Source organism: Lonchura striata, chromosome 16, assembly GCF_046129695.1.
Source record: "Lonchura striata isolate bLonStr1 chromosome 16, bLonStr1.mat, whole genome shotgun sequence".
In the NCBI taxonomy this organism is placed as follows: Eukaryota; Metazoa; Chordata; class Aves; order Passeriformes; family Estrildidae; genus Lonchura; species Lonchura striata.
In genome coordinates, this window is record NC_134618.1 from 11343023 (window position 1) to 11487201 (window position 144179).

Genomic DNA, 144179 nt, shown 5'->3' on the forward strand with positions numbered 1-144179 from the left:
GCAGGCGGAGGATGAGCATTGAGACAGCTCGCTGCAAGCTCTGCTAATGATGTAGAGAAATGACTAATGCCAGAATACAAACTCCAGAGGTATCAGGAGGGCTAAAAAAAATTACTTTCTGACAAAGAGGTTAGGAGGATATTGGTTCTGAGCGTGGCTTTGTCACCCTGATTCTTAAGATTTTCTAAAGTCTTCCGAGTTTAAATTCTGTTAGAAAACTTTCCCACACATTTTCTATAAACAACATATTGTTTTGCATTCCTTCGTGGGGGTGGAGGAAGTTGATGTACTGGTGGTTTGTCCAATGTCTTTGGAGAGTTGGCCCATTCACTCTCCAATCCACTGTCACCTTTGGAAAAGTATAAAGCCTGGAGTCAGAAGAATAAAGGGTCTTCCTTTTTTGCCTTGCCATCGTGGTGGCTTGTGTTGTGCTTTCTCGTGTCCTGTAGCGACATGGCTTAAATTCAGCAGTGCTCTTCTTTAAGCATGTTTGAGCTCTTGCAAGGTCAGGGCTTTGCTGAATATTTCTGTTTATTATTTGTGTCTTGCTAGTTGCTATGTACTGCAGTTGTAGTACAGGATCTGTTGTGCTGGTGGTGTTTGAAGATGAGAGAAAAATAAGAATATGTTCGAGGAATGTATTATGAGTGTACTTAATCCTACATTATCTCTGCCCTGGAACTTGCATGAAGTAAACTTTCATGGGAAACTAGCTTTTCTGAGCATTACCAAGCCAATGATTGAATGTGTATTTATGGTAGTTTTTAAAATGAAGAGGCAGAACTATCTTTGTAATTTTTTGTTCCAGGAGACATTTACAGAAACTGAGCTACAGGGGTTTGAGAAACCCAGAGTGAGGTGCTGGGACTTCAGGGATGCTTCCTGGTGTGCTGGAGAGACTGATGGGGAAACTGTGGCCATTCTTGCAGACATACAAAATTAAAGAAATCACGACTTTTGAATTGGGAAGGAATTTTACCTGTGTATTCCCCAAATGCTGTTAGGTGCTGCAGATCCTAATGCTGCCCACCCCACTGTTTCTCTAACCCTGAAATCCCAGTGAATTTAGGAAAAAACCCGGTGGGTAGATGATTAAGCTTTCTGTATCTGCAGGTGAAACAGCATAACTCAATGTCAGTCCTTCTGCCACCAGGACTATGATTCTATTTGCAATTACATCTGCACCTCCACAGTGCTGGAAAACAAGGTCAACAGCAGATCTCCTCTGCCCTGAGATCTTTGCAATATGCCCCAAACCCACCCAGAAACTTCCAGCAACGAAAAGTGCTATTATAGCACTGCTTGGTTTCACTGATACTGCTCCAGGGGTGATACCACCAGACAATAAAAGAATTGGCTTTGGTACATAAAGCTCTTCCTAGGTAGGATCCTGATGTCTGGGCACCGACTCAGCTCAAGTTGACAGCTGGCGTCAATGACTATTTGAGAAACTTAGGCCTTGGGTACACAGAGATGCAGCACTTTTGTTTTTCATGTCTACTTCTCCTCACATCTATCCATCTCAACAATGATGTTATTTCTGGCCTTCATAGTTTTGTTTCTGCTTTCAGCAAATAACAGAAGAGAAAGGTCTGTGACAATTTTAGGAAGCTTTATAGAAGGAGGTTATTGATGGTTGCTACTTCTTCCACGGGCACTTGGAGAAATCCTTGAAATTATGTTTGCTGGCGTTGTGAAACGAATTATTACTATGGTAACAGCTGCTGAAATGTTACAGGAAAGTTTAGCTCTATTTTTCCTTTTTTTTTTGTTTGTATGCTGACATGAAATCTTATAGCCTTATTGCCAAGATGGTGGCCTATTTGTTATGCAGCTCAAAAAAAGGTAAAGAAACAGGCGTGTCAGAATCTTCATATTCAGGATCTGAACAGCAGCAGAAATAAACACCCTTCTACCTAAATAAACTAAGAATTGGGGAAGAAGCATTTATGCACATCAGCTGGAGGAATCTTATTTTAAATGCTAGTGATTTTTTAAATTAAAGTATTATTTCATACTGGATTGATATCTCAGTTCTACAGTTATAACTGTGCTTGAGGTAAAAAATAAACTGCCTTTACAGTATAATTTTCATCTTTTTCCCATCAGGGCCAAATCTACTGTTTGGTCTGTGAGTAAGCTGTAGAGAAAGAAGAGCTAAATTCTCTGCCTGCACATTCTGGGGCTGATTTGGCACAAAATATCACATCCTCCTTGCAGGAATAAATGGTCCTAAATTATAAAAATGTCTGCATGACCACACAAGAAACAAGAAAGTAAGCTCTGGGCCTTTGAGTGTAGAAGTCTCAGTTTAGTATCACAGTAGACACTAAAGGACATGAAATGTGGAAGTTCAAAACAAAAGTTAGTAAAAGTTTATTGCAGCCTTTCTTAAGCAGGAAGAAAGGGCTTCCTCATTCAATTCTGGCATGTAAATGATGAGGACATTGAAAAGTCACCAGTGGCTGACAGTGGAGGTGGACATGAAGTAAATGGATTGTCCATCATGGACAGACCCCAGCCCTGGCAACTCATCCTGCTGTAGGGGTGAAAGGAACCTTGCCAAGTCAGTTCATTTATCTGCTGTGAAATAGAGTCTACACTTGTGTGCATCCTCTGCACTCAGGAAAGTTCAGCACTGACTCAGTTATGAATGTAGCTTGAGAAATATGGAGCTGTTTTTCCTTATGAGGTTGGAGAAGCTTTGTAATGAAAAAATGTACCCACTGTGCTGGGTACATTGCAAGCTCTGCACAGTGGCTTTCACTGCTCATCCTGGAAGAGAAGTGGAATCCAAGTCAAGGGCAGCAGCTCTTTTTAGCACAGAGATTGCTGATGCTAGTGCTCATGACCAAAAGAAGATGCCAGTCTCTTAGGTTTTCTTCCAGACACTTGACTTATTATACATTGTGTTGAAGAAAACAAGCTCATGCACCTCAAGAAGGTGGAATGCCACAATCTCTGGGTTTCAAAACTCAAAGGTGGGGCTAGTCCCAGTGTTGCAGGTGCTACCAACCCAGGAGCCTTTGTCCAGGTGTTACCCGCCTTGGACCCCCAGAGTTTGGGACCACATGATACCCTTTCATCTCCAGGCTGTGTTATCACTTGCAGAGCTGCTGTGGGAGTGTAAAACCTGCCATGTGTAGTGTAGTGACAGGCAGCTCAGCTTATTCACGTTCCTTATTTTTCACTAGTATTTTTGGATTAGGACAATGTCAGGAAGATGTTATTGAACACACAACAATCTTATGAGACCTGAGGGCAGCTCTGACTGTAGTCAGTGTGAGCACAGTCCTGCTGCTTAACCACAGATGTGGGGAAAACTCTGCAAAGGGACATGGTTTAAGGATCTAACCCCAGGTTTGAGACAGAAATTTATCATGGCAATGGGGAGAGAGGCAAACTGGAGTCTGCTCCTTGGAGTGTTTCTGGGAATGTTTGGGCAAGCTGATGCACAACTTCACATCTTGGGAGGCTCAGCCTTGGTTCACTGGCCTGACTCTGATATGTTAAAAAGTTATTGAGGAGTTTTATCATTTAACTTCTCTCTGAAATTCCAGCCAGACTTACTGTATATGCAAGTACCAGATAGGTAGAAGCCTTCATCTCAAGGAATGACTTCTGCTCTGTCCTTTCCAAAATCCCATCTTTAATGTGCTTTTTGAAGTTAAACCTTTTGTGATGGCTAAGGTGATGGGCTTTGTCCTAAGCCACAATCACTTAGAAATACTTGATTGTATATGACCCTAGCAAACTTTGGGAAATTACTGGCAGCTTCACTCCATTATTTGGGATTTTAGTCCTTCTGCAACAGCACAGCACTTCAAGTAATTTTGCTTCATGTAGCAAAGGCTGCCTGGGGCTTTCTGGCTACTGCTAATTTAAGCAATGGATTGAGGAACTTTGTGCCTAGAAAATGAAAAACTACAAGTGGATCAGACAGTGGGAGGCAAAGTGGGTTTGTGTTTGCAAACACCCCAAAGCACTGGCACCAGAGAAGTTTTTTGGCAAATCCTGAATCTTATCCTCCATAAATCTGTGGCAATTAGGAGCAACTCCAGTGAACTGAATGGGATTACTCATGTAAATAGAGATGAGATAATATTTATGCTTCTGTGCAACTAGTCTTAGCAGGGAGGGGTTCCTGAACAAAATGAAAATATTCTGTTTTGAATGCATTTTAACTATGCTTCCCATTACTCCTGCCCCTTTAAATCCAAAATAAAATATTGCATGGAGTGGATTCATAAATAATTTACTTTCTGTCTGACACCAGTCAGGGAGGCATAAAGCTTTCTGTGTGTGCATGCTGCTTTCAGAGCTCAGCAGTAACTAGATCTGAATTTAAAACAAAAAATCAGAAGACTTTTGTTTTTCTATGAGGATGGAAGAAGTTCAGGGACTTTGAAAGAGTCAATTCAGGCCCCACCACATCAAACACTCTCCGTGGTGCTTGAAAAAGTACTGTTCATTCATCCTGAACCCCCAGATGGGAGAGGGATGACGTGAGGAGAACTGCCCTTGTGGTTAAGGAACTGGGTGGAACTCCTGGGATTTTGGCTCAAGCCTCTGCTCTGCTCTAGGTGATGTTGGCCAGACACAATGCACTCCTGTGCTAGGATTTCCAGCCTACTTCCAAACAAGCTGGGAAGCAGAATAGCTGCATTGATATGCTGTGTTCTGGAAAGATACCTGCTGCCCACTGGGGCTTAGTTAACACAATGGGTGTGTCTTGTTTTCCCAAATGACCTCGCAAAATTACTAAATTTCCACTTTTCAGAGGGAGAGTAATTACTGGGCAAGTTGTGGAGTTGGGAGGTGTTTTTCCAGAAGTCTTTTATGACCTTGGGCAAAGCACTTAGGCAGAAATATAGTGAAGTTCATTTCAGTGGGATTTAGGATTCCACTTTCCACTTAAGAACCTAAATCTTTTTGTGATCCACAAAAATCTTTAAGTTTCTCTTTGGAATAAAATAGAATAATAAAATATCTTGTCTCATAGGGGTGTTTTGAGAAGAAATTAAAGATTGTGAAAAATCCAAAACAATTGACTCTGAGGCTATGTAGATGTGATAGAGAGAATGATCATTTATTCCTTAAAACAAATCCTGGAATACATGCTTGGCATGAGTGTTGTACAAGTGATTCCATGCTGGCAAGAGCACCCAGCCCACAGTGCACAAAGTTAATTCTATAATTTACAGAAAACCTATGGAAAAACATTTCTTTCACTTAAAAAACCCAAAAAACTCTGCCTGTGGCGTGGCATCTGGAATATGCTTAGCAAGCAGCGGGAGCTCTTTATAATTAATCAAAAAGGCCATACAGATAATGAGACAAGTTTCCTCGCTGTAGTGAAATATTTCTTCCCAATGCTGCTTCAAAACAAAAAGTACCAGGGTGGTGGGCGTGGGGAAGCCTCGCTCCAGCCCCAGGGTCTGCTGTGTCCCAGGCAGGAGCAGTGCCCAGAGCTGGACTCGTGTCTGGGGGCACAATTTCTTCCCCCACTCCAGGGATGCTCCAGCACAAATCATCAAACCATAAAACTCTTCTGCCTGGCTCTGGCACAGAATTTGGGCTCCAGTGCCCAAGCTGAGGCTAAATGAGCTTCAAAAAGCTGCCAGAGCTATCTTGGGACCTCTGCTGCTGCCCTCTGCCACCACTATGCTTTCAGCAGGGCTGTGGTGGGAGAGTTGTCTGGCTCCAGACAGACCCAGAAAATGTTGTTGGAAGAGAGGGCAAGCTGGGTTTGGGCTTGTTTTGTTTCTAGGTGACACTGTGCACAGGGCTGAGCTAAGCCTGCCTGTGGCCCTGGGGATAGAAAATGTCTGTGGGAAATGATGCTTTCACTTGGCACCATTTCCAGTGGGAATCAGTAAGGATTTCAAAGATGTTCCCCCTGATGTGCTAAAGCTTAGCTTAAAAAAACAGAGAGATGAAAGGGCAGCCTCCTCTGGCGTGCACTGAGATGTGACAGGGAGAGTGGCTGCTGCTGCACTGAGCTGTAATGAGCTCCTGTAAGGGGAGTCACAAGCTCTAAAAAGTCAAATGAGCAGGAATGCCTGTGTGCAGGGTGATTCCAGCGGGCTGCCCCTGCACATGGTGCCTTCAGCCCCTGCTCCTTTGTATGGCTCTGTAATTCCGTGGGCTTGGGGGTGGTCCTCTGAGGTGTCTGGGGAGAGAGAGGGAGAATTGCTGTACCACATAGGCTCGCTCTGCATTTTTGCCACCTCCCCTCACTGTGTTTGTCTGGTTTTTTTTGTCTTTAAATGCAAGCTGCAGAGACTTTGATATTCTAACAGAAGAGGAAAGTGAGGCTCCTGGACTCCACTGAAAAGCTGTTAGGTTATTTCCTGGTCTTACAGCTGTCTTTTCCAGTCTGCTGAAACTGTGGCTGAAGCTGTAATGCAGAGATAGGGAATTTTCCATCATGTTGTGTGAATCTGGGAGGATTGTGAGGCTCTGTAATTCTGCAAGCTTTTAGGAGCACCATCTCTGTGTGGGGTTCTGTGTCTCTGTTCTCCCACCTGTATTGTGACAAACCTGTAGGTGTAGTGTGTGTTTATAGCAATAATCCTTTTTCCTTTTCTCCTGTTTATTTTTGTGGATCCATTAGAAATTAGTAAGAAAGACTAGGGAGCTGCCTCATCCCTCTGTCTGTGGGATACAATGTCAAATGGAAGAGGACACCAAAGGAGGAAACAGAACAGTGGAGAGCATGAGGGGATGGAAATGCTTCCACCTGCTCTGCCTTCCCTGTGTAAGCTCTGCATCTAGTTGTAAACTAAGAATGGGAGTAGCAGCATTAGAGAGATGTGTATGAATGATTTGCTTATAGTTGAAAGCAGAGGTTTCCCTCTCTCCTCCTTCAGTTTAGAGCATGCCTTATGGCCTCAATAACACTGACTGAGAGATGCACGCTCCTGCCTTGGGGATGACAAATGGCTCTCAGTGATTAGGAATGGGACTACCTTCATCTCTGGGGTAAGCAACCAAGCTAACTCTGAACACAGTGGGGATGGAGGAGTTATTGTGGCAATAACCTGTTGAGTCACTGCTTTTTATTGTACAATTATTTGTTTCAGGTCTGATGCCTAAATAATGTGCAATACTGAAACCTTGCAAAAAAAGGAAATGAATGCAGAGAGCATTGCTCTACATGGCAGAATTTCCCTGCTGAATAAAATCTATAGCTATTTCCCTTAAGCTGTAGTTAAAAAGGTTAAAAAAATGATGGCTGGACTCCTCAGGGGCTGACATCTGAGAGCAGTTCAGAGGCATAGCCTGAAGTTCTGACACTTCTCTGAAGCCTCTCATCTATTTGAATCTCATAGGGTCTTCAAACTTGGGCTGCAAACCCTGTGAGGACACACTTCTCAGGTACCCCCTGGAGCACAGAAGTGCAAAGGCATGCAGAACTCATGCCATTTCAAGCCTGAAAAGCAAAGTTTGTGGTGTATTGGTAATAGGCAGAGATTTAGGGCGGAGGAGCATCTTAATGACTGGTTTCAAACAATGGAAAAATCTCACCTTTGTTTAAAATATGGAGTATGCAGGGCTTCTTAATAACACATAAGGGAGGGCTTTGCAGCCTGTCCATATTTACTCAATGTTCATCTGCCTTATTACCTATCCTGTCTGGTGTAAGGTTGGTTATCATACCCCAGCCCAGTGTCAGCACCCTAACACAAAGATAAAACACACTCCCTTGTTTGAACTGCTGTGGTTTCTCTAGGAGCTCAAATAGCACAGGCACATCCCTCAGCATACAGAGCCCCAGGGCTTTTACATGGACTGAGAAACAGGCAGGGCCCTCCTCCAGAGCAGCAACATCCACACCCCTTGGTGGTGCACACATGCCTGCAGGACACGACCTGGCCACATACAGATCTAGGCTGTGGCTTTCCACAAGGCAGCACCCTTAGGAGGCATGGCAGGTTTCCATAACAGCCAGTTTCAGTAGGAACCTTCTATTCTGAAGACAATTCTATTCTTTTTTGTGTGTGTGAGAGTGAGTGAGCAAGCAAGTCACACAAAGCCTTGCTGGATTTAAGGATTGCATTCCTCAGCACAAGAACTGGCAGGCTGTCAAGGATAGTCTTTAAGTATGCACATATCTTTTTGCAAATTGGATACTAAATGTCTTAGTAGAAACCTGGTACAAATGGGAGATGTTTCCAATCAAAAGTCAACATGCTGCTGATCCAGCTCATCAGTGTATCTTGTCCCTGGGGAGTAAACATGTTGACGTACCTGGCTTACATGAGAGGACAGATAAAGGAATTGGGTGTTTGGGACCATTACTTGTTGACTCACATGCCTCTCAAGCTGCCATGGTTGCACCAGCCCTGCAGCACACTGTTCAAAATACCAGCTTTATCCCCTTTCCCATCCCTGGTTTACCTCCAGTCCTCCTGTCCTTGGAGTCCTTTGACATCAGGGTGAGTTCTGAAAAATCTTTCTCTGAAACATCAATTAGACTATTTAGGAATTGTGTGACTACAATTGTGTGACTGTGTGTCAGATCTGTGAATGTTGTCTGGGGCTTTGAAAAAAGTACACATGAAGGAGCGAGGAGGAAGTGTATGAAAATCCTTGACTTGGGTTTAAACAATGATGACTAAGGATTGTCTATGCAGGAGTTTCCTGTGCAGTGAGGTAGACTTAGAAGTGAAATGCTTTACTTAGCTGCCACTTCCATCTGCAGTGTCTGGATCTATCCCTCCCACAGGTTTCTGAGGTAGGAGCACAGCTGAGTTTTCCAGGGACAAGAGAGTGGCACCTGAGGTGCTGTTAATGGAGACCTTGCACAGAGTGTACACAAAACTGGAGATTCATATTCTTGCTTAGAGGTCTGTATTATTTGTGGTATTGCTGAAAAATCTTTGTTCTTCAGAATATTGGAACAGAGACTGGGAGAATTCATCTGCAGTGCTAGTCAGAGGCAGGTGGAACATGCTCCTTATCATATGATCCACATATATGTATGCTGTGTATTCTAAGAGCATCTTTGCTGCTTGCTGTGAGTCACTGGCAGATTTGCAATGCCTCCAAATACCTGAGATTGTACAGCTAGCATGGTACTCTGACAAACATTTTTAATAGCTTGTTATAAAAGTCCAAAAAGGACAAAGAACTGCAAATGCGCATTCAAAATAAGTGAAATTCTGCACTTCTGGGTTGTTTATTTCAGAAAATCCATCTTGATAAGCAAGAAAGGAGGAGGACAATTTCCAAAGCAGAGGTAGGGTTGCTCCTGGCAGGACCCCTCCTGCTTTGCTGGCTTTCAGGATTGCCCATGGCCTAACCTGCTCTCCGGGCTTCTGAAAAAGTCCATGCACTATTGACACAATTTTGTGATAAAAGATAAAAATGCCTTATTGTGTGCACTTTCCTCTCGATCCACTAAAACAAAGCCACTTTTTTGTTGTTTTTTTTTGTGAGATTGTCTATGTGACATTCATCTTTCAGCCTGTGACATTAAATGCTGTATTCAGGTATTGGAGAGAGGAGAATAATGTCAACAGCAACTTTAGTATTTCAGCTTTCAGAATGTTTTGAGGGTTCTCAGCAGAACTGAACAAGGTGTTGGAATGTGAGGACCCTTGTTTTCCTCCCTCCCCTCATGGTGCCTCTGACTCTTTTCCAGAGCACCAGAGCTCATCCTCCTTGAATCCATGGAGGGAAGGTGGAGTTGTTTCAGTGCACCTTCCTGGATCCTTGATGCACTCTTGAAGGCTCTCTGATTGCAGTGTTATTTCCTCTCAGAGCTGATGTGATTCTCTCTGTGCCACAATAAAACTTAACAATCTTTCTTCCCTTTCAAGAGAAAGGAAGCAATTTAAAAAAATATATAGCCACATATATCCCCAGCATTTCTAGGCTAAAAAATATATCACATTTAAACTGTTGTGGCTTTGGCTCTGCAGGCTTTCCCACATCTGAACAACGCAGTCATGCTCCAAAACTTCATGACTTGTAAGATTCAATGCTGGGTTGGTAACTTTTATGTTGTATTTTTTGAAATGTTGCAGTATTGTATATCATTGGAAAGAGAAAATACTCATTTGTCCTCAGATACTGAGCATTGATTAGTAGCCATGTCATATTTGAATTAGAAATATTTTAAATTGTGGCACTCACCAGCACATAAAAAGTATGTTAGATTATCTTAGAGTGCTTTTATGGCTCCATGTGAGTAAGTCGACAGATGGTACAAAGGCACTTGGTTATAATGTTAAAGAAATGTAAAAAATGGTCTTGTTTAAAATAAGGAAGTAAATTCTCAGGAAATTCTACAACAGTTTCACAAGTGTGCTATGTGCTGCATAGATAAAGGAGTGAATGTGAATTCTTAATGCCATGCCTGCCTTAGAAACTCAAGTAAAATCTCATGAAAGTAGTAATGTTGTCCCCCATGTACACTGAGAAAACATTTGCATTCCATGGTTCTGTATCTGTCTTGAAGATCAATGTGCATATGCAGGTACAGGTCGTGTTCAGAGAGTACATGAGTTAGGGAAACATATCCAGCTGCTTTGAAATCAGGCAAAATTTGCAGCACAAATTAGGTGGAAATTTTCCAGATTTGTATTTAAAACCAGCATACTCAAGAGCTTTGGAACGAAACAAGCCCCATCTGTTTTAAAAATTATACAGCACTATGAAACAGCCGCAGTATACATCAAAATTTGGGATGTTGTATAAGAAACAGCAATTTCTAGGGTAGAAAAAAGTTTTCCAAAAAATGATTTTGTATGTCTCCTCTTGAAGTAGTTGATTAAAGGCACTCATTGCCTGAAACAGTATACTAAGTTTTTCATGTTAGTTGTGAGCTATTTCCAAGTCTACTTCTCTGATGGAAGGGCTCCACCACACCTTATGGCTGAGCTGTATTAGCTGGGAGGTCCTGCTCAGCTTGGAGAGGGCTCTCTCTGGCACCAGCCAAGCCACAGTTGGTGTTGAATGGGAATTTCCAGTGATATGTGTATTTTCCACCGTCTGCATCACATAACTGTTTTATTGGGACACATTTGTGGACACAAGGAGGAGGAGGTGGTCAGGAGCAGTCAGCACAGATTGAAGAAGCAGGCCTGCCTGACCTGATTGCCTTCAGTGATAAACCAGCAGCATTTGTGGGTGGCTGAGGAGCCTGCCTGTCATTTACCTTGACTTCAGCAAGGCTTTCCTCAGTCTTCTAGACAGTCTGTGTAGCGTGGGACATTACATTCTGGATGGAGAGAACTCAACAGATGGACAGAGAACTCAAAGAACTGGATAACTTAGCTCGTTGATGCCGGGCACACTCATAGGCATATGCCAAGTGTGGTATTCTGGCATCTGTCCTGGGATCTGTTCTGTTTGTGACCATTACCAGTGACCTGGATGAGGGGATGGAGCATGCTTTTGTCAAGTTTTCTGGTGACACCAATTTCCAGGTACTATCTGTGTACAGTTTGAGGGCAGACCAGCCATTCAGAAGGACTCTGACAGGCTGAAAGGTCAGCAGGAGCCATATGAAGTTCAATAAGGAGCGATACAAACACTTCATGGGGAAGACAATGCCCTGTAACAGTAAAGGCTCCAAAAGGCAGAGCCAGATTCTTCACTGAAATTGGTGGAAGGATCAAAGACAGCAGGCATAAACTGTACAAGAGAGATTCACACTGAGTGTAAGGAAAACTGTTTTCCCAGGATGACGCTGCAGCAGGAGCAGCCTGCTAGAAGGGCTGTGAAGTTTCCATTCTTGGAAGCTTTCAGGACCCAACTGGACAAAGCTCTGAGCCACCTGGACTGACCTCAGGCTGGCAGTGCTTTGAGCAGCAGGTTGCACATGGAGATTTCCTGGGCTGCCCTCCAGCCTGAATTACCCTCTGTGAATCTCTAAGAGCTGAACATTTGGGATTGAATATTTTTTAGGCCTTTTAGGTGATGTAAACCAGAGCTAACCACAGGGGAGTCAGACCTTCATATATTAACCTGGGATTTGATATTTCAAGTCTCCCAAAGAGTCTGGGATATAACAGGAGATGCAACTCTGTAAAATGACAAACCTGCTATACATTTATTGACTGGGTCTTACAGGCCTGCTCAGCTTTATTTTCTTTCAAATGTCTTTGCTGGCTCAAACACTGGAATGTGTTACTGTAATAAACAGGTGGCCAGTCATCTGTGGTTTGCAGGGGAGCATCTGTATGTTCATTTTATCCAGGAGACACTATTGCCTGAATTACTTACTGATAGTAGATTTGCTGTTTTAGCAAGAGAGGGAAGAAACCAGAAGAGTTGACTCAAAGCTCCTGTAAACAATTAGTAGCGAGTAGAGCAGGGTGTGAACTGAGGGCACATCAGCTAACGCCCTGAATTCCTCTGTGTGAAGCAGTTGACCTCGCTCAGAAGGTACAGTGAGGTCCTGGGCAGATGGGCCTCTGCAGGTTCAGCTGAGCAGACAGAAGATGCTACAGATACAGGTGTTCCTCAGTGCTGCTGTGCCAGAGGCTGCTGCCCCTTCCTCTTTGCTGGCAGAAGGGGTTTGCCCGAGCACGGACACCTTTGGTCAGGGGACATCAGCAGAGGCAGCACAAAGTGGCAGTGTGGTGGGTGTGAGCTTCTCCCAGGGCACTGCTGATGTGCCTTAGGGAATTCTCCTGCAGGCTGCTCAGCGTGGCAGATCCAGTGCAGGGGCAGGTGCCAGCAGCACCTCACATGGAGGAGCATCTACCTGAAAACCAAGAGGAACAGACGAGCTGTGAGTTCACACCCGTCTCGCTGTGCATTGGCTTTGTCACTTCCAGAGAGTGATTAGGTTGCTGTGTCACTGCCAGTGGACGATGGCACCCACCCACATTTGCTGAAAAGTCCCTGTTATGTTGTACAGAGGCCTTGATTATCATTGTCTTCTTCACTGACTCTCAAGAGTATGAATGTTTTACAGAAGCACAGATGTTACACAGAAAATTCCAAAGTTGTAGAATTGCCTCATACTTATAATGCTTTTAGCTTCACTTTGATATTTCCCTGAAGGATGCAATGCCTTCTTCATCTCTTTCTGGACAGAAAGTCCCCTTTTAATGTCCTTATACTGTAGCATTTTCTGTCTTCTTCTTCTTATTTTTTTTTTTTTTTAATTTAAAAGCTTGCTTTGGGAGTTGTTTCACCTTACACAACAGTCAGTCCCCAGGAATTATTTCACTTTTACATAATGTGCACATCTATGTTCTGTGGTATGAAAACCAGCAGAATGCTGGCTGTTTATAACAATATCCTATAACATATATGTTAAGAACTTATATCCACTGCTTTCCTATTGCCCCTGTGACCCGCCCCAAAGTCACTGGCAATTCATCATCTTGTAGTAACTCCTAAAAAGCAACATGTAAGGGGTGAATTCCTGATGGCTTAGTGTGGTTGTTGAGTGTCCTCATTGCCCTTTCTGTCCTGAAGGGTTCTGTACTCTAGAGGACACTTTCAGTTCACCTGTTACCCAACTGTGACCATCTCTGCAATGGGTATGACAAGTATTGAACAGGCTCCATTTGATCAAAAATAGGCTTTAAAGGTAGAATATCTTGACATTTGCCTGTCCTGCAGTGACATGGGAGAACAGGTCTTTAAATCACAGGACTGTCAGCAGCTGCAAACATCTGCAGATGTGGGATCTTTAATCTCTCCTCTCTGACATTGCTGCTTAATCTCTTCTATTTGTGACTACAGTTTTGTTTTTATTATATTTTTTTATAGGAGTCACATAAAATCCACTGCAGGAAGAAATCACTGCACATTTCTCATTTGAATGGCAGTAGATACTGCAGGAATACATGTATATGCCTGGATATGTGTATCTATACACACATACACACATATATATGTAAATAAAACCACAGGGAGCTCTAATGCAAACCTTACCACATAGTGTGAAGCTAAATGGAGGCAACAGATGCAGAGGCATGGGAAGGAGGTGTTGAGTTTTCAAGTGGTACAATAATAAAAAGTTGATGTGCCTTGGTGTCCTGGTGGTGACACCCAAGAGAGCCCAACACACGCCTCAAGGACAACACACCCAGAGAGGTGCAGTCGTTCCTATTAAAGTGCTCATTGTTTTGGAACCAAGGACTTCCTTTACTGATCAAAGAGCTGCTTTTGATTAATCAGTTTTGAAATGAATGAATTTCTAAGTTCTTATTTTTCACTTTTCTTAGGGGAAATATTTCAAAAGCCTTTTGATCTTTGGTGATAGGCATTTAGTAAAAGGCAGGTAGGCTTTTACAAAAAGAACCTGGGAAGCCTTGTTGTAAAGGGGAACGTGTATCAGAAAATATTCAGAACACGTTCAGCAGGTCTATTGGCTTCAGCAGACCCCTGCACACTCACAGAGTTGCTCTTGTGTTCATTCTTTAACAGGATCAACAGTTGTAAAAGGCAAAATCAGGCTTCTGGTCTGTCAAAGAAAGGGGGCAATATCTACTGCAAAGGTCAGGAAATATTAACGTGGCATCTAACACTAACAGAGTACAGGCAGCACAAATCTCTACAAATAGGCATCCTGCTGGTAACCAATTGAAATGTAGGAGGTAGTTAATGTCTTTCAATTGTAAGTGTCATTTGATCCCCAGGGAGACATTTAATGGATGGTATTTTCCCACTGAGTCCTGTCTTTTCTTTCTGTACTTCATTAGTAATAGTTCAGGGTCCTCATGCTAATAAAAAATGTATGCACTGCTTACCTGATTTTTCACATTTCACACACTGTATTAGGAAAATGGATGTTTTTCCTACAGAATTAAATAGAATGCTTTACCTTTAATTATATGGTGTCTTCCTGTCTGCAAGCAGGTTTTCCCCACTACTTATTAACAAGCCAAAGAGAAAGAATGATCAGAACAGAAAAGATAACAGTACCTGAATAAAATAATTGCTATTTGCAAATCAGCTTTCTATGGAAGTTTCCCCCCTCCCCATCCAAGCTGTGTGGTCTGGATTGGTCTTGGGGATTGTTCAGAATGCAGGTCCTATCTGAGGTATCTCTGGGAAATGGATGTCTCACTTCAGCTGTGGAGGTGGACCTGTGATATGAAACACTCATTTACTAAGTATGAATCATTTTACCCGTAAGTGGAATCTTACAGTTTTTTTGACAGGGTAGAGCATTGATATCCTATTGTCATTAAAGGGGAAAAAAATCACTCAACTCAAAATTCCACAGGTGGAGCTGCCTGGAGTAATTTCAGATTCAAAACTCAAAGTGTTTCCCTGTGGCTCAGGGAGACTATACTGACCCATCTCTCTTCCTCAGGATCAGGGGCTGCATTCATTTTCTGATTCTGTCCTGTGTGACTGCTGTCATGTTTTCACAATGTTTTAACTCAAACTTACTTTCTGGTAATCTTTACTAACTCAATAAATAGATAATTTAGTAATAGAAATATCTTACTTTAATGGTCTGACTAAATACAATAAAAACAGTCTAACATGCAAATAGAGAGCCTCCCAGGAGCTGTTCTGTGTTGATGGGGTTCAGTTCAGAAGTGCAGCTCAATCCACGTTTGTGGCTGCAGTGTTCCTGCATGGAGCACTTGCCTGGGATGGCAGAGAACAGGCCACGCTGCCTGTCATAAACCAGTCCCCTGTGACCCATGAAAATACTCTGGATTCATTGCAAATGAATTCAGTGTGGGTGGAAAGAACCTGCTAGTGGCTAAAAAGTGTGGTTTTGCATTAGACATGAGGTCTGCAGGTACAGGAGCTCACTGCACATGTTCAGTGTGGTCCTGAGCACTGGCTTTTCTGCTGCTCACCTGTCCATCGGGCACTTTGCAGCACCACAGGGAGCTGTTCCTCCTGTGTTTGCACTTACACACGTGTTTGAGTGCTCTGCTGGAGCAGAATCAAGTGACCAGTTTCAATATTGACTTGTTTTTGTAAAGTTGAGCATGTTGTGTTTTGTTACATAGCTCGTGGTGGTGAGAGAAATCCATTAAACTTGAAGTTAATTAGTATGGGAAGACTGTGATTTATCGAGATTGCCTGAATGGAAGTAAGGGCACTGCTATTTAATTAGCAAGTGCATTTAGATTTTTAGATTATTTTTTCCTTTTTAATTTTATTCAAAATATTGTAAGTACTTTGCATATAATGAAAGAAGAATAGATTAAGGACAGGCGACTGAAAGACATTAAAAACCTATGGGATAATATTAGGGTTTTTTTTATTAAGTGCATGCTTTTGATCAGATAAGAGAACTTTTATTGCTGTGGTCTATTCTCATTTTGTATCTTAATTCTGCCTGAAAAGATTCCTTAAATGACAAAGTCCTAAATTATATTACCACAAAGGGCCAATCTTACAGAGTTATTAAATCAGAACGTTCCTATTTGTTGCTCCTTCTGCTTCCCTGTTTCTGGGACCTTCCACTGAAGTCATGGGCACCTTCAGGTGATTTCCATAAATGTTTACACTCAGCTGTGTTTTATTCTGTGGGTTGCTTTCATTGTTTTCCTTAATTTATGTCATTGTAGATTGAAACTCCACTAACATCACTACTTCTCCAAGTGAAAAATGATGGGACAAGAGGAAATGGCCTCAAATTGCACTAAAAAAGGTTTTAATTGGATGTTAGGAAAAACTTCTTCACCAAAAGGTTGTCAAGCACTGGAACAGGCTGCCCGGGAAGGCAGTGGAGTCCCCATGCCTGGAGGGCTTTAAAAGATGTCTGAATGTGGCACTTGGGGATGTGGTTCAGTTATGGCCTTGGAGGTGCTGGGGAACTGCTGGACTTGATCTTGTTCCCAGCATCAGTGGTTCTGGAATTCACAGCCACCCTCCTCCACGGAGAGTGAAGCTGCTCACAGGATGGACCTTGTCCCTCCAGCTCCTGATCACGCAGCGTGTCCCTCCGAGGTTTGGTGGGATGGGGCATCCAAGCGCGCTGAACAGGAAATTCTCTCTGGGGAGCATCCATATCCATCCGTCCGTCACAAGCCTTGCGCTGGGCAGGACAGCATTTCGGCACAGTGATGACCCCGCGTGTGGTCTCAGGGCGGCACGGGGAGCCGCTCTGCCCTCGCCGCTGCTTTCGGGCCGGCGGACGCCCCTCAGCCCGGCCCGGCCGTGCGGCGGCCATGGCGCCCGGCGGCTGAGGCGATCCCCGCGCGGCGCGCGCCCCCTGCCGGCCGAGGAGCGAACTCCGTAAACAGCGCGGCCTAAACCTCGGGGCAGACACGCTCCGACGGCGCCTGTAGAGCCAGCGAGGAGGGTGCTGCTCTTCCCGAGCTCAGGAGGAGTGTGTGTGTGTGTGTCTGTGTCTGTGTGTGTGTGCCCCTGTGTGTGTGTCTGTGTGAGTCTGTGTGCCTGTGTGTGTGTGTGTGTGCCTGTGTGTGTGTGTCTGTGTGTGAATCTGTGTGTGTGTGTGTGAGTCTGTGTGCCTGTGTGTGTGCCTGTGTGTGTCTGTGTGTGTGAGTCTGTGTGTGTGTGCCTGTGTGTGAGTGTGTGTGTGTGCCTATGTGTGTGAGTCTGTGTGTGAGTCTGTGTGTGTGTCTGTGTGTGTCTTTGTGTGTCTGCATGTGTGCCTGTGTGTGTGTCTGTGTGAGTCTGTGTTTGTGTCTGTGTGTCTGTGTGTGTTAGTCTGTGTGTGGAGTCTGTGTGTCTGTGTGTGCCTGTGTATGTCTGTATGTCTGTGTGTGTGTCTGTGTGAGTCTGTGTGCCTGTGTGTGTGTGTTTGTGTGTGTGTGCCTGTGTGTGTGTGCCTGTGTGAGTGTGTGTGTGTGTGTGTGTCTTTGTGTGTCTGTGTCTGTGTGTCTGTGTGTGTGAGTCTGTGTGTGTCTTTGTCTGTGTGAGTGTGAGTCTGTGTGCCTGTGTGTGTGTGCCTGTGTGTGTGCCTGTGTGTGTGCGCCTGTGTATGTGTCTGTGTGTGTACCCGTGTGTGTGTCTGTGTGTGTGTCTGTGTGTGTGTCTGTGTGGCCGACAAAATTTTCCAGCCTCCACACAAGATGCTGATACAAAACTTCTTCACCTGTTTGTATATTTTTAGCAAACTAAGAGATTAATGTTCACTGATTTCAAATCACACAATTAGTTCTTTAATTAGTATTCTGTCCTCTCTTGGTTATGGATATCTCACTGTTCCTGCTAATTCATATTTTTAGTCTTTTTAAGTATCTGTTTTCCTCCAGCAGCGATTTTCCAACACAAATATACTGAGTCTTTGTTATCTTCTTCTTTACTTTCTGGTTCCTGAAAAACATCTTTGTAGTCCATAAGTTCTTCACTTCTTGTATCCAGTTTCAGCAATACATCACTCTCTCCCAGGCCTTGCTCATTGAAGCATATCAAAGTTAGCTTAGCAAAAAAAGTTTCTGTAATTTTCCCAAGTCTATTCCCCCAATACCTGCTCATGCTAAATTTTGGCTAAAAGTGATTTTTAACACATTGAATATAATTAATACACTAGTTATGATTAAATAAAACCAATTAATTTAAATGAATTAAACCCATCAATTAAAAAATAGAAAAGTTATATCATTTACAAGAGAAGGACAAGATTTGGTAGATGGTCATAATCTTTTTAATCTTGAATTTTATGCAGGTATTTGCAGCTGCCTGTGCTTGAGCAAGCTCCATATCTCTGCATGGCTCCCTTCTGCCTCCTGCGAACAGTGATAATATCACTTCTCTGCCTCCCAAGACTGCTGTGAGTAAATGCATTAGAAAATTATTTGGCTGGGCTATTCTTTCCCTCATGCTCTAGTATTTGCTCCTGTAGTTGTGACAGTTGTACAGCTGCAGTATTTGATAAAACACCAGACAGAGTCAGGGGATTCTGCACCCCTCAGGTGAGACCCCACCTGCAGAGGAAGGACTTGGAGCTGTTGGATGACTCCAGAGGAGATCACCGTGGTGATCACAGGAATGGAGCAACTCAGCTGTGGGGAAAGGCTGAGAGAAGTGGGATTGTTCAGCCTGGAAAAGGGAAGGCTTTGGAGTAACCTGAATTCCCCTGCCTGAAGGGAGATGACAAGAAAGAAGAACATGTAGTGACAGGACAAGGCAGAATGGCTTCAAACTGACAGAGAGGAGGTTTAGTTTAGACATCAGAAAAGGATTGTTTACTCTGAGGGTCTTGAGGCCCTGACACAGGCCCAGAGTTGTGGATGCCCCATCCCTGTAAATGCCCTGTAAAAGTTGGATGGGACTTGCAGCAACCTGGTCTAGTGCAACAATGGCAGGGGTGTGGAACAAAATGATCTTTAAGGTCCCTTCCAACTCAGGCCATTCTATGATTTCATGATTCCAAGATCAGCTGTGACTGCTGTCTTGGTGCACACTGCTGTAGGAATGACACATGCTGGTGATGAGTATACCCAGCTCTGAAAGAAGTTTCTGAAACGTCTGTGTTCCCCACTTTCATGGCTGCAATTTAAAAATCCGCATTTGTAGTGCACGGTGTGCTGTCAAAGCCGAGATCTGCAGGATCTGAGCAATTTTGTGACAGCTGCAGGATGGCATTTCAGTTTCCACGGAAACTGGCACAAAAATCAAGGTGAAGTGTTGGCTGATTATCTAATAATAAAGCTGAGCATTTAAATATAAAGTTATTCACTTTCCTTTTGCTGAGAAAACTTCTGTTCTACAGCACCTAGCAAATGCTATAGAGGCCTCATGTGTGGCCTCATGTATAGAGGCCTTCAAACTGTGCTCACAGCTTGGCCTGTGTAATCTTTCCAGAGAGGAAAGACAAAATTCAGCCTTGACCCATTCAGCCACAGAACCTTGTTCTCTGCTTTTAAGATAAAAGGCTGATTTGTCCTCACAATTACTGCACAAACCAACACCATTGTTTATATGACAAATTACAGAGTAACTAACAGAAGTTCTTTTTCTTTGCTGTTTTTTTTCTACTGTGCATTTCCAGAACCTTTCTGTGCTCAAATGCATTTCCTTATAAAAAGTTCTCATTACATACATTTTTTAATCTGCCCACACTCTTGCTTATCACCTGAATTTAATGGCTCTTTGGCTTTGCACTCACTGGACTCTTGTTTTGAATCAGTGAGTCTGATCCTTGTGCTGAACATTCCTTTTTCAGGTCATTGAATTCTAAGGTTAACAAAATGAATCCTCTTACTGATCCTTGCTACGTCCCACTAATCTTATTGCTATATCCTGAACTGCTCAATTACCTTTTGTCTTCAGTTTCAGATGCATTTATCAAACCTACAGATCAGTCTTTTGTACAGGAAGCAGTTTTATATTGTATTCAAGAACATATTCGTGTGACTATTTCTCGTACTTATATTTCAATTTGCTAAGGCTGTTTAAATTTTCTTGGTTAATTTGCTTCTTGACATACCCTTTTAAGTGCACTTTCTCCACTGCTTATTTTTTTGCCAGAGATATCTTTCTTTCTAACCTCTATTCTTTTCTGCTCTTGAAGAAGTGTCTTCCAGTATTTGATAGTGTTGAATTCTTTGCAGCACTTTATCTTTTCTACCCTCCTGAATAATTTGATTCATTTGCCATCCTTTCTTCACTCTAGGCAGAGAATAAAAGACAATATTCTTCTGAAGGACATTGGCTCTGGTTTTCTTAATAGGAAATCTGGGATTTTCTTAGTCCTGTCTTTTGTATCTCTAACTCCATGTCCCACTTTTTTGATGGGGGTTGATGCCTACTTTGCCAGGTTTGTTATGATGAGTTGTATCTTGGCTGGAACATATGGAGGAGAACACAAATGCAAAAACCCAAAGCAGCAAAGTTTATGTCCTAAGTACCTATGACACTCTGGATCACCTGGGTATTAATTCAAAAAGGGGCAAGTCTTGTTCCTTTCAAATGACCCCCAAAGGATGCCAGTTTCATGTATCTATAACTGAGTCTGCTCTCACAGATATTGTCTTTGCTAGCAGTACAATATGGAGAAGAAAGGGCTTTTTACACATCCATTAACATGTCAATGGGTGGTCTTTAAGTGTATTACAACAGCAAGGGCCACATGTCTTTCACAAATGTAATAAAAGAAGCCCAAACGAAATTCTGGCTGCAGAAACCCCTGTGCAGTCTGTCTCGGGACTCTGTCACTGACCTGCATTTTGCATATCAGAAATCTCTTCTTTCCACTGCCCAAGGACTATGTAGCCATTTACAAACTACACTGACATCCCAGAACAAGTCACTGCCTTTGGCAGTGGCTCAGAGGGCTGGGATCTCAGGAATAAACAATTAATCTGAAGCTCACAGGCACAGTAGCTTCTTTGCTAAAGAGAGACACATTCTTAGCAGTAACTGAATATGGCTGAAGATAAGAGTTTGATACCAGAGCACGGAGAAAAAATACAAAGAACACCACTTTCAATCAACAAGCTTGCTTAGAAATACCATTTCTCAGGAAAAAAAGCTGAAAGAAGTTCTGCTTTGGAAGGGACCTTTTGACAAAAACTTGGGTTTATAGGATTTGTTATCTTACATGATCCTATTCTATTTTAAATGTATCAAGTTAATTCAGGGTCATGTAATTTCACAGAAAAACTGAAGCTCTGGGCTCCTCTGAGGGAGCATGGAAGTTGAACATGTGAAAAGAGTACCTCAAAAACGTCATGGTAAATCCCCTCACATTCAGACTATTATCTTCCAATCATTTTAAGTATGTTTTGCTGAACAGCTTTGAGGTACTTATTGTTGCATTTTTTATGAAGAGGACCTTTGGTGGCTAAATGGGGAGCAATATGAGGTCTGAAAGAAGCACAAATAGCCTAAGAAAAAAAATCTTCTTAACAGATTAAAGTGGTATTCTATTTTAGAAAGTGGTGGACATGTGGAGGTTTCTGCAGGACCAAAATACTGTCTAACAGATGAGTATGTCACTACCACTGCAGTCTGATACAACTCTATTAGCTTAAAAAGGGGTCTTTTAAGACAGGAAAAAGAACAACATAATTAGGTTGTCTCCATTGGAAACCCCTCCTCTGTTTTCAACCCAGACACATCAGTTCCTTGACAAAAGAAATACACATTCAACAGTATTTTGGGTGACTTCCATTTCCAGTAATGTTGTTATACATAGGAAAGGAGGTATGTTTGTCTTAAGCATTTTCTTCTTTGAAACAGAGAACAGAAGGAACAGAGAAATTACAAGAGGTAGTGAATTTAGCAAACCTGCACATAAAATAATCTTTCATAAGAATAAAATGTTGCATTTACAGCTGTAAATGTACACACCCGTATAAGTTAAAAATACAAAGCTACTTTTACAGTGTTTCTTGTTCTTTTTAGGTTCAGAAAATGCAGTACTCAAGTGCTAGACTTAAAGTGGTGAACCTCATTGCATTGGCAAAACCAAACCATTCATGCAGCACCAGGCTTTTGACTTAGCCTAAGTGAAAAAGTTAGACAGTTAGTGCAACCAAAGTGCAATTGTGTTCTTCACAGTGTGTACATTTTGACTGGCTTGTAAAGTGAATGTAGAAGTTCATGACTCTCCCAGGCAGCTTCTTTTGATGATTGAAGAAAACATGATCTGCAACATACTGGGCCACAGCCTGACTTGGAACGATTAGACCGGCGTTCATCGGACAGTGGAGAAAAGTCAAAGTCAGCTACCTGGGAAAGGAACATCAAAAAAATAATTCTTAGTTCAGTTCCCACTGGCTCAAGTCCAGCAAGAACACATTGGGTTACAAATGGCACTTGGTTCTCAACAATTTTCACTCGTCACTAACTTCAAATAGACCTCAGATTAATACCTGCTGTGCACATGGCTTATAGACAGTGTCTCTAGAGGTATATAATTTGTATTGTGGCACAGTGTAAAGGGTATTAGTTACTTTCTACAGCACCATGAAAGTTACTTTTGATTTAAGAACTTATGCTTATTGCAAACACCTTTTGTAGCAAGTGAATGTATATTAGAAATGACAGGGAGCTGGGGAGATGAAGGCCACATACAAGGTAGGTAGGTAACAATTTAGGGCTGCTTTAGGTAACATACTCCTCATTTTTTATTATCCTGTATCCTCTTGCACTGTCTCTTTGCTTTCTTTCATGTAACTACTCTGAGGCAGATCCTCTGGAATGCATACTTCAATGCAAGCATCTACTTGGGAATATTAAAACACTGTCCATTATTATTCTGGCCACTTAGAATTCTCTGCACCAAGCAAGAAGCATGGCTGTTTCTTAATTTGCCTGCACTGCTTGGATTGTTTTGGGGGTTTTTTGGGGTTTTTTTTGTGGAGCAGATCACAATTACCAGGGAAATTCTCCCCCCAACTCTGTTTGTCTGGGGATTGAAGAGCCTTTCATATCAGATACTTTTCATGGCTGAAAGTTACCTAATTACTACCCCAGCTCAAAGTAAGAGTAACTGAATACCTCCACAAGGTCTTTTTGTTGTGTGTGACTTCGAAAATTCGTGTACAGCACCAGTACCAGCATCACTGAAACCAGAGCAGTGCAGAGAAGGACAAAGAAAGCTGGGTGGATTCCTAGGAAAAAGCACAAGGACACATTTCTGGAGTGATACAATACCCCAGAAAAAGCAACAGTAAGAAGGAAATAATAGAGAAATTTTAGGAGCATTTTTAGAAAAAAGAAGGAATGTGTGTAAGGAGGAATAAACTTTTCAGCCCTGATCACTCCAGGTTTTTCTGAAATCTCAAGAGTGGGAGAGGGGTTTGTAAGGATCTTTCCCTTTATGCCCTCTTTTGCATTGAAGAACCTAAAAACCTCCACCCAGTTACATATGTTAGCTCCTGACTCCCCAGGGTGTTTGTGGCACCCCAAGAGGATGGGAAGGACTCTCACCTCCACAACAGCCAAGAGCCTCCAGCACAGAGGACTCAGCCCTGGATGCACTCCAGTGCCTTCTGGAGTGACTCCCCTGTCTGTACACAGGTGGCTCACAGTGACATGGTGTGACTGCTCTGTGTCACAGCCTGGCTGTGCCCTGTCCTCTTCACTTGGCACCTAACCACTCTCCCAGGTGGTTTAGGGACCCAGGATGAGCATGTGTGACCACTCATGGGGGAGCCAGCTGAGGTCACTGGTAGGAGGGGCTGACTTGTAATGAAATGGAAGCCTAGAAAATCTACCCTCAGAATCCCATAACTAAACTAAGCACAAAGAATTGAGACTTTAATTAAGGTAGTGTTACAGACACATACATTTTGCTAGTTATCCCCTCGAACTACGAAAGGTGGACTATTTAAATGGGAAAATATTTAATTTAAGTAATACAGCCTTCCCAGTGTACTTAGTAGCTTCAAGACACTCTTGGGACTGAGGGTTCAGCAGAACACAAGAAGCTCAGAGCAATTACAGCAGGCACATTATACATTCTCATTTCCCTTTTTATTACTCTCATTTTAGGGATCTACACCACATTCCTGAAGCCTCATCTGCAGGCTGGTTAATCCACGCTTGTCCCTAACCTGTCTGGGACAATCTGTGCTGCTCAGACTCCCTGCCCCTCACCTGCTGGCTGCACTTTGATCCCGTGGTATGTCTGCAGCATTGTCACGCCGTTCTCCACCCTGACACTGAGGCAATACTGTCCCGCGTCCCTGAAGGTGTGGCTGAGGTTGTAGCAGGAGCCACGGACCTCCACCAGATGGCATTTGTCACCTTCAAGAGGAATGCACTCGGATTTTATAAGCCAGCATAATGCCAGTGGTGGGCTGAAACGACAAGAGCAAAAAGGCAAAATAAAAAGGTGAAAACTCTGCAAAAAATTTCAGTAAACAGCTTAGTTAAAATAGCAGAATAATTTTGAAACTAATTAAGTTAATTTAAATACAAATAAAGAAATAATCAAGTGCACTGTTGTTTGGTTTATAGCATATGACAAATGAAAAAGTTCTTTGTGATGCTTCTATAAAGGCAGGTCTTTCAGCTGAGAGATGAATACCTGCAAGGGTCATCAGTGGGCCACTGTTTGTAGAAAACTCCATAGTCCGTCTTCAATAAAGATAAAAGGAATCTTTTTCCCTGTACTTCCAAGGGAAGGTAGTTTTTACTTTGTCCTTCTCACACAGAGATCACTGTCTGTACCACTGAAGCATACCCAAGACTGTTTTAATTAAAACACCCTGCACACGAAACTGGAAAGAATATAAGATGAGCTCTGGAAAAGGACTAATGGCTGGAAAATGTAAGTAAATTTCAAGGAACACAGCATTCCCTTACTTTAACAAAAGGGTTTTTATTCTGTATCAAGCAATTTAGTGCACTTCATGGCCATGTGGCTTCTCACCACATCTAATTGAAGCACTTTATTTACCTGTTCAGCTCCCTGTTTCAACTGATTCTTCTTGAACTCACCTTATGCACTTTAGACTTTGATTCTGAAAACAGACCGAGCCTTTCTTTACCCTATTTTATTAGTATTTTGTTTCTTATCTCTTTACAACATCCTTTGCTAAAGAAAGCATCATGTTGATGCGTTTAACTCATTTTCTGGCTTTGCTTTTGATAACCCATCTCTTTGTCACTGCATCTCTATCTTAAACTCCTCTTGCATCAGCCCCAGTCCTGTGACTAGGAGGTCACCCAGCCTGTTCTTAGTGATCCCAGGTTTGCCTGTCACGGTTTTTGGCTGTTCACCTTTACTGGGATGCCATCTCCAGTTCCCATTCCTGCCAATATGCTTTTCACTTTCTGAATGCTGACTGTGATGCTTTGTCTGTTGGGACTGCTTATGCCTTTGGTAAATGATTCTGTTTGGGTGCTGCTCACTCCAAAACTTCAATGTGCTCTAATGTTGCAACTTGAGAGAGTTTGTGCTAGGACTGAGGTGCTCACAACCTTCCTATTTTTCTATGATCCTTGCTGCATGGGGCATCTATGTCTTATTCATCTTGTGGCAATCTGAACTTTGCCAGAATCACTCCCCAAACCTATCAATCCCCCATGCCAGTCAAGCTTTGCTGCTATACAACAGGATTTGGAATGTATTTCAATTTAATAACAAGGAAATTGGTGAAGGAGAAAAGTTCAGAAAGAATTTTTCAGATGTATTTCCCCCCACCATTTCTCTGGCTGCTTGTCTTTTAACATTCCCTTTACAAAGATTTAAAAAAAAATAGCATTGCTTTACATAGGAGGAATCTACTTTTCTGTAAAGATGCAGGGTCTTTCAGGCTCTTATAGCTCATGGCTTTTCAAGTCAGGAAAATACAATATTCAACAGTATTTTGGGGGAGAAGGAGGTGGTCTTGTTTTTTTTTTTTTTTAAATAATTGTTCTCTGGAGTTCAACAGACTATATTTAAGAAACACTGGGGGAAAACAGTCAAATAAACAATTTTGGGGGAAAAGAAGTTGTGTTTGCTACTTACGTGCCATTGATATGAAGAGATAAATTCAAGTTTTCCATTACATGAGTCTCTCTGGAGCCCACTATGTCAATACTTTTAACAGCATCTGAGAAGAAATGAAAAGCCAGCATGTCACAGTCCACATGTAAACTTGAGTCTCAATGGTTTCCCAGTGAAGTTTTGCTTCCACAGACTTGGAGCTTCATCAGTCACACAAAGAAAACTATTTGTCTCACACCCTAAAAGGAAACCTACCACTAGAGATGTTGTAAGTTTCCTGACTTTTTGTCTGATTCCTTTGTATATGAATCATCAACTTTATTAATTGTTTATATTTTAAATTCTGTGTTTATTTACTCCCAAATCTGATCAAATCAATGAGACTTCCCTAATGCTTGATTTAACTGATTTATTGTTTAGGGATAGCTGGTGTAAATTGAACAAACAATAGCATAAATTACGATAAATACTTTGTTGTTTGAATTGTATGTAAGACTTTTACAAAAGACAGTAAAATAATCTGTAGATTAAAAAGAAACTGAAGATTTTATGTGTTTCCACCATTTTTTCTGCCCTAGAAGAGCCTGCAGTCAATTCTGCAGCAGAAACACTCCGCTGAAGGATGCTGCACGTGAAACAATGTTGAAGTTGTGTTACCGTGTCAAACCTAGATTGTATCTGTGCATACTACATTGTATCTGTACATGCTTCATAATTACCCAAGAGCTCCAGAGCTGTGGTAAAATCACCAGTTTTCTGCAGGATTTCTCTTTCGTGTATGATGTTTCCAATCTGCTCCCATTCAGCTACGACCTTCAGATGCACCGTGCGGTTCCCCATGGAGGAGCAGTTGCAGTAGACAAAGGGCTCCTTGGTAATCTGGTAAACTCTGTGTGCAACAGCAAGAGATTTAGAATCAAAATTGCCTTTTACCAAGTGCTTGCATATTTCTGGTCTAAAAAGGGACAAGCTCTAATATATTTTCTTTACAGACAACATTCCAGTGGCTGTGATTCTAATTCTACTTTATGTCCATGTAAACGAGGATTTATGTCTATGGTATTACCTGCAGAATGACAATTTGTACAAGATCCAGAGTGAATCTCTGTATTTTTAATTAAGGAAACTAAAGAGAATGCTAAAAGAATTCACAAAATTGATGAAAATAACATTCATATCAGGCAGACTATTAGCTAACAGATTTTATTAGGATTTTTCTCTAGATGAACACCTGAATCAGAGTTATCTGGAATACTCATTAAAGCAAACAAAGTAACCACACCTACCCATCTCCAAAATCCCAGTTGTAGACAAATGATGCAGACTTGAAATAATGGCTTGGGTCATGAAGAGAGAAAGAAATTCGGGTCACAGTGTCCATGGAGGAACTAGAACCATGTGTGGTAACTCTGCTGTCTTCTAGCTGGGCTATGGTGAGGTTCCCTGTGATAAATTCTGCAGAACAAAAAAGGGGAAAGAAAAATGACAACATATGTGATGGAAGAATGATAGCATATATGACAGAAGAATGACAGCATGCTTCCACAGCATGCTCTGTGTGTGTATCAAAACATTCTTTCAGGTGTACTGGGTAAGTCTTGCTGTGTCCCAGTCCAAGTGGTTAAGTGTATTTTACATCTATTACTCAGTGTTGTCATGCATGTGAATGAGGCAGTGAAATGAAAATATTTATTGAGGGTTATACAATGGGTCATGATAAAACATCCAGGAGAACTAAGAGAAATAATCCTTGACTGATTGAGCTCAATATAAAGTTTTACTATTTATTTAACAATAACTGGTATTAATATCAAGCATCTAGATTCAGAGTCAGGCCAGTACACATACTCATCATGTGTGGGATGGTGGTTTTTGTTTGTTTTATGGGTTTTTTAAATGTGGCTTTTTTCCCCCCTTAGTTTGAGGTATTTATACAGAAATTAAGATTTGACTACTCTTAATAACAGTGCTATATACTGTGAATGCAGAAAGGGAGAAATGTTTTTGCCTATGACAGATTCTTTGTTGGACAATGAGTGGAAAGGACTGATCTAAAAAAATCTTCTCTAACCTACAAATAAAAAGGTATGATTGTTATAAAATTAATGGGCTATTGATTACCAGTAACAGATTCTTATCCTGTTAATAATTCATTAAACCTGGTTAACAGGTTTTTTGGTGATGCACAAATAGTGATTGCAATTAGTGTTGGAATGGCGCTGTCAGTCCCTGAGATTTAGTTAACCACAGCACACCAGTGGTTAATTTGTAAATAAAAAAACATATGCATGGTTACGAATACTCCCAGAAAACTGAAGTTGCACTTAACAACATTTAGAAATGCAGCCATGATTTCAGATACAATTTCAGTACACTTGGACAGAGCTTTAAAAGAAAATGTAAAGCTCTGCTGTGCTGATGGCCTAAGATTTGCTGTGTCACGCAAGAGGGAAAAGCCGTAAATTGGCACTGCTGATGGTCATCCTAACTTTAGGTCTAGAAATGCTGGAAGGTAGAAGAAGCATTGTTCTAGGAGTTTGGACATCACTGACCCATGCTGATGTGTGAACTGCAGCTGCTGAAGCATTGGATTCTAGTTCAGTTTCTCTAAGTGACAGAGGGAGGAAAACACAGGCAGCATCACACTTTCTTCCTGGGTATAGAGAGACTAGAGCGTGGCTGTAATGGTACTAAGTGCACCATGCCACCCAAACCCACCTTCAGCCACAGGCCTACGAATCAAACTCTGTTATCAGAAGCCATATTTACACTGGCTTTCTTCCTGATGCTGCAAGGGCATATATACTGAGTTCCTGGAGAGGTACAGGCTGTGAAGCCATTTTCCCCATTTTACCTGTAATCTGAAGCACCGTGATGTTTCTTGCAATCGGCCGACACAACCAACAGTTTTTGTGAGTCACCCAGACAGACACGGGGAAAGTGCCAGGGAATTGACCAGTCACATTAATTATGGAATTAAACTGCTGCTCTGATTTCTCTATCAGAATCAGAGGAGCATAAACCCAGTTAAAGTGATACCAGTTTGATGTGACATTTTCATTCTTCATTCTTAGCCTGGCCTGAACAGTAGCTTGAGCTCCCGTTGTGATGGGACCATTGTTGGTTATTTCCAGACTATACAACTCTGTGGAAAGCAGAAGAAAATGAGTAAACCAAACCTTCTTGCATGGCATTTTAAATTTCATTTATTTAGCGTTATCATACATTTTAGCTAGTCAGCTCTAGTTATATAACTCACAATGACACTCATCCCAGAAAAGACTCTACCACCATAATTTTTTACTGTTTAAATATTTGGAACAGAAACAATTGCATGTGTATATGAGTTCAAATAAATAGCAGTTAACAACATGTCAGACTGGGTCCTAGAAATGTTCATAGTAGAAGACAGCTTCAGTCTAGAACATCACAAAAGCATTGATGAGGTTTTATACCCAGAGCTGGGTGCTGGCTGTAGGTTCATTGTCACTAATGATCTAACATGATCACTAGATTTCCAGCTACTGGAAGAGGCTCAGTGTCCTAATCTCTGTCCTAAAAATGTAAGCTTTCAAACTCAGGTGAGATTTCATTCACTAGATTCCTTTGCCAGCTCTATTGAAAAGTTTATATAACTTTCCTCACAAGTAAGCATAAAAAAACTCAGTAAAAGCATTTTATGTGCTATGGTCCACCTTAAATTTCCTTTTCCAGGGAAGGACCAAAAGTCCCAAGGCAAATAAAAGATGTACCATGCCGTAGTGGCAGATCAGTTGCTGTCCAGAGGGACCTGGACAAGCTGAAAAAGCGGGCCCATGGGAACCTTATGGGGTTGAACAAGTGCTGCATCTGGATTGGAGTAACACCTGATATTCAGTACAGACTGGGGGATGAAGGGATGGAGAAGGACTTGGGAGTACTGATGGAGGAAAATGTGGACTTCAGCCAACAATGTGCACCCAAGAAAGATATGAGGCTGCATAAAAATCAGCCAGCAGGTTGAGGGAGGTGATATTCACAATGAGGGTGGTGAAACTCTGGCATGGGTTGCCCAGTATAAACATTCAAGGTCAGATTGGACTGGGCTCTGAGCTACCTGATCTAGTTGCAGATGTCCCTGCTTGTAGCAGGGGCTTGACCTTGATGACCTTTAAAGGTCTCTTCCAACCCAAACCATGCTCTGATTCTATGACACATCAAGTCATGAGAATGCAGGACCTGTGATACTGAACCAGCTCTGCTGCTCTGAATGACTCACCATTATCTTCTCTGCCATATTTACTCAAATTACTTACTTCAGATCTTGAACTACTGCAATAGACAGTGTTGAGTTTTGTGGAAAGAATACATTAATTTTTTTTTTAATAGCAGCGCAGAAGCATTAAAGAATATGCATGTGTTAAAAAAAAAAAAATCAACCCCCAAGCCCCGAAACAAAAATAAATGCAAAATAGCTGTAAATTGGGACAGAGTTGGGAGCAGAGCAGAGTTGGGATCTGGTTGCTTGCCTCCAACGTGGAGCATGTCACTTCCCTGTATCAGAGTTCTGCCTGGCTCTCCTCTCATCAGCAGTGCTGGGCAGAGCAGCAGAGCTGGAGGGTTCTAAGGCAGATGCCTTTCATTATCCTCTCTTTCAGCAGCCACCAGACTGCTACCAGGGACCTGAATCTCTGACCTTTAGAGACTGTATTTCTCACTCATCCATTACCTCTAATATGAAGGGAGAACTGGGGCTAGCTAACTCCTACACTGGCTTTTCTGCACCCATCAGCTTGGGATGGGATGAAAGAGATGGCATTTGTGCCTGCATTTTATTCTACAGATCACAGGTGTTGAACAATTCTGGAGGCAGAAGAACTGTGAGAAATGAACTTTAACACTACTGTCTGAGAAAAAACTCCACTGTTCCCATTTTACAGCACAAGAAATGGCCCTGAGTTCCATTTTCTCAGTTAAAAGAGAAATGCTTGTGATTTGATGTAACCTGGCAGAGGGAGGTTTCCTGTCTCTAGAAGATTCAGGCTATGTTCCACTTGGTTTCAGCAGAATTTGGGAAAAAAATAGCCGACTACCTCATGCTTATCTAGCACTTCTCCTTGGAGGTTATCACGGTGCTTTACAAATCAGGGCCACACTGGCCCGACAGCTGAAGCAGCTGGAGGTTCAGTGGCTAAACCAAGGTCACCCAAGGAGTGACTGGCACATCAAAACACTCCATCCAATTCAGGGATTTCTCCTGCCTTTCGGACCTCTCTGCAGAATGGAGCTCTCCGAGTCCCACAGGCGAGGGACAGCAGCTGCCCAGGTGCCTTGTGACCCGCGGCGCGGGGTGAGCGGGGGAAGCAGACGTGCAGCTTTTGGGTTAGCAGTGCAAAGCAGACCCCCGGCTTCCCGGGATGCCCCCCCTTCACTGCAGGCACCAAGATCGCAGCGCCGGAGAATAAAGTCTGGGGTGGTGGGAGCGTGCCCAGAGCTGCTTCCATCCCTTGTCACATCTATCAGGCTCGGGCAGGGAACCACTCCCACCCGTGATGCAGCTCACTCCTGAGGTCTGTGCCCTCTCCCCGAGCATCCCGCACCCCTCGCCCGCTCCGCAGCGGCGATGCCAGCGCAGACCGGCGGCTCCTTACCTGCGGCCGGGGAGCGACCGCGGCCGAGCTGCAGCAGCATCAGCAGCATCAGCAGCGCGCGGAGCAGCCGCCGCATGCTGGCGGCCGCGGGGCCCGGCACCGGGGCCGGCTCTCGAACCGGGAGCGGTCTGGGCGCGCTGGGCCGCGCTGCCCCCGCGGCGCTGCGGCTCCGGTGTCCGCGCCCCCGGGACGCTCCCCCGCGGCGGCGCCCAGCCCGCCTCTGCCGGGGGCAGTTCCTGCGGGATCGCGCTGCCAGCGCCGCCGGGGCCAAAACCGCCGGCGGTTTAAGCAAATGGTCAATAAAACCCACAAATGCCTCGCATCTGCTCAGGGCGTGAGGACATCCCGCAGCGTTTGGGAAGGGGTTTGTGCTGCGCCTTGGTTGCGGCAGGCACAGATAAAGTATTCCAGTGCGGCAGCGCGGGGATGCCTCTGCCGGGGGCAGCTCGGCCGCTGTTAGCGGTCCCGCGGCGCTCCGAACGGCCTGTAACGGGTGCGCTGCTGGAGAGAAGCCACAGCAAAAGCGCCAGAATGTGGTTTACTAGTGTGCTTTTTCTGTCGTTCTATTTTGTTTTTTCCTGTTTTGTTTTGTACATTTTGGTTTTGATTCGCTTACTTTTATTTTTTTTATTTTCTTAAACTCAACATCCGAAGCCCTTTCTCGCTCCGGGCCGCCGTTCTGTTTCTTGCGGCGGATCAGCCTTTGCGCGCTTCGTTTTCCGGCGGTGCCGCCGCTCCCCCGGGGCACCGGCGGGGCGGAGTGGGCCCTGCGCTGGCCGGAGGCACCGGTCACGGCCGGTAAATCCTCGCCCGCTCTTACCGGAGGCCACTCAGCGGAGCCTCGGGGGACGCGGGGACGGGCGGGGCTCGCCTCAGGCAGCGGCCGCCGGCAGCGCCCAGCCGGGGCGAGCCCGCCGGGGCGGGGCGGGAGTCCCGGGTCGGCGGGGGTCGCGGGCGGCGCGGCGGAGCTGCGCGCCCGCCTCCGCCCGGGGAGAGGCGGCCCCGGCAAGAGGCGGCCGGAACTGAGCTCGGCGCTTCCGTCGCGCCCATGCGCTGCCGGCGGCCTCCGGGAGCAACAAAGGAGGGAGCCGGGGGGCCGCGGGCGGGCGGCCCGGGGAGCCGCGGGGTGAGGAGCGCCCCGGTGGGGCCCGGGCCTGGGCGCGGTGAGCGGGCCGGGGAGGCGGGGCCGGCGCGCTGCGGGCGGGAGGCGGCGGCCGAGCCCCGCCGCAGGCCTGGGCCGAGCGCGGCGCCGGGGGGGCTGAGGGGCGGCGCGGAAAGCTCCGCCGCGGCCGCTGACGGTGCCCGTGTCCGCAGGGCGGAGATGGGCTCGGCGTGACGGCGGCGGGGAGCGACCCGGGCGAGCGGCGCTGCGGCGGGGAAGGTGAGGGGCGTGGGGTCCCGGCTGGGCCGGACCTGGCCTGAGCAAAACTGATGGGGAACCCCCAGGGGAGGAGGGAGGTGGCCGGTTCCTCAAGCTAGATGTGATGTGGGCTTCTTTACGAGCGGGACAGGCAGCTTGTGGGGCAGGAGAGCTGCTGGCGGCCCGGAGCGAGTCCCCAGGGTGTGTCCCAGGGGAGCTGTAAGTGCGGCGGAAGGCAGGATGCTGACAGGTGTGCGCGGTGGGAGCATCCCTGAGCCTGCAGCCTGCTGCTGCGAGAGAGGAATCCGAGCGGAACACGTCAGTGTTCGTGCCGAGGAGAGCTCAATAACCCTTTTATCTGTTACTCCTGTCACGATGAGTCCTGTACATGCTTGGTGTTGTATTTGTAAGCCTAAGCAAAGGTTACAGTTTTTGGAAAAGGTGGTCCTCTTCAATATGTCAGAAGAATGGATGCAGGTGATGGGATAGCTGCTGTTAACAAGCCATGTAAACTGACAAATAATTCTATATTCTTTTACAGGCGTCTTGATCTTGATTTTATGTACTGAAAGCTGATCTTTACTCCGCCAAGATGGCATTTGTTTCAGCACAAGGGCCCACAGTGGTGGACCAAACCACTTTGATGAAAAAATACCTTCAGTTTGTGGCTGCTCTTACAGATGTCAATACACGTAAGAGATTTTTTTCTTCTTGAAAAGTGCAGCTCTTCAGTGGTTTGTTTCACAAGTGTTGCCAACTTGTTCAGACAGTTGATGAAAGAGACAGTGAAATCTGTCAAATTAACTTTGAAATTTGTTTGAGTTTTGGTTTTTGAAGAAGCAAAATGATGAGAAACACTTGCATGAGCCGAAGTGAGTGAGTTGTGTGTGTGTGTGCAGTCGTGTGTGCTTGTTTGAGAGAACTGTGTGTCTTATAATTGGGCAGTGATAGCTAAACTGATAAGATCTGATTGCTTCTTTGATCAATGAGTTTGTTGTTTTCCTTCATGGCCTAGTTTTACACTCACATTTTTCGGCTTGAATTTCCATTTTCAGCTGATGAAACCAAATTGAAAATGATGCAAGAAGTCAGTGAGAATTTTGAGGTAAATAAAAAGATAATAACCCCAAGCAACAAAACTCCTACAAAAACCCCCTAACTTTCTGCAATGGCAGCCTTTCTTATGCCTCATGCATATTAATTGAATTTCTGATGTTATGCAGTTAAAATATTAATAGTAGCATCCTGTGGCTAATGATATGGTTACAAGTCATTGATTCTAGGTTTGTAGTTAGGAATGAACCAGGCTGTTGAAGAATTGCATTTGGGCTTAGTGAGCTTTCATTGCCAAATATTTATTTATTCATTAAGCATTTAAATAAAAGTGAAGTAAGACATTTTTCTTCTATTTTTTGAATGCTATGAAATGTCTGTATTTAAAGCTTTCTTTTATTTAGTTCAAATGTGTATTGTGCTCTTGTGAAACAGAGGCCCTTCTGATTCCTCTGATTATTCCATGGTGTGGAAGTGAGAGAGGAGTTGTTAGATGCAGAATCTGACATCAGGAGTGGAGATGTCTCCAGTGACATCTTTTGCATGGTGGTGGACCATCTTTTTAGATGAGCAGCAGAGAAAATGTGAAAGTTAACCCAGCCTCGTGTTAGCAGAAACTATTCTTTAGTTGAATTCTTAATTGTTATGTGCCTGTTCTGAAATTACAGAAAACTAAAATCATACTTGTGGGGTTTTTTATCTGCTTAAGCTATTTCTAAAAAAAATTATCTGATGAAAATAATAGTTTTAACTGCTTAGTCTGGTGATCTGTTAGAATCTGAAGACTTAATTGATTCTCGTTGCTCTTCCCTTCAGTAGGGAAGGACTTGTATTTGTTTTGCTAATGTTCACTTGGAGCTCACATGGTTCTGTAGTGTCAACAGATACTTAGTCACTGAATCTATTCAGAATTCACGGAAAACGTTTAATAGTGGCTTTGAATGTAACTGAATGTAATCTATGTGATGTCTGTTTTATAACCCCTCATTTTTTGTTCTTAATTAGAATGTGACATCATCCCCTCAATATTCGACGTTCCTGGAACACATCATCCCTCGGTTTCTCACCTTTCTACAGGATGGGGAAGTTCAGTTTTTGCAGGAGAAGCCAGCACAGGTTAGTTGTGTGGAGCATCTCTTGCCTTTTTGCTGTGAAGTTCTGATTAACCTAATGAACTGATTTAAGACTTGTTAAAAATAGATCTGTCATTTGCAGTGGAACTGAGAAAGTCAGGTTTCTAAATAAGTTACTTATAAACTTTGCTAATCTGGGCTTCTGTGAAATAGGAGGAAAAGTAGGTGTAACAGAGTTGGCTTTCTTACTGAAATATTACACATCATTGCAAATTACTGACTTTACTGAAAGTTAGGAATGAAAGGAGAAAGTTGAATCTTTGTCATTAAATATTTAAAATTGCATTTCTTAAAAAAAGTCTGATTTTACAACTGTAAATTAGTTAAATTTGCCTCTTTCACATAGGTGGATAGTAGGAAGAGTTATGCCTTTGTATATGTCTACATGAAATAAACTGGCTTTTTTTCTGTTTTCGCATGCACAATTATTAAGCTGAAAAAGATGCTGCAACTAATTGTTGGGTTTTGTTGGCTTTTCAACAAGTTCTGTCATATATTTTTTTTTTTTACAGCAACTCCGGAAGCTTGTGCTTGAAATAATTCACAGAATACCAACAAATGAACATCTTCGTCTTCATACAAAAAATATCCTGTCTGTGATGTTCAGATTTTTAGAGGTATTTTTTACTTCATCTTAAAACTGTTTGAAATTTTCAGAAATATTTTCCTCTACTTTCTTCATCTCCAAAATTTGCTGGTGATAGGTTTTTCAGTAGCTGTGAACAAGAATGGAAAGACTATTTAAGCTTCCCCCATGCCCCCTCTTACCACCTACAGGTTTTCTGCATGTTCTCTTCTGCCTGATAGAAATTTGGATTTTACAAATGCAGGGAGCTGTTCTCATGCTGGGCAGGATTTTCTGGTGGATAGCTTATTCTTGGGAGTTTTTCTGTCTTGGAATTCACAACACTGTCATTTGAAGCTCACATGGGGGGTCTCTGTTTGAGGGGCAATGGGAACAGATCTGATGGTAGAGAGTGGTTGAAATGTCTGGTTTTTATTCCCCCAGGGGTGGATTTAATTTCAGCCATTCTCTAGGACTGCAGGGTATCCAAAGAAAGGTGCTTTGCTCACACAAACCCGTTTTAATGGGGCACTTTAGATTGCTGAGAAGAGTATAATTTTAGTGTTTTGAAGTACCCACTGAGTAGTGGAAGAATTCACCAGTGGGCTCACTAAAAAGGTTTTCTTTTCTTTTTTCCAGACAGAGAATGAAGAAAATGTACTGATTTGTTTGAGAATAATTATTGAATTGCACAAACAGTTCCGACCAGCAATCACTCAAGAAGTAAGTCATTACTCTTGTTACATGGTATAAAACTTGCTGCCATGCTCTTCAGAATTGCTATTTTGTTCAAGTGGGTTGATTGGTTTGTTTTGCTGTTGTCCTTTTATGTTGCATGACCTGTTGTGGCAGCCATATGTTGAATTTTTTTCCTTTTTTTAATATTAAAGTGGTTTTTAAAAGAGGATTGCATAATGCCAGCACTCCTAGGTAAAAAATCAAACTATTAAATCTTAGTTGTACTTGGTTTAAATGTTTATGGACAATATGATCAGTCTTAGGAATAAAATTGCTACACAAAATAAAAGAATTGATGCCTTTTTAGTGTGTAAAGGAAAATCCTGAAAAAGAATTTACTCTGACTGACTTCCCCCTGCCTCCCCTTTTCTCTCCTGTGACTTATCAAGGCGAATTTGGAAGTTTGCATTGTTATTATCTCGCTTTTTGCTTTGATTTTCTCTTGGGAAGACTCTTGGGAAGTTGTTTCATAATAATTATACCTAACAATACTGTATTGGAACTATGTAGAGATGATAGGTAGATCAGATTGTTTCCAAGGGAAATTTTAATTAATACTAACAAAGCAGAAGGAGGTAGGAGAACACTTTCAGATTATTAGCCGTTACCATGAAAAATACGTTGTATTGGTGAGTAGAGATTTTATATATTTGTACTGTTAATACAGAGATTCTAAAATTGTGGTTTCAGAATTGTTTTTCAAAAATTTCTTTATGGTAACTGACTTCTTCCTTCCTAGATTCATCATTTTTTGGACTTTGTGAAACAGATTTACAAGGAACTTCCGAAAGTAGTGGTAAGCTTTTTATTTCTTATCGCCCTTGCTATAGTCAGAAAAACACTTTTTATTTCTTAATTTTATCTCTAAAAGTTACTGACATAATTATTTTGCATCCAGTGATACTAAGTAAATATAGTTTTAGTGAATCTATTTATCAAAGCTATGTCTAAAAATGAAGACATTTAGATTTTGATTTGGAAAACCTTGTGTTTGTGGCACGCTGTTAGTGGTGGGGGAAGATGGAGGTGAGCTGGAGTTCTGGAGCAGGGTGAGGTTGGCTGCAGTTGTCTCCATGTGCCCAAATGTGTCTGTTTCTGGGGGAAGGGGGAGGCTTCAGTCTGAACCTCCCTTCCTCATACAGAGTAGCTCTTGGGTTGCTTTACTTCAGCAGAAGAACCGCTTTGGCTGGGGGAGCTTTTCTGCTGCTCTGTCCAGGGGGAAAGCTTGCAGGGTGTGTGCCTGGCCCAGGAAGGTGCTGCAGTGCAAACATCACTGCAGGGAGGAGAAACCTGCTCCAGAGGAAAATTATATGGGGGAGTTCTGAGGAGATGGATGGCCTTTCGGCTGTTACTGGCATTGTGATGTATTTTTTCTGCTCTTTGCTTGTAGAATCGGTACTTTGAGAACCCTCAGGTGATTCCAGAGAACACTGTTCCCACTCCTGAAATGGTTGGCATGATTACAACCATTGTGGTGAAGGTGAACCCCGAGCGAGAGGACAGTGAAACGAGGACAGTGAGTGTTCCGACTGCTCTTACCTAGGGACTGTCTGTAGCACAGGACAACAGATCATAAGGCCAGGCAAAAATAACAGATTTTCTTTTTGCTCGTTTTTCTTATTGAAACTTTTCAATAGAAGCTGATTGAAACTTTCCAGATCTTTTTTATGCAGCTGTAATTACAGGATTTTTATTTAATGTAATACCCAATGCTTTGGTGTTTTTTTGAATGTTATTATTGTTAAATATAGTGCTACTAAAATGAGCAGTTTCTGTAAAACTGTTTTACATGCTCTTTTGATTTGACAATTATACAGTTTAAAAAGCATGCATTCTTTCTTCCAGCATTCAATAATTCCCAGAGGATCTTTATCACTAAAGGTCTTGGCTGAGCTACCTATTATTGTTGTTCTCATGTATCAGGTTAGTACACTTCGCTATTTTGCATGTAAATACTTCATTACCTAATGGCTTGTGTAACTTCTGTTGGCTATCATATTAGCAAAAATGAATGTGATATACTTTTGAAATTAAAGTATCACCGAAAAATAACCTCGTGAAATGTCTTAATTTTTTTCTGATTAGCTCTTCAGAAATTTGGCTGCAAGTATGATGTATGAATTTCTCTAATAATATGTTTTTATTTTTAAGCTCTACAAACTGAACATTCATAATGTAGTAGCCGAATTTGTGCCCTTAATTATGAACACAATTATAATACAAGTTTCTGCTCAAGCAAGGTGAGAGCATTTAATGGTATTTTGGCGATATTTGAGATAAACTGCTTAATCTTGTCATTCAATATTGCTCAAAATATTTTTGTGTTCTATTTTGTGACTTTTGATTCTAGTCTCACTGCTTTTAATCTCAAAAGTAGCAATGATTATTTGACTAAAATTTACCAAGGTTCTGTAGGTGAAGTTATTGGCATTATATGTCATTGGTATAGTCCATAGTGGTGCATTATTATTTGATAATGAGTTTTCTTTATTATACAGTTTCTAACAAAAATCCACATTGTCACAGACAATGATGAGGACCCTGGGAGTGTGGACACTTGCCATTGTTTAATCTTTGATGTACCATCAACGTGCTCTTCAAGGTGTGGCTTACATGAAGCCTTGTGGTGTTGCAGGGATAGGCAGTGCTTTTCTCAGAGAGAGGGATATTTCTGAAGAGCACCAACTGGTTCTGTTCAGGGCAGTGGGAACAAGATCTCTGCCTTTCCCTGCCTGGATGACCTGGTTAAGTGGTTGGAGCTTGAGAGAGACAGACAAGTCTGTAGGAGGGACTATTGCTTGGAGAAAAATTGTCCCCAGTTAGGGGAGCTGAGCCAAGTGTGTGCTGATGTGTATTGGCTTGGCTTTCTGTAGAAAGGTGCTGCTGGGAATTTGAATGGCAGAGGGCTTGTTGAAAATGGGATCTTCCAGAGAGAATGTATTCTTTTAAGAGGCAAGAACTTTTCTACAAGATGATGTAATTTGAAACTTCTCTGAATTTTCTGAGTGAAGGTACTAAAGGGGAGGAACAAAATCGTAACCACTGTTCCCTTTAATTTCAGACAACATAAACTTTACAACAAGGAGTTGTATGCTGATTTTATCGCTGCTCAGATTAAAACATTGTCTTTCTTGGCTTACATCATCAGAATTTACCAGGTAGGATGAATTTTTATTCCTTTGGTACTTAATGCATCAGGTTTCTAGTTGCTTTATGGCAGGCAAGTGACCTGCATGTCTGCAGTGCATCAGGGGTTGGAGATGGGAGCATTTGTGTAGAATATCTGGAGGTGGAGCTGTACTTGGTTATCCTTTCAAAAGTATCCTCATGTGAATACAAAGTAAAAATATGCCGTTCCTCCTCCCTGGGCATTTATGGAATGACTACTGTATTTTAGTTTTAGGATTAGATTTTGGAAAATAAACTAGTGAATTTTAATGTAATGCTATTTTCCAAATGTAGCACAAACCTTAAAAATGTAGTAGTTGTACTCATGTTACTCTTCTTTTGTTGCAGGAATTAGTGGCTAAATATTCTCAGCAAATGGTAAAAGGAATGTTGCAGCTGCTCTCCAATTGTCCAGCTGAAACAGCACACCTCAGGAAGGAACTCTTGATTGCTGCTAAGCACATCCTGACAACAGACCTGAGGAGCCGTATGTAGCACTTTTTATAAGTGTACCTTAAACTGGAAAGATTTCTGCTGTTTCTGTCAATTGTAGAGGCTTATTGCTTATTTATATTGGACTATCAAAGGATGCCAGGCCAAATAGAATTGTTGTGTGCGGGGCTGCCCAACTTGTCAGTTCCAGTAAATGACAAAAAATTTTTCAAAGTTGTAAATAACCTGAGCACTTTTTTACTCTTTGCAAATATAATTGGCTTTGACTGAGTACTGCAGTGTTACTCAGGGAGCAAGTGTCAGTGGAGTAGATAGTCACAAGAGATTGTTCAAAAATTTTCTTGTAAGTGGCACTGCCTTTTAGAAGCTTCAAGAATTAATTTAGGGATAAAATAACTTCCTAACTTCAGGTTTAAATACTGAAGTTAAGTGGTCTATTACTTAACTATCTTATTTTCATTATTTCCTTTGCCAATTGTTGTGTATGGCTTTTTCATTTTTCTGTTTTTTAAATTCTAGAATTTATTCCATGCATGGACAAGCTGTTTGATGAATCTATACTGATTGGCTCTGGATACACTGCCCGGGAGACACTGAGGTATGAGGAAGTTCAGAGTAATGATCTGAGAGCCTGCCAGGGCTGCTTACTTTGAAAATTATTAGTATTTACAGCAGTTTCTGTATAGAGTCCTAAATCTTTGCTTCAAATAACTAATTTTAATAGATTGTTTTACTGGCAGAGCTTCTGCTGCTGTAATGGTGACTTTGCTTTAACACTTTGATGGCACAGCATGATAATGTGAGTGTAGGACAAAATAAGAAAAATGGGTGAGTGAAGTTGATTTCAGTTTGTTGAATTGTGAAGGACGACCAAAACAGAGAAACCAACTCAGTATCTGCCCAGTATTTCATGAAACACCTTAAATCTTATGTCCACTGTAAAATCTGAATGAGATTTAAATTGTTTTGTCAATGAATACTTTAAAACTTACTTGTTCGCTATTGAAAAAGTAAATGGAGAGAATACCTGACTTTCTATATCTTCAATAGTCTAAATCTGAACTTCTTTTTGTTTAAGTATCAAGTGTACCTTATTGACAACATGTGTTAGATTTAGAAATATTTTTTCTGCTAGAATAATTTATGATTAATTATGAAACAGATTACTAGGACTGCTCAAAATGTGGCTAACATGCACGTTAACTGCATGTCGATGAAAATATGTGGTGGGGTGTTCTGCAGTGAAGGAAGAAAGATCAGAGAGGCAATACCTGAGTTGTGGGGTAGATTGATGCATCATTGGTTAAATTGCACAGGTTAAAATTTCCTTGTGTAACTGAAAAAGCCTTGTGAACTCTGTGTTTGCATATGAAAATGGAAAACTTACATTGAGAAATCTGAAAGTACCTCCAGGCCATAATTATTTGTTTAGCCAAATAAACAACATTTTTAGTTGTGCTCAATGTGTTTTCCTCATTCCTTGTTTTGGCTGTAGACCCCTTGCATACAGCACCCTGGCAGACCTGGTACATCATGTCCGGCAGCATTTGCCTCTCAATGACCTCTCCCTGGCTGTCCAGCTGTTTGCTAAGAACATTGACGATGAATCCTTGCCAAGCAGCATCCAGACCATGTCTTGCAAGCTCCTGCTAAATTTGGTAGACTGTATCCGGTCTAAAAGTGAACAGGAAAATGGAAATGGTAGAGACATCCTTATGAGAATGCTGGAGGTATTGATTTGTTTAAAGCATTTGATAATTGCTTGGATATCCTGTTTTGTAGTATGTTGTCAATCAAATTTTACTTTCTCTGTTCTTCAGAAATGAGAATATGTAGGGATAGCCTGTGTATTTCACGTCAATGCTTCAGAGGAGGGCTCTTTAAAATGCTCTGCAGCTGGGATAATACATCAAGTGTAGTGGAGATGCTTTGTCAACTCAGCTTAATTCAGTGGCTAGTTTCAAAGAAGGAAATTGAATGCCTATTTTGAGTAGCTTTTTTTTAAAAAATAATTTCATTCTAAATTTTAGTTATAATAATTTTTTTCATTGTGTACAAGTATGCAAGAACCATATTTTTTAATGCCTTCTGGTTATGGGTGTGCCTTTTGGTGTGTTTTTTTTGAAGCCCTGAAAGAGGATCTTTGCACAGGTCCTTGGCATGGCACAATACAGTCTGTACAATTAAAAATACTGCTCTTTGAAGACCTAATGATCCTTTTTAATGATCTTTATATGGAGGGTTTTTTTTTAATTTTTGAAAATCAAGGGTGGACTAGTTGTTTGAAGAAGGCAAACTAGTTTATTGATACATTTAAAAACGTTTGCTGTCATTCGAATGACTTCAAAAATAGCTGAAAGTTTTATTATAAAGTCTCAATATGCTGATTTGAAATATCACTACTACTGAATTTAGGATGATTTTTGAAGAAGCAACTTATTTTCTTTTTCCTTCCCCCCCTTCCCTGCTGTTTGATCTGCCTCTCCTTTGCCTTAGGTGTTTGTTCTGAAATTCCACACCATAGCACGCTACCAGCTGTCTGTCATTTTTAAGAAGTGCAAGCCCCAGTCCGAGCTTGGGGCAGCTGAAGCCGCCTTACCTGGAGTGCCCACAGCAGCAAATGCAGCCCCAGTTCCTGTCCCCTCTCCTGCCCCAGCAACTCCTGTGGCCCCTGCACCAGTACCTGTGTTTGAAAAACAAGGGGAGAAGGAAAAAGAAGACAAGCAGACGTTTCAGGTCACGGATTGCAGGAGCTTAGTGAAAACTTTGGTCTGTGGGGTCAAGACCATCACGTGGGGCATCACCTCGTGCAAAGCTCCTGGTGGTAAAACTGCATATTTAATTGCGTTTATCTCTCATAATTCTACAGAAAAAAGCCTTTCTAGAATGAAAGGAAATAGTATTTTTAATGCTTAACTATCTTATTCTTCTTTCAGAAGCACAGTTCATTCCTAATAAGCAGTTGCAACCTAAGGAGACCCAAATCTATATAAAACTGGTAAAATATGCGATGCAAGCGTTAGATATTTATCAGGTATGTAACCTGCCTACACAGCACTTCTATTTGTACACTTTCTCTATATTAGATCTTAGTAATGATTTATTTGTCACAGAATATACATATAGTATATTTGCACTAAGTCTTTAATTTGGACCACAGCTATTGAGAAATGCTCAGTATGAGGAATTAATTTCAAAAGCGAATTTCAACATACTTACTATTTGCAAGCAACATCATTTTCTCAGCAGCCATTTTTGTCAGTTCATGCAGGCAGGTCAGATTGGAAATAATTGTCTTTCATGTAGTGAATTAAATCTTTCCTTGAAAGGTAGTTTAGCTAACAGTTGAAGCATTCACATGTCTATGTTTATCTTCAGTAGTTATACAAAATACTAAAGAAATGTAAATGTATTTGATTGGGTATTAAGCAATTTAGAAATACACGGATATTGCCTACTGTTGTCTTTCTCTATTTGTAACTTCCTAGTTTTAAAATCTGTTCTGAAAACGCTAAATTTTAGTATTTTTGTCATGGTTGGCTTTTGTGCCCAACTTCTACTTATGTGGGGCTTGCATGTAAAACGCATAAAATGTCGGTTACTTTGAAAAGCTATTTTAAGAATAATGGGGAATAAGCTACTCAAATTCTGTAACCAGTGTATGTGTTTTCTCAATTGCTGTAGGTGCAAATAGCAGGAAATGGACAAACATATGTTCGAGTAGCAAACTGTCAGACAGTCAGGATGAAAGAGGAAAAGGAAGTTCTGGAGCATTTTGCTGGTGTGTTCACAATGATGAACCCTTTAACTTTTAAAGAAATCTTTCAAACTACTGTTCCTTACATGGTGGAGAGGATCTCTAAAAACTATGCTCTTCAGGTACGTTACTGTTTACTTTTTAAATTGATAATGAACAGCATGTAGGAAAGAGGTTTATGCCTTGAGGTATATATGACTGGTGCAGAATAATACATGATGTATAAATAATATGAATGATGTAGAATGATGTATAAATAATAATATTGAAATTAGCATGGGAGATTTCAAGCATTCCATAAATAAAGTAGTTTGTGAAAATATGTCAAGATGAATTTTCAAAAAGCCTTGCCTAAGTGATGCAATACAAACATGAACTCTTCAGTTTAGAAGATATGAATGGACTTCATTCTTGAAAAGCACTGAACATTATGGACTTGTTGTTTTGTTCAGCTTGTTGTGCTAATGTTCTACTGTTTTACAGAATGCAAATCCTATAATATCCATTTAAAATTTAACCTGAGACTTCAACATTAAGCTACATACATGGTTGTTTTCCACTGACGACAAACAGAATCACTTGGGTAGCAGTGGAGATGGGGAAAGAAATTTGTCTTAGGTTTTTTTTTAATGGATAGTGCATTTATGCTTTTGTTCTTTTTATTACAGCAGTAATAAGTTCTTTGTGGTTTCCTTTTATAGATTGTTGCCAATTCTTTCTTGGCAAACCCTACTACCTCTGCTCTCTTTGCAACCATTTTGGTGGAGTATCTTCTGGATCGTCTGCCAGAAATGGGCTCTAATGTGGAACTGTCCAATCTGTATCTCAAGCTGTTCAAGTTAGTCTTTGGCTCAGTTTCACTATTTGCAGCTGAAAATGAACAAATGCTGAAGGTAAAGGTCATTTGTTTTAAAAATAAGTCTGCTTTAAAAACAACACTCTGAAGAGTTTTGCACAGTCTAACATTTGAGAATCATTTACTGTTTGAAGCACTATTTGTGACACATCTCCATTTTTTTCCAAATTCCAAGTACCTTGTCTTATTTATAAGAGATGTTTTCCGTTAATATTTTGTTCATATTTGAAACTGTGGAGTGATGTGCTAATTCTGAGTATGAATGGCTGATAAATGACTGTGGTCTGTGATTGCCATAAGCCTGTGTAACTTCATGGTCAAGACGTGCATAAATTCTTGCATATTTTCTCCCTTTGTTTCTGTATTAAATTAAGAGTTTTGCTTTAATTGATATCACTTTTTTGTGTGTTAGTGAATTGGTGTACCTCTTGAGTTAGATTTTTCTGTGCTCTTGGAAAGTCTGGGCTTAAGGAATGCTATTTTTTCTACTGATGACATATTATGTATTCCAAGGATCTATTTAGGTTGATGAAATCATTTCATTATTCAGTGAATTCAGAAATGCTGAGCTTGTAGCAAGAGTGCACTTTCCTCATAAAGGCAGCAGCTGCCTGTATCTAGAAAAGACATTAAGAATTTAATGGAACACTGATTATTCTCTCATAGTTTCTCTTTGTTTTTCTTCCTTGTACCTTGTACCAAACAAAATTTCTGATACAGGTAACTGTAGAACAGAGGGGGATTACCAGTTTCTCTGAATCTTTGAAAACTAACAGTAATATGAAGCAATATTCATATAATCTTGCTTTAATTCTTGCAGTTTGTCATCAGAATCAAGGTCATTTGGATTTTATAAGATGGTGATGAAGTTTAAAGAGTATAATTTACTGCCTTCACAGTTTCATGCTTCTGTTACTTTTTTTTTGTTTCTGTAGGATGAATGGTAGGGGCCTTGGGCCGACAATTTAATTGAATGATTAAGGCTGTTTGCAGCATTTGCATAGCAATGTGGAAAGCTTTTTAGATGTTAATAATATCCAGACACCCAGACACGTTGCTGTTTGTCTCTGGTCCATGAGAATACTGGAATTTTTCAACTGTTTTTAATGAATCTTGCAAGGTGTTTATGTCCTCTGTTCTAGAAAGGCCACCAATTCCATAACCTTTTTCACTTGAGAGAGTTTGCTTTCAAAATGAAATTTTAGCATTCACAGAACTTAAGAACTAACAGTGAAATTAGATCAGGGGTAAATGAATATTGTTAAGTGTCCTCTCTTTTCATTCTGACACCTCTGATGTCTGCTCCCCATTACCCAGTACTTGAGAGGAAATATTTTCTCATTGTGTCAGATTTGCAAAATCTCATGCTAAACTCTTGTGCAGTACGATGATGATAAAATTGGTGTTTTATTAATCTTCAAGCTTTATTTTCTTTTTAGCCACATTTGCACAAGATTGTGAACAGCTCTATGGAACTTGCACAGACTGCCAAAGAGCCCTATAACTATTTCCTGCTGCTCAGAGCACTGTTCAGATCTATTGGAGGAGGCAGTCATGATCTGTTATACCAAGAATTCTTGCCGCTGTTACCAAACCTACTGCAAGGTAGAACAATACCTTCTTTCCCTGCCCCAGCTTCTGATTTTTTTTTTAATGTGAATAGTAGGATAAAGTTACGTTATGTAGTTTTGAAAACCCCTCAAAACTATAACCCTACTCTTGATAAATAGCTTCTGATTTTGAGTTTAGTGATTGATTTAAATACCTTGAATGTGCTTATTTTAATTTCCTATCAGCTGCTTCAGGCTCCATAGTTCTGGCTGCTTCACAATTTGTGCTGCTTGTTTTTCTTCTTTTCATTGTGGGGCTGTTGGGGTTTTCTTGTTTGTTTCTACTACTTGTTTGGGGTTTTTTTGCAATGGGTAACTTTGTTGACATAAAGCATTTGGGGGATGAGTGAGCAGGTGAAGCAGCACTGCCAGGCCACCAGTGGTTTTGTGGGGAGAACATGGCAGTGAAGCTCTGGCTGTTCTGCAGTTGAGCGCATGTGTGTGCACGTGCATGGGCGTGACAAATAGAAATTCAAGTAGTGCCAGACTGCAAAAAGAAATGGAAATAACAATCAGTTTGATTAATTGAGCACTTACGCTTGCAAGAACTGTGTTCCAGAAATGCTGAGGGTGAGCAAGAGAATGTGGAGAGCTACTTAAACCTAAGGACAAGCTAGTCAGAACTGTTCCAGGACTGTAGACTGGTTCAGATCTATAGCTGTAGGGGCAGTTTTTATTGTAGTTAGCAAATATATGTTATCAATAAATCTTTTATGTAAAACTCATGTCAGTAGATTTATGGAATATGTGAAATCTTTATGGGGAGAAAAATCACTTGGGGAGTATGTTTAGTCTGTGTGGGGCAATTAATGCCCTTGAACTCACTGAATGTTTCTTTTCAGGATTCAATATATTTTCAAAAATGTTCTGTGTGGGTTTACTTTTTATTGTTACAAGGCTGAGGTTTGAGTCAAATTATTTTTTTTTCTTTTCTATCTGCTGTATTCAAATGATGCCTTATTGAGTCTAATATTAAACTTCAAAATATGCACAGATATTTTTATTTCTATGTGTATACCTAAAAAAGCATTCACTGCATGACATCGGTAGATGTAAGTTAGAACAATGAATGGTATTAATATTTAGTAAATTCATTATTTACTGGAGCTGTAAGTTCTGTAGTGTTTAAAAATGTCAGACTCTTCTGAACTGCGGAAATAGCAATTTTGAACAGCAAACTATGGACTGTCTTTTTCCTTTGAGTGTATAACTTATCCATAATTTTCAGGACTTAATATGTTGCAAAGTGGCCTTCACAAGCAGCACATGAAAGACCTGTTTGTAGAGCTCTGCCTCACGGTGCCCGTTCGTCTGAGCTCGCTGCTGCCCTACCTGCCAATGCTGATGGACCCCTTGGTGTCAGCTCTCAATGGATCCCAGACCCTGGTTAGCCAGGGCTTAAGAACTCTGGAGCTCTGTGTGGATAACTTGCAGCCAGACTTTCTGTATGACCACATCCAGCCAGTTCGAGCTGAGCTCATGCAGGTAAATGTGTTGTTTCCTCTCAGACCACAAGAGGTCATTGATTTGCTGAGTACTGTTAGAAATTCATGTGAAGCTTTGGTTACAAAAACTTGAAAAATCTGTTGTGAAACCTGTACCCGTCTGATGTGAGTGTCGAAAGATAGTTGGTGTTGTGCTGTTAAGCTGAAAACTCTGAAAATTTAGAAGAGAATGAATTGTTTTTCCTAAATACTTTGTTAAATGGTTACATTCTGTTTACTTTATTTACTTCTGTTTTTCAAAACTAGCTCTGAACTTTGTTCAGCCTTAACTGGCCTGCTTTTTAAATTAACAGTGTTGTTTAATATTTATCATAAACATAAAACTGCACTCCAAGATAGCAAAGATGGTGTAGCTGATGACAGTAGTCTAATCTAAAACTGCATTTAGGAAAACCTTGTTACAAAGCACGTGGGCTGTTGTGAACTGAGACTGCTGATATTCGACCTTGATAAGTAACTTATGCAGGGTCAGTTACCCAAATACAAGAATAAAACGTTTTCCTTGACATTACATTACAGCTTGAAAAATGTTGGAGTTAGATGGTTTTTTTATGTTACAACTTGAACAATGCTGAAGTAAACCTGGTCTGCCCATGCACCTTAAACCTCCAGGCTTTGTGGCGAACCCTGCGCAATCCTGCTGACAGCATCTCCCACGTGGCTTATCGTGTGCTTGGGAAATTTGGTGGGAGTAACAGGAAGATGTTGAAGGAATCACAGAAACTACAGTATGTGGTCACAGAAATCCAAGGACCCAGTATTACAATTGAATTTTCAGACTGTAAAGCATCCATTCAGCTCCCAATGGAAAAGGTAAGGGCTTAAATTACTTTCAGTGCTGAGAAACTAACATTAAAAATATCTGTCTGGGAGTTCTTTCTTGATTCCTTCTATAAACTGTAAAATTTCACCCCCAAAAAACAGATTTAGGCATAGTCTACTGCTCTTACGAAGTGATAGGCTAGGGAGCTAAACTGGCTCAAATAAATGTTTTCACAGAATGGGTAAGGTAGGAACTTCTGGTATATTGCTTAGGTTAGGTGCAGGATCCTCATCTACGAATCCCTATTTGCTTTTTGAAATGTATCAAAAATTTACTGTAGAAATTCTTCAGTGGTGATTATTCTCATGACTCCAGGATTTGGTTTTGTTTGTTGTCTCTAGAAGCACTTTGTACTGTACTGGCTTTCATCAGGCAGTCATGGTGTATCACAAGTGCTTAGTTCTCACTAATTACAGCAATCTAATATCTGAGAGTGAAGCTGGATTCTGAGATAATTTGGTCTGTAGAGTTTTAATACTTACCTTTTCAATTAGACTTTCATAAGTAGATACCATCTGAATGTAGTAAGCAATTTTCTTCACAGGCAGCTGGCTCTCTGGCCCCATCCAGCCAACAGACTTAAAAATAGCTTGGGAAAGTGATTCTTAAAATGCAGATTTACTGATTTCTTCACTGTACTGAAGCTGATGAATTGAATACATATAAATACCATAGTTGTTGACATTTACCTGTCCTGCTTGGTTTAATTCAAAATAAGTTTACCAAAGAATTTTAGCATCTACTAACCTTGATATGGAGTAATCTGTAGCTGCTTGAGGTTGACCAAGAAAGTGTTTTCTGCTGAACACTTTTTATCTATGAAAAGGAAATGTCAAAGTACAAAAAAAAAAAAGGGTGGAATAAATTGAAAACAAGAGATACTTGTTTTCTTTTAGTGCCCTGGTAGACTTTTGTGGTCTGTCCAAAACTAATTTTTCTTTTCATTGAGATGCTCTGATAAAAACATGGGATGACAATAAGTTAAGTAAGTGGAAATACCAGGGAAGGAAAATGCCCACTTTGTAACAGGGGCATTTTCTGCATAAATGTATTATGCATGGATGCTTAGATTTTACTTGCAATTGATAATTCCTTTTTTCATGTATTCCAGAAAAATTTTTACAATTTTTTTTTTTTTTTTACTTAATGTCTCATGTATCTTCCTGTCTTTTGTGGGAGAAGGCTAGAAATTAGACAGTTGTGCTTTTATGTATTATCTCTGTATATAAGCACAAAATAGAAATTTCTCAAAGAGATCTACTCCCCTTTTTTAATCATCATATCTTAAAAGATTGATTTGAATTATTCTCAAATGTATTAAATATTCTTGCAAAGGAAGAGCACTATTTCCATTAAATAACTGGCATTTACAAGTTGCTTACAGGGACATTTCATCATGCATGAAAAGGTACCATTTATATATGGTTATAAATGCATTGTATACATACAGTATAAAGGGATTAGACACAGCAATTATTGCTGAAGGGAAGACAAGGAAAATTTATTTTTGGGAAAGGGGAGTGACACAGTGAAGGTTTACCTCACTCGTAACTTTAAATGCTTTCTGACCATGGAGGCAAATGTATCTGCCATGAAACTCAGCATGTACAAAAGCACAGAAAATACCATGGTGTTTTCAAGCCACGCTCTCAGACCCTCTCTGCATTTCCTAGCTTGGGCACTCCAAACTGTGCATACTTCAGAAGTTACTTTTAATATATATTAATGATACCATTCCCTTGATTAATGTCCTTATGGTAAATGCCAAGAGCAAGAAGTGGATTCTCTTGTTCCACTGCAGGCAATCGAGACGGCCCTGGACTGTCTGAAGAGCGCCAACACGGAGCCCTATTACCGCAGGCAGGCCTGGGAGGTCATCAAGTGCTTCCTGGTGGCCATGATGAGCCTGGATGATAACAAACATGCATTGTACCAGCTCCTTGCACATCCCAAGTATGACAATTCTTTAAGCGTAAATGTGTATGTAAAATTTATGGTGTCTTTGGAGCAACCTAGTTTAGAGACAATGATTAGTTTGTGCAGTTCATGGGGTTTTTGCCTGTTGGTGGAAAGGAGTTTTGTTAGCATGTTTTTTAATGCCAATGACATGTTAATGTTTCATAGTTTAATTTTCTTCCCCTAATTACAGCCCAGTGTATAATCTATTAGATATGATCAATATGATTAATTTTAGTTTCATATATTTAAATAATTGGAATATTCTGGTGTTTAATTCTATTTTAAAGATTAATTTAGATTGTGACATTTTGTATGTACATCTATACCTCTACTAAAGTGGAAGACAACATTCAGTTTCATTAGTGACTAAGCTATAGCACAGTCACACGCAGCCTCTGTTCATCGTGATGTGAGATCCTTTTATTGGAGCATTTCTTACATGCTTTGCAATTTTGATCATAGATATTTCACGAGTTTGTTGCTTTTAGACAACTTTAACGTCTTTGCTCAAGAAGTGTGGGCTGACTTTGACTCTTGCAATATAATAAGTGTAGCTAAAGAGCATAGTAGCTTTCACAGTTTGGGCTTGTTAGATTTGACATAAATATAGCTTTGCAATGAATATGTTTTGTTGGGCAGTGATTTGATAAATAGTGTTTCAATCATTCAAGATTAAAATCAAATGTCTTTTTAAAAAAGGGAAAAATGTCAAAATATTGAAAATGACATTCTGTAATTGAGTTGCAGTGTGATGCCTGTATACCTATTATTGTATATACATGCCTTCTTCTGAACCACTGGCTTTAAATGTTCCTGATGAAATTGAGCTATCCATCATGCTGGAGACCAGTGGCTGACAAAATTAATATGGGCTGAGTGAACTGGTCTAGCTCTATCTGAGGGGAAAACAGGTGGAGAAGGAGTTAGATTTGGAGAGCAAACTTTGAATTGAGTTTGAGCTGAGTGAACTCAAGATGAGGGGAGAAGAGGAGGTGGAGAAGGAGTTGGATTCGGAGAGCAAAATTTGATTTGAGTTTGAGCTGAGTGAACTGGTCTAGCTCTATCAAGATGAGGGGAAAACAGGAGGTGGAGAAGGAGTTGGATTCGGAGAGCAAACTTTGAATGAAGTTTGAGCTGAGTGAACTGGTCTAGCTCTATCAAGATGAGGGGAAAACAGGAGGTGGAGAAGGAGTTGGATTCGGAGAGCAAACTTTGAATGAAGTTTGAGCTGAGTGAACTGGTCTAGCTCTATCAAGATGAGGGGAAAACAGGAGGTGGAGAAGGAGTTGGATTTGGAGAGCAAACTTTTAGTGAAGTTTGAGCTGGGGGTGCTGCACTTTGGGGTTCTGTTGAACACAACGTTGTGTTTCAGCTTCACAGAGAAGTCCATCCCCAGTGTGATCATCTCGCACCGCTACAAGGCCCAGGACACACCGGCCCGCAAGACGTTCGAGCAGGCGCTGACCGGGGCCTTCATGTCGGCCGTCATCAAGGACCTGCGGCCCAGCGCGCTGCCCTTCGTGGCCAGCCTGATCCGCCACTACACCATGGTGGCCGTGGCTCAGCAGTGCGGTGAGTGCCGGGGACACGGCTCCTGGAGCCGGGCACAGCTCAGTGCTTTCACACACAGCTGTCTGTTTCAAAAATCATTGCGGTTGCTCCTGGGTAGCTATACTGGTTTTTTGTTGGATGGTAGAATTATGTTTTAATTCTTTAGAGCAGTGGGAATTATTAAGCAAGTTTTAAAAAGCAATCAGTCACCTAATAATGCTCTGTGAATGCTACAGCCAATGAAATAACTGCAACGTGGAACGGCTCATACAGTTCCAGAGCATTTGTGTAACTTAATTCTCACAGTACTGTTTGCAGATGGTCTTTAATTAGGTTGTTTCCAGTTGTGGTTTTGAAAGCCCTTCAGAGGAATTAAGTAAATGTTGGAGCATTGCAGTGTCTTACATCCAAGAAGAAAACTTTGTTTGGGCTGTATGACAAGTGATTTGGTAAAAGGCATATTATAAGCATATCACTCTTCATTGTCACATTAATGTAACTGGGATTTTTATGACACTTCATTTTTAATTAATCTTCTTGCAGTGCATAGTCTAGTGCATAGAGGAAAATATTCAAGTAGATGTAATCTTTTTTTCTTCTAGGAGTGAAGGATGCCTTACAACCCATTTATATGCAAATAGGCATGGGGCTTACTGGTTTTGCCATCAGCTAGTCTGAGTAGTAGTAAAATCAAATTAAAAGACTATTCATATTGAAATATCCACTGTTTTATCTTTATTTCCCCTCCCCCCCCCATTCCCTGTTGCAAATTCCAGGTCCTTTCTTGCTGCAGTGCTATCAGGTTGGGAGCCAGCCTAGCACAGCCATGTTTCACAGTGAAGAAAATGGGTCAAAAGGCATGGATCCCTTGGTGCTTATTGATGCTATAGCAATCTGCATGGCATATGAGGAGAAGGAGCTCTGCAAAATAGGAGAGGTGGCCCTAGCAGTGATATTTGATGTTGCAAGCATCATCTTGGGTTCAAAGGAAAGGGTAAGATTTTTTAAAGTGTTTTGAAATTACTGAGTTTCAGCCAATGCAATTCTAAAATTCCGGAGGCTACCAGTAAGGTAGAAAAGGAAACTGATCAATTTCTTTGTTTCCAGGCTTGTCAGCTTCCCTTGTTTTCATACATTGTGGAACGTTTATGTGCTTGCTGTTATGAGCAAGCTTGGTATGCTAAACTAGGAGGTGTTGTGTCCATTAAATTTCTTATGGAACGGCTGCCACTGATCTGGGTCCTCCAGAACCAGCAGACTTTCCTGAAGGCACTTCTCTTTGTTATGATGGACCTAACTGGAGAGGTATGTAATGAATGAATTTCATCAAATAGTGTGGAGAAAATTTCTGGCCTTAAATTCACACAGATGGAAATCTTAGTAATTTTGATTTTGCTGAACTTCAGAATTTTATATGCAAGAGTTAGTGAATTCTAGTAATTTTAAGTCAAACCAAGATCTGAAGTTAGGAATGAGGTCACATTTTTCCACATAACTTTGCTGAAGTTTTTGAGGTTACATTTGCAACTTTCAGACTAGAAATGTACAGGCCACATTAAGATGACAAAAGAACACAGATTCACTGTGACCACAGAATCACTAAGTTTAGTTGGAAATCAGAATAACAGGATTCATCAAAATCAAATTCTAAGTTGATGAGTAATGTGTAGATTTGTGGTCTTTGTTCTGTATTTAGCTGATAAAAATGATCTCTGATGCCTCAGGTTTCCAATGGAGCAGTCGCTATGGCAAAGACCACATTAGAACAGCTCTTGATCAGATGTGCAACTCCTTTAAAAGATGAAGAAAAAACTGAAGAAATTCTTGCAGCACAGGAAAAATCTTTCCATCATGTCACACATGACCTTGTTCGAGAAGTGACCTCTCCAAACTCCACTGTGAGAAAACAAGCCATGCATTCCTTGCAGGTGCTTGCACAGGTCACTGGCAAAAGTGTCACAGTCATCATGGAGCCACATAAAGAGGTAAGCAGAAATATTTACTGAACCCTAGCTTAAAGTTGTTTTCCAGTTTGGATTTGAAGAAATGCTTTTCTTGGTATGCTTTTGCACACTAGTGAATTAAGTTTGTAGTGCTTTGGTGGCATATTTTTGTAATTTGCTAAATTTTGTTGTTCAAACATACACAATGGCTGGAGCATATAGGGATTAATACAGGCTCTACTTGACTCTTAGTCAGTATTTATACTGTCTTCAGGTTGATTTACTTCCTTAAATTATGGGCTGCTCATACTGCCACTAATCAGACATAGGCTAGGCCATATAGACACTAAATTTTGACACTCTGTTTTGCTATTCTTTAAATATGTGGCACTACTGCTATGCCTTTCCCTATCCAGAAAGAGACTATAAGGTTCAAAGCTGATTGAAATAACTTTTGGCTAGATACTCCTTAAAGCTGGTATTGTTTAGTCTTTTGGAAGATAATTGAATGCACATTAGTCTTAAGGGCCATGAAAACATTCCACATTATGCTGAGAAGCTCCCTAATTGATATCTTACTTTGCTAATGCTCTTTAATGAGGAAAGTGAGAAGTTGATGTAATGGAAAAAAGTTACACTAACTTTTTTGGTTTTCTGATGTTTTAGGAGCTTAAAATATTATTTTTTCTTCACTGTTTGAAATGCTTCAGTCTATGAATTTCTTTGTTGTTCATGATGTTGTGGAAGTTATTAAATATCATAGATCTCTTCACAGAGATTATGTATTAATTACATACTGACTGTGAATCAAAGTAATTCAGATAATTATTTTTCCTCTAGCTTTATTTTTTCTCAAGACACATCTGGAGCCACAACAGAGAATGAGCCATGACTAATGGTGTCTTCTCGGCTGGGTCTGTGGGGTTATTTTAAGCTGCTAATTCAGTAATCTGAATTAAATCACATAGGTACTCCAGGACATGGTTCCTCCTAAAAAACATTTGCTTCGGCACCAACCTGCAAACGCCCAGATTGGCCTGATGGAGGGAAATACATTTTGCACAACCCTGCAGCCCAGATTGTTCACAATGGATCTGAATGTTGTGGAACACAAGGTCTTCTACACAGAGGTAGTTTGTCTTTATGTTCTTATCTTTGATTGTAGATGTTTTTCTATGATGGTGTTAGCACTTCCATTGTTAAAAATGTGTATTTTCATTTGTGCATTTTAAACTTTGACTGAAATGCAAGAATTTCCCTTTTGAAGCATCAAGTGAAGTCTGCTTTGCCTGCAGCAGTAAATGCAGAAGATCCTCTGGTTTTGAGTTAAGACAAAAACAAAGTGCTGTAAATGAAAAGCTTTCTGTAAAGGTGGGGGTGCGATAGTGGTGTTTCAAATGTGAGTAGCAATATTAAAATGATTGTTTGTTTTTCCTAGTTACTGAATTTGTGTGAGGCTGAAGATGCTGCCCTAATGAAACTACCTTGCTACAAAAGTCTTCCATCACTTGTACCTCTTCGAATTGCAGCCTTAAGTAAGTAAAACCTAAACAAGACTTGATGCAGTTAAGTGTCCTTGTGAGCAATGGGCAGTCTGCTTCCTGAGATCAGCAGAAAACCTGAGCACTGGAAGACTGATGACTGCTCTCCTGAGGTTACAGTTTAATGGAGAGAATAATGGGAAGGTATTGCTGCCTTCTTAATGACTAGAATTCAGTTTTCTGAAAGGAACCCAAAATATTTTAAGATTAATTATGTTATAAAGCATTAGGAAAACTATAGAATGTTAATAAGATTCTCATTCTGTGTTATGATGCCTGTTGATTTTGGCAATGCATACAGTACTTTAGCTGTCTGCAATTTGAGATCACATAAAAAGAAACTATAAGAGAAGCGGTGTAGAATTAGGGTTTATTTTCTCCTCTCCTTTGAAATTGAGTTAACAAAGAGAACAAATTTACTTTGATATTTGCAGATGCTCTAGCTGCCTGCAATTACTTGCCTCAGTCAAGAGAGAAAATCATTGCTGCACTTTTCAAGGCTCTGAATTCAACAAATAATGAGCTGCAAGAGGCAGGAGAAGCGTGCATGAGAAAGGTGACTATATTAAAACAACATTCCTTTTGAGACCACTGTTCTCTCTGCTTTACTTCCTTGGTACAAGACTTCTTGGGAAAGTTCTCTACAGGAGATACTGTTGCTCTGTTCAGTTTTTGTTAGTGATGCTGATAAAAGTTTGTGTCAGATATGTTTGTTTGAGATTTGAACTTTTCCTTAAGGAATTATTTTTATTATCCTTAGGTTGCAATTAAGAATTATAAGCTCTTGGATAAGGACTATGGTAAATCTTCCAATCTTTCTGTGCAGTCTTTCCTTCTTTCTGTTGGACTGGTCTTTGTAAATGAGTCTTCTAAATAGCTTCAGCCCTTCTCAGCTGTTTTGCAAATGGCAGGCTTGACTTTATTGTAAAAGCTTGTCCCATGTTTTGTTTGTATTCCTAAAATAAGTGGTGGAGATCCCATAGTTGGTTTTGGAAAAGTAAAGCAGGACAGAGTTAGATCTGAATCACAGTGTGATGGTTAAGGAACAGGACTATTTGCCTGTCCTGTTTGAGGTCAGAATTAGTGTCCTTGCCTTACACTGCTCTGTCTGACCTGTGGATGCTTCATTATTGTCTATAAAGGCTGAAAGGACAGGGAAAGGATATTCTTTCATCATGATTTGTTGTCCAATAGCAGTGCCTAATTTTGATACAGCAAGTTTTAATTCCATTCTTCTAAATGGAAAAAAAAAAGCTAATGAAATTACTTACAGCCTCTTTGTAATGCTGTATAGCTGGGCTGACATGGAACAGAGACTATTACTGCAGTAATACTGGTGGTTTGCATTTGTTTGTGCCATTGACTGGCCAGAGGTTTTGTGGCTTTTCATGTCACTGTCATCATGAGAGAGAGTTGGGTTAAGAGGTAGCAAATAAGGATTGTTCTGACCTATACATCAGATTTGTCTGATTGTTTGTTTCCTGGGATAAACTCATGTCAACAGGATATTTGGTTATGACAGGAAATATTATGTGTGGCTGCTTACAGCCAGGCTCTTTTGACCTTTTCTGTTGCTCAGGATGCATGCAGATTGTAAGACAGAAATTTGCTCTATTGCCTTTAGCCAGATTCACAGGCAGTTCTTAATATAGTGTCTAAGTAATTTGTTCATAGCTGTGTATTTAATTTATAACTGTAGCAGTTTTTCAGTCTCCTACTTGATTATTTTATGGAATGTCCTACTGTGTGTCAAATACCTCAGTGCTTCCCAAATCCATCTTGTCGCTGTATAAATTTTCAGCACTAGATGTTATTTGAACTATTGTACTGAAGGATCACAATAAAAAGAAGAAAAATCCAATCAGCTGAATCTATTTCAAGAAAAATGCTTGCACAAAAATCATGCCCCTCTCCACCTGTATCTTAATTGTGCACTCTCCTGCAGTTCTTGGAAGGAGCCACCATAGAAGTTGATCAAATTCATACCCACATGAGACCACTGCTGATGATGCTGGGAGACTATCGGAGTCTGACCCTCAATGTTGTGAATCGCCTGACCTCAGTCACTAGACTTTTCCCAAACTCTTTCAATGATAAATTCTGTGATCAGATGATGGTAAGCCCATCCAAGTTTTTATTTTAGCTCTTCCAGAAGAAATTTTCTTCTAGCTACTATTTTTTTGGTAAAAAATCAAAAATTCAGTAGTGACTCAATGTATATGTTGGAAGTAAAAGATTTTTGTTTCGCTATTAATAAAAACCCCCAATTTCTTTAAACATTTTGAGTAAATTTCAAAAGGACTTCTAAACCAAGAAGTTAAGAGGTTTTATTTCTTAGTGAAGACATAACTAGTTATACCAAGATTTGTTTGGGCAAATTTATCTTTAAACAAGGTGCCACTTACACCTTTAAGAATTTTACTTCCCAATGCACTTAATCTGTTCTGGTGTTTTCTTTTTTAAAATTTTGGAAGGTATTGCTCTGTTTATTTGCAGTGTTTAAACTGAATATGTGAATTCTTTATCCCCTTTGCATGAATATTTAAATGCATACACATCAAGCAGGTAATTAAAGAAGTGTAAGGGCATCAGATTTAAGTCCTTCTTGAGAGGACTTATAGCAACAGTAAACTTTTCAACTCGAGGGATTGAAAATAACTGATAATTCTTCCCTTTGTTTCCTTCAAAGAATTATTTCTGCCTCTATATTGTCTCTTGTAGCATGTGCTAAAATGGATCTGTCTAATTAGAAGAATAATGCTAATTATCCTTTCTTTGTAGCAACACCTGCGTAAATGGATGGAAGTTGTAGTTATTACACACAAAGGTGGACAACGGAGTGATGGGAATGTAAGTTAATGAATGCTTTTATGTGAGAAGAGAAGAAATAAATAGTATTAATGTTTTGGAATTAAAGAACTCATTCATTTGTAAATGCTGCCATTACTGATTACACATTGATGCTTTGTTACAAGCTAACAGACTGGTTGGATTGAATATAGAATATTGAATATCTGTTAGAAGTCTCAGTAAGAGGAGCTTCTTATCTGCTGACAATGGTTACTTTAGAGACTGTTCTGGTTAGTGTGGGAACAGCTCAAGCATTTGTATTTCGTTTCCCCCTCAGCATTTTCTGCTTAGAAATCTGTTCTTCACTGGAATGGCTGATGAGCTCAGCAGCATAATCCCCCATTTTTCATTAATGTGTTTGATGTTCATAACATAGCCTTTGGAAAATTATACATAATGATAACATAATCCCAGTTAATTTAAAATTTAATTTATTTAAACCAAGTTCAATATTTACTAGTTGGGATCACATTAAAATCATGCTCCCAGTGAAAGTAATGGCCTCAGTGTAGAAGCATGGGAAGCTGATCAGTTCTCTTATAAATGGAAAACTGTGCAGTGTAATGTCAATACTGTGCGCTCTTAGCAATACTGATGGGAATTCCTGCCTCAGTGCAGTTTCCTGTGCATTATCAGAAGTCCCATCATTCTATTAATGTTTTACTAAATGCTTTTATTAAGTGTTGAGATTTATAATTGCACCTAAAGTAAAAATGGGGGGAATTCTATTAATATAGTTGTTTTTAAAATTACAATGAAATTATATTGGCTTTTTATTTCCCTCAAAACATGGAAATGGCTTAATGGCTTTTCATTTCTCTTTCCTGTCATTGCAAAGAGCTTTTAATCTGAATTTGGTCATTGCTTTATATTAGACCTAGATGTTCTCTAATGAAGGAGAATGAGATTGGTTTCTTATGTTTGAACTAAAACTCTGTGCATTCTTCAGTTAACCTCATTTTATTAATGCCAGAGTAGTTCGAAGGCCTTTGTATACTTTTGGGATTCACTTTTCTTCAAATGTGATGATTATAGATACCTTGCAGATCTTTTTGTAGCAATAGTCTTTTAAACCACAATGTGGCACCTCCAGAACAGTTTTTATTTGTCACTAAGTCATGTTTAGTTGGGAATTCCCCTGCTTTTAATGTTTTTTGTTGATGTTTTCTGTGTAATTATGTATTTAGAGAGATAAGTTGCGTGGGGAGTGCACACCAGACACTTGAGAAAGAATCTGCTGTCACATCTTGAGGGACAAGAGAAGTCTGGAAACATTTCAAGTAGAATTGTGCAAATGCAAATCTGATTAAATATTGCTTTTCTGCTTCCTAGCTGTTGCTCCAAAGTTTCCTTAAAAATAAAAACTCTAGGAAACTGCAGGAGGACACAGCTTGGTCTTTGTACAACTGCTGTGGCAGGCTGTGTTCATGTGTCTGTATGTAGACTGTGCTGTTGAAAAACAGGGATGGTCAAACTAGTGGTCAGTTATTGCAGCTGGCATTTCACTTTCTCTCCTTTCTTTATGATCCTAGTAAGATTCCAACATCTGAGACACTCATTAAAAGCAGTGTTGGGGAGCAGGCTGGATCATTCAGACTGTGTGGTTGAGGAGAGGAGGTGGTAAACGCTCAGAGGAGAACAGAACTGGCCAGCAAAGCCTGATGTTCCCTCCCTGTGCTGCTGCTGTTCAAGCATTCCATCCTTTTCCAGCAGCACGGGATGAAGGTGCCCTTTGGTGATGGTGTCAGGCAGTTCTCCACATTGTGCAGATAAAGGCTGCTCAGCAAGGCCTCTTACAGAATAGTGAAAAGGTCTGTGGAGTGAGTTTTCAGACAAACTGAAAAATTAGTTAGAAATGCTACATAGTGACGACTGTTGTAATGATCCACACTGATGCCAGAATAACTAAGCCTTGTTCACCTAAATAATTTATGACAGTCCTGCTGTGATCCTGAGCTGTGATCTGGCTGTTCAGGGAAGTGAACAAATTAAAATGTAATATATTAAGTAGTGATTAAAATCTAATTCGTTGGTCCAGGGAATAAAATACTAGATTTAAATCTTTCTTGCTCTCTTCCCTGCCTCTCCAGGGAAAGGCATGGGATTTCAGGTCATGTCTGGTAATTGAAAGAATAAGTTTTGAGTAGATTGTTACCTCCAGCTGTCCCTCTTGTGAAAGGGTGAAAATTTCCATGGTGGAAATTCTGCATTACAGCCTAGGAGGAATTTAGAGGACTTCGTAGCTTGGTAGTGCAAGTACTGAAAGTTGTTTTGTAGTAGATGGTGGCCAGATTTGTGTTTAAAGATGCTAAAATGTTGTTTCCCCTGATTTAATTATCTTTATTATCTTTTTATTCAGTTTAAATATTTGAGAAGCTATGTCTGATCACTGTAAAAGTAGAAAAAAGGATGAATTTCATCCTAGTTGTTTGGAGGACAATTTGGAGCATGCGAGATGCTCATTGTCCCCATTCCTTCTGTTTGGAATGAGGAAGTAACTGAGCTGAAGTTAGACTGCAGCCTAAAGAATGGAATGTGCTCCTGATTTATATGTTTATTTGATATTTTTGTGGGCTTTTTCCTTTCATACTGTGACTTCTGTTTTGGTTCAGCCTGCCACAAAAGGGGTAGAGGTGAGAAACTCAGTGCAGGCACCAGGAACTTTTTTTGTTGTTATGATTTCTTTTGTTGTTGTTTTTTTTTTTGTTTTTTTTTTCTTTTAACTTGTGTTTTTTTAGTTTTATTATTGTGTTTTGGGCACAGTGCATTGTGCCTTTGAGTGCAGTGCTGTGAATTGTCTTCTTTTTGTCTGTGCAGAGCTGTTTTGATCACACTGCAGTTAAGGATGTTGAGCATGTTTGTACCAGGAAGAGCAGGATTTTTAGTTTCTGTGAAGGTATAAGTGGTTTCAAAAGGTTTTTATGTATTTTCAGCCCTGCACTTCAGTCCATGAGAGGGGTCTTGTGGGTTCTGTCTGGGCAGATCAGGTTAAAGGAGTGGACCCTAATGCTTTGTGTTTAAATTCAGTTGAGAAAATGTAATGCACTTGATAAAATTATCTTGGATACTGGAACTTAATTTTAGAGAGATGGTGAGGGTGGCTTTGTTATTTTGTTTTTTCCTTTCCCTTTTCTTACTGAAGGAAATCTACACTTAGGCTAGCTGAAATACAGCCTTTCTTTAAATTGCACAATGGAAAAAAATGCAGAATTATTTTGGACTCCTGGATAATTTGATATCTAGTGAGAGAAGAGAGCTGACTTTACAGCAACCAGCTGTTTGTGAGATAGGCTGAACAGTGCTGTGAGAGAGCTGAATCTCTCTTCATGTGTAGTCTGGGGGTGTGGGGTGTATAGCAGAGGTGGTGCAGGTGGAAGGCCTGCCTGTTTGATGCATGACCCACTTGCTGTAGAGCAGTGAGCACTCTGTAACTCCCCCATCAGCAGTATCATTGCAATGTTTAGCTCTTACCTGTAAAACACCACTCTGCTGGAAAGGAAAATAAAATTTAAATCATGATATTACCAGAGGGGGTAGGGCAGACTTCCACAGGTACAATTTTTTCATGCATTATGGGAAGTAGATGCTGTGTATATGTTAACCTTTTGCATTTGGCTGCTGGCTATGCTAATACCAAGAGAAAAAAAGAAGTAAGATGTGTGATACTGTTTTTATACATAATAGCCAGTAATATTTATTTAATTGTGTTTCTTTGTATCTGTAGGAAATGAAGATTTGTTCAGCAATTATAAATTTATTCCATCTGATCCCAGCTGCCCCTCAGACTCTGGTTAAACCTCTTCTGGAAGTTGTTATGAAAACAGAACGAGCAATGTTAATTGAGGTAAAAGTGAAAGTTAACATTGCTGAAATTTTTGCTTTATAGTCTTAAAACATTAGTGTATGATGATTATAATATTTTAAATATGGTGTGAGAACAGTTGATGCTGAAATATGCTCTTCAAACCTTTAGGAGGTATTAACATTTGCCTTACACCCTTAGAAGTGAAGTTTTGAAAGTGTCAATAAATTATTATCATGAGAGTTCTGAACATTTTGTATCTGTATAAATGCCAAGTCCAATGTATTTTTCTGAGTGGTAGTAAATTAGTGGGAAATACTCTATACTCTGCATTTTAATTTAAGGTTTTGAATTTTTCAGGCTGGCAGTCCATTCAGGGAACCACTGATAAAGTTTTTGACACGTCATCCATCCCAGACTGTGGAGTTGTTCATGATGGAAGCCACTTTAAATGATCCACAGTGGAGCAGAATGTTTATGGTAAGCTGTGTGGGGAGAGGAGCAGGAAAAAACCCTCAACTTGACAAACCTGATGAACAAAAAGGTTTCATCTTATGCATCTTTTTTTGCTTGTATGACCTTGTGGTCCTTAATCATGGTCTTACTCTTGACTGCAGGGTTCCTGTTCCTGGTTTTGTGTTTGTTTGTTCTGAAGTGTTGATTTTATACCTTTCCAGATCATGTAAGGCTATTACTGAAGTGTAGATGTTATTTTTATATACATGAAATATAACCTCTGCAACTTTAGTGTGTAATATAAAAGCTACAGGATGATATAGTTGCTGGGTATTTTGGCTTTTAAAGGTTGTTAAAATTATTTCTTCCCCTTTTGCAGAGTTTCTTGAAACATAAAGATGCCAAACCTCTGCGGGATGTACTGGCAGCTAATCCCAACCGATTTATCACCCTGCTGCTGCCTGTGGGTGCCCAGGCAGCCGTGAGACCTGGCTCCCCCAGCACCACCACCATGCGTCTCGACCTGCAGTTCCAGGCTATCAAGGTATTCATATATCTTGTTTGTCTCTGCACTGCATAGCTGAAACCTCTTCAGCTGCTAGCCTCTTACATCCAGGCTTTCAGTGAGTGTGTGTATTAGAGCTCATAGAATACCACTTGTAAAAATGTGGAGTGTTTGTAGTCAGAGCTGCTCTGAGAAGGGAAAAGAGACTCAAATTAACTCTGCTTTTTTTGTCAAGTACGATACAAGAGGACAGCATGACAACAGAAACAGAACTTTTTTTTTTTATCTAAACTATTTTGTATTTTACTCTTTTGTTTTGCTGTTGAATATTTTAGAACCCTTAATTGACCTTAAGCAAGTGCTTGTATATCATTGTTTCTCCTGACAGATCTCTTGTGTGTTGACTGTGCATTTGTCTTGTTTTGCTTTGGACAGATCATAAGTATTATTGTTAAGAATGATGAATGTTGGTTAGCAAATCAACACTCCTTGGTGAATCAGCTGAAACGTGTATGGGTGAGTGAAGCTTTTCAGGAGAGACATAGGAAGGAGAATATGGCTGCAACAAACTGGAAAGAGCCCAAGCTATTGGCCTATTGCTTACTGAATTACTGCAAGTACGTAAAAATCTTTCGTTCCTGGACCCTGCATGTATTTTTTAAATTTTAACTTTGAAAATACTGTAAAGGTATATAAGCCTACTAAAAATGGTTTGCAGTTACTGAAGAGAAAGTGTAATATATTTCATAATACTGCCGTTAGCTTTAAAACCATGCATGTGGTATTGGCTGCTCTTGATTCTCTGCTCCTTTAAAAGATTCATTTAGTCAGTTTGTGTATTTTTTTCACAGAAGTTTTGTATTTTATGTGTTTTCACAGAAGGAATTATGGTGATATAGAGTTACTCTTCCAGTTGCTTCGAGCTTTTACGGGCCGATTTCTCTGCAATATGACTTTCTTGAAGGAATACATGGAAGAAGAGATCCCCAAAAACTACAGTATTCCCCAAAAACGGGCTTTGTTCTTCCGGTTTGTAGACTTGAATGACCCAAACTTCGGAGATGAGCTCAAAGCCAAGGTAACTGAAGCAATTAAATCAAAGAAGCCTGGTATTTAGGTTTAATTTTCTTCTTGGGAACTAGGGCAACAAAACTCCCTTACTTAAATGTCAACGAGTTTGATAATTGGCAGAGTCATTTAGGTGAAAATATCATACCTGAAGAAGAGCGATAATAAACAGAGACAGCAATTCATCTTGTGTTCAATGCTGGCTGCTTTAGTTTACACTTTCTAAGAATCTGTGCTCTTGGAAGAAAGAAAGAGGGGGAAAAAAATCAGTGTGTGTCTTTTTTCTTGGGGTTTTATGTATAGTTGCCTTTTGTAACTCAGTGAGTATGTCTAATGGGCAGGTTTGCTTGTGGGAGTACTTTGAATGTTGGCTGCCATAAGAAGAATATAGTAGTACAGTAAAATTTACTTTATATTCTGTAGGTGCTGCAACATATCCTGAATCCTGCTTTCTTGTACAGTTTTGAAAAAGGAGAAGGTGAACAGCTGTTAGGCCCCCCAAACCCAGAAGGAGATAATCCAGAAAGCATCACTAGCGTTTTTATAACAAAGGTAACGATCTGTTTACACTGAAGTATTTGAAAATTAAAACAAAAAGTTGCTCCTCTCATTTGACTTCTCATCCTGATTTGATTTGGTTGTTCTGTTCTGAATATAATGGTCTGTTATGTCAAATTGCTCCATAATGTTGAATGTGAGATCCATCAGTCATCGGTAGAATGGGGACTACAGTTTTCAGTTTATGCTGTTTTCAGATCTGGAATGTGGCTTTAGAAATGGGCCTTACTTGGCTATAATCCCAGTCTTTTTTATAAGGAAAGCTTTCCATGACCCAACATCAGTCTTTCTAATTCACTGCTGTTTCATGGAACCAGTCAGAGGTTATAAAATAAACGTTGTTGAAGATGAGGGTTGGGTTTTTTTATTTATTTCTTTTCACAGGTTATCGTTTTGAGAGTTCCCAGATGTGCTCATTATTTAAAGGTTCTCACTTCAGCAGTGTTTTGTGGGTACTAAACTGAGTCAAGAAAGCAATTACAATTAATTCTTAGTCTTCTTAAAAACCCCTCAAAAAGCAAAAATTTGGGACTTTGCCTTTATGATCATAAAAGTTGCTTTTTTTTGTCAACTTCATTCTCTCCTCTTTGATCATGCCTGGATCTAGGTACTTGATCCAGAAAAACAAGCTGATATGCTGGATTCTCTGAGGATCTACCTGCTGCAGTTTGCCACGCTGCTGGTGGAGCATGCCCCCCATCACATCCACGACAACAACAAGAACAGGAACAGCAAACTGCGGCGCCTGATGACCTTTGCCTGGCCTTGCCTCCTCTCCAAGGCCTGCGTGGACCCAGCCTGCAAGTACAGTGGCCACTTGCTCTTGGCACACATCATTGCCAAGTTTGCCATTCACAAGAAGATTGTTCTGCAGGTATTGACCATGGGCTTGTGTTAAGTTCATGGAGTGTTTTATTTTAAGATTCAGAGTAGAAGCTGCACGGTGGTTTTGAATACTGAGTATAATTCAAACACCACAAACAAATGCAGAAGCAGCAGGCCAAATGTTTAATACAGATTTACTTGTGAGTAGGAGAGTAGAAGAAAGAAGCAGGAAGGGTAAATAAGACAAGTAGAAAGAAGCAGGAGAGGTAAGTAAGACAAGTAAATGTTTTGGTTGAATTAGCAAAATTGGGAATGTTTCTTCATTTAAAAGAGAGACATTTCAGTTGAGACACAATGTGGGGACTAAGGGAAAACTTCTAATTGGACAGTGGAGAGGGAGGAAGAGAAGGGAATGTAAACGAAAGAAGTAGATGCTTTATGCTTCTGGTGCTGTTGTATCATGATATTTCTAACAAATGATGGGCCTTTAGAGAGAAATTGTGTTTATTAATGCTTTGTTTTTGTAAATGCCTAGTATTAATGCTGATGAGAAGCTCTGCTGCTCAGGTTTTTCACAGCCTTCTCAAGGCTCATGCGATGGAAGCCCGGGCTATTGTCAGGCAGGCCATGGCTATCCTGACTCCAGCTGTGCCTGCTCGAATGGAGGATGGACACCAGATGCTCACTCATTGGACACGAAAAATCATTGTGGAAGAGGGCCATACAGTGCCCCAACTAGTACATATTTTGCACTTGATAGTGCAACATTTTAAGGTACTTGTAACTGTTAATCTGGTACTCATTGTATCTCCTGTATCAAGGAAGTAAACAGTTTGATTAGAAAAACAGCATAATCTGATTTATATGGTTTAACTTCAAAATGCATCATTTGTCTGTAAAGATACTTATCTATAACTGAATACAACTGTTTAATAGCAAGTAATTTATTAAGCTCTATCATGATTGAAGCTAGAACTCCAAATGTCAGGTTAGAGTCTGCAAGATGAATTCATTGCACATGCATTAGCAGTGTTCTTTAACAGGTCTGTGAAGATTCTCTAAGAGTTCTTTTAAAAAAACTGCAGAGCTATATTCATTGCCAACTTCCAGTAATCCTTTTTTGTTTGACTTTATATATTCTGTGGCATTGACTAGAGCACTTTTATCTGCAGTCAGTATATGTTGGGAAACATGAAACAAATGGGAGAATGGTACAGAATGTCAATATAGAAGCATTTTTGAAAACGTATTAAAATGCAATCCAAAGGGACAGCTAATAGATGTTTTTTCAGGAACTAATGCCTCAAAAATTTTTGAAAGAATATCTGAGTGTGCTCAAACGTGAGTTGAAGCTCTTTAAAAGGCTTGGAAAAAAATTAGTATGACTGATCCTTGAGAAAAACCATGAGTGTTGAAAAGAACATGCGTCATTTGAGTGCATGAAATCAGTAGTCACTACTGAAAGTTGTAGCCAAAATACTATTTTCAGTGCACCAGTTACTTTTCCATATTATAAAATTTGAAGTGGTACAGGTTTAGCAAACTTTGGGATTGATGACTGTTTTACAGTTTTGCTTTATTTCAACTTTGTAGGTTTTGTGTAGAATGTTATTGGTTAATGGCTAACATTTCTGTGAAACCATTTCTCAGGTTTATTATCCTGTGAGACATCACTTGGTTCAGCATATGGTTAGTGCCATGCAGAGACTGGGCTTCACTCCCAGTGTTACAATAGAGCAAAGAAAATTAGCTGTGGATCTTGCTGAAGTTGTTATTAAATGGGAATTGCAAAGAATCAAAGACCAGCAGGTAGGAAATCAAAATAAATGGGTAAAGATTGAACAGTTCCACAGTTTAATGTACTTTTTTTAACATGCACATTGCTGATATTTCAGCCAGATTCAGATATGGACTCAAGTGCAAGTGGAGAAGGAGCAAGTTCTGCCTCATCTGCTGTTAAAAGAGGATTGTCTGTGGATTCTGGCCAAGAAGTAAAACGATTCAGGACAGCTACAGGAGCAATAAGTGCTGTAAGAGAAAATCAAGATTTGTTCAGAGACTCTTAAGTAGTGTAATTGCTTTTTCCACATGACTCAAAACTCCCTAAATTGAAGGTTTTAGCTTTAGGAAATATTTAAAATCTGTTCTTGTAGTTTTCCTCCTCCAGTCTGGCTGATGGCTTTTGTGTTCTGTGTGCATGCAGGTGTTTGGACGGAGCCAGTCCTTGCCAGGAGCTGATGCCCTCCTTGCCAAGCCCATTGACAAGCAGCACACAGACACTGTTGTGAACTTCTTGATTAGAATTGCTTGCCAGGTACTGTGGTTATTCTGATATGCAGATACCAGTGTGGAGTAGCAGCCAAACCCATAAACCCCTCTTTTCACATAGGTCCTTTTAGGCTTGGATTATTCTAATGTTTCTATGCTTTGTTTTCGTGATTAATTACATATTTGGGTAAAGCTGCAATGTATGCTTGTTCTTTGCCTAGGTTAAATGTCAAGAATACTTTATCCCAAAATATTTAGAGATATTTATAGGGAATGACTGTATCTAGAGGTAATGATTGTAATTTTATTTTCAAAATCCTATACATGGAATTACTTTCCTGCAGCATGTAGAACTAAAGTTTTTTACCAAAATTGGAGGGAATTAACTTTTCTAGAAGGGGGAAAATTATCTGGGTGTACCTCCAGGCTGACAAATTTTATGGCTTTTGCTCCTGCAGCAGACTCAGCTGGTAAGTAGCATGGGATTTTATATCCCACAGTCCATTGCACAAAGTAGATGTGCTCTTAAGTATAAAGATGAATTGAGTAAAGAGCTGCACATGTTTATGGATACCTTGCAAACAGTAAAGATTAACCATCCTGAGTATGTTCAGAGTTGTAGTAGTAAAGGATGGCATGAAACTTTTTTAAAATACACCTTTGATGGGTGATTTGGGTTAATTAGCAAGCAATTTAGACACCAGTTCTGGTGTTTACTATTAGTTGCCAGCTTTTTATGTATTAAATGCTGTGTGACTATACTGATAAAACTACTTAAGCTCATCCATTTCAGAAATAAGAAATTACATGCTTGCATGGATAGAATAATAAATTAATGATTTGGTTCCAAAAGGGAGTAATTTTGTTAACTCTGATTAATTGCTAGGTAAATGACAACTCCAACACTGCTGGATCCCCTGGGGAGCTGCTGTCTCGTCGCTGCGTCAACCTCCTGAAAACAGCTTTAAGACCAGACATGTGGCCCAAGTCAGAACTGAAGTTGCAGTGGTTTGATAAGCTGCTCATGACTGTGGTAGGTAGCATTCTAGTCCTGTAGGTCTTTAGGTTTTCCTGGCATGTGAGGTGATTGAATGCCAGTCATATCTGGATATAGATTTTTACAGTACTAATATTTTCTTTGCAGTGAAATAAATAAGTGCTTAAGTATGTGAATTGCAGCAGTGATTATAATTTGTAGAGTTGCAATACTTACTTGACTGGTTGGTGTGGTTTGTTTATTTTGGGGTTTTTTTCCTAGTAAGTTTTAACAGATTTTATCTGAGTTTAGTAATCTGTGTAATTCTTGTTTACCCCTACTCACTGCCTTTTTGTATGCTTTCTCTTTAGGAGCAGCCCAATCAGGCCAACTTTGCCAACATTTGCACTGGCTTAGAGGTCTTAAGTTTCCTGTTGACTGTGCTCCAGCCCCCTGCTATCCTGAGCAGCTTCAAGCCCCTCCAAAGAGGGGTAGCAGCCTGTATGACCTGTGGGAACACCAAGGTTTTGAGAGCTGTCCACAGTTTGCTGTCCCGCTTGATGGGAATTTTCCCCACAGAACCAAGTGAGTGGTGTTTTCTTCCTCCTTTTATCCTTTATTGCTGCATAACTTAAGTGGTTGAGGGTGGGATGAAGGCACTCTTTGGAGCGTGCTAATATTCTGTTTTATGATTCTTGCATTTAATGGTCCATTTTAGCTTGCACTTTCAACCTGTGATTAAAAAAAGAAAAGCTGAAAGAAGTAATCATGTGGAATACATCATTATCCATTGACATAAAAACTTAATAACCTGTGGCTGTCATAACTTTAGTTCAAGAAATTCATGCTATAAATTTAATGTATTTCTGCAATTAGAATTTTTCAGCTTCAGAAGTGCAATTTTTTAGGTATTGTTTTTGCTGTTTTGCTGAAATAAGGAAGGGAGATAAAGTGTAAAAAAGAAAGGCAATAAGTAATATGCTGTGTCTTAATAGAAGCTAATGTAGATAATATTTTCATGGAGAAAAGTAAATCAGTAATGTAAGACTGCCCATCAAATTGAGCTACTCAGAAGTGGTACACTATTATCAGAGATGTACTGGTATAATAAAGAGGTTTTTATAAATGAGGGATGTGCCTATGTCACCTTAGATTGTTGACAGTATTAAGACTCCAGTGGTGTTTTATTGACTAGATTCACAGTGTAACTGTTCTCTGCCTGTGCTGTGGGTAATGTTACCAAAACTAAACACACCTCTGAACTCTGCAGGTACCTCAAGTGTAGCTTCCAAGTACGAAGAGCTGGAGTGCCTTTATGCTGCAGTGGGGAAGGTTATTTATGAAGGACTGACTAATTATGAAAAAGCCACCAATGCCAACCCTTCCCAGCTCTTTGGTAAGTGTCCCACACCCCTGGCAGCTCTGGGGAAATGTCCCTGAATGAGTCATGCCTTTGTCATGAGTTTCCTTTGCCATAAATGTGATCTGAGGCAGAGGAAGCATTTCAGGCTGACTGGAGAGACGAGCTTGGGATATCAAAGCTGTGAAGAAAGGGAATGGAGGGGGGGTTCATTGTTCTCTCTGCTCCCTAAAGTGACCTGGGAGCAATTTTTGGAGGTTGGGATCTGTAGATCTGTGAGGTGGAAGCCTTTTGTATTAAAAGTGCATAGGGAAAAGGTGCAGTATTGTTATTAGGCAAAAAATAAAATTACTAGCAGCTTCTTACATGGGAAAGAAACAAATCCTGCAGGTCCTCTGAGATACAACAGAACAGTTTAAGAAGTCTGTGTAGTCTTATGTGTTCTACATTTCTTTTTAATTTTCTAAGCCTTATTTATTAGCTGATTTATATAGTGTATTAAAATTTATGTATTTATAGATCTTAAACTCTCAGTAATTAGAAAATTACAAAAATACTATTTTTTCTTGTGTGACAAAATCTGAATTTTTAGCATAGACCATTCTGAAGAGCTGAATTTTTTTTTTTTTTTTTTTTTTTTTTTTTGTACTTGCTGAACAGCTGGGCAACTCGGCTACGTAATAGAATGACAAAGATATATAGGAATAATAGAGTTTGGCCCAGAACTGGTTGTGTTGGTAATACAGACCTGAAATTGTACAATGCTGGAAAACCTGCTGATTTAAATGGCAAATGTCCTTCACTGTTCTATTCTGTGAGCTGTGTAGATGGCTGTAATTTTACCTTGGGAATTGCCTATTTGTCAGATGTCAGAACGTGCTTTACATCAAACTAACCATGAAAGATGTTTCTTACATTTTGTCCAGAGCTCCCTTACAAGTAGTACCACAATCAAGCTGTCAGGAGGTGCATTTTGTAGTAATTTTGTGGCTCAGAGGCTGAGCTTTGTGAGCTAAACTTTGTGCTCATCTGATCAGAAAAAGAAATCAGAACTTTGGCAGGAGCCATTCAATGACCAGAGCATGCTTCTCTAGATATGCTGTGTAGATAAGTTGAATTAGAAAGTTGCAGTAGGGTTTTTTCAGTAGGTATAATTTGTAGGATGTGTGCTTTTTTTTTTAAAGGGAGAAGTAGTCAACTTGAGTTAACTTCTTCAATCTACAGAAACTGATTTATTAAACATTTTAAAGTTTTTAGATTAGAAAACCCAAGTTATGATTTCTTAATTACTAAACCCAGGCCTACTAATTTAAAAGTTTTTCTACTTTTTGCTACTAAAATAAATGTGCGATATCAGGAGTAGTTAAATTTTTTTAAGGTCTTGGGGAAGTATTTGTTCTCAGTCCCTGTCTTCCTGTCCTCCTTTTTCCCCCTTGCTGTTCATCACACATTTGTATACAAAACTTTGAAATATTTTGATTAGTGTAGAAGTAACCTCTTAGACTTACTCCAAGGACTAAAGTTGAGACTGAAATTTTTCTTCCAATCTCTCCAGATTTCTGTTTGCAATCTGGGTAGTCCCATTCTTCTTTTATGGCATCTGTACCTTACTCAGGTCACGCCCAAGAGAAGTTTTAATTCCTGAAACCTTGTTTTTTTCCCTAGGGACTCTGATGATTCTGAAATCTGCATGCAGCAACAACCCCAGCTACATTGACAGGCTGATCTCAGTTTTCATGAGGTCCCTGCAGAAAATGGTCAGGGAACACCTGAACCCACAGGCCACAGCAGGAACAGCAGAAGCAAACACAGGTATTACCTTGTACAGTCTGTTAATGATTAGAAGTGTTAGAAAGGATTAAAATATCTTCATCCTAAAGGGATTCAAATGACTTTGCAGTGTTTGTGTGCATTATAACTTGTTGAGAAATACTTCAGTCTTAGTGAGTAGTACTACTGAAGTATTGAGAGCTAAAAATGCACTTAGGAGTTCCAGTTACCTGCTTAATATATGAATTTCAGTATTAGCCCAGCCTTTTCAGTGAAGGGATAGTGAAATATTTGTTGAGTTGCTGCATAAATACAAGTACTGAAATTCTTCAAGGCTTTAGAGGGTTGAGGGGAGAGGGGCTGAATTTTTTGATTGCTCTGTACTTTCATTTTTTTTTACTCCTTCCTATTTTATAATATTGGAACAAATGTGTTTGAATTAACTTGTTGGAGCTGATGCTTTAGCTTTTAATCTTAAAATAACATCTTTTTCAGTCAGTATAATTCTGTCTGTTGTCAAATGAATTAGAAAAAGTCAGATGTTCTTGTAGAAGAAAATTCAGTGCTGGTAAAGGGCCCTGTAATTTACTAATGACTAAGCTACTGAAGTAAACACTTCGAAAGAATTGTTGCTGTTAGATTTCCAGCCCAAACTTCATTAGGCAAATGAGAACCTTGTAAATTTTATTAACACTGAGAAACAATTGGAAAATTATTAAACTTCATAGATAAGCAAGTCAGGAAATTAGCTGAACAGAATTAGAGAATTAGCTGCATCACAGACAATTTCTTTCACAAAGTTAATTGTAGTTTTTCAGTATTAGGTGTCTGTAATACCTTCTACTAAAGATTTGCAAAAAGGAAAAAACAAGCTTGCCTTTAGGACTTTGAAAGGATTTGGTTTTGAAAGAAGTCATAGAATAATAGAATGGTTTGGATTAGAAGGAACCTTAAAGATCATCTAATTTCAACCCCTTACCATAGGCCAGGGACACCTTCCACAAGGCATTTGCTAAAGCTCCATCCAAGCTGGTCTTGGGTTGTGCCTTAGTTGTGTAGGAAGGTAAAGTGGTTATTTATTCTCCACACATTATCTCTGGGGTTAGATGTATTTCCAGGCAATAGATGATGCTGATATATTTAAAATTACAGCATCTTGTGTGTAAATTTTTTTCCCTTGGTGTTTCATAGGTGTATACACAACTCTAACCCTGTTTTTGCATCCATAGCAGGTACAAGTGAACTGGTAATGCTGAGTCTGGATCTTGTGAAAACTCGCCTGGCTGTGATGAGCATGGAAATGAGGAAAAATTTTATACAAGCTATTCTAACATCTCTCATTGAAAAATCCACTGATGCCAAAATTCTTCGTGCAGTGGTAAAAATAGTGGAGGAGTGGGTGAAAAACAATTCCCCGATGGCAGCTAATCAGGTAAATTGAGCAGATGAAGTCATTATTGCTCTCAAGTACTAAATAACTATGGTTAGCCAATATAATTCATCAGTTTTGACAGTGAGGTTTGTAATGATCTGATATATATGTTTAGATGCCCTTGATGATGTTTAGACTATTTTCATTCCCTGTGAAAATAGCTGCCAGCTATAGATACTTGGCATTTTATAGACTTATATTTGATGTTTGATCTCAAATGCTATTTTGTGGAAAACTTCCTTTAAAGTTTTAAAATATACTTCACATTAACCTGGATAGAAAGACTCTTCAGGAGGAAGATGACTAATGCTGGTATAAATTGTCTTATTCTGTAACATTTTGTGTCCTCCTCAATCTGCCAGACTTTGTTAAGAATTGAGCTCTTTACAGCCTACTGCTGTACAAAAGGACTACACTTTTTGCAATATATGCCAGAAGTTTTTAATCCCTGAACAACTTAGACTTATTTTTGGTCGCAATTTTAAAATTGTCCAGCATATATTAGAAGGATAAGTGCTTGAGTTATTTTTCTTTTTCAGAACTATGACCTACCAAGCTCTTTTTCAGTACTTTAGAAGCAAAAGAATCATGTAAAGAGTGGCTGAGTTGTAGTTTGAATGTGCTAGTTCTCTGCATGTTTTAGGAGGAATTTACAAAATTAATTGTGTGTTCTTTTACCACAGACACCTACTCTCCGTGAGAAGTCCATTTTGCTGGTGAAAATGATGACTTACATTGAAAAGCGTTTTCCAGAAGACCTTGAATTAAATGCTCAGTTCTTAGACCTTGTTAACTATGTCTATAGGTAATTATAGCAATTAATCATTTATTGCAGCTTATTGGTTCATAATTTCTACCATATATGAACTTTATAACATGTCATCAATCCTTTTAGGTTTGAATTAAGGGATTTTTTTCTTTCACTTAAAATGCATAATCAATTCACTTTACTGAGACCACAGTGCATATTTATGGAATGCAATTTGAAAACAGAAGTTCCTTAGTAAGGATTTTTACTTTTGGCACTGATAAAATACCTCCACCCCAACTTCTTTCTTCCCAAGATACCAAGGCATCCTTCTTGCTGACTGTATTCTCAGCACTGTGGTTACAGCTAAGATCTGTCTTTTCACATTCATAGGATATAAAGACTATTTTTCCTTGAAACTTAATTGTCGATTACACTTTCAGGAGAGTTACTTTGCTAGATAGACTTGCAGACTTGAATCACAATGAAATAATTAAAATAGTTACCTTATCAACAAATACCAGGTATTTAATGGTGTGCTGCTGCTTCACATTATTTTGCAGTCCCTTTGCTGCTGTACTCTGCTGCTTCACAGTGCTCAGAAAGTTTTATCAATAAATAAAACTTGTGATTTCAAGCACCATACAGATATAGCTCAGTGTTTCACAATTATGATGAGATTTTATCCTGAAATAGTATTTCTGATAGTTCTGGGCAGTTTTACAACAAGCAGCAAAGTTTTCTTTGCTGTTTCTCTCAAAAGCTGCACCTGGATGTTTATCACATGTGGGTTTTTACAGAATGTCATCTCTTGGGGTTTTACAGAACCTAGGAGTCTTCTCCTTCTAATGGCTCTGTTTTTCATCTTTATTCATTTTAGGGATGAGAATCTTTCTGGGAGTGAACTTACAGCTAAACTGGAGCCAGCATTTCTGTCTGGTTTGCGCTGTGCCCAGCCACTCATCCGAGCTAAATTCTTTGAGGTCTTTGACAATTCCATGAAACGTCGTGTTTATGAGCGCTTGCTTTATGTCACCTGTTCCCAAAACTGGGAAGCAATGGGAAATCACTTCTGGATAAAGCAGTGCATTGAGGTAGGGAAACTACTTGTGTCAGAAATGCAATTAGATATATGTTTTAGTCCTTATTTTTCCTTGTTGGGTGTAAAAGCATTGTCTGGTGTGTGTTTTGTAGAGTGTGTTTGTATCAAAGCTGAAAATACCAAGTCTGCTGCCTCAGCTCCTGTGGTACTTAAAAATGTATACAATGGCTGAACAGTGAAATGCTGGTGCTTAGGAAGTGGCTTTAATATAAATGTTTAAAATCTATTTTCTCAGCCAAAAGCTTAATGACCAGGTTAATACTTCTTAAGGAAAACAATTCCTTATAATTGATAATGACTATGGAAAAAGCCCTAAGAATAGTTATAGGAGAAGATTCCAAGAAAACTGTTAAAGCTGGAGTGTCTCCTAACAGTATGACAGCTGTTAGGTGGGATTGAAATGAAATTGTGTCTTTGCTCAGTTTATTTAAAATAAAATGGGTCAAAACCCTTTATTTTAACAATGTGTGCATATTAAAACATGAATTTAAGATGACTGTGAACATCTATTTTAGAGTAATAGAGTCTGTATTTATTAGCAGATTGAGGGCACTTAATCCATGTGTTAAAAAGTGCAAAATACAGCCTTTAGGCCTAGGAGTTTCTATTAATAAAGCTGATAAACAAGCCTTTAACTTACTATTACAACTTTTATCTTGTTTTTAACTATTAAACCATAGTGATGTTTCCTTTGAAGTTCTGCAGTAAAATGTATGTTCAAAAGCTCTTGTTACTTCCCCACGTGGTAGCTGCTGCTGGCAGTGTGTGAGAGGAACACCACGATTGGCACCAGCTGCCAGGGGGCCATGCTGCCCTCCATCACCAATGTCATCAACCTCGCTGACAGCCACGACAGGGCAGCCTTTGCCATGGTCACACATGTCAAGCAAGAGCCTCGGGAGAGGGAGAACAGTGAATCCAAAGAGGAGGTAACTGGGGAAAAAGCAGTCTTTTGGGTGGAATTCAGCTCTTCCTAGTTTCTCACCAGATAGCTTTGGAAAATGTGTGATGAAGGTGATTTGTGCGGATTTTTCGTGTCTCGCATGGGTGTCGCAGAACTCCCATTCATTCATTCAACTCTCTAGGCAATTACAGATCTGAAACTTAAGAAGAAAATAGTGAGACCTGATCAAATAAATTTATCAGGAGGGTGTTTTCTATTGTGGAAAATAAACAAAAGTACATAGAAGATGCCTATTTTTACTGTGTTGTTTATTTCTGTGTAGGATGTTGAAATAGACATTGAGTTGGCTCCGGGAGATCAGACCAGCACTCCCAAAACGAAGGAACTTTCAGAGAAGGACATTGGCAACCAGCTGCACATGCTGACCAACCGGCACGACAAATTCCTCGACTCCCTTCGGGAGGTGAAGGTGGGTGCAGGTTATTGGTGACAAACCACTTTAATCCTAAAACTTCAAACTGATCTGAGGTGATTTTATTTTTTTTTCCTTTTTCTGTCTCACACGTCTCATTTTCTAGCTGTATTTTCTTATGTAGACAGCTCTTATAATGTGTAGTTTCTTATTTGCCTATGGTAAAAAATTCTTAAGCCTTCACTTTATTGCTAGTTGTTACTGTATCCTTTCCCTACAAAATTAAATATCATCCTCCTTCACTGTATGTATATTTTAATGATTCAGTTCAGAAACTAGTGATGACAAACACATGGTATAGGATCAAAAATGTGTATCAGCATCTTATGTTTAACTAATTTTTAGGAAAATAATTTAGTTGAAAGCTATGTTTAAATAACTCCACACTAGCAATAGATCTATCAAATTAACCTGATTATTCCTAATAGGAAGATGATCAACATCTTACCTTTTTCTTTCTTTTTTTTTTTTGATGGTTACAGTAATGAATCAGAGTCTTGATCAACGTGAAAATAGGATTAATTTCTTGTTGCAAATCTATATTGCTAAAGGAAACATATTTTTGTTAAAAAGACATTAGTGTTACTAGTGAAACAACTATATAAGTGGACTTTTTTGCCACATGATAAATTGTATTTTCCTGTTTCTATACATCTGTCTGTTTCCAGACCGGAGCGTTGCTGAGTGCCTTTGTTCAGTTATGTCATATTTCTACACCTTTGGCAGAGAAGACTTGGATACAGCTATTTTCACGACTTTGGAAAATCCTGTCTGACAGACAGCAACATGTGAGAACCTCTCTCTCTCCCACTTGCAGCTTCCTCTCTGTAAATGACTGTTGTTCTAGGAAAATGTGTTTGTGTGGTGAATTTGTTCACTAGCTTTGCCATTCTCAGACTGTTGAATGCTGTGTACCTGTATGAATACATCTTTTAAAAGAAATAGGGCCTTTCATTTTGCAAAGAGAAATGTACTTATTGAAGGGTTGTTCCCTGTACTAAAGAGATGTTAAATCTGATTTCTCTAATTGAAGAATCTGATTAGACATATAATACTACATTTTTTCTTCTAGGCTCTAGCAGGTGAAATAAGCCCTTTCTTGTGCAGTGGAAGCCATCAGGTGCAGCGAGATTGCCAGCCAAGTGCCCTGAACTGCTTTGTGGAAGCCATGTCACAGTGTGTTCCTCCCATTCCCATCAGACCTTGTGTCCTGAAATACTTGGGTAAAACTCACAACCTCTGGTTTCGTTCTACACTCATGCTGGAGCATCAAGCCTTTGAAAAAGGACTCAGTCTGCAGATTAAGCCTAAACAGACAACAGAATTTTATGAGCAGGAAAGCATAACTCCTCCTCAGCAGGTAGTGTTATATTTGTTGAAATACCTTATGAAATATGAAGAGAAAAATCTAACACTGACAAGTCCTCCACTAAACCATGTCCCCATGTGTCACATTTTGCATGTATTTTAAATACCTCCAAGGGCAGTGACTCTAGCATTACCCTGGCAGCCTGTTCCAGTGCTTTACAACCTTTCCAGTGAAGACATTTTTCATAATATGAAATCTAAACCTCCCCTGGTGCAACTTGAAGCTGTTTCCTCTTGTCCTGTTGTGTCATTGACTTGTTGAAAGATTTTGTTGGTTTCTTTTTTTGTGATTTGATCTGTTATGTTAGGGAAAACAAGCAGGAGTCAGTGTACAAGCCTTAGGATTTTTTTGTCATGCAGTGTTGTTCTCACTACATGGTTGTTATGAATTTTTTGCCTTGTAGAGTTTTAAAAGAGATTTTTCTTAAGTTTTATAAGCCCTTCTCTATTTCCGTGTCTCTCTCAGCTTGCCTCAGTGTAGAACATGGGGTTTGCTGCCTACTATGCTTTATAAAGACAGATTAACTGTGGAGAAATGTGTTCTTAACCTTGTAGGAAATCCTGGATTCACTTGCTGAGCTCTACTCCCTGTTACAAGAAGAGGATATGTGGGCTGGGCTGTGGCAGAAACGCTGCAAATTCCCAGAGACAGCAACAGCCATTGCCTATGAACAGCATGGCTTTTTTGAACAGGTACAGTCTTGATTTTAGAAATTATCTGAGTAGTTCTACAGTCAGGATAAATATTCTGGTCAGCAGGAAAAACCTCCTAATATTAATAATTAACTTCAGTCTTCTAAAATGCAAAGTACCATGGCTTCCCTGCTGTCTACAGTAGTAGTTTGAGGCCTTGTAATACTGTGGCAAAGTGAAATTTTTGTGCACACCCATTAGATTTTCATTACATTTGTCAAGCTGCCAAGTATTCAGGAATGAATTTAACACACTTGGCTATTTTTTTTAAGTCTATGAAGGTTTTATTATCACTGGTTTTTAAAAAATAAGAGAGTATTGACTTATTGTGTACAGAGCAGATGGAAACCTGGAATGGTTGAATTTTCTTTAGGCACAAGAAACTTATGAAAAAGCAATGGAGAAGGCTAAAAAAGAACATGAACGGAGCAACGCTTCCCCTTCCATCTTCCCTGAGTACCAGCTCTGGGAAGACCACTGGATTCGGTAAGACTTGGAAGCTGATGTGGAGCAAGTATTTTTTACTCTGCAATAGGAGCAAAATACCCTGTTCTTGGTTTAAAGCATTAGTTATGAGAATAAACTTACCTCAGGACTTAGATACAGGGAAAACTTAAGGGAATAAAAAAAGCTATTTTGTATTCCCTTAACAGAACATCAGAAGTGATATGCCTGAATTGCTGTAAAAATGTAATTTGCTATTGGTGGAAACAGACTGGAGCTAAAATTTGTTTTTCCTATTTAAAATGGTTGTTCTGGGAGACACAAAATGCAGTTCTTCCCTGTTCACAGATTTCTGTATTATAACTGATAAATAAAAAAAAAAAGTCTTCCCATCTGGATAAAACTTCTGCAGTACTCACAAACTGTAGACAAATATGCAGATAATATTCTGATACACAGACATTTATTGTCACTTTTATTGAAGTTTTTGGGGTTTTTTTTGTAACAAATTTGACACTGCATTTGGTTTTCCTAGTTGCTCAAAAGAGTTGAACCAGTGGGAGCCTTTGACAGAATATGGCCAGTCCAAAGGTCACATAAATCCTTACCTAGTGCTGAAGTGTGCGTGGAGGGTCTCAAACTGGATTGCTATGAAGGAGGCTCTGGTGCAGGTGAGTGAGGGCTTTTTGTGCTCATGTTTAGTTTCTCCTCATCTTGCCTTGGGTATTTTCATCCCAGCTGTTTTAAGAACCATGAGAATAAGCTGGTGGTTATTATTCTTGAGGCTGGTAGGAAGGCCAGGCTGCATGGACATCTTGAGCTTCTTGTGGCCAATGGCAGACTTCTGTTGGAGTTGCTAGCAGATTGTGTGGAATTTTTTTAAGTGCTGTGTAAAGTGTCACTAATCTAAAGAAGATGGAAAACATGGGGTTTTTTTGTGTGTTTTGATTTGGTTTTTATTTGGTTTGTTTTTTCTGTTTTGTTTTAATTTTAAGGAAATATATTCTCTTTTCATGGTAGGTAGAGTTGTTAATCTGTGATGAGTTAATATAGAAACATTAACCAGATGTAAAACTGAAATCTGAAAGGTGGGAATACTGCATTAAATCACAGGTGGAAAGGAGCTTGCTGATCTGTCTTGCACTGTTGTATACAGTGGGGCAATACTGAAATTACTCTGCTAAAGATGCCAGAATTTGCAATAAAAGGGTGAAGTACGTATTTAAAATACAATGTGAAGCCAAATGTCTAAGTAGCAAACTGCACATGCAACAAAAACTGTCTTATGGGTGCTATTTACATTTTAATTAATTTCTTTTCTTCTTAGTATCCTATTTAAGTATGCAGCTTCAGAGGCTAAGTATAGAAATATCTGAAAAACCTTTAAAGTCTAAAATAAGAACTATATTGTACATATATTGTAAGTCTTGGGCTTGAAGAAAGTGAAATAGATAATATTTGACAGTTTCTAGTTTTGGACAATTGCTAGTTGAGTGGAAGTGACAACCTTGAGTAAGTGCTGATATGCTGTAGCTGTAGTTGTATTAAATGAGGTATTTTCAGTAATGAGACATTTACTTTATGACTGAGGAGAAGATGCTGCTGAAGCCATAAATGAAGCCTTTGTGACTCTACTCAGGTTCTTGTAAAAGTGTCAGCACACGTTTGCATAAATATTGGGATCTGAAAGAATAATTGATTCTATGCTGCTGTACTCACTTCTCCAATTTTATTGATGTTCTTTAATGTGGCTGTTTTTTGTCAAGTTCCATGGTTGATTCACAAGAGAGGCCAGAGACAATGGCAAATATCTATCAGTTTTTGTAAATCTTTGTGCAAGATTTTTAATAATCTACCCATTAAAGTTGAGCTATTAAAACAGCAAGTAGCCTTTGATAGGACCCAAGACTCATTTCCACTTGCTCACACTGCCATTGTGTTTAATGATCCAGTAGATAACATAATAAAGGAGGAGATTATTTTCACTGTATAAGTGTAAGGATGCTACCTGGCACTTTGTCTCTGCTGGCTTAGGTGTAAAAGTCAGTTGAGGATAACAGGAATAACAATTGTAATGGTCACCATACAGTTTATCAGCAGGAGGATAATGCCAGGGGGATTTCTGTGTTGCACATCAAACCATAAAGGGTTTGATGTAAAGTGGAGGAAAAAGAAATGAGAAAGTTGTAGATTAAAGGCCTGCAGGGTCAGCTGGTGAGCACTGGCTCAGTGCCAATTTGTTGCAAAGTGCTCACAGAATTTGGGTGCTGCACAATTCAAGTGCTCTGCTGGGTTTAGTTGCCACATTTCTACTCTTCCAGAATTCTGAGGAAATGGTTTAAAATTATTTTATAAATTATTTTAGTACTATGACCTGAGCTTGCATCTGTGCTTAGAAATTATATAAATGAGAAGGTTGGTTGTGATTACTTGGAAAAAAAAATATCAGCTGTTTATTTTCATAAACTTAGCAATGCCCTAGAGCAAACAGGGAGTACAGTGCTACGTGATGTGGGACAGGTAGGCACAGGATCCTTTTATGTGAGAAGTTGCCATTACATGTTCTGGACCCCTTGAAGCATTTCAGACATAGTGTGTATTATCTGCTGAGAAGCATCTCCTGGCTTTGTGCAGGGTGAATTGTTTGCTGTGAGCTTCCTGCTCCTGTTGCAGGGCTGCTTTGGGCTGGCTCAGCTCTTTGGCTGCATTACAGTTGTCAGTGTAAAAATACCCCAGCAGCAACTTGGGCATGGGCACTTCTACTCTTGTGCTGAATTGGCAATTCATGTGCTAGCTTGCCCTTGCCAGTAACTTTAAGAGAGCTGAAACTCCTCTAGTGACATAAATGTTAATACTTTAATCAGATGTTTTTAAGAAATGAGATTATATTTAAAACATCAAAGCCGTTTGCTTTAAGAACAAATAAATATTAAAAAATTAAGCTTCAAAAAAATTAACTGTTTGGGTGTGAATGATCTTTACTGGATTTTTTTCCTATTCCATGACCAGGTGGAGCTGAGTTGTCCAAAGGAGATGGCCTGGAAGGTGAACATGTACAGGGGGTACCTGGCCATCTGCCACCCCGAGGAGCAGCAGCTGAACTTCATCGAGCGGCTGGTGGAGATGGCGAGCAGCCTGGCCATCCGCGAGTGGCGGCGCCTGCCGCACGTCGTGTCCCACGTCCACACCCCCCTGCTCCAGGTAACAGCAAAGACTTCTCCTTTCCATTGTCCTCCAGCAGGTCTCAGAACTTTCAGTAGCTGCAAGTGTGAATATCTTAGTGTATATAATATATATATATATAGTATTGATACTTTTTGCATCGTGGTATTTCTTTGTTTGAGATTGCAGAATGTGTGTTTCTATTTCTTTGAAGTACGTGTTGCTTATCAGCAAGAGCTTGTTAGTGGTTAAATCCACCTTTTTTCAGAACTCCAGAAATATTTTTGGGAAGCAGCTGGCACATTTATGATTGTATGGAATATGTAGTTTAACTATTATGTGGAATTAAATAACATGTATTACATGGTGAAAAATAAATGGTTGTGTCCTTTGAAACTTTCACACACATTTTACCATAACAAAAATGGATTTCTGTTTCCTTTTGAAATATGTAAAATATCAACACCCTGTTGTCTCTTGGAGTTAATCATGTGAATAGTTAATTTTTCAACTGTAAGAGAAAAATTTTTGAGAGTAGATGTTTTATGTTTTATTTATGCATCTACTTCTGTTTATTTTATAATCAAACAGAAGTAGATGCCTAAATCCATCTTTTAAAAATCTAATTTGGCCTAGAGTTACTTTCAGAAGATTCTTGCAAATGAACCTTGTCTCCTCTGATCTGTGTGGAACCAGTGTGGAAGTGTGGCTGGGGCAGGATCATGCTGGGCTTGGCAGTGTGGAATTTAGGCAAAACATTCAATTCATTGGACATTTAGGCTTTGTCCCTGTTTAGATGCCCTATAAATATATACCTGACAAAGGTTCCTGTGGAGGGAGCCTTTCATCTCCAGGGAAGAAATTGTGGAATATCTCAGTTTCCATAAGAGATCATTTCTTGATGGGCCATTGCTCAGAGGTCTGTGCCTGAGCCCTGCCTGTAGAAGTGCAGAGGACTTTGCTTTGAGTTCCCTTTGATACAGAGGCCTCTGTGATTGTTTAAGATCAGTAGTTTCACTCTGTGTGTGATTCATAACCAGTGTACATGATGTAAGAAGGGACCTCTAGAAAATGATTGCTCCTGCGGGTAGAGTGCACACAGCAGCTCATACCTTTGAATTTTTATAATATAAATTGATGCTTCAGATCAAGTGAATGAATATGGAAATTTTCTCCATATTCAGAAGAAATTATCAAGTAAATAGGTACAATTTGTGAGCTCATACAATAGCATTAGATGGCTTCTCAGTGAATTTAATTCCTTCCTGCTAAGTTTTCACCCATTTTTCAAATTTCTCCCCTCCCCTGCTCAAGAATGGCAGCATCTGCAGCAGAAATAGATTAATATTGCTAAATAAAGTATTTAAGTGCTTTCAGAAATCAATTAAAACAAGCTTTTAAAACAATCTAATATTTATATATCCTTAGTGAAGAAATGATAAATTAGTCAGTGACTGACAGAGGTACAAATGCAGCCTCAAATTTGCACCGCAGTAATTACTTTTTTTTTAATATCAGATACCATGTGATTAAATACCCATGAGAAAATTAAATTTATGTGATGAATGGCTGTAGGATGAAGGTTAAGCTATTGTGAGAGCTGATACTGAGATGATTGTAGGAAAATATTACTTTAATTAATTTTGTTTCAAGAGATTTCACTCTATAAATTTGGACTGCCTTTTTTTTTTTCTGAAATAGTTATCTCATTTGGTTGATTAACAGTGAATACAACTGTTATCTGCCAAGCGGTAGCTTAGAGAATACTACACTGGCTTTATTGTCCTACAGGTAATTAAATTCCATTAAAGTTTGTGGGCCTTTTCTTCAGGTGGTTGAAGTTTTAACAAACTGCTGCCTTTAGTGGGTTTGAGACTGCTGCCATCTTCTGTCTGTTCCTTACTTTTATTTATGTTTTCTAGGCAGCACAGCAAATTATTGAACTTCAGGAAGCAGCCCAAATAAATGCAGGATTGCAACCAACGAATCTGGGGAGGAACAACAGCTTGCATGATATGAAGACTGTTGTCAAGACTTGGAGGAACAGGTTACCTATCGTGTCAGATGATTTATCCCACTGGAGCAGCATTTTCATGTGGAGACAGCATCATTACCAGGGTAAGCCTTGCCTGATCCAGCATGCATTCATCATAGAATTTTCCAGACAACACATATAAGTTCTTGGCTTGATTTTGATGAGTTGTAGTTTTTATTCAATTTGCATTGAATCTTAAGTCACATGTGTTGCTGTAAAGTTGCTGCTCTCTGCATAGCACCATTTCCCATGGCAAACATTTCACGTTGCCTTTCCAGCCATTGTGACTGCATATGAGAACAGCTCCCAGCACGATCCCAGCTCCAACAACGCCATGCTGGGCGTCCACGCCTCGGCCTCGGCCATCATCCAGTACGGGAAGATCGCGCGGAAGCAAGGGCTGGTCAACGTGGCCCTGGACATCCTGAGCCGCATCCACACCATCCCCACCGTGCCCATCGTGGACTGCTTCCAGAAGATCCGGCAGCAGGTCAAGTGTTACCTGCAGCTGGCTGGAGTCATGGGCAAAAATGAGTGCATGCAGGTAGGACAGCTTTATTCCTGAAGCTGTTGTTGGAACTCGTGGGATTACAGGAGCCATCAGATGCATTGATCTAAACAAGCTGCTTGTGTCCAGAAAAGGGGCTGAGTTGCCTTGGCCATGTTATACCCTGTAGGGAGTGTTGTTTTGAGTCATGCTGTCAGTCCAAAGCAGTTAATGTCCTGTGTGAACTGGATTCTGTGAATATATTAAAAATTAGCTGACCCAGAAGTAAAGTGAGAGTAGATTTTTTTGAAATCTTACAAGATGGATAAATGGAAGGACTTTGAAAATGGCATTATTTGTAATGGAAAAAAGTGAGTGACTCATGAGTGGTGGAAGTGGTCGTCAAACTGAAGTAAAATTGTATGTGTTGAAAAGGAAAAAGAGTGATTTTAGGCAAAACCCACTGGCATGTGGTTGACCAGCAAATGAACCTTGTAACACAATATAATTATAACACAATATAATTATAACATAAACAAGGTGGAAAAATAACCTGCTAAATGTTGTCTGTAGTATTTGGTTTGCATAGGCCAATGGAAACTTAAAATTGTCAGTCTGTATTTTTTTAAAATCAAAATGAAATACTTGAAAGTCATGCTATTTAAATTTCAAGAGAATATTTTGGCTGTTGTTTTATGGCACTTTCTTTTAAAAAAGCCTTCCCTTTTAAAAGACTTTTCTCACTAAGGCTTATTTAACAGGGTCTTGAAGTCATTGAGTCAACCAATCTGAAGTACTTCACCAAGGAGATGACTGCAGAGTTTTATGCTTTAAAGGGAATGTTCTTGGCACAGATTAACAAGTGAGTATGTTGGCTGCAAGAGGCAGTAGCACACATCTGAAAAAATGCAGCTGAAGTATTCAATACAGTATTTGAGCAGAAAAGCCATTCCATATCTTTATACCAGCCTAAAATTTCTCACTGCTGTGTAAGAAAGTAAAAGTATCTGTGAGAGTTTCTTTGCAGTTTGGAGATGTAATGATTGGTCCTGTATTGAAGCCCTCAGGAGAGAAGTAGTAATGGTTTTGCTTTCCACTGACAGGCATTTTACTATTCTGAGGAATATCCCTCTTTAGTTCTATAAATAAATATCTCATCAGTTAAATTTTGTTTGGTGATGCCAAAAAGACCCCTTTAGATTTCAAGAGCTCTTAGTGGGCATGGGATTTAATGACAATTTTGCTATGTGTTACATATGGGTGGAATAATTCCTTTACCACTACATTGTGGCCACCTATAGAATGAAATCCATCAGGTCTCAAGCTGTACACTGCAACCTCACATAGCAATTCAAGTCAGGAAATGATGAATATTTTCTTCTGTGGTTACAAGAGAGAATTTTAAATAGGTAGAATGCAATTACTTGGATGGAAAGTACAGTGGGCTTTTATATGGTCACTGGCTTAATTGTAGTTGAGATGTAAAGAGAAGAAAGTGTGCCTTCCCCCTATTGTTAAATTTTTAAAAATTCTTGCAGAGAATTATTGTCTTTGTTCTTTCAGGATAAAATGGATAAAGGTTTCTGTTTAAAAACGTGGTTCTGATGTACTTATGGTTTCTTAATCTTACTAAAAAACACACAAGGATTTTTCAGCACTACAGTTGAGGTCAGGAATTTAGGAAGATTTCAGTTAGGACCAGTGGCAGTGTTGAAACTGAAAATGGGACTGCTGAATGATTACCTGTATGTCAACAAAACTGAAGTTAAAGGTCACCTCTGCTCCTGCATCCTCCTGTGCTGCCCATTGGCTGGGCAATGTGATAGAAACCACTTAAAAAAATCACCTCAGGTGTCAAGAGTGATGGATTGTAGAGTGGGAGAAAGGAAAACGGACAGAGAAGTCCCTTTTTTATAAAGGAACAGTAGTGATACAAAGTCATCCATCAGGCTGCTGCTGGGCTGGTTCACTTCAAACCTTCCCCCAGGGTGCAGGAAGCTTCTGAAAGCAAGGACATTAATGGAGCACAAAAACCAACACGACAGACAAAGCTGTTTTCCTTTTTAGAGTTATGCCTCAGTAGCTGGTCATTTTAATGTAGTATTATAATCCCCCAAGCTAATATTGTTATGTTAAAAATACATTACAGGTAATTTAAAAAAATGAGTCAAACAAGCATCATGTTGCTTTCATATGGCTTATTTCAATGCTTATTCTGCAAGGCAGAAGTAAAGCTCTTCCTGTTAATAAGGAGTCTTGAAATACTTTAAGTTTCTTCATTTTGGTAATGCTTATGGGAGTTTTCTCATCCTTAATTTTTATGCCTAAGAAATAACATCGATTCAAGGGCTGTATATATATTGGGATGAATCATGCCAAATTTTGGACTTGTGACACTTGAGGAAACTTCAGAAGGAACAAACAAATAATCTTTTGGTTACGCAGGACTTTGTGATTAACCTTCAAATTTCTTCACTTTTCCTGTTGAAAAAAGAGAAACTTTTACAGCTGTGGGAATGAGGAACTGATTGTTTCTAGAAAATGTTGATTGTAAAATTTTCCATGACTTCTCTGGAAAAGGAGTTAAGTAAAATGCATTCCTCTAAAAGAGAACTTAAATAACAACTTCCCATTGTTGCTTTACTCTTTTTTTGCCCAGTGGAGCAGCACGTTGAAATGATTTTGCTTCACTCCCCTTGTGTTATCATTCACTCTTCTTCCGGTTTCACTGCCTGGCTTTCCACTGCAGTGCACTGGGAGCTTTTAAATTTTTTTTAAGGGAGTATGTGAGATTTTTAATACTTATGAAACTGTTTTCATGATGAAGCATGGTGCTGAACTTTAAAGAAAGCAATGACAAAACAGTTGTAAGGGACCTTACTAGAGAATGCAAAAATATCACTGAGTATTAAGAAATGAACTGCTTGCCCTATCAGAAATCTGACTTACACTAGCAAACAGCTACTAAATTATATAAAACTCATATCCCTACTTGTCACCACACAGGTCTGAAGAAGCAAACAAAGCTTTTTCTGCAGCTGTGCAAATGCACGACGTGCTGGTGAAAGCGTGGGCCATGTGGGGGGATTACCTGGAGAACATCTTTGTGAAGGAGAGGCAGCTTCACCTGGGGGTGTCTGCCATCACCTGCTACCTGCACGCCTGCCGCCACCAGAACGAGAGCAAATCCAGGAAATACTTAGCAAAGGTAAGGTCTGGGTGCTAAAAAAGAATCAGAGCTCCATCCCCTTGGGAAAGGCTGGGGTGTGTTCAATGCTCAAGTTTTTGCAATTAGAGAAAAGATTACTGAGGGGAAGCTTTAATTTAGATGGAAGGGATGTGTGTCGTTGTTCATTACTCATTTTGGGATTTTTTTATGTCAGTAGGGTGTCTGGGTTTTCCTTTGGATGTGGAACCTTTCTGTAGGAGGAAAAGGACAAACCACATCCAGCATTTCTACTACATAGTGTGGTGCAATACTTGCAAAAAGGCATCCTTTGGTGTTTTAAAAAATAACATAGTTGGAGGTCTGTTTATCATTACTATGGATAAATAATATTAATGTTTACCTAAGTATTGCATTTTATTCCAAATAAGCCTTTTTTGTACAGTTTTACTCTGAAATTCAGCAAAATTTTGGCAAAAAAAAGCTGTTTGTGTTGTATGTTTCTCAGTTTGGGGGTATTTAATCTCTCTCATGAAGGAAATTAAAGAATTTTACCAGACCAGGGAAGACAATCTGTTCTGACTGTGAAACAAACACAGAAGATATTGTCTGAGATTAAAGGTGGCCTCAACAGCGCTCTGAAGTTTATTATTCTCCCTGTCTGGTTGCATAATAGTTAATGATTTTTAGTCAATACTTAATATATTTACATTTAAATTAGACTAGGGGTGGGCAGTTAAAATAATTAAGAACACCCAGAGGAATAAATCAAGTTCTTGTATCAAGGTTCATTAATCTGAGTTGCATATTTTAGGTTTATAAAATTGCCTAAATTTTTATCCACACCCACAGTGAAAAACACAAAGAATTTCTGGAATGCAGTTCATGTTCATTTGCTCTTTTCTGTCTTATTTCATAGTAAGGGGTACACTTAGATTTATTTTTTACATCCTTTAAATATTATTTCTGAGGGAAAAAAACAGCATTGGCCAGGCACAATAAATGTAAGTTCTTGTCTCTGAGGCAGCTTTAACACTTTCAAGGACTCCACAGTCATATTAATAAAATATCTCTGCTTTCGTGCATCATAATGATTGATGTGTCTTAAATTTAAGCACTGAGAGAGCCTCTTGAAATTCTCTTCTAGGTTCTTTGGCTGCTGAGTTTTGATGATGATAAGAACACCTTGGCAGATGCAGTGGACAAGTATTGCATTGGTGTCCCACCCATCCAGTGGCTGGCCTGGATCCCACAGCTGCTGACATGCCTGGTTGGCTCAGAGGGCAAACTCCTCCTCAACCTCATCAGTCAGGTACTGAAGATAATCCTTAATTCCTTATGGTCTGTAATCTTCATTCGCGAGGTGACACATGAATATATTTTAAAGCAAATTACAAAAATGCCAAGCTTTAAAAATGGTATTGTTTGCAACTGTTGATGTGTTAAAAAATGTTATTTTCTGCCTTTAAGCAGGATATTTTGAATTTCAAAGTGGGTTTTACTTACTGAGATTAAATCCAGTGAAACTGACTTCTTATTTGCATGAGGCATTATAGCTCTCCCTTTGGAATTCTATTTAATATATTTTTGTGAATGAGGTAGAACACATAAGCATAGTTAAAAATGCTTGTAACGTAGGAGTAAAGAATGGTTAATTTTTGTGGCTAAAGGGCAAACTCCCTCTGGAAGTGCTTTGGTGTTTGTTCATGCAGGTTGATATAAAATAGTTGTGAAGTCCCATTAATGCACAGGTAGCCATGGGAAGTTCTCACAATACCCGAATTCCAGGCCTGCACTGCTCCACTGTTTCCTGGAGACTGGCACAGGACAACTGTTGTGCTGAATTCCTCACAGAGCTCCTTTCTTTCCCTCCCCTACTGATTGTTGAGATATGGAATTACTGACCATGCAGGTCCCTTCCAGTTCAGGGTATTCTGTGATCCTGTGAGATTGAGCTCCTTTTATCCTATCCCATCTTTCCTCTTTCAGACCACTGAGAATGTGAGTTTTTGTAGCTAGAGAATGTCCATTTGTGTTGGCATGGGTGTACACAGGTCTGGATATGCATTTGTCTGCAGAGGTATTCATGTTTCCTTCCCTCTCTTCATAAAATTAAAATTTAACTTTGAAGAGACCATGCTGCCAAGCAGCCTAAGATGCCAAAGTAGGTAAGGGAAACTTTGATGGGTATGGCTTGGTATTGTCTGGCAACACCAGTGTGCTCCACTGTCTTCTGGCAGAAAATACTCATTTCAACACTTTGTAGACACTTTATTTGTTGAGATCTGTATAAAATTTGTAGAAGTTAGTGTTTGCTCAGAATTCATACACTAGCTGGAGCTTAGACTTGTAAATATCACAGATACTCCTGTTTGTCTTGCCTTTAAACTTCAGGTACACAGAAGAAGTGTGAAATAAAAAAATGCCATATTTTCTGTGTTACTGTTATAAAACTCCACAATTCTCCTCAAATAACTTTTAAGTTACAGCATGAAGCATCTATGTGTCAGGTTAGTTATCTGTCATAAGTATCAGATTACTGAATGCTTCAATCCCATTGCTATATTTCCACCACTTACCATATCCATTTGGGTGGAGAAAGGATCTGTGATTTAGTAAAATTGTGGGTAAGAAGCCTCAAATGATGACTTAAGATGTGCTCTACTGCAGGTAGTAGCCAAATGGTTCTTTCCTTTAATAGATACTGAGATTTACAGATTTAAATGGGATGCTGAATGTCAACATCTCTTTAGGGTTGTTTTTTTTAATGGAAGCCATAAAATCCTGTTTTTATTTTTGGGTGCAGTTGGTATCCCCTTACATTAAGTGCCACAATTAGGTGGAGTAAAGTTACTCTCTAATGGGCTTTCTTATCAAGTATCGTGGGGCTTGCTGGGAATTGTGGCCTAATTTAAAGACTAACTGCTGTCATTATGTCTGTTTTTCTTCCATTATGCACATGAGTAAGATCTTTGAGCTGGCCCAGCTGGAGCTCTGACATTATGCTGCTTTCAGGTTTATTAGGCAATATGATCTGGAAACCCTAATTAGGTAATGTCTTAACAGTGTGTGCAGGGAGCTACCAATTCATCCTCTTCGGGCTCCTGTTACTGAACGAATCTTTAATTTCCATAAGCTGTTATTTAACACAAAGAGCTGATTATTCCTGAATTGGACTCATTTACTTGAGAATCTGTGTTGATGTGATCTGTAGTTCCTTAACTGAGAAATGTGTATCTCCAAATAGGTGGGAAGAGTCTATCCCCAGGCTGTTTATTTTCCTATCAGGACCCTCTATTTGACTTTGAAGATAGAACAGCGAGAGCGCTACAAGAGTGGTGAGTTTGGTCCTCATGGAATTGTTTGGGCACTTTGTAACTTAATTGTTAGGTTAAGTTTCACTGGATATTACAGAGAAAACATTCTCTAGAAAACATACCAACTTAGCAAGGCTAAGGAAGAAAACTCTTGATAAGCTCTGCTTTCATTGATTTGTTTCCGAGAAGTTAAACCTGTAGATGACTTGAGGTGTCTTGATTTTTTCTGTATAAAATACTCACCAAGAGGAGTGCCACCTCTTTCATTCTCATGTCACCTTAATTACTGAGAATCACATGTTCTTCACTGGATGTTTATCTTGATAAATTTGTGGAGAAGTAGAAAATTCTTGGTTTATAAATACAAGAGAATGTCGCAGTTTTCTAAGATTCTCTAGACTAATTTTCATTGGAAGCATGAGCCATGCAACATTTTGTTTGTTTTCAAAGGAACCACATTTGAAAAAAATTGTGTCTCCATAATAACTTCTTATGGTGAATTTTCAGGTAGAATGAGCATCTCAGTTTACACCAATAAAAGCAACGTTGGCTTTGAGAAATGTTTAGGAGATGGGGAAAGCACTCAGCAACTTGCACAACAGCTCTTTTCCCAAGAACAAATCACATTTGGAATAGTTATGTCAAATGATTCCACAGAATTTAGTTGTTCTTTTGTCCTATATAATTTCCTGGGAATCCTGGGAGAGCTACTTGAAGAACTCTCATTTCAGTATTGTGTTCTTTATTACAAAGTACATTGTTTATTTAATTGCCCTTTCCATTTGGGAATTAGTTCACTAAACTTCTGTATAAAATTTGAAAGAGCACTAATTAAATAATGTTTTATTTTTGTTTGGATACTCTTTTGCAGAAGGAGATGCCCATATACCCTAATAACTTATTCTTTTCCAGCAATAGTAAAATATTTCCCTGTAGGTTCTGCCAAAAAACACTGCTGGGTGGGTGGGTTGTGTGAGTTAGGTGGGGGTCATCTGATAAAGCAAAACTGCTTAATCACTTTCTGATGGAGTTGTCATGCTAGAGATGGTTTGTGCTAAAAGATACAGACTAGGAATACATAATTAATACTTAGTGTAAATCTCAAGCCAATTCTTGGAACAATTTATTTTGTTTCAAACAGACACACATCAAGTTCATGAAATGTAATTCTTACTTCCTTTTTAATGTTCACTTTCCAGATTCAGGGCAACAGCAGCCAAGTTCAGTTGGAAATCAGTCCCACTCTGCCTCAGACCCCGGGCCCATCAGAGCCACTGCCCCAATGTGGAGGTGCAGCAGGATCATGCACATGCAGCGGGAATTGCACCCAACCCTTCTGTCCTCTCTGGAAGGCATTGTGGATCAGATGGTCTGGTTCAGAGAGAATTGGCATGAAGAGGTATTTGGCTTCAATGACCTTCCATGAATGTATGGATCATCTGAGGGAAAGTTAACTGCAAAATATTTACCCAGAATTAATTTTAAACGTCAAAGCATAACTGTTTGTTTTGATTAGTAAACTGATGTTTGTGAAACTGACTGTTCTCATTGGAGTTTGGATCTTGGTTATTTCTGGAAGCAGTAACAGGGGTTTTGCAGAACTGTTAATGTGATTAATGCCTCTAGGATTTAAGCTGTTGCTCATACGAACTGAAAATGTATATTCTTACATTAAGTCTCAGAGATACCAGTTTCCTTCTTGAGCTGTTGGTGTGTGAGAGGTGGTGATTATTACCTGAAATTTGCATTGCAACAGAGAGCAGATGGACCTGCCACTCTGCTGTTCCTTGCCTCTCAAAGTGTTGGACTACTGTTCTGTCTGCCTAGCACAGTGTTTATTTAAAGGTTTCCTCATATCACTTTCTTTTCGTATATCTCAAAATATGAAATCAGAAAGTTACCTGCTGTTGAAAGAGCAAGTTGTCCTTTGTGAAGCAGCATTTCTCCTGCTCAGTTTGTTGGCAATGCTAATGAAATTCAGTGCTGTCATTCTTATTGACCCTCTGCAGTTTAAGAGTAGAGTTTCAAGCAGATGCTTTTGAGAGCATAATTCTACTCTATGAAACAGAGTGGGAATGAATATTTGGTGTGAAATCAGAAGGCCTGATCTTCCTATTTTGTTTTTTCTGTTTTTCATTCTCAGGTTCTCAGACAACTGCAGCAGGGCTTGGCAAAGTGCTACTCTGTTGCCTTTGAGAAAAGTGGAGCCGTTTCAGATGCCAAAATCACTCCTCACACACTGAATTTTGTCAAGAAGTTAGTCAGTACCTTTGGAGTAGGTCTTGAGAATGTATCCAATGTGTCCACCATGTTTTCTAGTGCAGCCTCAGAGTCACTAGCCAGGAGAGCTCAGGCAACAGCTCAAGACCCCGTGTTCCAGAAATTAAAAGGCCAATTTACAACAGGTAAATGTTTAGAATTTTTTAAATGTTTGCATTTAATCTCCCCACAGTTCAGCTCTGAGGGCATTCTGCTTTTTTAGTCTACTATGTTTCCTGAGAGAAAATTTAGAAAACGGCATTCTGTCATTCAGCAAACCTGAAATAGTTTTGTTCCAGTCCTTTGTGCAGTAATAAATGTAATTCAAGTAGAAAACAGACATCAACCTAGAGAATAAATATATTGTTGTAGTTTTTTATTATTGAAAAGTGTAGTTTGATCACATATGTATTTAAATTAGATTACTCGGTGTAACATTTTTGCAATTTAAACAGAACTGCTGGCTGTATGTGAAGGACAGTAATGATCTCTGCCTCTCTATGATGCCAGAATTTAATGAAATGTTCACACCAGAACTCCAAACTGATGATTTTATGTGAAGTCTTTCACAACAGCCTACTTCTGATGAGTAGGATTACTTTAGTGTTTTGGGTAACTAGATTATAAAAATTCTATTACCTAAATTTACATCATTGGTAAATTGAATCAATAACTTTAATCAGAGCTAATAAAAAAAGATACTTAAGGGAAGTAGCTTATTTGCTTCATTCATTTTCTCTTAACCAGTGGTTACATATTTGAGTATGTGATCTTGGTTTGAAATTCTAAGAAAAGCTTTTTTACAAGCTTGACTTATTTGGTGAAATGTGTTAAGGCCACACAGCTCATACATGACCAAGTGACACTGGTTGGCATCAGTATTTTGGGCTGCCAGAATTTTGAGTTTTGCATAAATTCCTTGGCTTTTCTTTAAAGGTAACTGAGAGTGTTTGACAAGTAGACTTGGGGTGTTTTTTCAACCATTTTGCTGATAATATTGCGAAAATAGGGGAACTGGTGGGAATCCTGTGAAAGTAACTGAGTTTTAGAAGTGACCTACATACCTCGTGCACGCCATGCTTTGCACGATGTCCTTTCTGAGGCACAGCAGTTGCATGACAGCAGATAATGAAAGTCCTGAACCATATGATTGAATTTTTACTGGATGAAGTGTACTAGGGAGAGAAATGGAAGTAGAAACACTTTGTGTGTCTTTAATGGGAGCATACAGGGGGGAAAAGATCGTTGGATAATGATTAATGGGGTAAAATTTCACCAGTCCAAGTGCTGGATTCTGTACCTAGAGCAGAGGAATAATGGCAGGTACAGGTGTAAATGGAGAGAGGAGAGGCTGGAGAGCAGCCCTGGATCAGGGATCTGGGGATGGTTGTTGTAGATACCTTCCAACTGAAATGCTCTACATTAAATACAAGTATGGACTTGATTTTGATTTTTAATAATGGTTTATAGTCTTTACATTGCAACAGTGGTATAGCCACTTATTGCTGTAAGTGTTGTTGATATGCTTAGTTGGATTTGAGTTATTTTTGGTCAGTCACAGCAGCTCCTACTTCCTTTCCTGTGAGCATCAGAGAGCTCTGGGGTTTCCAAGGTGTAAAGGAAAAGTAAATAAAATACCAGACTACAGTCTGTAATATCTGAAGTAATATTTCAAAACATTTCTAGAGAAACATTTAAGAAAGTTTAATTATGATGCAATTACAACCTTTAATTAAAAAGTGGAGAGAATTTCCAGTATTTTTATGCTGTGTTTATTTTTTGCATATCTTTGTGGTATATAAATGGCTGTTAAGGTTTTCAGATGTTCTCTCTTAGTTAAAGAATTATATGGAACAACATATAAACCAAAGTATGACATAGGCCTGGTCATAAAAATCATGTAAAGTCATCAAATGCAAAGTGTTTCTTAGTAAACTTCAGTTAAATAACAGTAATTACTTTCCTTTTTTTGAATATTTCATGTTTTATTTTTCAAGTACGATGAAATATGAATGTCTGTGGGATACATGTAATTATTTTGCTTAGTGCTGGATTAGATTTTGTTTCAATCTATTATATTCAGTGTTTAAATTTACAAATTAAATGTGGGAAAAGAGAAAAAATTAAACCCATCAGCATACTTAATAATTTCTGTAATCTAATTCATTATGCAGAAAATGAAAGTAAGTTTTTAATTGATTTTAAAATAACAGTAACATATATGTAAATAACTGAATAGGATTGTAATTACTGTGCTGCAATTTGCAAGATTTTTTTTAACATTACGAGAAACCAATTGTAGAATGTGCCTGGTGTGTCCTGTCACACCACAATATTCATGTTTGTTTTTCCTGTTCTGAGTACCAGTTGCATTTGGATGATGGACAGATAATTACAGTGGTTGCCTTTCATTTCAAAAGTGTCCAAGCTAAGGAGCTGTCTTGGAGTAAACTTTTTGTCAATTATTCCCAGATTAATGTTGACAGCTATTTTTTATAGACACTTTCAGCAGGTTCCATCAACATCAGAGTTGTATTTTGATTCCTGTTTGGAGCCACTGGAGACTCTCACACCATTTCTTATATTCTGAATTCTTTGTAGCAGTCTGGACTGTTGGAACTGTGATAGGTCATCTTTATCTATCCTAATGTTATATTATAAAAACAAATTTTACTTTGAATTTTTTTTTCTAGAACTTCAAATGCATAGTTCTTTGACCATCTGCTCTTTGTTCTTTCCTTTTCTGCTAAACCTTTTGACATCAAAGAAAGGAAAATGCTGAAAAATGCTCCCTTTGAGAGCTCTCTCAGCAGTGAAAGCAGCAGAAAAGCTGCCTCAATTGTCCTTTTGTGGGCAGATGATAGTTTAGAGTTTGGATCAGCTTCTTTCTGCAACCATCTCTCCTCTCAAGCTGAATATGAATGGAGAGCTCCAAAATACCCTCTTGAAGGGCATGGTAATTTCCTTGAGACTTTGTCCCCCAGCACAATGAATCCTTCACTGTGCATGGCAGCTCTGCAGTCAGGAGGAAGCTCTTGAAATCCAAGTGTGGCTCTGGAGGGGGCAGAGGGAAGAGCTCTGCTCATTTTCAGCATTTTAAGGATTTTTTTTCCCTTTTGCTCAAGAGTGAACATAGTGTACTTTGGTAGCTCTTTCTTTGCTTCCACTGTAATTTTTAGGTAACAGGGTGTTATCCAGGAACCCAGGTGAAGAGATGGATAATATTTGACCTCGGTGTCTGGTCTATGCAGTCTTGGTCTTCTGGAGCTGAGTGATAAACCAAAAGTACTGCTCCATATTTCTGCTTTCCTCTCACTGAGATTTTTCATCTTTATTGGTTTCAACCAAAAGTTCTTGTGAGAAAGAAGTTTTGGGAAGTAGAGTATATAAATGTTTGAATAAAAACTTCAAAAACAAGACAGCACTTCAGTTTTGGAGAATGCTTGGATCTTCTTCACGGGCATAAAGAATTGTCCTGCTCTGTGCAGAAAAGCTTACAACTCAGTCCTCAGGGGCACCCTACATGATGGGTGTCTTGGCTTTTTAACTGGAGATCTTGAGATGTGAACCTTTAATGGAATCAGGCTTTTCCTATGGTCAGAATAATCTTAAAAACCTTCAAATGAACAGTTTCTTGCTCTAAAAGCATTAATAGCCTCTTGCCTTTGATTGATCAGAACTATTTTCTTCCAGTGTAGCAGAAGGGTTTTTTGTATAGTTCTGGAGTTTTCGTTTGGAGGTATTCTTTGTTTTCTTAATGCCATATTACTGTTGTGTAGGCCAAGGGGACTGGGGAGCACAGAGGGTTTGATACTCTAATTTTGCTACCTCAAGTATGTTTTTTGGCGTTTCTTCCTGAGGAATGATGGTACAGCCTTCAATCAAAGTGTGTTAAGAGGCATCAGGATTTTTTTAGGTCTGTCTCACAGGGGAGAAGATTCTCCATTTCTCCTTCCATTGAGAGTGGCAAGAAACTTCAGCAGCATTGAGAAGAGAGAGCAAACTGCTTCCACTGCCATGGCCTTCTGTGAAAATCCCCATTAAGGATGAGGGGGAAAACTTCCCATCCTTTTTAGGAATAGGTGGTGCAAGTACTGTGTTACTTCAGACCAGTGTGTATTAGATTGAAAAAAGTGTTTTCCAGTACTACTGAAGAAATAGATTTTTTTTTTTTTAACAAAATCACTGTTTATATAGATTAAGATGTCTGCAAAGCAGAGAGACTTTGTGCACAAATAATGTTTGGTCTTGTATTTCCCTTTCTTCCAGCTGAAATGATTTTTCTTCTCAGATGGGGCTCTCTGTGACATGAGCAGAAAGACTAATTGAACTCTCAGTGTTTCCCATCTGCCACTGGGAAACAAAAGAACAACAAAAATCCTAAAATAGGCATTCAGCAAACTGGAGCTGCTCTTGTGGTGAACTGAGTGACTTTTTTTTGTAAGGAAAATATATTGATGTGTGTTTTTACCTCTTGGCTGATTCACATTAGCACAAAAACTAGTTGCAGTTTGAGGGTACTTTCCTGCACTTCAGAGATTCGGGAGATAAATGATGCAATAATTTTGTCACTTTGATGAAATGATTTACTCCCACTGCTCACTAGAGGGTAGGCTTGGGATTTTAATAAGAGTGTTTTACAGTGATATTGCAGTAGATGCACTGCCCACAGCAGGCAGAAAAAGAAAAGGGAATATTACATCCATAAATATGAAACTGTATTTTTCATTACAGACTTTTTTCTTACAGAAGTGGAAAGGATTTTGTATGAGCTGGTTTTTTGCTCTGTTTTAGGCTGGTAAACTTAGGTCTTTCACTGAAAGATTTTATCATATCAGTTTTTTGTGGATACACAGTGAAATATGTTGGGTTATATGTTCTCAGATATTTATTTAAGTAACAGAACAGCACAATGAAAGCAATCCTAAGGTGCATTGTTTCCTTTGGCATTAAAATCCTGGATTAAAGAAGAGAACTTAGGAGAGCGTATGTGTTGAATGACAGGAACTCTGCTGGCTAAATGAATATTTTAAGTTGTTTTTAGGAGTAAGTCTTTTGGATGATCAGAGTTTTGAGTGGTTTAATTGTGGTTGAAAAAACTTACATGCAGTAATTGCTGTGTGCACATACTTAATTCACTCTTGGCACACTTGCAGGCAGATGCTTGTAGCATATTTATGTGGTCAAATTTTCTGAGCAGTGCTCATGTTTGTTTGGTTTTTGGTATTTTTGTCAACTTAGAAAAATACTGAATGTATATGGCATATTGAAATGAAGGTTCTCCAAGGAAATTTAAACTAATTTTTAAGACTTCATTTCTTGTTGTATTAAATAATACTGAAGGTTCCATTCTGCTCTAGCTGAATTGTCATTCTCTGGTGTTTCTTAGTCGCTTTTTCACTTAAGATATGTTGAGTTTAAAACAGCATCTTCTAGGGAATGGAGATGAGTTAAAAATTCAGGTCTGTTGGTTAATTTGCACAGTTTGGGATGCCGTAACTAATGAGGTTTACAGAGAGTAGTTTGTCTTCTTATCCAGGTGTGTTTAATCTTTCATTGTTGTGGCACTGAAATGCTGAGCCATCATTTCACTTGTGTAATTTATTCATTTTCCCTCTTTTGGGAAATTCAAAGACATTTATTTATTTATTACTTGACTTGTCTGAAACTGTAGTGAGAGCAGTGTTGGGAAGATGGTGATGGTGTGGCCCAGAAAATGCTCAGTATTGCAGTGATTTCTGTTAGAGAATTAACTTGCATAATGTACTGAAGTCCATGTATTGACCTTGTGAAAATTCCTTCTTTACCTTTATGAGGATTAAAGGAGATATTCTCACTCTGTGATGCTGTTGACATTGCAGTGGAAAGAGCAGGCTGTTGCATAATATTGTCATTTTTCCTGGGCTGCTGTGGCTGTTCTTCCTGTAGTGTCTTTCAATTGTTGTCTAAGATAGGAAAGAATAAGAATTTTCTTGCAACTGAGATCAGTAATAATAATAACTTTATTGTTTCTCCTGCAGTTCCTCATGGATTCTATATTGTATCCTCAGCTGGGGCTCTTCCATTCATTTTAGGAGTAAAAAGTCACTACTTATGTTAAATAAATAAATAAATGACTTGTAATTAAACAGGTATAAAATTATAGTGCTATAAAGTAAGCCTACTTTTCCTCTTTCACTAAATCGTCTGATGTAATAATTCAGAGTTTTACTGTTTTTTTTCCTATGCAGTATGTCTGGTTGCAGTATATAGAGAATTCAATACAGAAATAGTATTTAAATTTTTCACTACATGCTTTTCACTGTTTGTGTGACTGCAAAACAAGAAAATCTTAGGAGGTTTATGTACTAAATAACAGAATATTTTAGAGTTGTGTATAGAATAGAGGTAGCAGATTCTGACAGGTTTAAGTTATTGTACTATATAATGCTAGGACTTTGCAAAAGGGTTTTCTATAGAAAATAGAAATATTCAACAGAGCCTGTCTTTTAAAGGCAGTTCAGCTTAGTTGGGGAGTGTGTGTGTTTGGTTTGCACTACTGAATTGGGTAATTTGTGTTTGTTTGGCTTTTTTTTTTTTAGATTTTGACTTCAGTGTGCCAGGATCAATGAAACTCCACAACCTTATCTCCAAACTAAAGAAATGGATCAAAATTCTGGAGGCCAAAACTAAACAGCTTCCAAAGTTCTTCCTCATAGAGGAAAAGTGCCGCTTTCTAAGTAACTTCTCAGCTCAAACTGCGGAAGTAGAGATACCTGGAGAATTCCTTATGCCAAAGCCAACACATTATTACATCAAGATAGCAAGGTAACCTAAAAGTTTGCTTTGGTAGCTGTAATTCTGAAAACAGAGAAGGAAATTAAAGCCCCATCCATCCATCCATCCATCCATCCATCCATCCATCCATCCATCCATCCATCCACTCTGCAAAAGTAGATAGATATTTTATAGTACATAAGTATTTTATATATGTATATTGCATATGTAGTCAAATTTTGTTGCAAGACCTTTTTAATTGATCCCCCTTCAATAATTTTACATTTGATCACTAAACACCTTCACCATTCAGAGCATATTTGGTTTTCTTGTACCTTGCTGTAAGTTGAGAACCGTGCTTTTATTGCCATCACTAGAGATCCTGTTGTTCAAAGCAGTTACAAAGCTGTCTCCAAATGCTGCTTCATGGCAGGTTCATGCCCAGGGTGGAGATAGTGCAGAAGCACAACACGGCCGCTCGCAGGCTGTACATCCGCGGGCACAACGGGAAGATCTACCCCTACCTGGTGATGAACGACGCCTGCCTGACCGAGTCACGGCGCGAGGAGCGCGTCCTGCAGCTGCTCCGCCTCCTCAACCCCTGCCTGGAGAAGAGGAAGGAGACCACCAAAAGACATTTGTTTTTCACAGGTACCCAAGGGGAGAGATCTGTGTTGTTTTTAAATGCAAGTTTGCGCTCCCAGGTTGTAATGGCTGGAGGTTTTTTGAATATTCAGAAGGTAAATTCACATCTGTCTGGGTGATTAGTCTTGTCTGGAGCTGTAGCACCCCTCTGGAGGAGTGCAGCTGATTACGTGGGATCTGGGGTGTTTTTAGAAATTCTTATGTGCCTTGCTTATGATATCAAGTGCACTTGTGAATATTTAAGGCAGAGATGCCCACTGGGCCTGTTGGTGTGGAAATGGGCACACATACTTCAACAGCATTGAAGTATGGGAAATACAATGGAAAATACAACATTTAGAGACAGCAGAAGAGAGACAGAACAAAACCTTTTCTCCCCAAGTAGTGATATACAAATATTGAATTTCTTTTACATCTTCCACATAACATAGAATAAATACTTTCTCTTTTTATTGCTGAATTTCATCTAAACAAACTATTACCCTCATTCCTAAAGGTAAAGAAAAATAGGAAGAATGACGAGTGCTCAATTTTTTTGTTGAAAATACTGTTGATATTTTTGTTAAGATAAAAGAAAACCTAATTCTTTTTTGCCTGAGCTTGTAAATTGGTTATGAGCATAGCATTACATTTTTCTGTTGATAGGCTCCAGCTGATTATTGGGGTTGTGTTTTGGGGGCGGGTGTGTCAGCATTTGGGCTCTGGATGAACTCGGGTTTGCTTTGCTCTCTCTGCCCCGCCCCCTGCGCAGTGCCGCGGGTGGTGGCGGTGTCCCCGCAGATGCGGCTGGTGGAGGACAACCCCTCCTCGCTGTCCCTGGTGGAGATCTACAAACAGCGCTGTGCCAAGAAGGGCATCGAGCACGACAACCCCATCTCCCGCTACTACGACCGGCTGGCCACGGTGCAGGCTCGGGGCACGCAGGCCAGTCACCAGGTACCACAGCAGGGGTCAACCCAGGGCTGTCCCTGCACCCTGCTGTGCCCTGCCCGGGCAACTCCATCCAGGGCTGTCCCTGCACCCTGCCATCCCCTGGGCAACTCCATCCAGGGCTGTCCCTGCACCCTGCCATCCCCTGGGCAACTCCATCCAGGGCTGTCCCTGCACCCTGCCATCCCCTGGGCAACTCCATCCAGGGCTGTCCCCTGCACCCTGCTGTGCCCTGCCCGGGCAACTCCATCCAGGGCTGTCCCTGCACCCTGCCATCCCCTGGGCAGTTCCATCCACGGCTGTCCCTGCCATCCCCTGGACAACTCCATCCAGGGGTGTCTCCTGCACCCTGCCATCCCCTGGGCAACTCCATCCAGGGCTGTCCCTGCACCCTGCTATCCCCTGGGCAACTCCATCCAGGGCTGTCCCCTGCACCCTGCCATCCCCTGGGCAACTCCATCCAGGGCTGTCCCTGCCATCCCCTGGGCAACTCCATCCAGGGCTGTCCCTGCACCCTGCCATCCCCTGGGCAACTCCATCCAGGGCTGTCCCCTGCACCCTGCCATCCCCTGGGCAGTTCCATCCACGGCTGTCCCTGCCATCCCCTGGACAACTCCATCCAGGGGTGTCTCCTGCACCCTGCCATCCCCTGGGCAACTCCATCCAGGGCTGTCCCTGCACCCTGCTATCCCCTGGGCAACTCCATCCAGGGCTGTCCCCTGCACCCTGCCATCCCCTGGGCAACTCCATCCAGGGGTGTCCCCTGCACCCTGCCATCCCCTGGGCAACTCCATCCAGGGCTGTCCCTGCCATCCCCTGGGCAACTCCATCCAGGGCTGTCCCTGCCATCCCCTGGGCAATTCCCTCCAGGGCTGTCCCCTGCACCCTGCTGTGACAGTTCCATCCAGGGCTGTCCCTGCACCCTGCCATCCCCTGGACAACTCCATCCAGGGCTGTCCCTGCACCCTGCCATCCCCTGGACAACTCCATCCAGGGCTGTCCCTGCACCCTGCTGTGCCCTGCCCGGGCAACTCCATCCAGGGCTGTCCCTGCACCCTGCCATCCCCTGGGCAGTTCCATCCACGGCTGTCCCTGCCATCCCCTGGACAACTCCATCTAGGGCTGTCCCCTGCACCCTGCCATCCCCTGGGCAGTTCCATCCACGGCTGTCCCTGCCATCCCTTGGGCAGTTCCATCCAGGGCTGTCCCCTGCACCCTGCTGTGACAATTCCATCCAGGGCTGTCCCCTGCACTCTGCTGTGACAATTCCATCCAGGGTTGTCCCCTCCATTCTATCCTGCCCCTGCAATTCCATCCAGGGCTTTCCCCAGCACCTTGCTGTGTCTTGGCAAATTTCCCTCAGCACTTCTTCAGAATTTAGAAAGTTCATTATGTACTAAATAACAGAATATTTTGGAGTTTAGAAAAGAGGTAGCAGATTCTGACAGGTTTAAGTTATTGTTATATATAAAGCTAGGACTTTGCTTAATGGTTTTCTATAGAAAATAGAAATATTCAGCAGAGCCTGTCTTTTAAAAGCAGTTCAGCTTAGCAGGATGTGCATGTTTGGTAGGTGTCATTAGATATCAGATGCACAGTGCATGGGTAGTGGTTGGATTTTTTGCATGTAATTTAATTTTTCATAATGAGAACTCTTCAGTTTTAGGTGATATTGGAGTGATTTTATTTAAAAAAACTGTATTTGTGTTGCTGGAAGTTGTTTTGGGTAAATGCAACTGAAAACAGGCAGGGTGCTGATTGATTTTTTTTTTTCTCTCTTGTATAGTGCTTTAAAAATAATTAATTGACAGCATGGGAAGTAGCATTTCTAATTTACATAAGCAGCTTCAGCATGGTATGTGAGGCAGGCTTCCCATGTTCTTCTAATATTTCTCTTAAAATTGCCAGGGGATCCATTCATCTAAGCCAAACAGAAGCAGTTGGGCAATCTCACCTAATAAATTAAGTACTCAGAAAGAACAAAGCTCTCTCTCTCTGTAACCTTGCATCAAACAACTAGTTGTGATATATAAGGTGGTTTTATGTGTTTTTTTTTCTTAGTGTTAGTGCAAATTTATACATAAAATGCCAGTCCCATTCCAAATACAGCTTTTAAAAAATACCCAGAAGATATGTATTACAGATGTAGTTTAAACAATTGTCTCAGACTTTCTTTGTTACAAAATAAAAATGGAAGTGCTATGTAACATTTGTTTCTATTTTCAGAATTCTTACATTTGAAACTTTAACAGCCCTTTAATTGAAGTCAACATGACTATCATGCTTTCTGGTGTAACAGAACAGATCCTTCTTTTTCCAACTAATTAGGCCTAGTATATGCTATAGTAATTAAATATTTTGGTAGGGTTTTTTTTTTGCTTTTTCTAAAATTAGATACAGCTATTTAGAGCAGATTGGTAGTTGTTTTAGGTCGATTTGTTTTTTGCTAAGAAGTGCATTAAAAATGCCTTTTTCCAACTAACCCTTTTGCTGTGCAGGTTCTCAGAGACATCCTGAAGGAGGTGCAGAGTAACATGGTGCCTCGCAGCATGCTGAAGGAGTGGGCTCTGCACACCTTCCCCAACGCCACGGATTACTGGACCTTCCGGAAGATGTTCACCATCCAGTTAGCCCTCATTGGCTTTGCAGAATTCATCTTTCATTTGAACAGGCTCAACCCTGAGATGCTGCAGATTGCCCAGGTGTGCTTCAGTTTGTTCATTCTCTCGTCTTGGATCAGATGGATATTTGCACTGTGCTTTTGAAATGAGTTGAAGTTCAACATAGATAATTAACAGTGCGTTTCAGTAGGCTTTTTATTTCTGTGTGATTGCACATCCTGTAGGGAGTACTTTAACCTGCAGGCCCATGGACATCAACTCTGCCCTCTGTGGTGAGAGTTTAGAACCTTGTGAAATTGTTCTTAGATACTTGAACTCTTCATGTAAATGACTGATAAGTCTCTGCTTTTAGTCTTCTTTCTAATGTATTTTGCTTTCAAAATACCTTTGTATTAAATCAATTAGCTATAAGAAAATTAAAATATAGAACTTCATTTTCTTAAAGGGCTGTACTCCTTTTTAAATATCATCCTCTTTTGAGCATATCCATCAAGCTACAACTTGTTTTAATCAAGATTTTTCTGTTTTAACCCTCTATTTAAAATTATGTTTGCCACCTTAAAAAAGAGCAAAGGTGGTACTTATTAAAGTCTCAATGTCATTTTAATGTATGGAGAGCTATAGTCTGTAGAGCAATTAGGATTTTTTTGATCCCTCTCTTAAGTGTTCAGCTGTCTACCCACAGTGAACCTTGGACACTGAATGTTGCTCCAGAGGTCTATTATAGTGACTCCATATAGATCAGGATCCAGAGTCATGTATTCCTTAAATTTGGTATTATATGTATTTAATAAAGGGTTTGGACACAACATTTTGAGAGCAATACTTACCTTTGTGCATGCCTTTATTTATAACTTCATTGCTCAGAAGTTGTTTGGCTAAACGAGTGAAAAGTACTGTTGGAACTCGGCAATAACAGACATAAAACCCCAACTTTTTTGTTCCATGAATGAAAACCACTTTCTTCAATTGTTTTTGTGCATTTTTCTGTTAAACCCAGGACACTGGCAAGCTGAACGTGGCGTACTTTCGCTTTGACATTAACGATGCCACCGGGGATTTGGACGCCAACCGCCCGGTTCCCTTCCGGCTCACCCCGAACATCTCGGAATTCCTCACCACCATCGGGGTGTCAGGGCCCCTCACTGCATCCATGATTGCAGTAGCTCGCTGCTTTGCACAGCCAAACTTCAAGGTTTGTAAACCTTTTTTGCAGGTTTGTATTTGACAATTTATAAATAAAACAGGACTTTTTTTGGTGAAGGTAGGAGCTGAATGATGGTGTGGATTTGTTTTTAAATTTTACCCTGAGGTCATCACAAAGGCCAGCTGATATGTTGGAAATGTTTGGAAATTCCTTATGTTATGTGTAAATGTTTGATTTGACTTTGGACACATAAAATTTTGCTTTAGAAGCTTGAGATTGTTGGAGTTGGCAAATTAATACCAATAACGCAAGTCAGTGATGAGAAAAAATAGGAAAGTATTCGTTGCAGGCATTTCTTTTTCATCTAAGGATAGAACTGGCCTCTATAACATATATGTGTATATCTATTAGATACATATGTATGGATGTTGTAGTCAGTGTTCTTTCCCTGTGTAGCAGAAAATAATATTCCCCGAGAGTGTAATGACTGCAATAAAACCCTCCAGCTTTTCAAAGTACTCCAGATCTTTCCCCAAGACTTCTGTCTGTGTGTGTGGTAAAAGCCATGAATTTAGTGGAGTAATTTAAAAATAGGATGTACACAACTGTATCTGTGTATCAATATCTTAATATATGTTATTAATTTCTGTAGGAGTCATTGCGCTGTGCTTTTGTAATGGAAGCTTTTTATGAGAAGGAATACATGGAGAGGGAATAATAAAATGTTTGGAAGCCATGCTCGCCTTGAAAAGTCTGAAATTGCAATGTGGCACCAAAAGTGTCAAAATACTGTCAACTGAAATCTAGTTACAATTCTGTAATCTGATAGAACCTGATCATTCTGTGGATTAAGTGCAATAATCTGATTTTTCTTCTTCATATAGGTTGATGGCATCCTAAAAACTGTGCTAAGGGATGAAATCATTGCGTGGCACAAAAAAACCCAAGAGGACACCTCCTCTCCGCTGTCAGCAGCTGGGCAGCCCGAGAACATGGACAGCCAGCAGCTGGTTTCTCTGGTTCAGAAAGCTGTGACTGCCATCATGACTCGCCTCCACAACCTCGCCCAGTTTGAGGGAGGGGAAAGCAAAGTCAACACCCTGGTGGCAGCTGCCAACAGCCTGGACAACCTGTGCCGGATGGACCCCGCCTGGCACCCCTGGCTGTGACTTGGACCTTTCAATAGTTTGGGGAGGGGGAGGGTTGTTTTTCTTTTTTTCTTTTTATTTTTTTTTTTTTTGTTTGTTTGTTTTTGTTTTTTGTTTTGATTTCCTTCCGTTTGTGAATATGTGAGCCATATTTGTGTTAAGAAAATGTGAAAAAAGCTTTCCAGACAACGGCTTACCTGTCACACTGTGTTTTGTCAGTTTTCATTCTAGCTGTGTTTACAGTACTAGAGCGTTTTTACTGATTTTAATTCCGTAGGGAGACATTTTCTCCTGTTTAAGCAGTTGATATGCAACAGCAGCTTTTGCAAATAGATTAAAATGAAGAGAGAAAAATAATATACAGAAAAATCTAATTTTGTGATGAAGACTATGAAACTAGTATTGTTAGATTTAGGATCTGCCATTCCTAATAACCTGCAGTATATGAATTTTTTATACAATAGTAATTACTAAAAAGAAAGAAAAATACAGTGATCCCAGTTTTCCTCCTTGAAACTTTACTTAATCACTCTCTCTTCACAATGCCAAATTGAAGGCACAGATAAATGCTCTTAACTTTTAAGTTTGCTTCAAATTTACATGAGCAATGTTGCTTTGTACAGACAATTTTGTACCAAATGTTATAGGGGTGAGATTTTGTTAGGCACTGAGAAAATGATGATAAAATTGTGCTGACTTTTCCTGGAGCACAAGCTGTGTACAGTAAAAGTGTAAACCATTTAGAGGATTTGGTTTAGTTGTGGACAGTGTTTGGGGAGAAGTTCATAAAAGGATGGAAAAAGCCATCCTTTGATACCTGTATTTGTCTGTAATAGAGAAAAAATGAAATCTTATCAAGGTCTCTTTACTGTTTAGAATTACAGTAGCTTCTTTAGAATGAATTTGTTCCTTTGTAATTTAAGAAGAGCAGTTTAATGTTTCACTTGTCTTTCTGTTGTGTTAGCATTTTTATAAAACTTGAGTGTTGAGAATGTTAAATTTGTACAGAGTGATTTTTTTCCAAATAAATATTTTATAAAACTCCCTGTGGTATTAATTTTATTTATAAAATTTTTAATATTATCTTATGACTGTGACTTTGCTTCATTGTATGATGGATGAATCAAGCATGGCCCTTCATTCCCGTGCTTGGTGCTCCTTTTGTATTAAAGAGAGTATTGCTCTATGGGGAAGCTCAAATAAATGAGTGCTAAGGACTATATAAGGATTTGGAAAACAAGCATACTTTTTTTTTTTTTTTGCAAAGACTTCCTTATCAAAATCATGTTGGCAAGAATAATCTTCTTATAAAACATAGCACTTCCTGCATGTGTCACAACACACTCTGTCTGCAGTCATTCACAACTGAGCTCAGTGCTTTCATGACTTGAAGGGAATTGTTGCCTTCCCTTTATTGAAGATTGTAATATTTGCAGCTGTGAAATACAGCACACACAGCACAGAGGAGATGCAGGATCATTTCTTATTTGCACATCTTGGATATGTCTGAGAGATGACAGCATTCTCTGACAGGAAGTCTTCAGATAATTCAGCCACTTTTCTGTCCATGATAGAAATCTTAATGGGAAAATGTGAATGTGAGTTAAGAGACAAACTTTGTTGTCTTTAGATTTGTGACATCTCTCTTGCTCATGGCATCATCTCAGATATACTCCTGAGACAAGGCTTGGGGTGTGAGGGAGCAGAGAGTTCTGTTAATGAGCTCCCTGATGGTGTTAATGTGCAAATGTTAATACCTGGTTCCCTTCTTTCATGAGCATATGCTATGGCTGCACCTCAACTTGTGAGAAGGCTTACACAGTCTTAACCCAGAGTTTTACACCAGCTCAGGAGATAAATCTGAAAGCTTTTAGTTATACATGAGCATTCTTCAGAGCCTGGGGGATATCTGACATCTCTGGTATCAGCAGCAGCTGTCCATTAGCAGGAGAGTGGTTTGACAAAGTACAGGGTAGGAAGTTCCTGATTATCATCAGGAACATGTGACATCTATCTTAGCTGCATTTAATTTTTTATGATTGTAGATAAGGGTTTCCTCTGTCTTGTTAGAGATCCATGCTCAGAATGCATCTTGCTGAGCAGATACTTGAAAGTGAACTACATTAAATGTCAATTCACTCTAAGTATTCCCTTCAAGGTTTCTTCCCTCATACTACACATAAAAAGCTCATGTCATTACTCTGTGAAATCAAACACTCAAGAATTAAGAGAGGTCAAAATAAAAATTCCCTGTGAAACTGTGTATATGAGCATGATGCCATTCTGAAAATTCCTCCTGTTGTGTTTACTTTTTAACCTCTGTACAGTTACAGACAGATTTCACCAGATCTTCATGAGGGTAACTAGTCACAAGTCCTTAACACCAAAGTTGTGCCAGCCATAATTCTGTATAAAAAACATGTTGGTAGCCTTTGGCACATTTACCTGTGTTGGTATGAATTGGGCACACAAGGCAAATTAGAAATACTAATAATTAAGAAGCAAGTTAGGCATGAGAAACTGGATAAAAATGTAAGGTCTGGATATTATATAGAAAATAAGTAGTTGTCAGGTTTCTCACATTACACTGTTTTTTTTTCCCCTGACTTTTGTAATCATGTTTGACTCTGTCTTTATTAGATGATGATGCTGCAATTTAAATTTTTGTTATTACAGTCTGCTCTCAAAGTAGATTATCAGAATTTGCTTAAGTCAATTGTACTCTGAAACAAAAGCCTTTAACAGTAGTTGAGTGTTTGAGTCCACCCTCTGAAAGTGGTGTGCCACTTTCCTCTCCTGTAATTGGGCTGTCCATGAATTGTCAGGTACAGAGTGAGCAAGGGATTAGTTATTACTGGAAGATGATGACTCAAAGCCTTTCAGGGGCAGACAATGAAAGCTCTGTTTCATAATGGCAGTCGAATAAAGTTGCTTTTAAGGCTCTGATCTGTTTCAAATATGATGTATGAAATGTTTCTTTTGTGGTGTAGAAGCCTTTCCAGAGAGAAGATTTCACACTCACAGGAGCTTTTAATCAGCTCAGTGCGGGTGCATTTCACATTTTAGAGGTTCAAGAGGGCACATGTGAAACAACTGGTGACTTGTATGTGGTTTATCATCATCATCCCTTGACTGTGTCAGGTCTCACTGTCCCTGTGTGCATGAGCTGTGAGCCAAAGGAGAGTGTCACCTCACCTGGGACTTCTAAACCAGGCCTCAAGGTGCTGAAATGCAGAAAAAAAAAAAAAAAAATGAGGAAGTCTGTGAAATTGTTAACTTAGACTTTCATCTCTTCACTGTGGCTTTTTCATCTTTAAATGAGCCTTGCCTTTCCCTGAGAGCTCTAAGCATGGGTTGTGCTGCCTCTCTGCCTTCGAACTTCTCCTTCCCCTGTTATCATCTATAGTAAAAATGTGGCAGACCCCGACTCAGGGAAGAAATGCTGATGCCTGGCTCCAGATCAGAAGGCTGAAGGATAGTTTTGTTAAAACTATACTATATTACATTAATATACTATGTAAATAGATACTATACTATTCTACATACTTACTTCTTACTTACCTATCTAACCCAAACTCATGACTCTGCTGAGAGTCCAACACAGCTGGATCCATTGGTTACTGATCCCAAACAACCTTCACCAGAATCCAACCCAGCAATCACTGCAGGTGAACAATCTCCACACCACATTCCACATGGGCAAAACAAAGGAGCAGAGATAAAGATTGTTTTCTTTCTGTGCTTCTCCTGAGAGACAGAATTATGTCTCTCTGGCCAGAGGATGTGAATGTCACAATCATCCAGTGCTTTACTCTGAGAAATTTTTTATTTCTTCCAATTTTCCCCAAAAACCACCACACAGGATTGGAGCATCCTGGTTCCAGCTGGGGCTCCTCAGCTTCTCGGGAGCTCCTGGCACTGCATCCCCCCGTCCCTGGGGGACCTGCTGGGTGTTCCCTGCCAGCCCTGGGGAGGAGAAGGGAAAGGGAAGGAATGGCTGATGGGCACCTTCAGTGCTGCCCCTGTCCTTCTCCAAGGGGAGTGACCGAGTGCAATCCACTGCAAAACCAGGGAATTTTAGGCCAGGAAGCAGGAGAAGTAGCAGAGGCAAAGCAGAGCTCGGTGAAACAGGAAGAAAGAGGCTGCCCTAAGATTTATTGCTTTGATTGTTTCCCCCTCAAGAATGGAGTTTCATGTTAATTACCAACAAATGGAGCCCAAACTGATTGGCTGAGGATAGTGAGCAGCCTGGTAAATGTTTTCAGGGAAACTTGCTCTGATGGCTGGGTCTGCCTCAGTCAGCGCTTGGGACATCGTCAGGGAAACTTGGTAAGGGATCCTTTGGTGTTACAAAATGCATTTTTGTTTTTTTTTTGTTTTGTTTGGGGTGTTTTTGTCCTTTGGAGATGCTTTTCACTTTGTCTCCACTGGAGGACTGCATGTGGTTAATAGAGACTTTGAAAATCCATCTTGAGTGAGCTATAAAACCCATCTTGACCTTGTCTAGCCCTGGAGGATCACGTCATGCTGCTTGTAAGAAATGAGGTGCTAAGTTGGCTGTGTCTGCTCTTCCAAGGGAGAAGCACTAACCAGTGTGGGCACCTCTCCTCTGCCCCCTGTTTTGGCAGAGTGGTTTCATTTCTTATTGTGCACAGCAGCACAAACCTTGTTAGAGCTTTGTGTGAACACTTCTCTTGCCATTTAATCCACAATGGTTGGATTTCTTGGAAGAAAACACTGAACTGTCACAGAAATCAGCTGTCATAACAAAGCACTGGTAAGAGCTCATTTCCAATCCACCTGGTTCTTGTGCTCAACATGCTGTAGAAGTTTGGTATATTTGGAGGTGCTATTAGCTTTAGCTTGTTAAATTCATGTGCTCCACACCCTAATACCAGGCTTCACTTGCTGTCTGCAGCCCGATTTTTTTTTGTTTGTTTGGGTTTTTTTTTTTTTTTTTTTTTTTTTTTTTTTTTTTTTTTTTTTTGTGAAAGGATATTCATCCATGCTGTAAAATACTGTCAGGATTGTACCTTAATCAATCAGGCATTGCTTACCCTCAGTCCAACCCCTGAGAACTATTCAGTACCAGCTATATTAGAGAAGCTTGCTCAGTCTGATAGCTGGGAAAGGACAGACCTTTGCTGGCTCTTTGTTTCCCTCCATACTAACACATTAATTACTGTCTCTCTCCACTCCTTGTTTCTGCTTGTAAGAAAGTGGCATTAAAGAACCTATCCTGCTTATTCAGCAAGAGTTTTCATCAGTAGCAATTCATAAACCACTTTGGAATGGGTCAGTGTTTCTTTACCATCCCTTGAAGCAATACTAAGCGGCACAGAACTTTTAATTGAGGTCTGCTGGTGTCACTGAAATGTTGTTTCTTTGTGTAATAGCTGTCCCTATTCCTTTCTGTAATATGAAAAAATAGCGATTTTCAAGTGGAGAAAGATGCCATATTAATATCCTGTAAATTAACAACATCCATTATTAAAAAGTCTGGTTTTTAATCTCTTATGCTGTACATTATGCTACCATTTATTTTTTAGCTTGAGCATGTGAAGGAGCTACTCCCCATCTTTGGGAGGCTCTGTGGAGGAGTGGGGATTGGGACTTCAGAGTTCCTTGTCCAACTCTGTGTGTGGTGCAAACTCTCTGCTATGAAGTAAATCTGTGGGGGAAAATTGATATTTTTGATTCTTAAGATGTGTGTGTGTTGTAAAAAACAGTGACTTTGTAGTCTGTGAGTGAAAAGAAGTGTCTCCAAGTTAAAACCATTTTCTTGCCTTTCTTGTTTAGGTACTGCACTCTGGGTGGTCCAAATTCATTTTTGTTGCGATTAAATGAATTTAGAGAAAGTTTTCTGGGACAGTGTCCAAAATTCTGTGATCTCCCATGCCCCTTTGCCCTCTTCTCCCATCCACTCTATCTGCCTGGCAGAGACAAACCAGCAGAGACAAAATGCATGGACATGCACAGGCGCACAGGAGATGGCACGATGACAGTGAAACCAGGGCAGGTCAGCTGAATTTGCCCTGCAGCTGTATCTGGTTTCCAGATGTGGAGTTGGATGCACCCCGTGTGGGATGTGTTGCCCTTGCTTTAGCCTTTGGAAATTTCTGGAGAGGAAAGAGAAATTTCTTACTGTGGCCTATAAACTCTTGGTGAAAATGTGGGGATTCTTTTGTATTCTGGAAATGGATGAAAAGTGGAAGATTTATGAAACAGACACTGGGGACCCTTCCTCTAACCACCTACTGCCTGTTTTTGATCTGGTATTCGGGGAAAGGAAAGACTAAAACTTCCTGAGCCTTTCACAGTCTTGCAAAAAAATAAACATTAGTTTGGGGTGAAATTATGACTTGCTTGTCTCTGCTTTGGCTGTTTCACTGAGCTGGTATGTTGTGAATGAGGTAACTATTGAAAGTGCCAAAATGCTTGTTTTATTCCTCCTGTGACAGATGTGATGCTGTAGAGCTGTGGGATGGTTCAGTACAAATATGAATTCTGTGTTCAGCTCTCAAACAGGCTGTCAGTCACACAGGGAAAGATACCTAGCTCAGTTTAGCTTTCATTCACCTGTATTTTTTTAGGCATTATGTGTACTATGGGATTCATCTGTTCTTTTCTGTGACCTGAATGAAGGTGTTTTTCTGTAGTAATAATTACATCCAAGGGTGCTCAGCTTGCTTGGTAGCACTCTTCTGCAAATCCACCTAGAAGGGCAACACAGCTTTGGTAACTGTGTTTTTATACCACACACATGGGTTTTTTTTTTTTTTTTCTTTTGTGAAATAAGGTCACAGACTAACACAAACCTTATTCTTTAGGGGGGCTGATTTAATGTTAATATAACTCAATTTACTGTCTTATTAAGAGGTTTTATTTTAGAAAACATTTAGTAACTTTTTAGGCTGTTTCTGAACAAGACTGAATACTTGGTTAGGCTGTGCTTGTGTAGCTCTTGGTATTTACTGCAGCACAATAAGCAACGCTTGAGAAGAGGATTTTCACCAATTTTTAGTCCTGTCTTTGTAAAATATCAGAACCATAGATCTCAGGGGTTTTGTAAAGAGCAACATACACAGAATTAATGGCATAATCCCTCATTCCAGATTTCAACAGGACAAAACACTGATGCATTTCCTTTGCAATGAAAAACACTGCCTTTAGCTTCTTACTGTTCTCAGTCAAAGAATAGAGTTTTCTAAAGAGCAGAGTATCTTTGTCAGATCACAATCTTAAAAGCCTCACTATTATTTACACAGACCTAAATGTAGATGCAGAATTGGAATTATCCACTGACTGCAGTTCATTCTTGGAGGAATGCAGCTGAATGGTTCAAAACAGTTCCTCTATCTGAGGATGTGAGAGAAGCTCTGACATCTGCCAGCCACGGCACAGGCTGGCAAATGCCAGGATCTGTTTTGTGTTTCTCATTGACTCACTTTGGCACCTTGGTTGAGTTACTTCACTCCTTCCTCCTTCTGATTTCCTTGCTACTCTTTTACATTTTTCTTAAAGGAAAAGCTTGAACAGAGCTTGGCACAACGCAGGACCATCCATGTCTTTAAGTGTCCCTGCTGTGTAATTAATGTGTTGCTCTTTAACTATGATTAGTTTCATCACTCAGGAGCTGGATACATGCAGGAAAGAAGTGTTACCCCTTTTACCTTTAGCAGAATTGTTCCCATTTAATTTATCTGTGTTTGGCACTTTAGAGGTATTCTACTTTTCTTAGAGTGGAAGAAAACACAAACACACCAGTTAATTGCCTTAGCTGCAAAATTTTTCCTCTCTGTATTTGCAAATTTGGTTAACAATTCTATTCCTATTTTGCCTGAATCAATGGTAAGAACTGCACACTTAGAGTTGTGTGATTCACCTCTCTATATGCTTTTAATGTTATTCAGAAGGAGCAGGGATAAATGCTCTCAGTTGAAGCAGTAGATTACAGAACATGAATCAGTGATAAAAATGTGCAAATGGACCTGACATCAGTGGTGTAGCTGAAATATTTTTTCCTGATTGCTCTTAGGGATTTGCAGTATCTGTCCCCACCATCTTTAATAGGTAGCTGTTCATGAATCAAATAATACAATTTCAGTCAAGAAGCAACCTGCCAGTGGGAGGAAGTGTATGAGCATAAATTACATAATTACTATTCAACTTGCTTCTATGCATTTAATCACAAAAGAGCAGAAGCCTGAAGACACAAAATAAACCTTAAAGGCATCATAATCTTAAACAACAGTAGCAACACACCAACATGTGCCCTGTAAAACAGAAAAAGATTAGTAAAAGAGTGACACTCCTTAATTTATTTTAACCTTTTGTGATCATTAGGCAATAACACTATATTAACTTACTGTATTTGCTTACCAAGTCAACAATTCTTGAAGCAAAGCTGTGGAGAACTGGAAAGTTATTGGGATAAGAGGATGGTACCTCCTTTTATTAGAGGAGAAGAAAAAAGAGGGAATTTTATCTTAGGGCAACTCTCCCTGTGTGATGGATTTAACCCGATGCAGTGATGACTGCCTGAATTTGCAGAGAGCCTGCAACAATAGACCTGAGGGGAAAAGTGCTTCATCTTTTGGAACTGGTTGCTGACACCAAGGTCAGTCATGGATTTTTCAGTTATGAACCGTGTTCCTGTTTATGAAAGAAGAGCAAGAGTCATGCAGTGGATTCTCGTCATCAAGCAACAAAATTTCTTTTGTAGTCAGTCAATACTCAAAATTAATTCTTCTTGCCTATGAATGGATATCTCTAATATTTTTCCTTTTTTTTTGGTACATTTCAAATATTTAGCTTGCCTTGGAGGTACAGAAAGCAGAACATTTAGTGCTTGAGTGTGGCCACTGTCTTCTGCAGTCGACTACAAGCAGTGTACCTTGGGCTAGAGACACTGGCCCAGGGAAGAGGCTATTTTAGATTTAGGTGATTTAGAATATTTAGTTATATTTAGAATATGGCACGGTGTGTTTGCCACTGGCTTTTTGCTCTTTCAGCAGTGATTTTGGCCCTTTACTCATTTTCCCCTGGGCTGGACCATCCTGGTGTCTGTGAAGCAGAGCTCACCCGCTTGTCCCCGAGCCACCTCCAGGCTCAGAGGCGATGTCACATTGGCACTGCACGATCTGCCACCCTGACCCAGCCTGCTGAAGGGTAGAACTCACCACGGGTGACTTCTAGAGCCAGAGGGGAACTCCAGAACTCGAAAACGAGCGGGGAATTTGTGCCCAGTGCTGGCAGGGAGGATGTGGCACATCCCCCTGGGGGTGCCCTGCACGGGGCTCGGTGCTGCAGGGGCAGAGGGGCTTGGCACACAGCAGAGCTGGCTCAGGACTCAACTGCACCCCGGAAAATGACCCTGGAATCTTGTTTTTGTTACTTTAATTCTGTATACATCACAAACAAACAAGCCGTAATGGGAAAGCCATTTTATCAATATCCTGTGTCAATGATATGGAGATTAAGGGCAGCTGGATTCTAACACAAGCACAGAATGTTGGGCAGAGAATTCCTATGCAATTTAATCCTTTAATCCATGCAGAAAATAAATGTTTTTGATCTGAAACACAATCACTTTGATTACAGCAGTAGAGGGGCACATTTTTTAATCTGCATATTTTTTATTCTGCTGTGTTATATGGACTAAATGGGGAAAAGACTGATGGGGGAGGTTTGACAGAGCAGGGCCTATAAATGCATTCTCTTCCTGTTATTTAGACAAATTAATCTGTGGCTAAGGGCACTGTTATTAGCAGAACAGACCAAGGCTCAGTTTCTTGTCACCCATCTCTCAAGCATGATGAGTATTCTCCCAGAAGAGTTTTGTTTTCAGTAATTTTGCTTTCAGAAAACAATATAATTGTTGTTCTTTTTTAAACTATCTTCAAATGAAAATAATTGAGTTTCAAAAAATTCAATGCATTTGATATGGAAAATTTAGCCTTCAAAATCTAAAAATAGTAAAAACAAATTTTAATTTTTTTCAGTTCAACCAGACATATAGTCAATTGCAACTTTTTTGATAGGATGCTGTTGGAATATTCTCAATTGTACAAGCATTTCTTTTTCATGTCAAATTAATACCAAGCCCTATGCTTATTTTTTAAATGGTAAAAAATTACAACAGTTCTGCTTTCTTACTGTGCTAGTGTTGACTTATATTTTCAGTGGATCTATAGCTGGTATTTAAAGGAACCTTATGCTTTGGGGCTACCCAATTAAAATAATTGTGACCCTGCTACAGTTAAGGGGGAGTGGATCACTGTAATTAAAGGTAGTGAGTTATCTTGAGTGTAGATTCATAAAGTAGGAATATATTATTATTTTTTTATTTTATTTATAATATTATTATTATTATTACTTTATTACATAAGGTAAGAAAAGAAGATATTTTTGGACAGAGATGCATTTAACAAAGGATTTGAGAATTTAATTCAGAAAATGATGAATCTTTGCACATCCTGAGTGTAGCACTAAGTAAACAAAGCAGCATTCACTGTCCCAGACTACATGGAGGTATTTGTGGGGTATGCATAAAAATGAAATAAATGAGGGGAGCTGAGCTGTTTCATTCCAAGCTCCTCAGCCCTGGCTGTTAATTACAGTGGAAACCCTGTCCAGGTTCTCTGCCAGAGCTGCCTCCTTGCACGGATGGAGTTGGAAAACTCCAGGGACAGAGCTGAGCTGATGGGCTGAAAGTGAAGAGAATTTGAGTAGGATGGATTATAATGATCTAGTTAAATTAATTGAGATCTGAACGGGGCAGGCCTTTGAGCATCTCCTAAGTAAATATTGGCAGGATTTAGGGAGTGCTGAGTTTAGTTTGTCCTTCACAGACACCTCTTGGCATCTCTGTTTTGTGTTTGCAGTGTGGCTCTTGAGAACTTCTGGGGTTTGGCCACCTCTTGTTAATGACAGTGGTACAGTTCAGAAATCTCAAGTTTATACTTGATTTTCTCTAGTTCATTTTATTAGAAGGGCCACTGGGCCCCTTAAAACAAATTTTACTGTCCACTGTCTATGTCTGATTTCTCTCTTCCTCAGTTTTCCATCCCAAACCTGTTGCCTTTTTCCAAAATTCAGAAAAAATCGTCCCAAATCACATGTGGATCCAACATTGGTGGCTCTTAGGAGTTTATTTAAATTATAATTGGTTTATAATATCCTTTTACTTGAAATGTTACAGAACATATTATTCCCATTTGTTTTTCTTTAAAGAGAAAAAAGAAAATGTTGAGGATCCAATTATATTTTTAAGACAATTATATTTTGATTTTTGAATTATCAATCCCTTGTGATGTCTCACATAGATATTTCTAAGTGTAGAGCTTAAACCTTTTGTGAAAGAACTGTCATTTTCTATATCTACAGGCTGCCCATTACAATTGGGTTTTTATTCATCTGAGCTGTCCCAAAGTAAGTAGTTAAGTGATGAGGTACTTTCCTCAGAAGCCCAGAGGGGCTCTTTAGTACAGTTTTTTTGAATGTAATATTTTAAGTCTGATTTTCCATCCTACAAGCTATAAATCATACCTGTTTACAGATATGTATGGAATGCTGTGGACTAATGATTTGAAAGTGCTATCACAGGAAAACAATGGTGTTGCACAATAGTTGACTCCCCCAGGAAATTGCAGAGCTATCTCAGTGCTCAGGAGGTTTAAAACTGTCAGTGCTTGGTAAAGATGAGTAATAGCAATCCTAGGTGTTCTCAGCCTTGAGTTTTAAAATTGTTTTCAACTCTCAATGCAAATGTCCTTTTCAAGGTGAGAAATGTCACACCAGAAAGGCTGAAAAGTTTCCAGGCAATTACACTGGTGAATAAGTGTGTATGGATTCTTGATAACTTCAAAATAAGGTCTTTTAAAATAAATAATAATAGTGAAAAAGACAAGAGGCCCTTGTAATTTATATATGGGTTGACTGCAGAAAAACAAAGCACTGAGTAAATCTGTAAGGCTATTTACTGATTATTGAAGTCTAGAAATTATTTTTTCAGTTCTGCACTAAGGTTGCCCCTACAGACCAGCTCCACCAAGGCTGCAGGTATTATGTAATAACATGGTCTAACCTCAGTCAATGATGTTCAAAGCCCCAGATTTCATTTTAAATTGAATATAATACAAACCAGTATTAATAGGCAGTAGCCCATCCACAGTTTCTCTTGTTAATTTGACAGAATATATAAGCAGCAAATGTGGTTTCACTTTTTTTTTCACCTACAGCTCTCTGCTGCAAAGAACATGAAGTCTTTCACAGTAATTTTTTTCACGTTGATATTATGCCAAGAATCTGGGTACCTGTTCAACAGATGCAAAAATCCTCCTTTTGTCTTTTCCTGGCAATTTTAGGAAGTTTAAAGACAGAGACACAGCAAGAGTGTTGTTACTGCTGTAATTGCCACTGAGCAAATGAAGGTTAATATTTCAGAGGACAGGATTAATTAAATTAAACAAGAATTTGTTTAATGTATGTTGTGATTCTTAGAATTTTCTGTTGGCATATGATGGTTGGTTGATGGGCACCCAAATGGCAACATATTAATGTTTGACACAACTGAGATTTATTAGCTGTGATGTCCCTCTGTAGAAAACAAGAATCCTTGTATGTCAGGAAACAAACATGATTCCTTGAAACAATTATTTGTTGGCACTTTGAAAAATGACTTTAATCCCTATTCAGCCAATTCCCTTATGCAAAAGAGAACTTTCATTACTTAAACAATTTTTATTACTTAATATGAATTTGAATTTTAAATAATGCATTTCCAAAGAAATATCTACACCTGACTGCAATTCTTTCTCCCATCATTATCCTTTAGGGGAATAGTACATGGTGTGCCTGGAGAAACCTGGAGGACCTCTTAGTAAAATGCATCATGTCTACAAGGAAAGGGGGTATATTTAGATGATTTTAAAATGGCAGAAATAATTCTGGTGTCATTTGGTATCAGGCACAGATTTGTAGTCTAAATGGAAAGAACAAGTATTTCTTTTAACATTGTGACTCTGAAGCATAGTAGGTAAAAGAGCTGAAAATACAAATTTAAAGCAACTTTTCTTTAGGCAAAAGGAGCAAAGAAGGATTAAAGCAGGTAAAGGAAGTACATAAATGGTTAACTGGAGGAAAGAATTATGTGAATCATGTACTACAGACAACTTTCAAAGATAAGAGTCTCTACAACCATTTTTATCTAGTGCTTTATGGCTGCAGTCTGGAAAATTGCTCACACACGTATAACATGGAAGCAATTCCATTGCTCTCAGCGAGTCAGGAGCAAATGGGGCAGCCATATGTGAATATGTTTTCCAGCTTAGAGCTATCAGACTCTCCTTTGTGCCTGTTCAAAGCATCCAGTGAAGTCAGTGGGAATTTGGGCCAGTTGGAGATTTCATCTGGAGCTCATTTGGAGCAGCCTCACAGCAGAGCTTGTGTTTCCTTTCAGGATGTAACTCACACAAGAAGAAAGATCAGGCATCATTTCAGCATTTCATGTGGTCTTTTCAGGACAAAACACATTCTGATTGCTGCTCAGGAGGGGGACCTCAGGCACACCATGGCTTACCCTGGAGGGATTTACCCTGCCAGCTCTGCAGGGCTAAGCCAGAGCTGTGAGAGCGTGGCCAGGCAAGCCCCATGCCAGTGCTGGCTGCTGAATCTCCTCTTCAAAGCTGAAATCTGGGCTTCTTCACCACATGGCAAGTGCCATGAATGGGCTGATGCCAATTTAGAAACTTCTTGTCCTGTATCCTCCCTGCCTGGGGTGGGCACACCTGTGTTTAACCAAACTAACCACCCTCCACTCTTTTCCAAACCTGGCTGGGGAAGGACAAGCCCTGGGTGAGCTTGGTGTGGTGAGGTAGTGTGAAACAATGCACCAAATGTGGCCACTTGCTAAATTATTTGTGGTACAGTTAAAAACAGTAAAGGTATCAATGTCTGGGTATCACTTCTCTAGTCCTGAAAATGGTAACTGTGATTGCAGTTACAACTCTTACCTTTAATGAATGGTGTGTATGAAACTGCAAAATATTTCCATTATAACTTATCAACAGAATCATATTTGTCTTTTTCTCATAAGAAATTCTCATATTTGTCTTTTTCTCCTTTTTGCCTGTGAGAAAGGAAAAAAAAGGGTTTAAAAGTATTTTCCCCAAAGGAATAATTTTTCATTATATATTAATACATACTTGAAAAGCAGCATCTATCATGAAAACATAATTCCTTACCTACCAATTACATAGAGTCACTGAGTTGAAAGCCCACTGTACACTCCTACCAGGAGTAGATCAACACCATGCAACTCTGAAGCAGTGCATTGATATGGACCTATTTAGATTTTTATCAGTTCCAGCTATGTGTAACCATTTTACTATAATTGACCTGGGTTTGTTTCTACATGTCTCTCTCATTAAAATGTATAGCACCTGGGCTAATGGATTTTGTTTCTATCAAGATATAATGAGGACTGGCATATCTGCATATTCTCCAAGTGCACCAGGAGCAGAGACAAATACTCCATTTTATTACCATCTGACAGAGACATAATGATTGCTGAGAAACTCATTACCATCATATTATGCAATGATTTAACTCAAAAACCTTGCTGTGCTGCAGCCTGGCAGTGGGAGAGCTGTTGGAAATGCCTGTTTTTGTGTTTGAATAGTGTGAGCTGAGCCTATTCCCTTCACCCCGTGTGCTGCACACAGTCTATTTGCTCTGCAGATTTCTGACTGACTTTGAGTGTATTTCATTACTGTGTAATTAAGGAATGTCACTGAAAGATGGTTAGAAAAGCACACGTGATGAAGATGCAGGTAGTGAAGGCAGTTGGTACAAGAGGGAGAAATAAATATTTTTCCTTCTCCCTCAGTTCCCCCTCATTTCCACACCCCACAACATTGTGGTTTCTAGGTGAGGCACCCTGGCTCCTCCTCTTTTGAGGCAGTTCCTGAGAGAGTTCCAGCAGCTCTTGGTCAACTTTTCTGCAGCTTTGCAGATACAGACAGGTACTTAGAGATAAAAGCTTTTCAGCTGCAATTTGTGTCTCTGTTCTCTGTACAACTTTCCTCTTCCAAATGGTACTGCTGAGCTGATTTCTTCAGAGCTCAGTTTAGTGCAGAAGACCGTGACAGAAAATGTCACTGAGCACAGTTTATCATTTGAACACAAAACCCCTCAGTAATGCAAAAGAACACGGTTCAGCTGGCAAATGCTGGCTGCAGCCTCTCTGCTTCCATGCTAGACAGGGGAGGGGGCTGCGCTGAGAATTTGTCTCTGTCACCTGAGATGGGAGGTCCTTAAGTGTTCTAAATATCTATATAATAGTCAAGAAGGTTCTAGTCAAGTTCTAGCCCCTTCCAGCCTGTTTGACAAATTCACCTCGAGGTTTAACATTTCACTGTTTGTGAAGGGGTGGGAGCAATGTTCCCATTTCTCCTTCCAATGTGTAGAATCCACAGTGTTGAAATAGGTTAAAGGGTTCATTCTTTCATATATGTATCTATAGAGAAATGCACAGTTTTAACAGGGGGGGAGGGTAAGAGAGTTTTGGTATTTTGTAAGCTTTTTCAAGTTCAGAAATTGTGTTAACATTTCAAATACTGAGCAGCACCAACCAAATGTCAGGCTGGGCTCATGTTTGGGATGGTAGTGTCATTTTATATCACTGGACAGCTTCTTCAGCAATTTGGATCCCTTTGAAAATAATTTGCTTTTTAAGTTCAGTTACTAAATAACATTGAGTGTGTTCACACCACACAGATGTGATTTATTTGGTAGGTGAGAGCAAGAGTGATTTAGAAATCTAGAAATCTAACTTCATTTGATTTCAGTACTGTAAAGTCAATGGATAGAGTTTAGTCCCTGTATGCAGAAAGAAAAATGCCAGGGATGATTAATAAACTTGTTTCCATCTAATCAGCAATGAGAACTTTGCAATACAAAAGTCTATAAAGACTAAATTAAATCCTGAGCTTATTTACCTGTGTTTTAGTATTTAGGAAGGAGGAGAGTGTGTAAGCTTCTTATGCTGTTTATGGACATTGGTGAGCAACTTAGCAGGTTCAAATGCCTGCTGAAAAAGGTAATGTGAAATAGATAAAACAGGTCATGCATACTTGAAAATAAATGAGAAGCTTCCTCTATATTCAGTGTTTGATCATGTAAGTAATTTAGCTGTGTTATATCATAGAAATGTGAGCACAGGATTTCACCTGGGAGAGCTGCTATGGGTTTATAGAGCAGATTCCCAGTTGGAAAATGAACCATATGGTGCATATGTCAAACCCAGGGAAGGAGGTAAGCCTTGCACAGACCTAACAGATTCACTCGGAATTAATATCAGATGGTGCCTACCATTAATCAGGACACCCAGGCAGATTATTTATAGATCTTGGGTGTGAAATTGTTGTATGAGCAAATTCCTCCAATCACCTGAAATCAGTGGAGTTTTGCTGATGTGGATGAATGTTCAATGTGACCCTTTGTGTTGGGGGAATTCTTATGAGTGGAGATGGGAACATCTCTGGACAAGTTCTGCGTCTGTCTAAGCTTGGAGGAAGACAACACACAGAGCAGCAGAGAACTCAGAAGAGCTGTGTGTGATAGAACTTGTTCCTGGAGTGTAAAAAGGGTGAGATCCCTTAATTTCCTTACCTCCTTGCTGTTTCCACCTAGCTCCTTGCTCTTCACTATGCATTCAGATTTCAGAATGCATAAAGGATTTTCAGTGTGTCCTAAAAGGCTCATTTGCTCTTGAAAACTTTAAAGATTATTTTACAAAAATGGTGATGTGTATAAATCAAAGAGATCTAAAAGTCCTTAGTGGTCTATAGATGCCATCAGGCCTCATCTGCTAAGTTTTATTTTCTGCACACATTGAATTCAGCCCCAACTGGCTCCTCTTCAAAGTAGCCCAAAATCATTCAGCAATGTTGTGTCAGTCCACAAATGCTGGGACTCTTCTGACCCAGTGGGTACCATCAGGCTTGGATTTCCTTATCTCTGACATAAGCAAAGAAATAATTATTTTGTAAGGCAATTTATGAGGGAAAGTTAAAACCACACTCCTCTGGAAGAGTCTGTACATAACAGTTACTATTAGCTTTATTACCTCAGCTTTGGCACTGAGGCTGTGGAAAGACTTTCTTTTTTTCCACAGCATTTTTTTCGCTGTAGCTTTATCTGCACTTTGGAGAAGGCAATGACTCTATCCATGTCTTATAAATCCAGGAGTATGTAGTCTAAGAAAATGCCATGACAATTTTTGAGTACAGAGAAGCAAAACACAGTTGTACATAGAATTATTTCCAACAAATTGGAGGATTTCTGTCCCAACATACAAATTTGGAGCTCAAATGCTTCCCCACCTTGCATTATTCTCACACATAAAATCCTATGTTGATTGTATTGACTGGAAAGAAATAAGGTCACTGCACAGTGAGGCATTGAGCTTATTGCTGATGTTTTAAAGGATTGTTTTCCTTAGGTAAGTACAAGGATGTTGATAGCTAAAATATACCGTGTGTTTGTTTTGGGTAAACATTTTGCTGTAATTCAATTTATGAGAGGGATCTCTCTCTTAAAAGCATTGGACATGTCTGCATACTAATAAGAGATTATATTGTTCAGCTCTACATGCAGGAGAGCCTGAAAACAGGTAATTTAAGTCCAGAAGTATTTTTACAGTGTAATTATGAAATAAAAAAGCACCCAAAATGACAACCACGGTGCTGATTTTGGAAACCTCCTTTCTTTGGAAACAAGAGCTGTGTTCATTCTTGTGTTTCTTGGGTTGGAAGACTAGTATGTTTAAATGTAAAACATAAATAATCCATAAAATAGAGAAAACCAGTGAAAATACCTATAATTGTGCAAACCTCAGAAGGTTTAGAATTGTTGTTTCCCCAGGACAAGTTTGTGTCTACAATGTATAAGAAGAAGGAGTCTGTTGATTTTGTTGAGGTTTTAGTGGTTTTTTTGGGTGGTTTTTTGTTTGTTTGGTTTTTTTTTTTTTTTTTTTTTTTTGTTCCTCAATTGTAAACAAAGCAGGAAGTTACTCTGTAGCGAACAATATTTGGGGTGGCAGCCAATTTGTGGTAAGATTAAATTCTGAGAGAAATCCTTTTACATCTCTAACATTCAATCCTCATTCCAGAGTTGGGTCAGTGATTCCTTCCACTGTGACCCACAGTTTAACTGTTTAATGTGAATTCTTACCTCAGAGGCTGTGTTTGCACAGCTCAGGGAAGCCCTGACACCAGGCTTTTTGCTCCAGATCAGCCTTAGGAAAACGTTCTTTACTAAAAGGGAGGTCAGGCATTGAAATAGGATGCCCAGGGAAGTGGTGGAATCCCCATCCCTGGAAGTTCAGAAGGTTTGTGGATTTGGTACTTGAGTTAAGGTTGGACTCAAAGATCCTGGAGGTGTTTTGTCACCACAGGCTTTTAGCTGAATAATAATTAATATTGACTCTATGCTTCTCAGAAGGCTGATCAATCACTTTATTATACTGTATTTATTAAGAAAATCATTGCTCTTACAGACAGTCACGATACAGGTGAACCCAGTTGGTCTTGGAATCCAAACACCATCACCACTGGCTAATTAAGAAACTACCTTTTGGCAAACAAATCTCTATATGTTCACAACAACAGGTGCAGCAAGGGAAGATAAGAATTGTTGATTATTCCTTTCTCTGATCTTTTCACAGCCTTGCCCAGGACAGTACCTGGGAAAGCTGTGCCTGCTCTCTGTGGTCAGGGAGCTGCTGCCACAGAGTTTTCCAGCACAGATGATTCCATGGGGCTGCAGGTGCCCATGGCCATGTCCCAGCTGTGCCAGGCTCCCTGTGGCTCCCAGGGTGTGAGAGCTGTGTCCTGCACAGTGTCCCCAGGGGCACAGGGCAGAGCCACAGCTGTACCCTGTGCTGGTGACTTCCCTTCCTCACTGGCACCCTGGAACAGAACAACTTCTTTTTATTTGCTGAGTTTTCATTGTCTGCAATTTAGGAGAGCTCCAGCTTGCTCTGGAGGTCTGTTTTACAAGTCAGTCAGAAAGTGTATTCCTGAATCTGATAAAGCAGAGACTTGTGCCTGCTGTGAAATATGAGCCTGATTCACAGCCCTCTTGTGCTCTTGGAAGTATTTCCATTGATTGCAGCAGGCTTGGATCTATTCTTATTTGTGTGAAAATTCTGAAATAAATGAAGGTGCTTTAGGTCATTGGGAATGAAGGATAGCAGCTGTAGGTAGATGTTATTACTGTGGTGCCAATAATCTCCAACTGCATTAAAGCTGTTACAAGGTGTTCATGGGAAATAGTTCTTTTTGTGTGGGACAGATGATTTCAGAGCTCCATGTGATCCTTTTGGCTTTTCACTCCTGGTTTTTCCTGGTTTCTCTGAGGTTCTTGGTTTTTTGTTCTTTTTTCCCCCATTGGTGTTCTGGTCACCCAGGAAGCCACTAGCTCATTACAGATCCTGCTGGATTCCAAAGTTTGTCTTCTCACCTGGAGTTGTGGGCTGACCCTGGCTGGGCACCAGCTGCCCAATAGTTGATCTGTCACTCCCCTCCTCAGGTGAACAGGGCAGAGAAGATATAAAAAAAAGTCTTGTGGATCTAGATAAAGACAGGGATGGATCACTCAACAATTGCTGTCATGGGCAAAACAGATTTGACTTGGGGAAATAAGTTTAAATATGAAAATTTCAGGAATCTTAAAAAAAATCTCATTATCTCCTGCATTTCCTCTCCCTTCTTTTCTCTGTATGATGAGGGCCAGGCTGGATAATTAAATTCTCCTTTATTTAATGACAGAGTGTGGCACAGTAATGGTGCTGCTGATGCTGTCAGTGCCTTGGCTCTGACAGTAAAATCAGCCCAAAAGGACAGTGTGGACTGCTCAGTGCTGGACCTCCTCAATCTTCATCTCCTCTGCTCAGACAGGTGTCACTTAGTGCCAGGAGCAGGGAATGGCTTTGATGATGTGGAGACTTCTAAATGAGGAGCGTGAATAAAACTGCTTGCTCAGAGACATTCCAACGTGCCCATTTGTCATTGTTACTGTCTAGGATTTGGGTCAGAGAAAACCCCTGTCTTTACTAGAATTCTTACTGTCTTGGTCATCAAAATCAGTAATTTAATCTCCTAGTCTAAAAAATAATGGCAAAAAAAAAAAAAAAAAGAGCTGCAGGCTGTATACAGTCTCCCCCAAAAGAGACTGATTTTTCTAACTTTAATTTTTTTTAAATATAAACTCTGTTGTGCATTGCATCACTGTATTTTATTTTGTTAGTTCTTTCAGACAAATACCTGTGAGTTTCCAGTTGTTTATCTGCATTTTTAAATGTGGGGTGTATTCAGGTCTTGTTTTTGCTTCCCTTTTCTTAGGATTACTGTTAGGTCTTTGATAATATTCAAAATAGTCAAGCAAATAACAAATAATACAGATTGTTATCACTGGTTTAACTCTGTCAAAAACAAAGCATAAGGTTGTCCAGGCACTAAGTTATCTTTCTTTTCTTATAAACTTTACTATTAATTTGAATATTATTACAATATGCTAGGCAAATGGGTATATTTACATATGTATCTAAGAAATTTTTTATGCTTTACAGTAAAAGAGTTAAATGAAATGAAAATCATCAATCAACTACTTTTTCTTTGGAATGAATTAAAAGATAAATGAAGCTGAGTTAACTAAGCTGTTCACTCTGCCAATTTTGCTGGTAGTATTTGTATTTATATGTTCTGCGTTTTCTAAAGTAAATAACAGGGGAATAAATTTGAATGTTTTGTGTAAATTTCAGATAGGTCAGAAGTTGCATTAAAGAAACCCTATTATATTATTTACAGCATCATCCCACCACTGATGCTCCTAAAACTTAAATATTGTCCTCAAGGAATTTTCCTCTTCCATCTGTATTTTTTCCACCACTGCCTTGTGTTTGAGCTGCATAAAGTCCCAGAAAGCTCTGGCCTGTAGTTTTATTTATTTAAAAATTAGTCTTCACATCTGAGGTGCGTGGGTTCAGATAGAGTTCTTTTCTAAATTGTTTCAATCTGACATATTCATGTTCTGAAACCTGAACCATGACTTCTGGAAATATGGTAATGTGAAATTTGAAGGGAAGGCACAGTAACAGTACAGCACTTAATACTGGTTTTGCTAAACAAGAGAAAATGATGAGAGAAATCAGAAAAAACCAAGCTTCCCTCCTTGCCCTGTCTCCTTTGTCTAGCTCTGTGTAGGTTGTTTTTAGCAGTGTGCATTCTCTCCTCTATTGGCTCCTGCCTGGTCTGCCCTGTTTGAAAAATGAATCTTAATACATCAATTAAGACAAGAACCACACTTTCTGCAGCACACACCCATGGAGATTCCTGATGGCCATTTGGACGTAGCCCAAGGTCTTGGAGTGGCTGCCTGTGGTGATAGTCAGGCTGGTTTTGTGCATAGCAGCCCTCTGGCATGATGGAACATGTTTGCAAGGATCCAGCTGTGGCATCAAAGCCTCGTTATCTCTGCCCAGGCCCTGGCTGGAAGCAGATCTTTCATTTGCACTCCCCTGGCTCAGTGCTGTGGAAGAGTCTTGTTGGAGCACAGGGGCTCCCAAACAGCCTGAGCAAGGAAGCTGCAACCACCACAATTCCTGACATTTTTGGGACACAGAAGAGACTTTCCTGCCCACCCAGCTGCAGGTATTGCACCCAGACCTACATATCCACATAGAGACAAAGCTCATCTGCCTCCTCCATCTCAGTTTTTTACTGAGCTAAATTAATTATATCCTTATGACATGGTCCCTTCCTTGTCATCATTTCCCAGCCCTGAATTCCCCACAGGGTTTGCACCATTCAGGAACCTGCCTGTTTGAGAGCTGCTGTCAGGGAATATCTGTGTTTGCACTGGTTCTCAGGGGGAGCAGTCAGGAGCATTATTTCTGTAACGATGCCAGAAATTGTCTCAATTATAGGAGTGGAGTTTCACACACAGTTTGAGCCAGTACAAGCAGATGTTACTGCCAAGACCACCAGTTCAACTCACCTTATACCCCTGGCTACTTTTTCCTATCCCATAATTACCCTCTTTAGTGAACTTTATTCTTTTCACTCAGATAAGTTCCCTGATGCCCTTCCCCTTGTGGCCACACAGATACTTGTCAGCAGGGGTGGAGGAGTGGAGCTGAGAACAAACAACTGGTATCATAGGGGAGGGCAGGACTGCCTCTTGTGGTACCTGTCCAAGCTTAAGGCAGCTTAAAGTTTATGTGAAACTACTGCCTCACATAAAATAGTTCTGTTTTACATCCTGCTTCTTTAGTTCTTCATGGGGCTCCCTCTTCAAAGTGCCTGTGCTGCAGTGTGTGGTTAGAAGAGTTGAGTGAGACAGTATTTGTTATGTATTGAAGATGGGCTCAGTTAATCAGAGTTTGAAAAAGGATTGGATTTTCTCTTACAAGTTGAGAAATCTAGAGTTTATTGCAGGGACAGAGTGGGGAAAAAGCTCTGAAGGCATGTTAAAAATTTTCATCTGGAACCATTGTTTTCCCTAGACCCTTGGCTTGCTCCTAGGAGGTTTTTTGGCTGGTCAACACTCTTGACTCTGCAGCAGCACAGAAAATTTAGGTAGATTTTGAGTTGTTTTATGATGTTCTGGGTGTTCTGTCTCTGGGTTTGGGTTTGGGAGAAAGAAGGAAGATGGTGTCAGGCCACAGCTCCCTGTCTTAGCTGAAAGTGCTTTTGCTGCCCTGTGGGTGCTGAAACAGCACCCAGGACTGGGATCCTGGTGTGGGGGCACTGGGACAGCCTGGGGACACTGCCCCACCAGCTGGGTGCCAGGGGCACCTTGGTTTGTCTCCTTTGCTGCCTGCAGGGCTCAGCCTGTGGGGACACTGGCTCATTCTCATGCAGGGCCACCTTCACTCAGCCTCACCAGTAACGTCACTGCAGCTCCGTTTTAATTGGCTAATTTTTTAAAAGCTGCCTCAGTCTTTAGGCTCCTAATGACTCCTAAAACATGAAATGAATTCCTAGTCACCGAGGCCGAAACAAAAATAAAAACGAGCTCAGTGCCTTCTCCACTGTGGTTTTCTTGCCTTTTCATGGGTGAATTATTATAAAGGAAGCTATGTATCCCAGGAGACATTCATTATTGTAATGATAACTGGAAAGGGCTTCCTGTTGAGGAAATAATAAGTGTATCCTGGTTTGAATGAACTCCAAGAGAGAAAACTCTGTCCTTCTGTCTGTCCCAGCATGGTGCCCCTCCACAGGGGCACAAGGGAGAAGCTGCTTCTCACAGCACCCATCTCTGGCTGCATTTGGGACTCCAAATGGGAGCCCAAATAGGAGGTAATAGAGTTGGGAAATACTTTTACCTGCCATGAAGGAACCCTGCCAGTGGAGAGTGGGCACAGCAGCCCAGCAATGGGGAAGGTGCATGAGATGTTTTTGGTTTCCTTTGGGGAGGCTCCTGGCTGCTCTGGGAGGAGAATGGCTCTCAAGAGAGAACTCCGTGAGTTTGAGAAGCAGAAACTCTAGGACAGCAGCCACTCCAATGCTTTTCTACATTCAGGAGCATTTTAGAGGGAAACCTTGGAGGGTTCCCCTTTCCTAAGCTCCACAGCCTCAGGCAGCCTGGCCCTCATTCCCCTGAACCAGCTGTGAATGGGGAGTGCTGGTGGACAAGCAGGAAGGATAACCATGGGCCAACAGATTGGATGAAATCATCTTCCTTTCTGTGCACATCTGCTTATGTGGACCTTTTGGACAGTTTGGGTCATTTACTGAGGAGTATTCAGCCAGGGCTGTATTGGGGTATTTAGATTTTGTTTTAAGTCAGCTGGGGAAATGTATCAGTTCCAGCAGGGAGAGCAGAGATCCATGCAGAGTGTATGGCTGATTGGAAAAAAAAAAAAATTAAAAGAATTAAAGGAAATCACTGACCTTGGATTAAATGTTGTTGTCAGCTGCTCAGAGCATGGAGCTTTGCATAGCTGTGGGGTGATTATGCAGATCAAATGCACAACCAACCAGAAAATAGGAATTCTGTTTTGTAAAAAGCTAGAATTGTGCAACAGTGCCACAACAGCATCTCTGCACCCAGGGTGGCTGAGGCAGGGCTCCTTCACTCTGTATCAATAAGCTGCACGCACAGAGGCCAATCAAAATTCTCCTTCGTTAAAAATCCTTTTATTCTAGATAAAAAATTTCATGGTTAATCATTATCATCTTGTTCCCTTGCTAGGTAATTAGTATTGCATTGTTGCTTTGTGCCTTTCCCTATGTTTCCTTCATGTTAGAGAAGTTTAATTGACGTTAAAAGAAGAGGAAATTAAAGGGATTTTAATCAGTTGGTCTGTTCTATCTGTTTTAAAAAGAAAAGCTGGAGTAATAGAAAAATAGGCTGGTGTCTATGCTCTCTTATCATCCATTTTGCTGTTCATTACTGAATTGATGAGAATGTCTGCTTTGCATATTTAATCATAGAACTGCTTAAAATACAACTGGGGTTTCTTCCTGTTAGTGCTTCTCTAGGCAGCATTACAGGTGTCAACAGACTTTTGCCTAACTATTATCTCAACTTTTTTCAGTTTTCACTCAGAAACCAACACTGTGAGGTGAATAATGGCACTTACTGTCATTTTCTCAGAAGATTCTTTGATATCTAGAGTAAGATTTCATCTCATAAAGAGCTAAATAAGAAAATAATGTTATCTATAAGAACTCTTCAAATCTACAGTTAGAACAGAAGAGTTTGCTTGAAGCTGTTTACTTATAGAGTTTCTGAATCAGGACATTGGTGCATTAAGCTTGCAGAATCTATAAATGCCCAGTGTCTGAGTTGTAAAATGGCAAGTAAACTTACACTGAAGGCAGCAACAGAGTAGTACAGGTCACAAAGAGAATATTTGGACTATATTAAATATTAAAATCCTGAGAAATTTTGAAAACACTCTAAATAATAACCCCTTTCTAGAATTTGACTCAACCAATAAAATAAGTTTAATGTATTGTAGTGACCTGGATGAAAACAGAAAAAGTTGGTCTAATTTGTCTTAAGCAAAGATACTGAAGAACTGATATTGTTTGTCAGTTTTTCCTATTGGAAAGAGCAAATATGAATTTTAAATATAGTGTTATTAGGCTCTCTTCTGAAAATTGCAACAATAAAGAAAACCAGAGAACATTCTTTAAATAGCCTTGGAATAGGAGTTCTGCAATTTATGGTGTGCTGCTCAGAGCTGAACTCAAACGTGCCACTACCAGGCATTTAATACAAAGCAAATTGTTAGGGACTTCGGGTTGTACACGCTGGAATAAGCAGGAGGGCTCCCACTGATTCCACTGTGCTTGGATTGAGGCAGTGAAAATGTGATCCTGGCAGCTCTCCAGTGCAGGCTGATGGCAAAACTCCCATTGCCTCATTAGGGGCAGGATTTTGTGCTACGTTTTGCTAAGATTCATTCCCACCAAAATTTATCCTCAAAATGAAGGAAAACAGGAGATGCATTTCATTGATCCCAACTACTGCTGTGCAGGGGAAAAGCAGGTAAATGCCAAGGCTGGGTGTGGCTTTGGCAGCCTGGCTGGTGATGGGAGATGCCCCTCAGGGTCTTTACTGCTCATTGTTGGGAGGGGAGCCTCTCCTGAGCAGGTGCTTACAAGCTCTGACTGTGTGGTACCTGCAGAGTGACACACTGGTGGGGACAGGCTGTGGAAATGATGGATGTGGAGAGGGAAGTGCCTTGCTTACATCCTGTTACTGCTTGTGCTCATTCACCCACATCTCCCAGTCATGGAGGTGGGCAGAATCCCAGGGAGCAGTGCTTCTATTTCAGATGTTTTCCTTTCTATTCCTGGCATGTGATAGCAAGTTTGACAAACGGCTTATAAATCTCAAGACCCTCCCTAGGATTTTGGATCTCTGAGCTAAGATTTTCTGGGTCTCAGAGGTCCCTGCAACCCCAAACACCAGTGAATCTTCTGCCTGTGGTGAATGTACTAGAGAGGAGATTTCAACCTCTTCTGTAAAAGCAGCTAAAATGGATATTTTTCATAATATATATTCTGATTTGTTGTCCATAGACTAATTTTGGAGATCATTTGAGAACTGACAAAAAATCAGCAGCAGGCTTTTTTCTTTTGTAATTTTGAGACCTGCTGTCCAAATATGACACCTCAACTGTTCTGATTCCACTGAAATGAACACAGACTTCTTTGCTTTGATTTTTATAAACAATGGATTGGTTCCTCTGCCTATGTGTTAGTAATTATGAGAGTAATTGTGTGTGACTGTAATTACTCCTGTGCTTAATTTTCTTCCTGGTTAAAGGCAGAAGGAAGTTATCAAATAAAAAATGGAAGTGGTTTGTTCCCAGATATGAAATCATGTTCTTGCATTAGAAAAGTTGTCTGACAGACTAGATGAAATGCAGATCTCTTCTGGGGGGCCTTTAGCTATTGTGTGCCTAAAAGGAAGTATATTTACAATAAAATATATGTTCCTCTCAGATTTTATTTTGGATGTCTTTTGGAGAAAGTGTCTTCGTCTCTTTAGGGGACATCACTTACATGAAAATCACAAACCCTTGGGAACATGTGTGCCTTCATGTTACAAGTAAATCTATAAATAAAAGAATGCAAGGAGAGGTGTAATGTGATTCTCCTAGGTTTCTCTGTAGCAGTGGTCATTTCCTCACTGAAAGAGAAAGTGTATTTCTGAAACTTTCTTTTCTGAAGCCCTCAACCTTAGAGTGATTTAATTTCTGGGTCTCCTTATAAATCACTGCCTAGGTGTTGGAAAGCATGGAGACAATTTTAAAATTCTTTCTTTGACTTATGATTACATTGCTACAGTAGTGAGGATGTTGTCAAGCTGCCATGAAACCAGCTCTGTGGATCTGGAGAAGCAGAGTGCCAGCAGTACAGGTTAAAAAAACCCATTCATTTTAAATCCAGTAAGGCCAGCACTAGACTGCAGATGGATTCCAGAAGCTCTTTCCTGTTCCTTCTCTTTTGAGTGACTGCATTCTCTAAGAGGAACATAGACTCCACCATTAGCAAGGGACAAAGAGCTGTGTTGCTTTTTAGCAAGTGGGCAAATGGAATAACTTAGAAAGGAGACCTGAGGAAAAAGGAGACTCAAACCCACACACCTTTGGTTAATCAGCCATCTCCATCCAGCAGTAGTCCCTCTAACAATTCCTGCGTAGAGTTATTTCATAGCAATGGCATTGGAGGACACTGCACATCTCCAGTCTTCTCTTTCCCTGTCTTGTTTCTTTGCTTGATAAGCAGAAAGCTTTACTACAAATTGACAAAGTCCCAGTGGTTTCATAGCAATCAGCAGCATCCCGCAGGCTTTGCAGGGGAAGCCTGGAGTGATGAGCAATTCCCTCTGCTCTGATGGGTCCATGGTCACTGCCCAAGTGCTCCGAGAAAACCAGGAAAGTCTCTTGATGGATTTCTGGTGGGATTTCCCCCTGCAGAGCCTTGCTTCCTGGAGCTCTACTCTTTTGATCTGGAGCTCTCTTTTATTTCTTCTGGAATAGAAGCCTTATAACAAAGGCATGTCAAATTATTTTAATGAATTAGACTTACAGGATGCCATTAACAGAGGCCAGTGCTGTGTGAAATCATCCTCGCTGCAAGTGTGGCAGCCGCACAGCCCTTCTCCAGGGCAGCGCGCCGCAGGCTGCGAGCCCCAGGGAGCTGCACGCTTGCGAGCAGAGGTTTCTGCAGTCTGCCCAGCTTCCAGCAGCGCTGGTCCGATCGGGGGGCCCTTGGCAGGGACCGGCTCCAGGGAGCCCGGCCCCGGGATGCTTTGGCGTGTGCCACGAGGGGGAGGCAGCTGCTGCCGCATCGTCCCCGGGGATGCACGCAGGGGATGCAGCCCGAGCGGCAGCGCAGGGCAGGGAGGCTGCTGGGCAGCGCCGTGGCACTCGGCCCTGTGACGAGCTGCTGAGACCTCGCTCTCCTCTGCAAGGCAGACCCGCTGTGCTTGAAACACGGGCGGTGTCGCCGTGTCACATCGCAGGGACAACCCGCCCGCCGCAGCTCCACTGGGAGCTGGCAGGGCGCTGAGCGTGTCTGCCCAGCGCGGTGTGTAAGGGCAAAGATTCCGTCCTCACCTTGTCCCCACAGCCCTGGCTGGACAATCCCTGGATTGCTGCAGCGTTGTTGCATTGTGTGCTGCTCTGCTGCCCCTCAATGCCCAAAGGAAGCCTGCTGCAGTCCTTCTGTTTCAGGGGATACAGGTAATTTTTCAGCTCTCCCCGCATGGGAACATGGCCTGGGAACTTCCTCAAGCAGAAGTTTTGCTGTGCTTGCTTAGAGAGCTGTGACCTTCCTTCAGAAATGCAAGTATTGCCCTTGGTTTTCAGCAAAGAAAAGATGAGCACATATTTACAGCTTCACATAATTATATTTTATGATAACCTGATGCTAATGTGAACACCAAATTGAACATAAGAATCTAATTGTGTACTTCCTGTTGAATAATGCAAGACAGTGGCAGTCATTAGCCTTGTACTGCCTGAGAATGCAAGGCTCGTCCCTTTCTGGAAAGCACATAAACAGAAGACAAAAAGCCAAAATCTTCTCACAAGGTTGTCATTGTTCCTTTTTCTCAAATCAGCAGCAGTGAATCAGATTCCCAGCACTGAGCACTCTCTGGTGTCTGGATGCTTAGAGAAAGGGTGTAAAACCTGTTGCACCAGCTAGCAAGCCATCCTGGCCTCTCTGAAACCAGTGCTTGCACCAAGTGCCCATCTGCTTTTGAAATGCTGACCTTGGTCTGACACTGCTGGTGGCCTCAGCCAGTCCCCCAGGCTCTGCTAATGTGGCAAAGTGGAAGGACAGGAAAGAAATGAAAAATGTGATGTTGAGTCTGAAGGATAGCAGGAATGAAACACAGCAAATGTACCAGCACTCCTGGCAACACCACCTGTTTCCAGGTAACCACTTTGATGGCATTCTGCAAAGTGCCAGGGGTCAAGTATCTCCAGATTCACTTGCACATTCAAGTTCAGGACTTGGTGTGAGGTCTTGATTTTCAAACCTCTTTTCAGTAAGGAACCTTCCTCGTGGAGAGGGTAAGATGAAAAAGAGGAATTTTTGAGTAGAGTGCAAGGCAAAAATACCTGCAGACCTAGCTCATTAATGAAATTTGGTAGTGGGCTGCAATGTTTTGACAAGGCTGTCAAAACTATTGTTTCCAAGTAACTGACCCAAGCTGTGGTCACTCAGTGTTTCTGCAAATCCAGGCTTTAGTATGAAGGCATTCATCAATTTAGAGAACTGAAATGTAACTGTAAAAGAAGAGAAATATACAAAATTGAGTGAAATGCCAGATCAAAGGTTTCTTGATTTGTGTCTCAGCCTTCCTTTCTGTCCTGCTGTTGTTCAGGGGGCAAGGGAAGAGAGCAGAGGGGATCTTCCCCAAATATAATCTCCCAGCAAGGGAGAATTTTCCTCTAGCAGGCAGGAGCCTGGGAGAGGGATTAAAAGAGGCCTGAAGGTTATCCCTATCCCCATTGAGTCATGTGTTTAGTGCTGGCACTGGGAAGAGTGGCAGGATTTAGCTCATGGTGTGTTTCCTTTGTCTGTCCCATGGCAGTCACATCCCACTTATAAACAGTTCTTGCACTTTTATCTCCACCTTGGTGGGATTCAGACTTGCACTGTGGTGGATCCAGGCAGCATCATGTACCTGGATATCCTTCCTGTGTTAGAGCAGAGCCTGGTGGTCCATGGATGTGACAAGCCAGCAATGCACAGCCCTGGGTAGGTAAAAGCCATGAAGGAGGAAGGAGTGACTGTCACACACAGCTGAAGTTCAGAGAGTGTCTTTGTGTCTTCTGATTTGCACTGGGAGCACCAGCTGCCAGGGCGCAGCAGAGGCAGCTCTGACTCACTATTGTTGCTGTTTCTGGCAATCTCAGTATTTGCAATCACCATTGGGCTAATTGTTATGAGCAGTGCCACTCTGCTTCACACTTCTGATGTGTGTTGATTGTAGCTGTATAACAGAGCAGTTTGTAACCTTCTGCTTCTTGTCTGTATGAAAGGGATGTTTCTTTTCACTCTTGTGACAATTGAGAAATTAAAAGCTGTCTCAGCTGGGGCTGTGCATGATCTAAGTCTTGTGCCTGCCTTCTTCTCTCATAAAGCTCCCTTTATTCCTCACTGTTCAAGTGAGGGTTTGCTTGTGTGAACAAGCATGGGCTATTGTGCCTTTAGATTGCAGGAGGGAATTTCTAAAAATTCAGAATGTGTGTATAATTTTCCAGGCTCTGAAAGTACAAACCATTGCTCCTGAAGTCAAGTCAATGTGATTTGAGGTGAATATGGCATGGCAGGAGTGTCAGTCCCTTGACAGGATCACCTGGTCAGGCTGGCCTCTGTTGGAAGCACTGTAATCAGAGCAGTGTGCTGAGGTCAAGGTGGCCCAGCCTTAAGAGGACAAGAAGGATGTTCCTGGCCAATTTACAAACTTGGCTTTGTAAATATGTCTCTGTGATGTGAACACAGGAAAGATAAAAGGAGCATAAGTTTGGTTGCTGTTTCCTTGGGCTGAAGGTTGATGATTTACCATTCAGTCTTATGCAGGGGATGAGTGGTTTGGGAGACTTCCTTACACTTTCCTTTCCCCTCATATTCACTATAGGACTGCATAAATCCTAAATTCAAATCTGGTTGGCACTGCCAAGTGCATTTCTTTGATGTAAGTCAGGTGGGCTATGCTTGGGACTCTGGCATTACTGACATATAATTACTGTCCTTCTCTCTTGTGAGTTACTGCTTGGCTTTGCTGGGTTTTGTCTTCCTGATTTTAGTCAAATGCTTATACCTAATAAACTTTGTATTATGAAGATAACCAGCATTATGAGCTCTCTTTATGTCTAAAAATGGTCAGTAAAATTTTTCTTAATGGCAAGACCAAGTATCTCAATGTTTTCAGGGCTGTATTTCTATCTGTACTATGTGCAGGTTGCAAGGTGAGGGAGGGTTTTCCTCTGGGGCTGTTTCATGCTGTGCTTACCTTTCCCACTCTCCAGTATAAATGGGTTTTTTTGGATAGATTTGTGTCTCCTCTGAGAGGCTAACTCCCTCTTTTGGCAATTTATCTCATTCTTTTTTTTATTTTTTTTTTTTTTTTTTTTTTTTGCTTTTCCCCTAACCCGTGCAAGAGCAATTTTGCCTTGCTCAATGTCAGATCCTTGAAGAGGAACATTTTAACTACGGTTATTTGAGGATTTTAAAGCAGCAGTTCTGAGGCATATTTAAAAAGAATATTATTTTCCTACCAAGAGAAGGAAGCAATGACTGTATTTTTCTGTCAGATTGCTGTACTCTCTGCCTTCTCAGGCTGAGTCTGCTGGTGCCCTTGTCCCATTTTTGTTATGGCAAATGCTCCTCTTAGAGCCTTATTCAGTACTGGTCAGTGTGTCACAATTGCAGTGGTCTCCCAGCCATTAATCATCCCTAGAAGTGGAGCAGTGTGACTTTCACATTCTCTGGACAGAGAGACATAATTCTGTCTCTCAGGAGAAGCACAGAAAGGAAACAATCTTTATTTCTGCTCCTTTGTTTTGCCCATGTGGAATGTGGTGTGGAGATTGTTTACCTGCAGTGATTGCTGGGTGGGATTCTGGTGAAAGTTGTTTGGGATCAGTGATCAATGGATCCAGCTGTGTTGGACTCTCAGCAGAGTCAGGAGTTTGAGTTAGATAGGTAAGTAAGAAGAAATTATGTAGAGTAGTATAGTATCTATTTACATAGTATATTAATGTAATATAGTATAGTTTTAACAAAACTATCCTTCAGCCTTCTGATCTGGAGCCAGGCATCAGCATTTCTTCCCTGTTCCAGGGTTTGCCACATTTTTACTACAGAGCTGTGCCATTTCATTGCAGGGGATGGTCCCCACAGCTGGTGTGACACTGCGTGTGCTGGTGGCTGCAGCCAGCACCTGGCATGAGGCTGGGAGCACCTTGCCCATGCACTCCACTGGGACTGCATCCACCAGAAATCACTCCTCCGGGTGAGTAGGGGTAATTTTCTTTGAAGGAAAATTCTCCTGGCTGGATACTCACCTTGATCTAGCATAGTTGTGAGTGGTACCAGGGTGATTCCCACTTCTGGAGGGAATTGCCTCAAGGATGTACAGGGCTTGAATAGCAAGAAATGGCCAAGTGGCCACTAAACTTCAAACAGGAGGCCAGGTGCTTTTAATAATTTTAGCACATACTTAAATACTTCTGTTAATATAGATTTAAATTGTTTAAGACCATGTCTCCCTGAAAGACTCTGGGGCTTAGTTCATTTGCTGAGGTTTTCGAGGGAGATAAGGCCAATGCTCTGATGCCTTGTACAAGTCTACCCTCTCAACAAAGTGTAACCTACAGATGACAAATGACATGTGTGTTAGAAAACAAAACAGAAGAAAAAGTACTGCCAAAAAGCACACTAGGAGATTAAGCAGTTGTATGAAAGGAAAAAATTGTGGAAAAGAATGGATTTGATGGACAACATCACGACCCTTTTTCTGGCAAATGGCTTGAAATGGCATGCAACAATGTTTTCTAATCTTACAAGAACAGAGAAAAGGCTTTCAGCTCACTGCTTGTAGCATTATGTGTTGTGGCTTGGCTTTATACTGAAATACCAATAATTTAATGTTTAGCTGAGAGTAAATGTCTTTGGAAGCAAGAGGGTGAGAATGGCAGCCCACAGTCTTGAAGGATTGGTGTTTTAGACCTGATTTTTTTTATTTCTGAATACAATAGAATACAATAAAAATGGTATTGATATATCAATAACCAATAACTTCTCTGAGCTTCTTAAATAAAAAGGGTGAGTGGGTGTTCTGCAGAGTGACATCTTGTACCTGCACAGCTTTTTTTTGGAAGGTTTTGCCCTTTGTCATTCACATCACATGGTTACTGGAGCGCTGTCATGAAGAATTTCTCCTTTCTAAATTATTCCTGCTAATGCTACTTAATTTTTTCAAACAGATCAGTGTATTGACTTACTAGCTCCAGTCAAGAGAAAGCAGGACCAGTGCTGTGAGCACCAGAGGATAAATCTGTCAGGAGAGGAGCAGGGATTTGTGTTACAGAGAAGTCAATACGAGACTGTTGTCCTGAAGTCCATAATCCATTTAAGCCCTTGTCTCAACACACATTAGAATGCACATTTTCCTGTGGAGTAATCAGCATTTACCCAGAGACATGTCCCTGCCTTGAAAGGTAGGGACAACTGGGTAGTGCATATTTCCAATATGACAAATATACTTTGGAAGTATCTATTAATTATTCCACAAAACTAATACATTGACCCTTTTGTTTTCATAATCTCAAGGTATGGGAGAGATTCCATCTGCATTCCAAACCCATATGAACAAAGAGAATATTCCTTTATGGAAGTATGGCATGCAGTGGGCAAATTACCTTTAAAGGATTTTATTTTATAAATCCTATAATGGAGCTTCAAACCTACCACACTCCTAGTACATAATTTAGGGGAAGGGACTGTTTCTTTCTCTTGGTTTTGTTTGTTAGTTTCTTTTTGTGTATGACAGCTTTGCACCAGTAGCTTTTGGTATGTTGTCCTCATGAACTAGTGTTATATTCCCATTTCTCCCTTTCTGTTCACCGAAAATGGAGATTTCAGTTAAAAATCCACTCCTCCCAAAATGTTTCCAGCTGAGAGACAAATCAGTCCTGTATCATTTTTATTTGTCAGCTGTCAATGTAATTTTCCTCTGAGGTACTTTTTGCAAACCATGATTGTTTCGTAGCTCTTCTTTTCAGACATGCCATGCACTTCATCTGTCAGAGCCAGGAAATATGTCTTAGCCTAATTATGGTGTTTGTGAGGAACAAACTGATCAACTGAGTTCTAGTTTATTTCCAAAGATAGGTCTGAAATGATGTATGTACATAATGTGGTGGTGTGGTCAGGGGAGATGAGAGTGAAACCTGGGAGGAAGGAAGTGGCATGTGGATGTTAGAGCTCTGGCTGCTGGTTTGTATCTGGCACTGACCAAAGGAAATGGGTGAAGGATATTTGCTATTTTGCCCCACTTTACTTAACCAGGCGTGTTTTGACCTGTGGTTTTATCATATGATTAAACTGCAGCACTTGTAGGCAGCTCTCTGCACAGGCACAGTTCTTATATTCGAGGTAGTGTGGGCACAAATGATGCCCGAGGTTGGTTTTCAGTCTTACAAGCATGTTTCCTTCCACAGGCTGATCTCCTGGTTTCTCTTTAGAAACTCACTCCTCATATCTCAGGTTGCTCTATGTTCTGAACAGTGATTTATTTTACGTGTAAAATAGATAGCATTACTCAAAACCTCATTATTTGTTTTGTGTGACAGTGGAAGGGTAAGAACAGTGATTGGTCACGTGTTTTGTAAGGAAAGCTCCCACTCTGGGATTTGACATTGCATTCCCTGGGATAACAGAGCCTCCTTTTCTCCTCTGTGTGTCTTGAGGACAAAGTGGAGGGTCTTGCTTGAGTGACCTTTTCCCCTGCAGGAAAGGATAAATAAAATCTGTGAGACTTTTATCAAAGTCCATCTGCTAAGGAGAACTTCACAACATTGAGAAGACAGCTGGATTAAAGGATGAAGATAGCTTTCTAAAATTTTAGGCCTGAGAGTTCTTTTCTGACTGTAAATAACTTATTGCAGGCTTATCACAAAGGACTATACCACATAATGGAAGGCAGTGAAAATTCAGCCATTAAATAATTAACTAAATAAATAATCTCCAGAAAAAAACCCAACCTGGTACATGTTTCCAACGGGTTATAACTAATAGGAAATAGTTCATCATTTAAATTGGTCTTTCATTATGTTCTTTAATGAAATTACCTTTTTGTGGAACTGATGGGATGTATGTCTTCACACACAGTGGTAATTTATTGAGGTAGAGTCAGGGTCTTTTCTGGAAATGTTGACACCAGAGTGAGTCAGCTTCCCAGAAAAACACAATGACCTGCACAGCTTTGAGTTCGGTATTTACACTGGGCATCTTAAAGGCAAGACTGGCATATTTACATACAAGTGAAGCCTTATTCTCAATGTCTCTTCTTACATTATTGGTATTTCTGGTCATGCCCGAGGATGGGTGAGAACTCTGCAAAATTCCACTGCCCATATTTGTCTTGTGAGGTTTAATGAGTACTTTTTCACAGGACTGTGCTAGTGGAGTCAGCTCAGGGTTCTCTGTGTCAGGGTGAAGTCCTGAGGGTGGCTGGGAAATGCTGTACCCCTGAGGAATGTTCTTTGGAAAAGGAGAACAAGCACAGTAATTGTATAATTTCCCTTACCCAAGGAAAAATGAAGCCAGCCTATTCAGGAGTAAGAGCTGCTTTTTTACTGGAACCTCTGTTTCAGAACAAAATTCCAATCTGAAATAAAAAGACTGCTTCCTGCAGTCTGAAAATGCAAAAAAAGTGTCAGATCAGTTCTACTGCTTCTTATTAGGACAATATCAGAATTATTATTAAAATGAAATAGTTTTACTTGAAATACCAATTTAAGTTCACTTTGAATTTGTGATTCAGGTTGTGGTGTTTAACTTTTATGCTTAAATATTAATTTCTGAATCTATAGTGACATACAGTGACATGAATCACATTTTCAGCATTGGAGATGCTCTGATAGCCTTGCACAACAAAAGGAAAGTAAAAAAAAATGAATAGTTTTGATTTTGTATTCAACTCTTAACCTATATCTTAGACAAATCTAACTTCACAAGCTCCTTTCTTTATAAATAGAACATGAGGACTGTAGAAAGCTTCATTCTAAACCAGTGTCCTTGAATCCAGATGAGATGGATTGGCTGACCCCGAGGTTATTAAGGTGTCAAGTGTGTAGAAGTGGTTCTTTCTTTTCAGCTTTTGGGAAGTGTCTCTTACCTGACCCTTTTGGATCCAGTGTGTGCAGTGCCTGTGCCTGTAAGTGGAAAAAAGCAGCCCCTGAGCTCTGGGGCCACCTCAGCTCTGGGTGGCTGTGATGTCACTGACCATGCAAGAAAACACTGCTGTATTTAATGTGCCACTCAAGCTTTGGACAGCTTTTAAGAAATAAATTATTTTACATTGCTAATTTCTAGTGGTATTAAGCAGAAAAGTGAATGCTCAAGTGAAAATAAATGGCTCTCCCTTTCCCCCACCTTGATATTTTTATTTCCCTTTCTTTCTGATTATTTCACCAAATACATTCCACTGGCTCATCTTGACCTTTGAAGGACTTGGTCTAACAGCTTCCTTTCCTCCTTAAAAAATCTTCCTGTGGTTTTGAACAATGGGATAGAAGTGGTAGCCAAGACAGCTTGGACCATTAGAGTGATCACCTGTGGTCTTTTATCACGGGTAATTTTTCTCCAGCCAAGCTGCCTATTGTTGTTTGTCCCTTTCTTGTTCCCAGAGCCTACAAATCTAATCAGTGAATTGGAAAGTTTGCAGGGGTGGTGGCTGTAATGAGTAGGAACATCCTTCTTGCTTCAGGTCCAGATTTAGGCTACATGGAGCATCTTCCTGGTTCTGGCAGATTTAGACTCATTTTGTGAATGCAAGGGGATTAAGAGTAAATGGAGTCAGTATATTTAAAGTTTTTCTGCTGTTTCTCTTCAGAAAACATGCCTGCAAGCCACAGCTTTACTGTGTCATGTCCAGGATGCTGACTAAACCAAATTCAATTTTCTTTTTTGACTTCAGTTTTGTTAGGACACAAAGAGGTGGTATTTGTGTACAGATTGTTACTCTGATGTATTGCTTTTGGGATTTCATTTAATGGCATTACTAAAATCTCTCTTCCTCCCAAATCATCATCCTAAGACAAACCTGTGTGAATTCAGACTATTCATAAAACACCTTATCTCTCACTTGTAACTTGTTACATATTTTTTTTTCTTTTACTCTG

At 40.1% G+C, this 144179-nt stretch overlaps 2 protein-coding genes and 1 non-coding gene across 4 annotated transcripts; 2 read left to right on the forward strand and 1 right to left on the reverse strand.

Annotated features, from left to right (window-relative positions):
* Positions 1-22013: 22013 nt before the first annotated feature.
* Positions 22014-32074, reverse strand: TMEM130 (transmembrane protein 130). Its single transcript, XM_021539655.3, has 8 exons — positions 31933-32074; positions 29157-29447; positions 27589-27757; positions 27022-27191; positions 26324-26408; positions 24463-24665; positions 23362-23474; positions 22014-22590 (listed from the first exon to the last, which is right to left on the reverse strand). The coding sequence occupies exons 1-8, from the start codon at positions 32006-32008 to the stop codon at positions 22414-22416; spliced, it is 1284 nt and encodes a 427-aa protein (XP_021395330.2). The 5' UTR covers positions 32009-32074; the 3' UTR covers positions 22014-22413.
* Positions 32075-32942: 868 nt separating this feature from the next.
* Positions 32943-108265, forward strand: TRRAP (transformation/transcription domain associated protein). 2 transcript variants are annotated; one of them, XM_077786879.1, is made up of 72 exons: positions 32943-33058; positions 33247-33313; positions 33834-33984; positions 34348-34397; positions 35351-35461; positions 35991-36095; positions 36683-36766; positions 37521-37577; positions 38172-38297; positions 38627-38704; positions 38933-39021; positions 39843-39939; positions 40298-40436; positions 40922-41000; positions 41898-42132; positions 42899-43226; positions 43339-43436; positions 44087-44281; positions 44861-45052; positions 46455-46620; positions 47854-48110; positions 48743-48943; positions 50755-50906; positions 52285-52484; positions 53240-53457; positions 53571-53768; positions 54188-54448; positions 55375-55536; positions 55845-55941; positions 56382-56503; positions 57893-58063; positions 58729-58797; positions 62522-62641; positions 62960-63079; positions 63435-63599; positions 63996-64177; positions 64440-64638; positions 65052-65180; positions 65794-66060; positions 66579-66785; positions 67662-67820; positions 67907-68041; positions 68215-68325; positions 69166-69312; positions 69627-69840; positions 70526-70651; positions 72281-72427; positions 73615-73817; positions 74501-74622; positions 75446-75659; positions 76417-76596; positions 76894-77040; positions 77712-77831; positions 78116-78403; positions 78967-79104; positions 79478-79590; positions 80084-80219; positions 82558-82749; positions 84633-84828; positions 85024-85289; positions 85994-86094; positions 88239-88440; positions 89546-89710; positions 91646-91736; positions 92915-93114; positions 93859-94120; positions 100556-100781; positions 101164-101381; positions 102127-102311; positions 104804-105007; positions 105927-106121; positions 106958-108265. In XM_077786879.1, exons 3-72 carry the CDS (start codon positions 33885-33887, stop codon positions 107240-107242), a joined length of 11514 nt encoding a protein of 3837 aa, XP_077643005.1. In that variant the 5' UTR covers positions 32943-33058; positions 33247-33313; positions 33834-33884; the 3' UTR covers positions 107243-108265. The 2 variants fall into 2 exon arrangements, with proteins under 2 accessions (XP_077643005.1, XP_021395412.1); XM_021539737.2 differs by lacking the exon at positions 33247-33313.
* On the forward strand, positions 34126-34269 carry LOC144247177 (small nucleolar RNA ZL1). The gene has a single exon (XR_013340880.1). It is a non-coding gene; the product is annotated as a small nucleolar RNA ZL1 (small nucleolar RNA).
* Positions 108266-144179: the final 35914 nt, after the last annotated feature.

Bases quoted from the DNA above. Each gene is read 5' to 3' on its own strand.
- TMEM130 (XM_021539655.3), bottom strand. From the start codon at position 32,008: ATGCGGCGGCTGCTCCGCGCGCTGCTGATGCTGCTGATGCTGCTGCAG. The intron at 27,758-29,156 runs GTAAAATGGGGA...TTTGTTCTGCAG, and splicing joins CACGGTGCTTCAGATTACAG to AATTTATCACAGGGAACCTC. The intron at 27,192-27,588 runs GTAGGTGTGGTT...TGTTGCACACAG, and splicing joins AACTGGGATTTTGGAGATGG to AGTTTACCAGATTACCAAGG.
- TRRAP (XM_077786879.1), top strand. From the start codon at position 33,885: ATGGCATTTGTTTCAGCACAAGGGCCCACAGTGGTGGACCAAACCACT. The intron at 68,042-68,214 runs GTAAGAGAAAAT...GTGTGCATGCAG, and splicing joins CTACAGGAGCAATAAGTGCT to GTGTTTGGACGGAGCCAGTC. The intron at 77,041-77,711 runs GTGGGTGCAGGT...GTCTGTTTCCAG, and splicing joins ACTCCCTTCGGGAGGTGAAG to ACCGGAGCGTTGCTGAGTGC.